At 42.8% G+C, this 144,179-nt stretch overlaps 1 protein-coding gene across 1 annotated transcript; it reads left to right on the top strand.

Moving 5' to 3' along the window:
• The first annotated feature begins 58,426 nt into the window (after positions 1 to 58,426).
• On the top strand, positions 58,427 to 115,459 carry LOC145399297 (sodium-coupled monocarboxylate transporter 1-like). Its single transcript, XM_080271965.1, has 14 exons — positions 58,427 to 58,655; positions 59,181 to 59,314; positions 68,661 to 68,849; positions 81,997 to 82,148; positions 82,577 to 82,717; positions 83,779 to 83,997; positions 94,581 to 94,699; positions 94,945 to 95,099; positions 96,437 to 96,667; positions 101,326 to 101,541; positions 101,924 to 102,009; positions 111,181 to 111,362; positions 113,390 to 113,443; positions 115,275 to 115,459. The coding sequence occupies exons 1-14, from the start codon at positions 58,427 to 58,429 to the stop codon at positions 115,457 to 115,459; spliced, it is 2,292 nt and encodes a 763-aa protein (XP_080128091.1).
• Positions 115,460 to 144,179: the final 28,720 nt, after the last annotated feature.

Below are 144,179 nucleotides of genomic sequence, written 5' to 3'. Positions count from 1 at the left end.
TTTCAGTCTCTGCAACCTTTTCATCCACACATCTTCTTTTATCTCTCCTAGCTAACCTTCTTACTTCTGAATTCAAACTCCAGTACGCAGCTCTTGCTAATTCAATCTCTCGTTCATCAACGCATTGCATCTCACTCCTCAATTTAGCCTCACCTCTCTTTTTTATCATATCCCACGTTTCCTCTGATATCCATTTCTTTCTCCTGAATCTATGTCTCCTTCCAATCGTACATTCAGCAGTCTCATGCAAAACTTTGTTCACATCCTCCCACATCTCATCTACACTTCTCTCCCCCTCTTCCAACGTTTCCAACACCAAAAACCTATTTCTGCATTCTAATCTGAATTCCTCCTTTTCTTCTCCTTCTCTTCTAAGCTTAACAATATCGTATCTACCAACACCAGATTTTTCCTTCTTCTGATTTTTAAGTTTAAACCTTATTTTTGCAATGCTGAGTTGATGGTCACTACCAATATCCGCTCCCTGTTTAACATGAACATCTAGCAGAGAACTTCTATGCCTCCTACTGATAGCGATGTGATCAATCTGATTTTTATATTTTCCACACGGCGACACCCAAGTTGTCTTGTGTATATTGCAATGCTGAAAGAGTGTGCCCCCGATGACTAAGTCATTTGCTAGACAGAAGCTTCCAAACCTCACTCCGTTTTCACTCATCCTACTACCAACTCCCATCTTACCCATACATGCCTCAAATCCCTCATTTGAACAGCCCATTACTGCATTAAAGTCTCCAACGCAGATCAAAACATCATGTCTAGGTACCCTTCCTACTCCTTCTTGCAACTTTTCATAAAATGTGTCTTTCCTTTCATCGAGTGCATCATTAGTAGGTGCATAACACACAAACAGACTGATGTTGCCATGATTTGATTTAAACCGTGCGTATAGCAATCGCTCATCTATAGGATCCCACTCACATAAAGCCTTATTTGCTTTACAACCCAGCAACAATCCTACTCCCTGATAATGCATTCCGTCCTGTCGGCCAGATATCAATAAACGTATACCATCCTCCAAATCCAACTTATCGACTCCAGTTAATCTAGTTTCTGTCAGAGCACAAATATCAAGTCCGTAATTTTGAAAAACCTTCACTAACTCATCGATTTTACCGTCATGATTTAGCGTTCTCACATTCCAGTTACCAATTTTAATTGTATTTTTTGCATTGACAAAGGAATTAGATTGTAACTGAGGCAACCGTGAGATTCTTAGCACCCCCTGCCCATTTAAGGGCTGCACGGGACTGGGGGCCATTATTGTTCTTTCAGAGTCCATCAAGGTTTCTTTGGTTAACTTCCTGAACACCTCGCCATTGTGTTGCAGTCGCAGTAGGCAGCTAACTTGCCTGATTGCCCACACCCGAAAGACCCAGCTATGCTGTAGCCAGTCACGTGCCGGCATGCTTCCCAGCCATTTCACTCTCAAGGAGTTCCTCTGCCTGAGAAAGCAACCACCCCCCTGCTCCCGAGGGCTTTTGATCTGTGTAGGTAGAGGGCGATCACTCCCTCACTAGCCATATACGGTGTATAGGCTACACTCACCACAATTAATATTTTAATATTATCAAGTTTCAGTTTTCTGCTAAACACTCCTCAGGAAAATCCCAGATATAGCATGGTTCTTACATTCTTATGACCGAGGGTATGGGCTAACATGAATTATATTGAGTGTATGCACCGTATTAAATGGAATCAGGTTTCTATCTGCCATAAGTAAAAAGTTATTATCCTCTGCAAAGTGTGATGGTGTGCCAGGTTGCTCATATTCGCTCTGTTGTCCTTACTCCGACAGTAGACTTTGCTTCGCTTGCTCACTCGTAATTATACCTGTATATGATTACTGTTTATATTACTTATGATATGTACGATTAAATTATGTACTGTATTACTGTACAACGTGTACTGTGTCAATACTGTATGTATTTTATGTTTAATTTTAATCTTTTACTCATGGGTAATACAGTCAATCCTCGTAAATCAAGTGTTCATAAATTACGGATTCATAAATCAAGGCTAGGTGGCCATCAGACTACTGCTTCATGGAGGAAGGTGTGATATAGGGGGGCATTTTGTCTCCGTTTTGTTTAGTATTTATACCGATGGTATTACAAATGATATTTCAAACTCTGATTGTGGATGCTGGTTTGGGGACATTAGAAGCAGTATCCTAGCATATGCAGATGATTTGGTATGGCTGGTAGGAACAGCAGCTGAAATGCAGATTCAGTATGGTAAGCTTGGAAATTGTATAGATGAACATTTGCTCACGAATAACAGGGACAAGACTAAATGTGTCATTTTTAGTAATAGGCAAGATGAACCAATGGAGAATATTCAGCTGAATGGTAATGTGCTGCAGGTGGTAAAAGTATTTAAACACCTGGGTCATAATGTTTCTTTTAATTTTAAAGATCATGAGGACATTTCTTTTAGACTTAACAGTTTTTATTCTTCATTTAATACACGGTGCTGCTGCTGCTGCTGCTGCTGCTGCTGTTGTTTTTGTTGCTTTTATTCAGTGGCGTTGCCGCGGAGGGGGGGGGATGCGATGGCATGGGAGGACAGGACCCTCCCAGTCAGGCCCTTGAACCCTAATTTGAAATTTCGATTTATTTAATGCGTGCAAAGTGTAGTACAGGGTTACCCATGTGCTACTACTGCTACTACTGCTAGTCCTTCTACTACTCCTACTTGCAAAAGGACGTTGGTAAAAAACGTCGGATACTACAGTACTTATACTTACGATAATAATCATATACATATTTTTAACACTTAAATAGTTTTGGGAACTACTAAGGTAGTGCCATACAAAATATTAACACAGTAACACCTCAAGTACGAGAGCATTTACAGTATTAAAACTGACTGTGCTAAGATGTAAGGATACTCCATTTCTTTTCAGTTATTTATAAGAAAACCTGCTTTATTTTTTTTTTTTTTTTAAGAGCCCGTATCTCATATTATACTACAGTCAGCAGGGATACAAAAGGTCAATTTATGTGATTAGCCTGCATCCCATATTGCATTATAGTGCCACTCAGTTTTAACACCAACATTATTACTAATATAAGTGTTATGCTAGGTGTTTAAGGGGTGGCTTCCCGTCCCTAGAAACCCTAGATTGTAGCTGGGTTCCCTTTCTAGGTCGGAGCTTAGACAAACAGGAGAAGGCCACGGCATAAAAACACTGGGCAACAACCTTACACGTATATTGACAAATTCAACTGCTGTGGAACAGGTAGACAATCTTACACCATCTTGTAGGCAAAAATCATTACATAGGCTAGCATTAATGGGTATAGTATCGCACAGGATACTGGATGCACAGGAGTTTAAGTCTGGTTCAGGAGGGCAAAGGCACTGTTACACTGTCCGTAGTGAGGAGGCACTGTAGTGAGGCATTCACTCTTGTGACACGGAGTTTATAGATTGAGTATGGGAGAGGGGAGTGTTATTGACTTGCACAAGGGAGGGGAATATTTGGTAGCACTATTTACAGGCGCTGTTGTAGGCAGCGAGGGTAATATCACTGTTCGTAATATTCACTGTCTGTGCTTTTGAATTTTAGGGTCTTTTGGGTTTACTTGGCCCCACTGTACACTGGTAACTGGAATTCACTAGGGCACCTGTTCTTTTACACTCACTGGTGTCGGTCTTTTCTGGCTTCACTGTATTCTGATGTCACTGTAAACTCACTCCCAGTCCTCAAGTGCTGTTCTCACTGTTCATTGTAAATTCACTGTCTTTGGGTCTACTTTGTTTCACTGGGGGAAGGGAAGGTCCAGGGCTTACAACTCTTGACCTGGGGTGGGCGGATGCCCTGTGGGAGTCCCGTCGTCCCGCGGCCACGGGACGATCCTCAGGGGCATCATCTCTCTGCTGGGGCTCGGGCTGTTTGTAGCAAAAGGCCCCTTACTGTCGGGGCTGGGAACTGGGGTCTGGCCTTCAGGACTGGGGCCAAACAGGCATTGGACGCCCTCACTCAAGCGCCTGCTGGAGAACGGGCATCGCCTTCGTCAGGGTGAGGAGTGGGCCCGCCCGGGGGTCTGGGGGATGTCCTCAGAGGGCCGCCGGCTGCGGTTTTCTGCTGGCGGCGTCACTGTCATGGCTGGGCTGCGACGTTGCTCTCGGCCGGAGTCCGTCAGGTAGGCATCCTCTTCCTCCGGACAGAGGGAGAACAACCCCGGGGACAGTAATGGGCCGCTCCACCAATCCTCTGAGCAGTGGTCCTCCACCTGGAGGTTGCCTCGATCTGGGAGGAGAGGCGGAAAATCTGTGCTCCTGCCAGAGGGCAGGACTGAGCACAGCTCACTGTCTCGTTGCAGAGTCACAGGGGGAGAGAGACTTTGGCAACTCTCCCAGGCGTGGCTACAGGACGTTGCTGGGTTCCCTTGGACAACAGATGGAAGGTGGCTACAGGCCGTCCCTTCTCTGTCGGCGCAGCTACAGGCCATCGCCAGGGCCCGACTCCCTAACGGGCACCCAGGCAAGGTGTGGCTACTGGCCTTCACCTGCCTGCCGGTGCAGCTACCAGCCGTCACCGAGGTCCAGCAAGGAGAGCAACATGCAGGAGAGGAGCGGCTACAGGCCATTCCTCCCTACAGGTGCAGCTACAGGATGTCGCAGGTGTTGTGCCCTGCAAGGCAACTACAGAAGGAGAGGGGACGTATCTGTCTCTCCCGGCGTGGCTACAGTCCATTGCCGGTTTCTGTAGGGGGTGTGAGCAGGACTTGTCAGAGCGGCTACAGGCCGTCTCCTAATTAGTGGTCCAGCTACAGGCCGGGACCTGTTTTGTGAATGGTCACAGGCCATCTCTGGTGTCTGGCTACAGGCCATGGCCCTTGCTTTTTGTGAGCGGCTACAGGCTGTCTCTTTATGTACTGAGCGTCTACAGGCCATCTCTGGTGCCCGGCTACAGGCCGTGGCTGGGGTGCTGCTCAGAACTGTTAGGCCAGTTCCACCCTGATCCCGTCGGTGGTCAGCTTGCCCGGAAGGTAGTGTACTCTTGACTAAAGTGGTGGTGGCGGGCGACTTCCAGGGAATAGGGGCACGTGGCCAGGGTGAACTTGTGACCCTGTTGCCCGGGCACTTTCTGCACATCGTCTAGCCCTCCGTGTCCTCCTCCTGGGGGTGTGGTGGCGACCTAAGTTGCCACAGCTGGCATTTTAAATAAGATGTGTAGCTGTCTGTAACGGATGCCTGTCAGCATGTACAAGTATTGCACGTGTGTAACTCTAGTATTGCCACCTCCTCAACCAGAGTAGTGTTGGGTGTATAATGATGTTATACAGCTATCATTCTAGTAGTGTTTTGTCAATAGTCAAGCGGTTATTCACACTGCATACTGTAATGTCCATGATTCAGAATGAAACTGATATCTGCATGAAATCTGAACAACAGGGTATGGTTGTATTTAAAATTAGTTTGTTTTCCTTATTCAGTTACAAATACAATTACAGTTACTTAATCTTTTAATTCATAAAAAAAATTTCAACTACAATTACAGTAATAATTGATCCTCGCCTGACTACTGCTATTACTGCAACTACTGCTACTACTACTACTACTACTACTACTACTACTACTACTTTTTTATGCGAGTAAGAAGGAACCAAAAGCCAGGAGCCCGCAAACATTCCCTCCAAGAAAAAAAAAAAAAAACAATGCGAAAGTGAGCCAAATTCAAGATCTGTTCACTTCGAAATGCCTGGACACACTGCATTTGAAAGACTGGAGATCATAGGAAGTAGGAAATACAGACAGAGGGAGACAGTTCCAGAGATGACCTCTTGCATAAATGAAGGACTGGGAGTGACGGTCAACTCTTGCATTAGAGAGCTGGACAGAAAAGGGAAGAGAGTTTGTTGCTAGATGGGTGCTGTGCGCCCATCGAAGAGGTGGAGGGATGCAAGCAGACAATTCAGAGGAGCAGTGACACTTGAAGTAGCGACAGAAGAGAGATAAAGAGGCAACAGTGCGGAGAAGAGACAGAGTTTGAAGGGAGTCAGTAAGAGGAGGAGAGTTAATGAGATAAACAGCCTATGACTCCACCCTATTGAGAAGAGCTGTATATGGGGAGCCTCCCTACACATGAGAGTTGTACTCTACACAAGGGCGAATAAAACCCGTGAATGTCAACATCTGGGCAGGGATAATGAAGGTATGGAGTCGGCTTAGCGCACCTAATCTCTTGCAAGCTGATTTTACAAGAGATGTAATATGATCTTTCCACGATAAATCCCGAGTGAATGAAACCCCAAACATGTTCAAGGATGATGCAGGCTTGAGCTGGATATTATTAAACATTAGTTGGAACTCCTGTGGAAGATTTTGTCGGTTGATAGGTGTAAAAACTAAGTCTTTGATTCATTAAAACAACAAGATTATTTTTACCCCAGTCAGAGATACGAGCCAAGTCAGACACTAGGCGTTCCATAGCCTCATCCCTTGTTTGTTGATGTAACTGCTGGGATGGACGCTGTGCGACCTGAATGGAAAGGTGAAGAGTGGAATCATCAGCGTATGAGTGGATAGGGTTAGATGTAAATCTTAGAAGGTCATTGATTAATAAAAGGAAGAGAGTTGGTGATAGGACAGAGCCCTGAGGAACACCAATGTTGATAGATCTAAGAGAAGAACGACAGCATCTACAACAGCGGATATAGAACTACCAGAAAGGAAGCTGTAGATGAAGGCACAGATAGAAGGATAGAAATCGTAAGAGGGCAGTTTGGAAATTAAACCTTTATGCCAGACTCGATCGAAAGCCTTTGAGATGCTAAGTGTGATGGCAAAGCTTTCGCTAAAATCCCGATAGGAGGATGACCAGGAGTCTGAAGGGTAGGCGAGAAGATCGCCAGTGGAGCGTCCCTGACGGAACCCATACTGATGATCAGAAAGAAGGTTATTATAGGAAAGATGCTTTAAAATTTTTCTGTTAAGAATAGACTTGAAAACTTTTGAGACACAGGATGTTAAAGCAATTGGACGATAGTTAGAGGGTTGGGAATGGTCACCATTGTTTGGGACTTGCTGAATGAGAGCAAACTTCCAGCAAGAAGGAAAGGTACAAGTTGAAAGACAAAGGCGAAAGAGTTTACCTAGGCAGGGTGTAAGCACAGAAGCACAGTTCTTGAGGACAACAGGAGGGACCCCATCAGGCCCATATGCCTTGTTAGTGTTGAGGCCAGTGATGGCAGAAAATACATCAACCGAAGAAATTTTAATGTCAGGTATGACGAAGTCATAGGCAGGAAGTGATGGAGGAACTACTACTACTACAACTGTCACTACCATTTCTACTACTACCATCACCACCACCACCACCACCACCACCAGCACAACCACCACCACCACTACTAGTACTACTTCAACTACGATCACCACCACCACTATTACTACAATCACCACCCCCACCACCGCCACCACTACTACTGCTACTGGAACTACTACTATCACCACCACCACTGTTACTACAGCCACCACCATCACCACCACCACCAATTTCACTACTGTTACTACTCCTATTACTACTACTACTACTACTACTACTACTACTACTGCTACTACTGCTACTACTACTACTTCTACTACTATCACCACCACCACAACCACCACCATCACTATGATTACTACTACTAAAACTACAACTACTTCTACTACCACTACTACTACGACTACTATCACCACCACCACTATTACTACTACTATCACCACCACCACTATTACTACAACCACCACCACCACCACCACTACTACAACAACAAAAACAACAACAACAAAAACAACGACAACTACTACTAATACTACTACTTCAACTACTCTTACCACATCCACTGTTACTACCACCACCACCACCATCACCACCACCACCACTACTACCACTACTACTACTACTACTACTACCACTAATTTTTTTTTTTTTAACAAAATCACCTCCATCCATTAGTGAATTATATTGTGAAGATCAAAACCAACCTTCCTAATACAGTTCACCATTTGGAGTTGTAATGTGAAGGTTAACACTAACCCTCATATTACAATCCGTTGGCCCCAAGCACGCCAACGGCTGTGGTTACCAACGATCTACTATTACTATTAATATATTATTTTTTATTTATTGATATTACAGTGTAAATAAAGACATTAAACTATTGGAGCCGCTGGTCTGTGCGACTTTCGTCCACTGTAGCTTCGTAATCCATACCCGCCAGAGAGACAGGTCTGAGGGCTGATGATCTTGTGCCCCTGAGACATAGCAGAGCAGACCTCACGAGGGAGAATGACAGTTGACATCTCATCCAGGCCATAACAGGACTCTGCAGTTGACGTTTCTTCTCAGAAAGAACCTCTGCCAGTCTCGAATAGAATCTCACTGCCTCTGGACCCATCCCACCTGAAGTCGTGAACAGAAGGGGAGTGAATCGACCGTGGTCCACATGTTGGATCCTTTCTTGATAATTTCTATATTTTTCTTGTTCATTCCTCTTGTGTGCAGCTTCGAGAGACAGTTCACGATGACATGCTGCCATGGGATCGAATATCCTGATGTTGAAGAACGCCCTCTGCCCACGTGTCCAGAAATTTCGAGCACTGACATCCACTCTTGCATCATTTGATGTGTTTGCTGTTCTGTGGGTGAAGTGCTCGCCGTCCAGGGGTAGCAGAGCTGGCTCAATCGTGACACCATGGCATATTTCCTGCAACATTTTGGCAGTGAGGTCGCATACTTCATCGTGTCCAATGCAAACAAAGCCTCCCTTCTTGCATACCATTGCATGGTTTGCATCATAGGCAGTGCCACAGGCACAGTGTTGAGGTAGGTCCTCTATTGGCCACCCATATCTCAAGGCTATGGCGTCAATAAATTCTTGTTTGTTGAAGTGGAAGCCTTTTGCCTTGAGAGGCAGAGTTGTGAGCCAGTTCTATGCCCCAACCTCCTGTGCAATATCAACTCTTCTGCACTGGTCTGGTGTTAGATGTTCGATTATGTGCTGCAGCTGGTCTTTTTGTCTTGCTTCACTCTCCTTGCTTATCTGTGTCTTTATGTCTTTCTGCCTTTGGTGGTCGATTTCACTCGTCTCGACCTGGGCACAGATCTTCTGTGACAAGGATTCAGTAAGCCTGAGTGAATTTCTGTGTTCATAGCTTGCCACGGCTACTGGATTTATAATGCAAAGGCCTCCCATCCTGGGTGGTAGTGCTAGAAGGTCCCTCTCTTCTGGTGTGGGGATGTGGCTATTGGTTAGAGATGGGAGGAATGAATCCCTGATTGCATCCTCCAGTGGTTGTAGCAGCAACTCGATGTCTGGTTTGGTCCTCATCACGAAGGTCCACTTGTGCTTTACACCATAGGTAAATGCACTGTATACTGCATGGGGTTCTGTTTTTACGTGGCTAGATAGTGTATGAATTTCTTCTACCCATGTCTTTTCCTTATCACTCACATATTTGTCTTTGAATTCCTTAGTTCCAATCACAGCCCCAAGATGCCTCTGACCTTCCTTGGTCACTATGACGTTTGTGCCTCTAAATGCTTCTTGTGCATCTTGATAGTAAGCTGGTTTCACGATCAAGATGGACTTGCTTGCATTAGCGTAGTAACCTATTTCAGGGCCATGAGATGTTACAAGGTTCCACCATTTCCTCACATCCTCAACCTTGCCAGCACCCATGAGATCATCTGCATAGGCTACCTGTTTTACATTGGTGGCCTCGTATTTGATCTCTTGTTGCAGCACTGTCATCGCCAGGGCGTACATAGCCATGGCAACGGGGTCCCCCTGAGTAGTTCCTTCTGTGGACTGGATTACACCGACATCGTGAGCAGCTGTCTTACCCACAATGTAGAGGTCTGCTGGTTCTTTGTAGGTGTTTTCCACATATTGGGCAAATGCTGGGCATTTAACCTTGATATTGTGCAGCATTGCCTCCCAGTTGATGGAATTAAATGCATTTGAGGCATCAACTAATAATACTTCCTGACAGTCCTCATCCCCAAAAATTTTCTTCGTGGAGTGAACTGCTGCCTCACCTCCTGCCTGCTGGCCTGCACACACCTGGAGGTTGCCAACTGCCTGCATCACATCATCTTTCACCACCTCCATGATGCCTTTTCTTATAATCCGTCTTAAGACTTCACCCACCCCGATGGGCCTGCATCCAGGATTCTTATCAAGGGGGATTAGTCTGCAAGCTGTCAGTGCTTCGATGTTACTGTACTGACCTGAAGCCAGCTTCCTCGCCAGTGAGGCAATGGTGTTACATAGGTCTGTTGCTGCCTCCCCAAACTTGATGTTACTGAGGATTACTCGCCAAGATTTTGCATCCAGGCCTGACGGTCCTGCCCCTCCCTGTGTGTGCATTGCCTTCCGCCACACCATATCTCCAGTTATCCTGTCATATATGATGAGGTTGGGAGGAGTGTAGTTACCGTCAAGCTCTGACTGGGCACTTGCTTGTCGTGCAGTCGGGTGGGTGTTTTTCTTTTAGTTGTTGCATTGTTTCATCTGTCAGGTCAAGTACTCCGTTTGGTGATTCAGCTGACAGGGATCTTGTTGCCATCGAGACCTTCCCCTGTCTCATCTTGCTGCCAAAAATCCTTGCAACATCGTTGGTATTCTGATTTCATCTGCCTCGGTTGTTTATTCTCATCTGCAAGGCCCTTGCTTCCTCAAGTTGGTTGTCGATTTCACCTCTTTTCCATGTTTCAACCCGCCTTTGGATGGCCTTAATATTTTCTGCAATGCTAGCTCTTGGGCAGGTCTTGTTGAGGAAGAGATGTGGTATTAGTGCAAGACCTTAAGAGAGAATGAGGCAATGGGTGTGTTATTGTTGTAGTCGGCTATCAGGTGAGTGATTTCCTTGATCATGTCAGTTGTAGCATTGCATTAGGGAGGTTCAAAAAGGTTACTTGAGGACCATCCAACTATTTCATTATGTGGTCTTCACCCAGGTTACTGCATTTTCTCGAGATTTGCCCATCCAGTATGTGGGACGACCTTCTCGCACAGACCTTTGAGGCTGTTCTGCTTCCTCGTTGTTTGTGTCACTACCGTTCTGGGGGCGTATAATACCTGGATGATTCCCTCTTTCATGCACACCTCTATGGTGGTCTTCATCCTGAGTTTCATTTCTATTATAAACCTCATGATGTTCCTCACCCACAACTTCACTAATATTCACTTCCCCATGGTGATTTAACCCACCCAGCGCTTCCATATCTCTCGCATCTTGGCGTCCATCCCTATCCCTCGCTTCACCACGGGGTCTTTCACCACCATGCATGTCCGTGTGATCGTGTATATTGTCAGTGACCGCCCCATCAATTTCCATGTCACCAATCTGTCACCCACCATGTTGGAAGCGGTCAAGTGCCGCTTCTGGTGGGCTGTGATTCCCTATCACATTCATACAGAAAGGTCCCATCCTACAGTATGGACACGGCGACCTGTTTGTTGCACATGAGCACCTGATACACTTATGCTACCTACTGGAGCACTGTCAACAATACGCACAAATCGCTGCCCTGGGCCCTTGTCGCATCCCCATCAGGCTGCCCTTTCTCCGTTCCACACCACTCTAATCCACATGCCTCTCCACCTCACTGCACCTCATTCTTGGTCTTCTTCTTCTATCTCCTTCCATCTCTATCACTCACAATCTCCTATTCTCGTTTTACTCTAACTTGGCTTAAAATTGTCGTCTCTCTGTTTTAAATCTTGAGTCATAACAATACATTAACTGTTGAATATGGTGCTAGTCACGAAAAGAGCTATGGGAAGGATGTAGAGCCGCAGCAATGTATATTTCTGCCACGACTTATGTGGAATATGCTGCAAAAGGGCGAAAATCTAGGTCAAGCTCAGATGACAAGAGTATAGTCAGTTTTTCACTCTCCATTTCCTCCATACCTACACCTTCAGTATTATCCACGTCAGTACCACAACATTCCTTTCCACCCCTATTTGTTTGTCTGTCCCTTTGCGTAACTCATTATGCTCTTTTCGGATATATTTCTCTCGTTTCATTCATTATTTCTACCTTTCCAGCCATTTTCCAAGCTTCACTGCCACACGTTAGAGTGAGGACCAGAACACTGTCAGGGACTGATATATTATCTATACCCTTTTCACGCTAACTTAGCCCAAGTTTTCGTCCTTTCGCAGCCAGTTTCTCATAAGTCAAGAGCAGAAAAAGACAATACTGCAGCCCTTCGTCCTTCCCATAGCACTGCTTCGTGACTAGCTCTGCATTCTAGTGCTAACCCTTTATTGCAGCTGAGCATTCAAGATGGAGATAGGTCAATTTTAGGCCAAGATATAGTAAAAGGAGTATACCATGGCCAACTTCCTTCTTCCTTGTCCTCACCCTCATTGTACAACTCCCTGCAGATAAAAGTGACACAGGTCCGTATTCTCGTCGGGCAAGGAAGCTCTCTAACACCTCTTCCTTAGCGATTTATTTTTGGACCTGGCTCGTTAATATCCCTTTGTACGTGAATTATGGAGAAGATGGCAATGTTGAAAGGATTTATATAACGTAGAAGAGTACAGTAAGGTGTAATAAGCCAAATAAATAGCTTGGGAAACGTGTTAGGGAGCTTCCTTAACCTACGACAATACGGGCCCGTATCTTCATTATGGTTGTTGATGGAGGGATAGAGTGGAGAGGTATATGATGAGGGGTGTGTGAGCTGGGAGCAGGGCAGTGAATCGGCTGGGGACAGGGCGACATGGAGGCGATTTGTTCGTGGCCACCCCTTACCGGATTAATGTGTTTGGCAATAGATTGATAGATAGACATAGATATATACCTGATAAAGATGTACTGAGTCGTAGTTACCTGTAAATACTGTTGTAATTTTTTATCTACTTTTCGGAGTAATCACAGACAATTCAAGCATTAACCTCTATTCCAACTTCTCCTTCCCTCCCATCGCTTCACCCCGACCTGTCACACCAACACTCCACTACCATTGCTTGTTTGCACTCCCGCCCTCCCTCGAAACCCGTCGGTCAGAAACGACTCGGCCTGCTCTTCCTAGGGCCACGGCGGCTTTCACACCACTTCTAATGCAAATATTTACCGATACTCCCAGTCCTTCATGAATGCAACAGGTCAACTCTGGAACTTTCTGCCTCTGTCTGTATTTCCCCCTGTCCATCACCTCCAAGCTTTTACTTAAACGCAGTGTCCAGGCATTTCAAAATGAACGGATCTTGATATATTTTTTTTCTAGGAGGGAACAACATTGCCGATTTTTGGCCTTTGTTCCCTACTTTCTTGCATTTTGTGTGTGTGTGTGTGTGTGTGTGTGTGTGTGTGTGTGTGTGTGTGTGTGTGTGTGTGTGTGTGTGTGTGTGTGTGTGTGTGTGTGTGTGTGTGTGTGTGTGTGTGTGTGTGTGTGCGGGAGGTGCGGGTGGGAGTTTTGCTTCATTATAACCTGCACAAGTGGCCTCACTGGACGTGGGCAGGTGTGGGTGGGAACTGCGAGTTAAAATGATGCTGAATTGCCGCCCACGTCAGTAAGTAGTCGGCAGGCCAAGACCCTCAAAAAAACTTTTGATGGCATTTTTTGTTCAGAGGTGACACCCATGCTAGAAAGTATCACTATGGTATAAGGTTTTAGAAACACCCAATTGCCAAAATGGCATCTGACCATTAAGGTCAAAATTGGAGGTGAAAAGGTCAAATAAGGTTAAATTTTGTGCTTTCCCTCTTTTGTCGTATACTTCCAAATAATGTAAAGTTTGGCAAGAAACACTGAGGAATTATTGAGATACAATGGTTTTAAGTTGCAAAATAATTGGTATTTGCGAAGGAAATTAGGATTTGAAATGCTCATTACTCCATTATGGATTGGATTACACACAAAATAAAGATCCGTTCCTTTAACGTCACTTCTTCCTGAAAATAAATCAGTTTCTTCATCAAGAAGGCACAATGATGGTTGAATATCATTTTCCTATGTCCCATTACCTTTGGCAATTAATGTTCCTTTTTTTTTTTTTTACAAATAATGAATGGAGGAAGGAAAAACAAAGAAAAAAAATGTCCATGTGCCTAAAGGCATCCTCCATTCGAAAATATTTATAACAACTGGATTTAAATTGAAGTGAATTAAATGTTTGTTGGAAACAACTCCCAGGAAGTGAATTCCAGAAAGTAGTAGTTCTGGGGATAAATGAATTATGATAAGCAGAGGTTCTGCATTGCGGGGGAGAGGGTGTGTGTTCATGGGCGCTCCCAGCTGCCCGAGTATTTCAGGAGAAAATGTGAAGGGGAGACACAATTGAAGCCACTTCGTCAGAGCACTTACGGTAAAAATATCGATAAAATAATGCTAAAGAAGCAACATCTCTATGTACTGATAATGGAGGAAGGCCCTGCGTAATGGCAAGATTATTGATGAATCTAATGGCTTTACTTTGAATTTTGTCCAATTGCCTCAATGCACCCGCTCCACATCCACTTCACAGTGGTGAACAGTATTCGATCTGAGAATGCACATGACTTTTGCATATTGTGGCCATCTGCTCGTCAGTGAAGAACTCACGAACTCAGTACATAAGTCACAATTTTTGGGAAGCATTTTTAGCAAGGGATTTAACATAAGCTGTCCAGCTTAGGTTGGGGTTTAGAGTAACACCTAGGATATCAATTGTAGTGGATTTGGGAATATTGACATCATTTTAAATTATGTGAGAGTCTGAGGGATTCTTTCTGTTGGAGAAATTAATGTATTTAGTTTGTCCTCATTGATTAATTTTGGAAAGGTCTTGGTTCAGAGAAATTGCTGTGTTTATTTGGGAATTTATAATATCTAATTGTGTAAAGGAGGTACTAAATGTGAAAGAACTATGAAGGGTCGAGTCATCAGCATAAGAGTGTATTCGGTTGTGCGTGACAGATAGGAGGTCATTTATACGAATGAGAAAGAGGGTTGGCGCCAAAACTGATCCCTGAGGTACGGCTGCATTTGTGGAGTGAAACTGAGAATAAATTCCATCTTCTATGACCCGTATTCTTCTATTATGAAGGTAGGAAGTTAGAGGAACCAGTGATGCAAGGCCATAGTGTGACATCTTAGACAATAAGGTCCGGTGCCATACTCTGTCAAATGCTTTTGAAATACCAAGTGCTATTGTGTGTGTTTCACCGTGTTGGTCTATTGTTTTGTTAAGCTGATGGGTAAGAAGGCAAAGAATGTCTACAGTTGAACGTTCTTGTCTTATTCCATATTGCTGATCATTGATTAATTTATTGATTTCTAGATGCTTGATTATATGTTTGTTAGTGTTTCAAAAACTTTACCTAGAATGGAAGTTATTGCAATTGGTCTATAGTTTGATGGATCAGAAATTGCCCCCTTTTTAGGAACACGATAGATATTTGGTTCTTTCCAAGAGGCTGGAAAACTTGAGGTATGGATGCATAAGCAGAAAAATTTTGCCAATACAGGAGTCAACACTGAGGAGCAACTTTAAAGTACTATTGAAGGAATTTCATCTGGACCAGTAGCTTTGTCTGCTGAGTGATTCTGTAATACAGTTTGTACATATCTGGTGTGAATCATGAAAGGAGGTATTTGAGGGGAATCAAAATCAAGTACAGGAATGTTGTGATTTTCTATATTTACGGTTGAGTTTGTTGAAAAAATGTGAACAAGAAGTTTGGCTTTTCCACGTGGGTCACTTACTAGATTTCCACTGGGGGACTGTAAAGGTGGAATGGAAGAGGTGGTAGTGAAGTTAGTTTTGAATGAATTAAGGGTTGACCAGAATATTTTATTATCATTTGGGTTGTTTAGTAGTTTGTTAGCCTGTCTATGTAGAAAGTTTAATTTAGATAGATTGATAATAGTTTTGGCATGGTTTCTGATATTTTTATAGTAGTTAAAGGCTTCTTTGGTTTTGGTCCTTGTGTAAGTGTTATAGGCTATTGTTTTATTTTCTGTTACCCTAGCACAATTGTGGTCAAACCATTTAGGAGAATTACATCTTTTTCTGTAACTATGATGGTGAATGAATGTTTCCATGCCGACTTTAATGAAATCCTGTATATGGCCCAATGTGGAATTTGCATCATGGGAGAAAAGGAGGTTCAAGGAACATCCATGAAAAAATTATGGAGTCCCTCCTAGTCTGCCCTGTCGTAGTGCCTTTTAGTCACCACCACAGGTTCAGAGCAGGAGTGTGTGGTAGGTGTTAACCCGCCGCGTTCTGGCAGATTTTTCACTAATGACTCCCTGCAATCCCTGCAGATTTTAGATTTTTTTTTTTTTTTTTTTGGGCAAAAACCTCTGCTTCTTATGAGAAACATCGAAACTCCAGAGAGAAAGTGCTCAGTTTAGTTTAGAAATACGGTAGAAGTAAGAGTAACTTTACCTTGTTACCATGTTTTCTCATGCCATACTCGAGAGAAAACGTTTTCTATGAGAGGGGTAGCTATTTCAAACCATTCATAACTGGTTAGATATTTATTTGGTACGAATTTATATGTAGTCTATCTATATGCCTAGGCTGCTTCCCCCAAGGAAAGGGAGGTAGCCGAGACAGGACGACACACTTCCCATTTACTCCATTATATGTAGTACAAGAGTATATTGGTTTTCAGACAATAATATAGGCAATATAAGTGTTGTTCATTCACCAAAAGCATCAACATATGGCACCTTCTTTTACAACATTACCACCTCATCACTTCTGCTTGCTTCTTCCTCTGGCTTATTTCTTCCTTTGCCCTCCACCTCAGGAATCACTTTTGCCTTGAATTTCATCACTGGAGAGACGGTGGTGCGGTGCGACATGTCTTTACTGGCCAGGTCACTGCTAACTGGTGAGTTGCCGAGAAAATGGCGTGCGGGGGGAGAGAGGGGGTCAGGTGGAGCCGGGCATTATCCCAGCCAGGCGTTGGGTAGAGGAAGGTTTCTCACATACGCCTACCAAAAATCACCTGCGAATCTTGAAAAATGTGCAAATGACGAACCTCGCAATTGCATAATGTATGGATATGTCGTCGGGTGTCACTGTGACGAAACGTGGTGATGTGTCCATATGTCATCAGGACACGGCGGGTTAAACTGGTGGCTTGAATCAATGACCAGAGGATCCAAGGGGGGGCTTCACTTCGACATTATAATTATCTGAACTGGTTGTTAGAAACAAGTCCAATAAGTGGAGATTTTGATTGGGGTTGTCTGCTACATGGGTGGGTTGACTGACTAACTGGGGGAGATTATATGAGTCTGCAAATAGCTCACATTCAAGACCAGAGTCATCAGTTCTAGCTGAATAAGTGAGCCATTCAACATTATGGACATTAGAATCACCCAGAATAGTAATTTCTGATGCAGTAGTAATGTTGGGGACACTTAGTTGTGAAGACAGAGTCAAATAAACTCGGCTCTGGAGGGGCATTAGGGGAACAATAAGCAACAGAAATACTTAATTTTACCAAAAGAATTTAATTTGTATATGGAATAGTCGAAAGATGGACGGTTGAATTTAGTAATCTCCTCCAGGGCAATTTCTGATTTAGCAAGGCAACATATGCCTCCTTTGGGTCTAAAATTTTGAATCAAGAATTAACCAGGAAAATTAAATCTAGCTAAATCAGAGGTAGAGCTTACTTGTGTCTCTGTCAAAAATAGCAGATCAAGGGATTCAAACTGGAGGAAATTTTGAACAGAGATGAAGTTGGAGTGAAGTCCCCTAATATTGGAAAAGAAAATTTTACTGCACTGACAAGCAGATTTAGGGGTCCGCAAAGTCGCTTGATGCCGACCAGGAGGGCCCTGTGCAGATGACCCAGCCCTGCCGGTGATGGTCACCCTAGAAACCACCGCACTAATTCCTAGTATAGCAGCAGCCATGGTTCTTTTTATTGGGGGGAGAGCAGGGATGTGTTGTGGAATGTGCATGATATGTAATGACAAGATTGGTGTTTCATGGAGAGAGGGTAGCTAGTTTAAGGCAATGTGATATAATGTGGATATGTGTGCTGTGTAAAGAGGGCAGCCTCATGCTCTCTGATGTTTGAGGTAGAAAGATGTGTAACCAGCTACCAAGGCCTAGGAGAGAAAATGGAATCCAGGCTATTTCCTGAGTCTCCTGTTACCTTGGCGATAGTACTTCCCTGGGCGGAGATACCTACCCCTACTACTTCTGTGGAAGTCCTTAAGATTTATCCAGACCATGTCCACTGCCTCTGATGTTAAGGCATCTGTCTGCATCACAACCGCATGCAAGTATACATGGTTGCCTCATCCGATGACAAACACAAGCTTATGTGTGGTACTTGGTTATGCATCCAAAAGTAACGAACTCCAAACAGCTGCTTGGAACAGATGGCTTCCATAACCACACCACTTCTAACCGTTTGTCCATTACTTGCCAACCTCCTGTCTCCTGAGGGCTTGGGATAACGATGTCAGGTTTGTTTACCCGCAGCCACACTTTGGCCTGGTGGTTGGCACGTGAGAGATGTAACTCCAGTGTGTCACTCGTTGGTGGCAACATTTCAATCACCCTTTTTCTTTTCTGGAACAAGTCATGTCTGGCCCTATCAACACCCGAAGTAGAACACGGTGCCTTCTACAACATACATACGAACTCTTCAATTTTGCCTAATGGGCCATCTCAACCAACACCTTGCAACAGCTCTAGATGTTGCAAATACACACTCTAACACGATTTCTTCTCATTCCCAGCAAAGGACGAGACATTATCGCAGCCAGTTATGGAGCCAGGCACATTCTCCACTACTACTAGAGGGAGATTCTTGTTGATGACATGCACTGGAAAGCATTCCTGCTACTTGGAAGTGCTGCTCTCCATCCACACTTGGCACGGTTTGTCCCTGGTAAGGTGAATGAGAAGAGGAGGACATCTGTGTCACGTCAATTGACGATTATAATTTCAAATCCAGCATCAATGGCTTCAAGGGCATGGAGGACAATCCTTGTGTCCGCCTCCTCGTGGTTTGCCTGTAGTGCTGGGATGACTCCCCGTGTTGTCGAATATCCGTCTGGTTTGCTGCCACCAACAACTATCTCCTTGTCTCTGCCATTGTGCATGGCAAGTCTGCCACTTAGGCACATGGCAAGGTCTTCCTTGTTCTCATCTAAAACGATGAAGTTCTTCCATGCTTGGGGAAGTGGAAGATCCTCCTTGTTGATCACCTTTCGGGTTGGTCTCTTCATTTGCCCAGCTCTTTTGGTCCTCTTAGCTGACTTTATAGATAAAGGCATGTGCTGGTCAAACAACGTCAGTCCTGGAAACCATGCCATTGAACTGTGTCACAACAGACTTCTCGAAGTTTTTGGCATAGTCACCGAAGGTCTTGCACTTTGGTGGCTTCTCTGGGGATTGAATCAATGCATGGCCATCGATTAAGATGCATGTTTTTCCTTATGTATCTGGTGTTCCACTGACTTTCTCTACACGAAGATCAGTGGTTAGCAGGTGAAGCATTGCAGACTTCTGGATACTGTTCATCATTTTATTTGTGTTTACAAAACTACTGTAGGTGGTACAACTGACAGTTCATGCTCCAATACTTCCTAAAAACTAATGCATTAATGAGAATTTGATATTTATATTCAGAGATTTCCTCACATTTACCGATTATGGAATTTAAAACCCTTGTATTTCATTATTTCCTAAATATTTCATGCCAGATCTAACATTATTCTAAAGTACAAGATGAGAGAGGGAAACAAAATTTGACTTTATTTGAACTTCTGACCTTCAAATTTGACCTTAACCCACCCCATCCCAACCACTTTTCCACCACTGACTCCCCCCAATCCCGACCATTTTTTATTTTTTTATTTTTTTAGCTCAAACCTCCGTTTTTGGTGAGAAACATTGAAAATTCATAGAGAAATCGTTCACCTGAGGTTTAAAATACTCGATCCAGGTAACAGTACCTCCTTACCATACTGGGTTTTCTAACAGGCTGGCACCAAAGAAAACGAGTTCTACGGGAGGGTAACTATTTCACAACACTCATAAACGGTATTTATTTATTTACATGGTACGAATTTATATGTAGTACGAGAGTTTGGACATGTGGAGAGAATGGAGAATGAAAGATTGACTAAGAGGGTGTATGTAGGTGAGGTGGAGGGAGGGAGAGGGAGGGGTAGACCGAGGATGAGGTGGAGGGATGGAGTTCAGAGGTATATGAGGGAGGGGGGGGTGAGTTGGGGGGAGGGTAGTCAAATGGTGGGTGACAGAGTGACTTGGAGGCGTTTTGTCTGCGGCCACCCTTTGCGGGATTAGGGCGTCGGGCTATAGATAGATAGATAGACGAGAGTATATTGGTTTTCAAACGGTAATATAGGCATTATAAGCATTGTTTCACCCACTAACTCATCACCATACCTGACCTTTTTTTGCCACATTACATAATCATCATTTCTGACTGTTTCTTCCTCTAATGCTATGTAAAGTTTGTCCTCCACATTGTCATCGATTAGAGAATCACTCTGGCCCTGAATTTCGTACCGCGACATGACATGGCTTTATTGGCCAGGTCACTGATAACAGGTGAATTGCTGAGACAAAGGCATGCAAGGGGGGGGGAGGTCATGCTGGGTAAGGCATTATCGCTGCCTGGCATCTTCTAGAGGAAGGTGTCCCGTGTATATGTACCAAAAATCACTCGCGAAAATTGAAAATTGTGCAAATTAGGGACCTTGCAATTGATTCGCATTTATGTACGTCGACGGGATTGGGAGTGACAAAACGTGCGGATGTTAATTCACGTTGACGGGACGCCACGGGTTAAAGGTCAAATGCCATTATGGCAACCAGATGATTCTAAAGGCCTAAACCACAATGATACTTTCTAGCATGGTTGCCAGCTTTGAACAAAAAATGCCATCAAAAGTTTATTTAGGCATATTTCCTTGGGCTGGTCTGCCGACTAAAGCATTTGGGACTGTATTCTGGTGTGATTAGGAAGGTTACTAACATCTCTTCCTTACTGGTTTATTTTTTATTCTATCTATCTATCTATCTATTGCCAGATGCCTCAATCCCGTTTGGGGTGGCCACAAACAAATCGCCTCCAAGTCGCCCTGTCCCCCGCCATTTCAGTGCCCTGCTCCCAACTCACACCCCCCTCTCTCATATACTTTCCACCCCATCCCTCCATCTCATCCTCGGCCTCCCCCTCCCTCTTTCCCCCTCCACCTCACTCACATACACTCTCTTCGTCAGTCTTTCACCCTCCATCCTCTCCACATGGCCAAACCACCTCAGTGTGTTCCCCATAACGCTTCCTATCACATCCACATCAACACCACAACGCTCCTTTATATCCTCATTCGTCAGCCTGTCTCTCCATGTGACTCCACAGGCTCCTCTTAAATAACTCATTTTCACTGCTCTCACTCTTGACTTGTGTCCTACCAACAACGTCCAAGCTTCACTTCCGTATGTTAGAGTTGGTATCACAATACTGTCATGTAGTAACTTTTTCACTTCCATGCTCACTTCCCCGTTTCTTATCACTGCTTTCAAAAAACGAGTAACCTTTCTTCCCTGCTGTACCCTTTCAAGCACTTCACCCTCCAAACCTCCATCCTTACTCATCACACTACCCAAGTACTTAAACGTACTCACATTTCCAATTCCTCACCATCCAACCTCGCTGTACATTCACTGACTTCACCTCTCTCAAAGACCATCACTTTACTCTTCCCTACATTCACCTTTAGATTCCGTTTCTTATACATTCTCTCAAACTCATCCACCAAGCCTTGCAGCTCCCCTTCGTCTTCACTCAACAACACAGTATCATCTGTTAACAACAGTACAGGGAGTTTCCAAACACAATCCTCTCTTATCAGGGCCACTCCAACATCCACTACCCTACCTTGTACCTCTTTTATTACCCCATCCATGTACAGATTGAACAACCATGGAGACATGACACATCCCTGTTTCAAACCAACTTTCAAAGAGAAAAATTCACTTAGTTCACCATCCACACGCACTGCAGCCTTCGCATCATTGTACATACTATTCACAGCATTCAACAACTTCCCATCTACTCCATATATTCCTAACACTTTCCACAATCCTTGTCTATCCACCCTGTCATATGCTTTCTCCAAACCCATGAAAGCCGCATACAACTTCTTTCCCTTCTCTAGAAACTTTTCCACTAAAGATCTAAGAATGAATATCTGATCTACACAACTTCTTCCCTTCCTAAAGCCTCCCTGTTCTTCTCCAACTAATTTCTCTGTTCTTTCTCTGACTCTGTCAATAAGTATCCTACCATACACTTTTCCTATTACACTATGAAGACAAATGCCCCTATGATTACAATACACTTCTTTTTCCCCCTTTCCTTTGTAAAAGGGAATAATTATACCTGACTTCCAATCCTCCGGGACTCTACCTTCCTCCCAGGCCAATCTGCACATCTTCCACATCCATTCTACTACTATCTCTCCCCCATGCTTCAGCATTTCACCACACACTCCATCAATTCCTGGGGCTTTCCCCAATTTAACTTTCTTCAGTGCTTCCACAACTTCTATCCTACTGATTTCTTCCTGTCTTCTCACCTCCCTCCTCCCAGCCATTCCCCAGCCACTTATACTCGCATTACTTCCATCCTCTACGTTCAACAATTCCTTAAAGTGTTCTCTCCATCTGCTCACTTTTTCTCCCTTCTCCACTTGTAATCTACCATTTTTATCTTTCACTCCCCTGCTAACTTCACTTCCACCCTGTCTTACTCTTTTCACCTCTCTCCAGAACATTTTCTTACAGTCCCTCCACTTTACGCTCAAATTCCTTCCAAATTCCTCATCCACTCTCTTCTTACTCTCTCTTACTAATCTTTTCACCTCTCTCTTTCTTTCTACATATAACTATCTCTTCCGCCTCTCAACTTCTTCCACGCCCCTATTTCTCATCCATTCATTGTATGCTTTCTTCTTTTGTGCCACAGCCTGTTTCACCTCTTCAGTCCACCACGCTATTCCTTGCACCCCCCTCCGTCTTCTCTTCCTTCCACACACCACATCACATGCTGCTTCGTTAATATATTTTTGTGTGTCGATAGGAAGCTTACTAACATCTCTTCTTTACCGGTTTATTTCTGATTCTGCTTCGTTACTATACTCCTGCATGTTGTTGGGAAGGTACAGTTGCGTTCATGATTCCCTGGACACATCTGGAGGTATCTGGCATCCTCTTACTACACGACGTAGTATTAATCTATGAATGAAGGCAACGATTTGTGTCGTGCCCGCTGATTGGTTACAGAGGCTCAGTTCCCTTGGTTACCAGTGTGGGAATAAAAAATTACATTCTAAGCATCTCTAGAGAGTATTGCGTGATATTGTCAGTATAATGGTAGTGATATCACATGATTCAGTCGTACTGAGTAGATGTATCAGCATTATTTACATACATCTTCAGTTGGTTAAACTGTAGTAATATGAGGAACAGCAGCCAATGGCTGCCTATGTTACATCTAGTTGGATTCGCTTCAAAGGATCAAAACAGAATTCATATTGACCAAATTAAGTTAAAGTATTGTTTCTGCGTAGCTAATTGATGTTTAACATGTCCCACAATCCTCTGCTGCTGTGTCCTAATACTGTTTGACCTAAGGAGCACTGCATCATTTCATACAGTTACTGTATAACGGAACCCTGTGTGTGTATGTGTGTGTGTGTGTGTGTGTGTGTGTGTGTGTGTGTGTGTGTGTGTGTGTGTTGGAACATCACGGAGAGAAGTGTTGGTTCTTTTTACACTACCATTTTTATAATTTGATTCATAATTGTAAAAATTATTACTTATTTTTCATTGGCAGCGATCTAATATCTGTTATAACAAAACACACACACACACACACACACACACACACACACACACACACACACACACATACACACACGTAGAGCATACAGTATAAGAAATAGAGTGTGCTTTGGATAACGTGAGCGTCGCTTGCTTGAACAATTGTTTCTCCACGTGCTCCGATGTTTCGGGCAAGGACGTTTGAGCCATGGGCCACCACCCTAAGACGTTTTGGCCACGGAAGGTAGGACACAGGTTAGGTTAGGTTAGGTTAGGTAAGGTAAGGTTAGATTAAGGTTCACAACACTTCACATTTCAAAACGTCCTTGGTTGGTGTCCCATGGCCCAAAATTCCGTGGCCGAAACGTCCTACATTTGTTTCTCCCTGTAACTGCACAACAGTCTGGTATTTTATTTCAGGATAATAGTAATTCTTTGTATAAGTGTATGAATTGCACTTAAGTTATGATTTGAATTTGTGCATTAAAATACTGATCGGTGACCTCAAAAGCAGTCTTTAATAATGTAGTGCACAGTACGAAACGAGGTATAGGGATGGCCATCCCCCCCAGGTTAGGCTCGAAGAGCCCACGTTTTAAGTTATATAGGGTTACGCTGATATTGAATAATTACTAAATGGAGATCGGTATGCCTATATGATATCCGCTGATGCTAATCAAACACTCACTCATGACGCCACAAGGACGCAGGAACCTATCTGGTTCGAATTACTCTCTTGTAAAAAAATATGTATAAGCAAATAAAATATAAATGACAGAGATGCGTTCGGAAGCCGAATGCTAATTGCCCGCCAGAATATGTTCGGCTAAGTCCAAGATTTTGGCCATATCTTTATACCCTGAAGGTTTCATGTTGATAGCTCAAGCTATTCATGAAATATAATGGTGTTAATGGCCAGCTATAAACACTAGTTGACTTCTGACAGCCATATTGGTGACCTTGACCTTGACCCCGAGTGCACATTTTCGAACTCGGCCACGAGTTTGGCCATATCTTGATACCCTGAAGGTGTCATATTGATTCCTTAAGCAGTTCATAAGATAGAATGGGAACACACACACACACACACACACACACACACACACACACACACACACACACACACACACACACGCACACAGAGGGTTCCGTTATACAGTAACTGAATGAAATGATGCAGTGCTCCTTAGATTAAACAGTATTAGCACACAGCAACAGAGGATTGTGGGACATGTTAAACATCAATTAGCTACGCAGAAACAATACTTTAACTTAATTTGGTCAATATGAATTCTGTTTTGATCCTTTGAAGCGAATCCAACTAGATGTAACATAGGCAGCCATTGGCTGCTGTTCCTCATATTACTACAGTTTAACCAACTGAAGATGTATGTAAATAATGCTGATACATCTACTCAGTACGACTGAATCATGTGATATCACTACCATTATACTGACAATATCACGCAATACACTCTAGAGATGCTTAGAATGTAATTTTTTATTCCCACACTGGTAACCAAGGGAACTGAGCCTCTGTAACCAACCAGCGGGCACGACACAAATCGTTGCCTTCATTCATAGATTAATACTACGTCGCGTAGTAAGAGGATGCCAGATACCTCCAGATGTGTCCAGGGAATCATGAACGCAACTGTACCTAGCACCTCTTCCTTACCTGTTTATTTCTGATTATGCTCCATTACTATATTCCTGTGTGTTATTCATGCGATCTACGTGTAAATTGTGGTTAACACACATATCGTGACTAACTCGCCTCTGACAATGGTTAAGACGAAGGTGTGAATGATGTCTGACCTGTTGTATTGCCTAGCTACTGAACACCTCTTCCTCAGCGATTATTTTTATATGTCTGGTTACCAATCATATGTACGTTATTTATGCACAGTATGGCAGTCTTTGAAGGATTTATACAACAGAGCAGAACAGTAAGGTGTAATGAGCAAAATAAATCACTTATGTAACGGTGTTAGGGATCTACCTTAACCAATGAGAATACGGACCATGGACACCTCTATTTTGTCAGGACGAGAACGATGATGTAGTTGATGATGATGATGATGATATTGTAGTTGATGATGATGATGATGATGATGATGATGATGATATTGTAGTTGATGATGATGATGATGATATTGTAGTTGATGATGATGATGATGATATTGTAGTTGATGATGATGATGATGATATTGTAGTTGATGATGATGATGATGATATTGTAGTTGATGATGATGATGATGATGATGATGATGATATTGTAGTTGATGATGATGATGATGATGATGATGATGATATTGTAGTTGATGATGATGATGATGATGATATTGTAGATGATGATGATATTGTAGTTGATGATGATGATGATGATGATGCTGTAGTTGATGATGATGATGATGATGATATTGTAGTTGATGATGATGCTGTAGTTGATGATGATGATGATGATGTAGTTGATGATGATGATGATGATGATGATATTGTAGTTGATGATGATGATGATGATGATGATGTAGGTGATGATGATGATGATGATGATGATGATATTGTAGTTGATGATGATGATAATGTAGTTGATGATGATGATGATGATATTGTAGCTGATGATGATGATGATGATGATGATGATGATGTAGTTGATGATGATGATGATGATTATGATGATGATGTAGTTGCTGCTGCTGATAATGATAATGATTTTTTTTTTTTTAATAACAGAGCAGAGGAAGGAGAAATAAATGAATAAAACGATAATAATCCATACACCAGATTACTGGCGTCCCCCATTCATAAAATATCTGTAACAGTTTGACTTGAACAGCTGTGGGTTGAAGCTTTGAGGGAAAAAACAACGCCGGGGAAGCGAGTTCCAGAGTGATGCAGGTAGGGGTTTAAAAGAATTCTGATAAGCAGAAGTTATGCAATACGGCTGTGTGACATTCCAGTCATTAGCTCTTCCAGATGCCCGTGTAGCACGAGGGAAGGCATGGAGAGGTGGCACAATGGACTCAACTTCGTCTGAGCATTTGCCATAAAAATATCTGAAACTAATGCAAGGGAGGCAACATTCCTTCTTACTTGTAGGGGAGGTAGTTTATTAATAGTTCTAACAGCTTTGTTCTGAATTTGTCTAGTTGTTTTAGTGCAACCTCTCCACATCCATTCCACAAGGGTGAGCAATATTCAAGCTGAGAGTGCACATGACTCTTATAAATAATAGTTACAGTAACTGTTCGTCAGTGAAGATAATGATGGTGGTGATGATGATGGTGATGGTGATGATGATGATGATAGCGATGGTGATGACGATGATGACGGTGATGGTGATGATAACTATGATGATGATGATGATGATGTTGAGGAAGTGATGATGATGATGATGATGATGATAGTGATGAAGGTGATCGTGATGATGATGATGATGATGATGATGATGGTAATGATGGTGATGGTGATGATGACGGTGACGATGATGATCATGATTGTGATGATGATGATGATGATGATGATGTTGATCTGTTGATGGTGATGATGATGATGATGATGATTGTGTTGATAATGATGATAATGATGAAGAAGGTGATGATGATGTAATTTATGATGATGGTGATAATGATGATGATGATGGTGATGATGATGATGATGACGATGATGTTAATGGTCAGGTTCCCAGAAACGGTAAATCAAACTCAGGCTCGTATTCTCATCTGGTAAGGAGGTTCCCTAACACCTCTTCCTTAGCGATTTATTGAGACGTCTGATTAATATACTTTTGTAAATTAATTATGAAGTGCATGATGATTTAAATATCACAGAAGAGCATGGCAAGGTATAATAAGCAAAATAAATCACTTAGAAAGGTATCTAGGGAGATTCCTTAACAGACGTCATTGTTTTATTTGTTTTTAATTTTTTATATATATCGGGAGAGGAATGAAGTGGCACATTTCCATCTTGATCTGTCTACCTGTCTATTTATCTGTCTGTCTGTCTATGTGTTTGTCTATCTATTTGTCTATCTATCAAGTCATCTATCCAGCTATTCATCCATCCATCTATCTATCTGTCCATCTCTCTGTCAGATCATCCATCAGTCCATCTATCTATCTGTCTATCAAATAATCCATCCATCCATCCATCCATATATCTATCTGCCTGTCTATCTATCTATCTGTCTATCATATTATCTATCCATCTGTCCATCCACCCATCTGTCTGTCTATCTATTTGTCTATCATATAACCTATCCATCTATCCATCTATCTATCTGTCTATCTATCTATCTGTTTATCAATCATCCATCCACCTATCCATCCATCCATCCATTAATCTATCTGTCTTTCTATATATCTATCTGTCTATCAAATCATCCATCCACCTATTCATCCATCCATCTATCTATCTGTCTGTCTATCCGCCTATCTATCTATTTGTATGTCTATCTATCTATCTATCTGTCTGTCTGTCTATCTCTGTCTATCTCTATCTATCGTTATGTCTGTTTATCTGTGCGTCTATCAGTTTGTTTATCTGCCCAGCTGTCTAACTCTGTCTAATTATCCATCTATTTATAGTTTACTGTGTGTGTGTGTGTGTGTGTGTGTGTGTGTGTGTGTGTGTGTGTGTGTGTGTTAAGAAAATTATCTAATATACTATAGCAGTAGCCGTGTGTATGTGTGTGTGTGTGTGTGTGTGTGTGTGTGTGTGTGTGTGTGTTTTGGGCAGCCGAAACTACACATACAAATCGCACCAAAATTGGCACAAAAATCGCTAAAAATTCGCTGTTGTAAAAAAACTTGGTCCCATCACGATTGAAAAACTTCATACTATATTTAATGAGCGATCACATTTTGACCCAAAAACGCTGCTCCCGGAGCCCGGCATAGGATCTCCGTAGAATTTTTTGCCCAGAGGTAGAACTAAAATAAACTGTAGCAGTAGCCGTGTGTCTGTGTGTGTACTTCGGACTTGCGTTTGGACAACTTGGGTTCCATTCCCGAAGCTGCAAATAACACGATCAATTGGTTAGCTACAAAAAATCCAAGTGACAACGTTACACTAGAACAGCACATAAACGCGAGAGCCCTCCGCAGGAGCAAGTGCGAGGGGCCCGAAGGACCCACGAGCACTTGTTGCCACTATAGATAAAGGTGTGGCGTTTCTCATATTATTATCATTTACCACAAGAAGGAATATGATGATGTCTGAGAACTATATACGCTTTTTATGTTTGTAAGGGTATAGATAGATAGATAGATGAATAGATAGATAGATACGTACATAAATAGATAGATAGATGAATAGGGGGATAGATAGATTGATAGATAGGTGGATAGATAGATACAAAATAGATAGATAGATCAAAAGGTGGATAGATAGGTAAATAGATAGATAAATAGGTGGATAGATAGATAGATAGATAGACAGATTGATAAATAGGTGGATAGATAGATAGATAGATAGATAGGCGGATAGATAGATAGGTGGATAGATATAAAGAAAGATGAATGGGGGCATTGCTAAATGGATAGATAGATAGATAGATTGTGGATAGATAGATAGACAGATAGATGAAAAAATAGACAGAGAGAAAGATATATAGATAGATAGATACAGATAGAGGAATAGGTGGATAGGTAGATAGATAGATAGATAGACGGATAGATTGATAGACAGAAAGACATAGATAGATAGATAGATAGATAGATGAATAGGTGTAGAGATAGAGATAGACTGATAGATGAATACGTTGACAGATAGATAGATAGGTGGATTGGCAGAGACAGAAATAGACAGATAGATAGATAGACAGATCGACATTTATTGATTCGTAGATAAAGACAGACAGTGTCGATATATAGAGACAGAGACAGACAGAGAGATAGATAGATAGATAGATAGGTAGATTGACTGATAGATGGATACGTGGATAGATAAATAGATAGACTGATCTACTAATACGTACATAAAGACATAGTATAGATATACAGAGACAGAGACAGACAGAAAGACAGACAGATAGATAGAGAAATAGATAGATAAATGGATAGATAGGTAGACAGAAAGAGAGAGAGAGAGAGAGAGAGAGAGACAGACAGACAGACAGACAGACAGACAGACAAACAGATGGATAGATAGATAGTTAGATAGAAAGATAGATAGATAGACAGATAGGTAAACAGACTGATACATAAAGAGACATAGGAGAGAGAGAGAGAGAGAGAGAGTTGGATAGATACAGAGACTGATACGTATTGTACATAAAGACACAGATAGATAGATAGATAGATAGAGACAGACACAGACAGACAGAAAGACAGATAGATAGAGAGATATATAGACAGAGATAAATAGATAGATAGATAGATAGATTCATACGTCCATAAAGACAGACATACCGGTTGTATATATATAGAGACAGAGAGAGAAAGAAAGACAGATAGACAGCTAGAAAGGTAGAGATAGATATATAGAAAGATAGATTGATATGTACATAAAGTCATAGTAGATATATACAGAGACAGACAGATATATATGTATATATATATATATATATATATATATATATAGATCGATCGACCTATGGATAGACAGATATATAGGTAGATTAGACTGCAGACTGTAGCGCCAGTCGAGCAGGGCAGTACTCCAAAGGTGGATGGAAATTGATGACAGGGAGAGCTGGAGCTCCCGTTTCATCAGCCCTCGGGACTAGTTCCTGACCATCCCCCCTTGCTGAACTTTTTCAGTGGTTCAGTAACACAAAGAGTAGGCCAGCATGCTCTTCAATACAAGTTACTCTAACTGACAACACCAAACTACATGCACAGTACACACTACACATCCTTTTCAAAATTAAAACAGTAAAATGGCGACAACTAACCATGCCTCGGAGTCCCCAAGGGGGATGGGGGGACCATAAATGCCCCCACCCGCCCCTCTCCCGGTGACGACTCAACCAGATGCCTGGAACCACTGTCTGACTCATTTCTTCATTTCTGCAACATTCGCTGCCTTCCCTCTAACTTTCTCTCTGTTGAACACCACCTCTCCTCCTCTAAACCTCACCTTCTATTCTTAACCGAAACTCAGCTGTGTGAGGCAAGTGACAGCAAACTCTTTTCTGTATCCTCCTACTGTACTTTCTCTATATTCATTTAAAGCTGAAGGTGGCTGTTGCGTATACGTACACAACGACTTATCTTGCTCTCGTGTTCCTGAACTTGATTCTTCTGAATTCTCTACTCTCTGGCTTTGGCTGTCCTGTCATTCTCTGACTAAATATATCTGGACCTAATTCTACTTACTATGAAAAATTCTTCGGCTATCTTGCTTCTCCAATGGAACACATTCTATCCATTTCTCCTTTCTCTGGAATCTTCATTCTAGGAGATTTCAATGTTCATCACCACCTTTGGCTCTCCTCTCCTTTCACTGATCCACCTGGTGAACATGCCTACATCTTTTCTATCCTAATGACCTAGAGCAGCTTGTACATCACCCTACCCGTATCCCTGACCGCCTTGGGGAGAGCTCCAACATACCTGACCTCTTCCTTACAACTAATCCTTCTGCTGACGCAGTTGATCTTTCCTCTCCATTGGGCTCCTCCAATCACAACCTTATTACCTTAACCTGTCCTATCGCTCCAGTATGGCCTGTGGACCCACCAAAGAAACGTCAACCATGGAACTTTGGAGCTGCGGATGGGGAGGCCTTCAGGCAGTACTTCTATTTTCCCTGGAATGATTATTGCTTCCATGGCCGGGAGCCATCTCGGTCTGTTTTGCTCAATACAGAGGTTATTCTCTCCGGTATGGAAGGATACATTCCTTTCCCATATCCTTTGACTAATGCAAGAAAGCCCTGGTTTAATCACACTTGTTCTAATGCTGTCCACAACAAGGAGAGGACCTATTAAAGGTACCAGAGCCAATCCACCCCTGAATCAAATTTTTTTTATGTTTCTGCCCAGAATCGTGTTAAGTATGTTCTTCGCTATGCTAAAAATAATTTCATCCGTACTAAATGCTCTCAACTTTCCAACTCGAAATCTTGCCGCTCCTTCTGGCACCTTGCCAAAAACCTTTCTAACAACTTTACCTCATCATCCTTCCCTCCTCTTTTCTACTCTGATGGCTCTGTAGCTATTTCTTCTACTGATAAAGCAGATCTCTTTGATCAAACTCTCTCCTCCAATTCTATCTTAGATGATTCTGGTGCTGTTCCTCTATCACTTCCCCCCTCTGACTTCCTCATGGCTGACATTAAAATTTCTTCAGCTGATGTATTTTCAGCTATCACTGGCCTCAATACTAACAAGGCAAATGGGCCTGATGGAGTCCCTCCTGTGGTCGTCATGAACTGTGCTTCTGTGCTTACATCCTGCCTAGGTAAACTCTTTTGCCTTTGTCTTTCAACTTATAACTTTCCTTCTTGCTGGAAGTTTGCTCTCATTCAGCCAGTCCCAAGGAAGGGTGACCATTCCCAACTCTCTAACTATCGTCCAATTGCTTTAACATCCTGTGTCTCAAAAGTTTTTGAGTTAATTCTTAACAGAAAAATTTTAAAGCAGCTTTCCTATCACAACCTTCTTTCTGATCGTCATTACGAGTTCCGTCAGGGACGCTCCACTGGCGATCTTCTCACCTCCCTTTCAGACTCCTAGTCATCCTCCTTTCGGGACTTTGGTGATAGCTTTGCCATTGCACTTGACATCTCAAAGGCTTTCGATCGAGTCTGACATAAATCTTTAATTTCCAAACTGCCCTCTTACGATTTCTATCCTTCTATCTGTGCCTTCAACTATAGCTTCCTTTCTGGTCGTTCTTTACCTGCTGTTGTAGACGGCCATCGTTCTTCTCCTAGATCTATCAACAGTGGTGTTCCTCAGGGCTCTGTCCTATCACCAACTCTTTTCCATTTATTCATTAATGATCTTCTAAGCTGTATGGTCAGCCAATAAAATCGTGCCTTCGTTCCGAACCCCCTAAATATTTGAACAGATAAGTGGAAGCAGCAGGGATAGTTTCACAAGTCTGGTAACTGTGTCAGATCAGACGGTGGTGGGGGTGAGTGGATTGGGGGTGGAGGTGGGGAAGTGGGGTGTGTGTGTGCTGTAATTATTGTTGGCAGTGTAATCTGTAATTTTTGTTGGCTGTGTAGTATAGCAATACACTGCACAGTAAAGGCTCTAAATGTGATATTACACCTGATTTAATACCTGTTAATAGTGAAATGTATCGTTAACCTGAAAAAATGCCTATAACATGTAAGCAAATAAGCATTAGCAGAAATGACAAGGTTCTACCCCTCTCCCCACCTTCCTGCCACACCCTCTCCGCTGGGCATCAGCTAGCCACATAACATGTGAATAAAGGACAGACAGCTGTGTTTTTACTGTATGTTTACCTTCTGAACATGACAGGATATATTACATACCATTACCATGTGTGGTGTGGCACAGGGGCATGCAGTGCCTTCACAGTAGTAATAACGAGAAAAGCATTTGGTTCCGCAAGTGGTTAATGTTTTGGTAATGGGGTAAGGGAAACCTGACCACAAGTGTTACACACGGTAATGACACACAGATATACACCCACCAGCATATAGTCATAGCTTCACAGTCATTCAGTTATCTATACTGGGCGACAGGAAAATTGGAGGGGAGATTCATGTTGTCACTAATAAATGTTGTTTTATATTATTACAACCATGACATTCCATTAAATTCCAGTCACTCGTTATGAAACGTATTCCACAGTCATTCTGTCCTCTGAAGTATTCCAAATATCATAGATGAATTAGACATGACAGCCCATGTATATGAAACTGCAGTATATTTTGATTACATGTAAACTCATGATGATGCATATGTAGACATTTAGCGACATATTAGTGATAAAAATTGACTATAACCCTATTACTCAGTATGTTATTCCCAACAGCTGCCACCCATCGGTAATGCATGGTATATAAAACATGAGTGCACATACACCTTCCACTACCCCACTTCTACCCCCAATCCACTCACCCCCATCAACGTCTGATCTGACACAGTTACCAGACTTGTGAAGCTATCCCTGCTGCTGCCACTTATCGGTTCAAATATTTACAGGGGTTCGGAACGAAAACACAACTTTTTTGGCTGACTATACATTTAACCCGCCCCATCCCGTTGACGTATGGGTACATTGCAACGTTTTGCATTTGCCAGTCCCGGCGACATACCGGTACGTCGTGCAATTGCAAAGTGCATTATTTCCACAATTGTCAAATTTCGCGCTTGATTTTCGGTATGTATCGTCGCTTGACCTTCCCCTACCTGCCACCAGGCGGGGACACTCGGTGACCTGCACTCACCTGCTGCTCGTTCACTCACCTGTTAGCAACGGTCCTGCTCAGACATAGCGAAGAGAGGTCTCTCAGAGGTCGAAATTCAAGCCGCCCTGGATGCCTTAACAGGTGACAGTGATTCCCCACTGGATGACGAGGTTGTTGACAAAGATTATGTGCAGCCAGAGGAGGAGGAAACCACCAGCAGTGATGAAGAAGTCCCGTCCCCCAGGAAGCAGCAGTATGTGACTTACTGTGCTGCTAGAGAGGGGCAGCCGGCCAAAATACCACGTGCAACATCCTATGCCCAGCCCCAACGTGATGTGGAACCCAAATTTGATGACGAGGATGAGGACGAGGACAAGGACAGAGCCGTGGGATGTGCTGCCACGTGGTATGGAGGTGAGGTAATTACTCATCCAGGCCCCAAGCACACACCACATCAGATGAGCAGGTATGGGCCTAGTATTTTGTTTGGGGAGGTAGGAAGTGCCGTGGAGGGAGTGGGGAGTGAAAGGGAAAGTGCAGGGAGGAGTATGGAAAATGAGAGTGGCGTGAGTGAGTCATCGCTCTCCCTAGGTAGTGTGAGGTGATGGGGTGCATCACGTGGGCGAGTGCGGGTGCGTTCTGTATCACGTGGGGTTGTGATGCAGGGGGAAGGTGGGGAGGAACCACTCCCAAGCACGTCTTATGCTCCCCAGTATCCCCAAACACGTGGGTGAGTGAGGGTGTGTGAAAAATCACGTGGTGTTGTGATGGAGGGGGAAGGTGGGGAGGAACCACTCCCCAGCACCTCTTATGCTCCCCAGTATTCCCGAACTTCATCCCCACAGCCCCCTAATGTTCCTCAAGGCCGTAAGGGTAAGGGAAAGGGAAAGGGTAAAGGCAGGAGGAAGGGGAGTGAGAGTGGGGAAGCCCTCCGCACTCCTTCTCCCCAACCTCCCCAACCAGGATCTCCTCCCCACCCAGACAAAGGCGGTGATGGGGATGATGGGGACGAGGGATTTCTGGGATGGGATTGGGAGGATGGGAGTGATTTTTCTCCCCTCATTCACCCCTTCACTGAGCATGGGCATGCTGGCTGCATTGCTTCCGGAATTCACCGTAATTCCACCAGCATAGATTTATTCCACCTGTTTTTTAGTGAAGCATTCGTGGAGCAGATTGTTGACCAAACCAACCGTTTTGCGAGCACCCAGCGCCGTGAGAGTGAAAGATTGGGAACAAGGAGCAGGCATTCTATCATATATGATTACCCTGTCTCCCTTTCAGAAATGTTCCTATTTTTTGCCCTGGTCCTTTTGATGGGTATTATACGAAAAAACAGAATTCCGGCTTACTGGACAAGGGACCCTGTTATGTTTACCCCAATATTTGGGCAAGTCATGAGCCATAATCGCTTCCAACAAATTCTAAGTCGCCTCCATTTCTATGATGCTGATGATCCTGCAAATGCGAATGACACTGATAAGATGAGGCGAATTAGGTTGGCCTCTGATCACCTGGGGCAGACCTTTCGTTCGTCATTTTATCCCTATAGAGACCTCGTCATAGATGAGAGTCTCGTGTTGTGGAGAGGTAATATTTCATTTAGGCTGTATATACCCAGCAAGAGGCACCGTTTTGGGTTCAAGATCTTTGTTATGTGTGACTGTAGGACTGGATATGTGCAAGACATAGTCTTGTACACAGGTGCACAGACAGACATAATAGAAGACCAGAGTATTGGACTGTCGGGAGCAGTGGTAAAGACAATGATAGAAGACTACCTTCATCGTGGTCACGTCCTCTACCTGGACAATTGGTACACTAGCCCTCTTCTCGCTCGTTATCTACACATGCATGAAACGGGAATCTGTGGAACCGTAAAGGTGAACCGGCGTCACATGCCCAAGGTAAGGTGGAAGCTTGACAGGAATGAGGTTGTCTTCTTCAAAGCCAACAACATACTTGCAACTGTGTGGAACCATAATAGAGAAGTAAGCCTCTTGTCAACGGTTCACCGTCCCTTGATGCACCGTACTGATTCCGTTGATTACTGGAGTGAGAACAGGCGTCACATTTGGAAACCTGAGTGTGTCATGGACTATAACATAAACATGCGCCTGGTGGACCAGTCAGACTCCATGATATCAACGGTAGAGTGTGCCAGGACCACGATAAAGTGGTATAAGAAACTGTTCTTTCACTTGCTAGACATCACTGTCAACGAGTGGGAAAGTGTGTAATATATGTGAAGAATTTGTATGTAAGTGTTTGAGTACTATGTTGGTCGAAACATTCATTGCGAGGCTATTTTCATGCGATATTCTGACGCTCACTTGAATAAATAATGCCAGTAACTATGTATAGTGCAGTATAGGGGTGTAAACGTGTGTAATGTAAGTGGGAAAGTATAAATGGAATGAAAAAATAAAGTAGATGAAACACGAGTGTTTGAGATTGTGCTTACTATGTGAATATGCACTAGCATTTCGCTAAATGCCCTCATAATGAATGTAAATAATTGAAAATATTTACAGTGGTGGAGGAAAAGTTCTATGTAAAGGAAAAAATAATAGGAAAGTGATAAACAATTGGGTATGTTGAAATACGAGTAATAACGAGTGCGCTTAGTAAGCAGATGTGCTCTATACTTATGCTGCATGTCATTGTAATGAATGAAAACATCTCAAATCATTTACAAACAGTAAAAATAGGTAAAATGTCAATGAAACAGAAGTATACAAGTAGAAAAAATGATATGTTGACTGATACAAGAAACTTAGCATATAGCATGTTACCACTCAGACCTAACTCGCTATGCTCACACGAAGGGACAATGCAGATTTTTCATATATATGTTTTTGAAATTCATTTTAATGTTGCTTTTATTGTTTATTAGTTCAAATTCAATAAATGTTGAGGTGCTGTTTGTTTTTTCTCCCAGTATTTCCTATCATAGAAAACGTGAGCGCCTCAAACGTCAATGATAGAATACGATACCTGGCGCGGGGGACCTCACCTGATCCGACCACTTATGGACCACGGTAAGCCCTTTCTTGGTGATTTTCCTTTGTTTCTCAACAAAACCAAAAGTTTTAGCCAAAAATTTTTTTTTCCAAAATAGCTCGGGATTGAGGGGTGTCAGAGGTGCGGAAAACCTTGGGACGTGACGGGTTAACCCTATCTACTCGTACGCTGATGATTCCACCTTTCACCTTTCCATTCGCTTCCCGCAACGTCCATCTGAGCAATTACTTCAACAAAGAATAAGGCTATGGCACACCTGCTGTCTGACTTGGCTCGTATCTCTGACTGGGGTAAAAATACTTTGGTTGTTTTTAATGCATCAAAGACTCGGTTTTTACACCTATTAACCCGACAAAATCTTCCACAGGAGTACCCACTAATGTTTAATAATACCCAACTCAATCCTGCATCCTCCTTGAACATGCCTGGGGTTTCATTTGCTCGGGATCTATCTTGGAAAGATCATATTGCATCTCTTGTAGAATGTGCTTCCAAGAAATTAGGTGTGCTAAGCCAACTCCGTACCTTCTTTATCCCTGCACGGTTGTTGACTTTATACACGGGTTTTATTCGCCCTTGTGTAGAGTACAACTCTCAAGTGTGGGGAGGCTTCCCACATACAGCTCTCCTCAATAGGGTGGAGTCAAAGGCTTTCAGCTCATTACCTCTCCTCTTATTGGCTCCGTTCAAACTCTGTCTCGTCGCCACACTGTTGTCTCTTTATCTCTTTTCTATCGCTACTTCAATGGTCACTGCTCCTCTGAACTGTCTGCTTGCATCCCTCCACCTCTACGACTGGTGCGTAGCACTCGTCTAGCAACAAACTCTCATCCCTTTTCTGTCCAACTTACTAATGCAAAAGTTAACCGTTACTCCCAGTCCTTCATTTATGCATCAGGTCAACTCTGGAACTGTCTCCCTCTGTCTGTATTTCCTACTTCCTATGATCTCCAGTCTTTCAAACGCAGTGTGTCCAGGCATCTCGAAATGAACGGATCTTGAATTTGGCTGTCTTTTGTATTGTTTTTGTTTTTTTCTTAGAAGGAAGTATTTTGTGGGCTCCTAGCTTTTGGCTCCTTCCTTGCATAAAAAAAATAACATAAAGACAAACATGGAGGAGAGAGAGAGAGAGAGAGAGAGAGAGAGAGAGAGAGAGAGAGGCAATTAGATAGGTAGACAGATAGGTAGATGGAGCGACCGACCGACCGACAGACAGACAGACAGACAGACATGTAGACAGACCGACAAATAAATAGATAATTGATATACACTCGTACTTGCACAACACCTGCACAGCAATATTTGTAGAGGAAATAATAATGAATAAATAAATGCGCGAAGAGGTATCAGGCTGTGGGGCGACATTCATAAGACAAGGGACAAGTTGATTAGCCGCACCTACCCCTGCAGTATTCTTCCAGGAGAAAGAATTAATATGTTACTGGTTAAACACAAAAAGACTTTAAGCAGAACTGGCCCTCCCGATACAACTCAATGACCAGTGGTGTGTGTGTGTGTGTGTGTGTGTGTGTGTGTGTGTGTGTGTGTGTGTGTGTGTGTCAAGGGGGGAGTGGAAATACGAATGAAATGCCAATAAATAGTCGGTTGTCACAAAGGAATCGAGTCAAGTAGTAAGTGTTATTCTATGGTGGCTTTCTTCGCCGAATCACTAAAGACGAGAATTTCATAAACTTTCTCAACAGTACACAGTGGAGACTAATCGCTCACGAATGCTGAACTGTCGATATTGTTGGCCTCTGAGAAAGTGTCCTGACCCCTGACAATCAATAATAATAATAATAATAATCAAGACAGATTTGCTGGTGCAAACCCCTGGCGGGCACAACGGATTTATTATGAATCAGTACCAAACATCTGGCCTAACTACCAGTCGTGATTAATGTTTGTGCAAACTAGGAGCGGCAGACTAAAGTAAGCACAATGTGGAGAAATCAAACACACTTCTTACATTTAACTGAGATCAAAGAAAAGATCTGTAGATTTATTAATTACAGGAAAATAAATTTACGTTACATGCATCTCAAAGTAATTCAAAATATCAAAGGAAAGGAAATACAATCACTTACGCACTCAAACAATTAGCTAAATAATCTTAACAAGGTACAATTTAACGGGAGGATTATGGTGATGAGAGAGAGAGAGAGAGAGGCACACTGGAAGCCTTGCGGGCATAGGGGTAAGCGCCCCCCTCTCAACATCCCCAAGCTCATTAGGGGTACTGTTTATAGGCCTTAGACATGCTCTCTCTCTCTCTCTCTCTCTCTCTCTCTCTCTCTCTCTCTCTCTCTCTCTATGGCAGAAGGTAGATTAAAGTATAAGGCATATGTTAGATAAGTCTGTCCGTCTGTCTGTCTGTGTATCTGTCTGTCTACTCATGTCTGTGTATTTATATCTATATGTCTGTCTGTCTATGTTTCCCTGCTTTTATCTGTCGCTGTATCTATCTAGCTATCTATCTACCGACCCACATCTGTCTTTCCATCTATATATCAGTTTATCTACCTATCTATCTATATCTCTCTCTATCACTCTATCGACCTGTTATAAATCTATCGTTTCTATCTATCTGCCTATAAGTATATAGAGAAATCTATCCTTCTATCTCTATCTATTTATCTATCTATCTGTATATATTTTTTGTCAATGCCTTATCACTAAAGCGTCCCCTACACGATCAATATTATCGACACAATATATTGACTCAGTATTATCGTGCAATATGCGTCCCCCCTACATGGCTCCATATTATTGCTCAGTATCGTCAGTCTAGCGAGCGATCTCAGGGTGACATGACTAACACTGACATTGCTTTAATCGGAATTGCAATAGCCAGCTGCACAAAAAAGAAGAAAAGTCACAGATGAATGAAAGAGTGGTACAAGAAAAGACATGAGTACAGCAATGAGAATTTGTTGAAGGATATAAGGGTCTGTGAACCAGAGGATTATAGGAATTATATGCGAATGGACAGTGCAGCATTTGACGACTTACTGAAGATGGCAGCTCCAATTATTTCCAAAAAGAACACTGTGATGAGGGAATGTATCTCTGCAAGTACGCAGCTATCAGTAACACTACGCTATCTTGCCACCGGCAACACATTTGATGATCTGAAATCTGGTAGAGCAGTGTCCCCTCAGTCGATCAGCTGTAGCGTGATGGAGTCATGCTAAGCTATTATTCACTGCCTCAAAGGATATGTAAAGGTAAGTAAAACAGGCATTACAGTTTCAGTATTTATATATGAAAAATAAATGACTATGCACAACAAAACATGTAAACTGTACTTAAAGAATGGAACACGTTATTGTGACAATTAGGTTACACTTATGTTTAAGAAATAAAATAATACAATATATCCTTACGTTATCTGACATTTAAAATATATTTTCATTAACATAATTAACCGTAATGGTATACCACAGGATATAACCTACTTACTGTAGAAAATGCCTTCCCATCAGTGACATGAATAATTTTGTAATAATAAGAGAAATCCTTTCCGTGTGTAGCTGTAGTATTTACTATAATTCCTTATAACTCACACGTAAACTCCAATTTCTAAGTGAAGGAAGAAATATACTGGCAAAGTGATGTTCCTGTTACAGAACTATCTGTCGCCACATTCGCCGAACCAATGTCAATGATACTATACTGGCTACTTGTATGCATTCCAGTAGGGATGGTCGTCAGATCATCTTTCGTGCCAACCATGTCGCCCGTATGAAGGCAGGACACACACTGACAGAAGATTGTGCGATGCTACCTTCACACTACTCAATATACTCGTATTGTGCAGTAAAATATCAAACCCTTTTTGATGTTTTCAGTATACTGTGTTAGTCTTCAGTACTATCCCTACATTGTTGTTATTATTGTGCAATACGGAATATTACGCAATAATATTGATCGTGTAGGGGGCGCTTAATTGTAAAGTTAAATTCCTTTATGTTTTGATCTCACTCTTGATGTGGGTAATAAATAAAGGCAATTTTACACACACACACACACACACACACACACACACACACACACACACAGGGATTCAATCTAGGCGGACGTGTGACACCGGCGCTCCGTACCAAATCATCACGGCCAGTGGCATTACCTAAATAGTATCTTTGAATGAGACAAGCTCAGTACCAGGTTAGACTAAATGATTGTTCATTATTAAAATGAAAAAAAAAAAAAGTTTAAACAAGACTTGTACAAACAGGATATAGAACCAAGACGAAAGAATACGCTCAGTCATCGCTGAGGTTTGTTTAGACTACAACAACATGGAGATTGTAAGTACATGCTTTGCACTTTAAGTATTGCAAAATGGATACATACTTCAGTAAAACAAATTTGGAAAAGAAAAGGGATAAAGGTAAAAAGCAAAATGATGATTTCTACCAAGAACTGGTTGAAGTAGAGACCCACAATAGACTGGTTGAACGTGTAAACAAACTAGAAATGGCTTTCAAAAATGAAATTGATGAAATAAAGAGGCAGATGCACTTGCAAAAGGAAGAAATAGAAAAACTAGGAAGGGAGGCCAACAAGAAAGACACAACCATCAGTGAACTAACAGTGGAATTGAGTACACTTAGGAAGAAAATGAGTGAAATGGCAAGTACAGTAGTCAATCACAAGAGTGTTATGGAAGAGTTCAAAAATGACACAGAGACAATTAGGCAAGTTAGCAGTCTTATTGACCAGAGCAGTGATATTGAGGAGAAGATAACACAAGTGAATGAAGCTGTGCAAAGCTACAAAAATGATGTAGAAACCACATATGCTGAAATGGTGAAAATAAAGAAAGACTTAGAAACAAGGGTGGAGGAAAAAACATTAAACAGGAGGTGAAAAGAATAATCCAAAACAATCCAAAGTTAGTCAGAGATTCAGTAGAGATAAACAAATCAATAGTAATCACTGGTATAGAAGAGGAAGAAGTTAAAGACAAGATCACAAGAGACAAAAAGGAGATGGCAAATGTCATGAGCTTACTGAAAGAAGTATCAGAGGAAATCTGTAGTAAAGACATAGAGGAACACAAAAGGTTAGGGAAATACGAGAAAAGCAAGACAAGACCTCTAAAGGTGACTTTCCAGAGTGTAAACACTGTGGAAGAGATACTAAAAAATGCAAAGAATCTTAAGGAAAAAGAGGAGTTCAAAAATGTATGGATAAAAAGGTGCCTAACACAAGAGGAACTGGAATTATTGAAAGAGAAAAGGGAGGAAGCAAAAACAAAAAATGAGGGAAGATCAGAAGAGGAGAAGAACAAATTTTTTTACAAGGTAATAGGATTGCAGGTACTAAAGTGGTATACAAACAGGATGGAAGAAAAAGGAGGAAGGTAGTAGAACCATGTCATGACAAGTATATAAACAAGATGATAAAGTTGATGTACTCAAATGTGGATGGAATGGTATCTAAATTACTAGAGATGAATGATTATGTCAGAGAAAATGAACCACAAATAATATGCCTAACTGAAACAAAATTAATACCAAGGATATCAAATGACATACTAAACTTAGAGGAATACAATATATGGAGAAGAGACAGATATTTAAAAAAAAGGAGGAGGAATTATAATATTAACTAAGAAAAATCTAAAAGTCAAGGAAATAAAACTAGATATACCATCACAAGTAGAACTGATTGCAGTAGAGATCGACACATCTGAAGGTAAAGTAACTGTAGCCAATTTGTACATGCCACCCAGATCAAACACATGGGAAAGAGACGAATATGAGGACCTGGCAGAGAGTACAATTCAGAGTGTAAGATCATTGCTACATAAAATGGAAGAGAAATCGAAAAGAATTATACTAACTGGGGACTTCAATACAAATATAAATTGGAATACTCTAGATATAAATAGCCAAGAAAGCTGTTGGGACCAAAAGCTCCTGGATCTCGTACAAGAGTTTTTCTTAACGCAACATGTGAGGGAAACCACCAGAAAAAGAGGACTTGATGTACCTTCAGTGCTAGATCTAATATTTATAAGGCAAGAAAATGATATTGACAGTTTAATATATCACCCTCCACTCGGCAAAAGCGATCATGCAGTACTAAATTATAACTTCAGGATAGCATATGACATAGTAAACAGCAATGATAGTTACAAAAAGAGCCTAAACTATAAAAAGGGAAATTATCAAGACCTAAACAAGTATTTCTTAGAAGCTGATTGGGAAAATGAGCTTAGAGGACAAAATTTAAATGCTGTATATAAAAAATTTTGTGAATTTTATGAAATAGGAGTCCAGAAGTACAACCCACAGCGCAAAGAAGCAGATAAGAAAATACAGAAATTGTTCAATACAGAATGTAAAAAATCAAAAGAAAGAAGAGATTTGTTGTGGAATAGATACAGAAGACACAATAGTGAAAGGGCGTATAATAATTACAAACAGGCAAGAAACGACTATACAAGAATAAGGAGGGAAGCCCAAAAACAGTATGAGGAGGATATAATAAATAAAAGTAGTGATCAACCAAAGCTGTTTTACAGCTATATCAGAAGCAAAACTAAAGTAAAAGATATAATACAATCCATTACGGACGAGGGAATCACTTATACACAAGAGAAAGATATTTGTGAAGCACTATATAAGAATTTCCAATTAGTTTTTACAAAAGAAAAAAAATTTGAGAGGGACTATGTGGAACACGCATGTCCACACATACTACCAGATATACAAATAGCAGAAAAAGTAATACAGGAGGAGTTAAGTAGATTAGACAGAGGAAAAGCAAGTGGTCCTGATGAAATTTCATGTTGGGTATTACGAGAATGTGCAAAGGAATTAAGTAAACCATTATTTTTAATTTTCAAGAAATCCTTGAGTCAATGTAAACTACCTGATATTTGGAAAAAAAACAAATATTGTCCCCTTATTCAAGAAAGGAAATAGACAAAATCCACTCAACTACCGACCAGTATCACTGACCAGTGTTGTGAGCAAGGTATTAGAAAAACTTATGAGAAAAGCTTGGGTAAATCATCTAGAAGAACACAGTATGATAACAGAAAGACAGTTTGGTTTCAGAAAAGGAAAATCATGTGTTACTAATCTGTTGAGCTACTATGACAGAGTAACAAACACAATACAGGAAAGGGAAGGATGGGTGGACAGTATCTATTTAGATTTCAAGAAAACTTTTGACACAGTACCACACCAAAGACTTTTATGGAAACTGTACCATCAAGGAGGAATTCGAGGCAAACTGTTTTGTTGGATGCAAGACTTTCTCATAAAAAGAGAAATGAGGACAGTACTAAGAGGAAACTACTCATCATGGAAAGAAGTGACTAGTGGAGTACCACAGGGTTCAGTGCTGGCACCAATCATGTTTTTAGTGAATATAAATGATATAAACAGTAACACTGGAAATGAGAGCTATCTGAATATGTTTGCAGATGATGCAAAAATACAAAGGAAAATTACTAACACAGACTCTTGTAAAGAGCTACAAGAAGAATTAAATAAACTTCATGAATGGAGTAGTACATGGCAAATGGAATTCAATGTGGACAAGTGTCATGTAATCAAGTTAGGTAAAAGTGGAAAAAGACTTGATTGGGATTATAAGTTAGGAAATAAAACCCTATACACATCAGAAAGAGAGAAAGACCTAGGTGTGATTATCAATAACAGACTATCTCCGGCTGACCACATCAGCGAGAAGGTACGGAACATGTATACACTGCTTGCAAATATGAGAATAGCATTCACATACATAAATGAAGACATGCTAAGAAGGATAATAACATCATTCATTAGACCAACCCTGGAATATGCATCAGTAGTCTGGAGTCCTCATCTCAAAAAGCACATAGACAAGATTGAAAAAGTTCAAAGGGCCGCTACAAGATGGATACCAAGCTTAAGGGACCTAAGCTACGAAGAAAGACTAAATAAACTGAATCTACCAACGCTACAGGAGAGAAGGAAAAGAGGTGACATGATAATGCTATATAAATGCATGTCAGGAAAGGAGAAAATAGACATAAATGATTACTTAACATATGGAGAAGCATCAGCAAGAGGACACTGCAAAAAATTGCATAAGAAGAGAGGTGATAAAGACGTAAGGAAATTCAGTTTTTCCAAACAGAGCAATTGATCAACGGAATGCACACCGAATGAAATAGTGTGTGCCAAAACAATTCACAAATTTAAGGATATGTACGATAAATATGGTTTAAGACACGGGAAAGTACGAGCTTGACTCATTCCTGTAAAGATACAATTAGGTAAGAACAATTAGGTAAGAACACACACACACACACAACCGGCATCGAGAGAGAGAGAGAGAGAGAGAGAGAGAGAGAGAGAGAGAGAGAGGTCATAGCCTGTTGGTGTGGGTTATGCAGTTACGGATGGCGAGGGTCGCAGGCTTAAAGCGGGCCAGGAGTCAATACCCTTTCTATGTGGGAGCTTATCTGGTGGGGAAGGACTGTCCGTCTGTCTCTCATTAATGATTTTCGGATGCGAGGTGCTTTAATTTAGACTTTATCAAAGACTTTAGCGATCTCATAGCATACCGTACTAAACCACATTACAAACCACTCAACACCACATCACACCACACCACATCACATCACATCACACCACACTACAAACCAGTCCACACCACACCACATCACATCACATCACACCACACTACAAACCAGTCCACACCACACATCACATCACAGCACACACCACACCACACATGCCATACCACCGTCTCACACCATACCGACCAAAATCACCTCTCACACCAAACCACAACACCACACCACACCACACCACCACACCATCCTACCTTACACCACAACACACCACACCACACCATCCAAAATCCCTCTCCCACACCCTACCACACCAACAGCATTAACTGGAGGGCCCTGAAGTTTCTGCATTTATCATTTTCGTTCCTGTTATATTGCTACTGACGATTTTATTTAGTGAAAGGTATCAAGGTGTAATGAACTAAGGGAGGAGGATAGTCTTGTCTCCTTCTTCTCCTCTTCCTCTTCTTCTCGTCCTTCTTTTTCTTTTCCTCCTCCTCCTCCTCCTCCTCCTCCTCCTCCTCTTCTTCTTCATTTTTTCATCTTCTTCATTTCATCTTCTTCTTCTTCTTCTTCTTCTTCTTCTTCTTTTCCTCCTCTACTTCTTCTTCTTCTTCTTCCTCCTACTCCTCCTTCTCTTCTTCTTCTTCTTCTTCTTCTTCTTTTCCTCCTCTACTTCTTCTTCTTCTTTTCCTCCTCTACTTTTTCTTCTTCCTCCTCCTCTTCCTTCTCCCCTCCTCCTCCTCCTCCTCTTCTTCTTCTTCTTCTTCTTCTTCTTCTATTTCTAATTATTATTTTCATACTTCTCCTCCTCCTCCCCCTCCCCCTCCTTTTTCTTCTTCTTCTCCATTTTCTGCTTCTTCGCTTCCTCTTCTCGTCTTTCTTCTTTTTCTTTTTCTCCTCCTCGTCCTCCTCCGTCTTTTTCCTCTCTGTTTCTATGTCTCTCTTTCTCCTCCCTGTGTCTGTGTCTGTCTGTCTCCTCCCTGTATCTGTGTCTTTCTCCTCTGTGCCTGTGTTTATCTCCTCTCTGTGTCTGTCTGTCTTTCTCCTCTCTGTGTCTGTCTTTCTCCTCTCTGTGTCTGTCTATCTTTCTCCTCTCTGTGTCTGTCTATCTTTCTCCTCTCTGTGTCTGTCAATCTTTCTCCTCTCTGTGTCTGTCTTTCTCCTCTCAGTGTCTGTCTTTCTCCTCTCTGTGTCTGTCTATCTTTCTCCTCTCTGTGTCTGTCTTTCTCCTCTCTGTGTCTGTCTATCTTTCTCCTCTCTGTGTCTGTCTTTCTCCTTTCTGTGTCTGTCTTTCTCCTCTCTGTGTCTGTCTTTCTCCTCTCTGTGTCTGTCTTTCTCCTCTCTGTCTGTCTCTCTCCTCTCTTTGTCTGTGTCTGTCTATCTCCTCCCTGTGTCTGTCTTTCTCCTGTCTGTGTCTGTCTGTCTTTCTCCTCTCTGTGTCTGTCTGTCTATCTCCTCTCTGTGTCTGTCTGTCTATCTCCTCTCTGTGTCTGTCTGTCTATCTCCTCTCTGTGTCTGTCTGTCTATCTCCTCTCTGTGTCTGTCTGTCTATCTCCTCTCTGAGTCTGTCTGTCTATCTCCTCTCTGCGTCTATGTCTGTCTCTGTAACAGTCTCGGTCTCCATCTCTGTCAAGTCTCGCATATTCTCGCCCACATGAACAAAGGGTTAGGCAGGCACACGCAGAGAGAGAGAGAGAGAGAGAGAGAGAGAGAGAGAGAGAAACCAAACTTTGTGGAAGGCTTCAGGATAAGACAAGTATAAAGGTCAAAGTCAAAGAAGGTCAAAGGTCATTTTAGGTTAAGGCCAATTTAGGGCAAGGTCAATTTTGGTGAAGGTCAATTTAGATCAAGGTCAATTTAGGTCAAGGTTAATTTTGGTTATGGTCAATTTAGGACAAGGTCAATTAAGGTCAAGGTCAATTTGTCATGGTCAATTTAGGTCAAGATCATTTTGGGTCAAGGTCAATTTAGGTCAAGATCAATTTAGGTCAAGGTTAATTTTGGTCATGGTCAATTTAGGGGAAGGTCAATTAAGGTCAAGGTCAATTTAGGTCAAGGTTAATATTGGTCATGGTCAATTTAGGTCAAAGTCAATTTAGGTCAAGGTCAACCCAGGTCAAGGTCAATTTAGGCCAAGGTCAATTTAGGTCAAGGTCAATTTAGGGCAGTGTTAATTTAGGCCAAAGTTAATTTAGGTCAAGGTCAATTTAGGTCAAGGTCAGTTTAAGTCAAGGGCAATTTAGGGAAATGTCAATTTAGGTCAAGGGAAATTTAGGTCAAGGGAAATTTAGGTCAAGGGAAATTTAGGGCAAGGTCAATCTAGGTCAGGGTCAATCTAGGTCAAGGTCAATTTAGGGCAAGATCAATTTGGGACAAGGTTAATTTAGGTCAAGGTAAATTTAGGTCAAGGTCAATTTAGGAAAAAGTCAATTAGGGCAAGGTCAATTTACATCCAGGTCAACTTATTCATAGGTCAGTTAAGATCAAAGTCAATTAAGGGCAAACTCAATACCAGTCAAGGCCAATTTGGGCCAAGGTTAATTAGGTCAAGGTCAATTTAGGGCAGGGTCAAAGGGCAAGGTCATTTTAGGTCAAGGTCAATTGAGGTCATGGTCAATTTAGGGCAAGGTCAATTTAAGGCAGGGTCAATGGGGAAGGTCATTTTAGGGTAAGGTCAATTTAGGGGAAGATCAGTTTAAGACAAGGTCAGTTTTGTTGAACCCCCACCATGTGACGCAGACTCTCCAATATCTTCCTATTCTGGCACTCTACGAGGCCATTCGAGGCTGGATGATGGGACACTATATTGCATTTCCCAATTCCGTATCAAAGACAAATTTTTTCAGCACTGAATTGTTGAACTCTGACCCGTTGTCAGTTAGAATGACTTCTGGGGTTGTGAATGGGCAAATGACTGAAATAACGAAAGCATGGGCAACTGCATTGCCAGATTTGTCATGTAATGGAGCCAATATCATGAATCTGGGGAAATGATCGACTATTACTAATAGTTAGACAAAGCTAGATTCTGTACAGGGTAGCTTCAGAAGATCGAGGGAGACAGTTTGCCAAGGCCTTGATGGTACTGGGTATTGCAATATAGGAGCAGGTTGACAGGTTGTTCCTTTATGACGAGCATATGATAAACATGCATCACAGTGCACTTCTATATCCTTTCACATAGAGGGCCAATAATATGAAAGACGCGCTTGTCATAAGCTTCAGTCTTTGCCAGGGTGTGACGCATGATGGGTGTCATGGATTAAATGAAGAGCAGCTGGAATTAAGTCTGTTCGAATGACTACTTGCTTAACGTCGCGACGAGGAACATTGTTACCTGTGAGTACCGAGTTTTTGTAAATTAATTCATTGTTGACACACAAAGAAGAAATAGCGGATATGCTTCAGACAAGCATGGTGCACTTGCAGCTTGGGGGCTGGAACAAAGGAGCAGGCAGATTGTACTGAGAAATTACGAACTAAGACGGATTCGCAAGGAGCAGCGCTGCTAGGAAAGATTGTCAGGAGGCATGCAGCACAAATTTGTTAGGTGTAAGAAAAGCACACCTGTTGAGGTCATTGGAGGATGTGAAAGCAATAGAGATATGATCATGTGAGAGAAGGAAGTACTCTGAAGAAACAGAGGCCTGTACTAGGGAAGTACTGTACCAGAAAGGAAAAGGAATTATGTGAAAGGGATCGATTGTGATACAAGAATGAAGAGGGATATGAACAACTATTACTTTAGTAAGGAACGTGGCTTCAAGTATTGGGTAGTAGTATTCTAAGAAGCAAAATGAAATCACTGGAGATTAGTCAAAAGTGGAGTGAGCCCATTCCAATGTAGAGCGGAGGTCAGAGATAGGTATTAAATATACAGTGACACGACCATCGACAGTGCTTACCAGAATACAAATTAAGATAGAAACAAGGGAGACAAGAGAGTCCAGAGAAACCTGTAGGTTGTCGAGTTGGAGTTTTTCATACAAAAGTTGTGATACAATATTAACTTTTGAGATTTCCTTTGTTAGAATTCTGGTGAAGTTGTTTAATGTTTGTGTGTGACATCAACTAAATGGTTTGTGATATTCTGTAGCATAGTATGTGGAACATTAATTACTCTGTTTTGAGATTCTAGGTCACTGGCTAATTCAACAAGGTCAGATTTACATCCAGAAAGGTCAGAGGTGGTAGCTACACCAAATAATCCACTTATACATGGCGAGTGATGAGAAGGGTGGTTGGTGAACTGAATGAAAGGAAGGCAATGATTGATTATGTGTGTTTGGATAAAAGAATGCGAAGATGTGTAATGAATGCAAGAGCTTATACAGGTTGGGAGAGTGGACTTTCTGACCACTACTTGGTGGTGGCCAGAATTAGGTTCCAAGTAAGATGGAGGAATAGAAGAAGGGAAAGGCGAGAGGAAGGAGTAGTTGCAAGGAGAGTGGAAAGGTTACAAGAGAATGAGAAAAAGGCAGAGTATAAGAGAGAAGTGGAGGAACGATTAGGCAAATAGAAATTGGAGCAGATGGAAGACGTGGAAGGTGTGTGCAGGGTATTTACAGAAGAAATATGTGCAGCATGTGATGTGGTGTGTGGGAGGAAGAGAAGACGGAGGGGTGTGCAAGGAACAGCATGGTGGACTGAAGAGGTGAGACAGGCTGTGGCACAAAAGAAGAAAGCATACAATGAATGGATGAGAAATAGGGGTGTGGAAGAAGTTGAGAGGCGGAAGAGAGAGTTATATGCAGAAAGAAAGAGAGAGGTGAAAAGATTAGTAAGAGAGAGTAAGAAGAGAGTGGATGAGGAATTTGGAAGGAATTTGATTGTAAAATGGATGGACTGTAAGAAAATGCTCTGGAAAGAGGTGAAGAGAGTAAGACAGGGTGGAAGTGAGGTTAGCAGGGGAGTGAAAGATAAAAATGGTAGATTACTAGTGGAGAAGGGAAAAACAGTGAGCAGATGGAGAGAACACTTTAAGGAATTGTTGAAAATAGAGGATGGAAGTAATGTGAGTATAAGTGGCTGGGAAATGGCTGGGAGAAGGGAGGTGAGAAGACAGGAAGAAATCAGTAGGATAGAAGTTGTGGAAGCAATGAAGAAAGTTAAATTGGGGAAAGCCCCAGGAATTGATGGAGTGTGTGGTGAAATGCTGAAGCATGGGGGAGAGATAGTAGTAGAATGGATGTGGAAGATGTGCAGGTTGGCCTGAGAGGAAGGTAGAATCCTGGAGGATTGGAAGTCAGGTATAATTATTCCCTTGTTCAAAGGAAAAGGGGAAAAAGAAGTGTGTGGTAATCATAGGGGCATTCTTAGTATAATAGGAAAAGTGTATGGTAGGATACTTATTGACAGAGTTAGAGAAAGAACAGAGGAATTAGTTGGAGAAGAACAGGGAGGCTTTAGGAAGGGAAGAGGTTGTGTAGATCAGATATTCATTCTTAGATCTTTAGTGGAAAAGTTTCTAGAGAAGGGAAAGAAGTTGTATGCGGCTTTCATGGATTTGGAGAAAGCATATGACAGGGTGGATAGACAAGGATTGTGGAAAGTATTAAGAAGATATGGAGTAGATGGGAAGTTGTTGAATGTTGTGAAGAGTATGTATGATGGTGCTAAGGCTGCAGTGCGTGTGACTGGTGAACTAACTGAATTTTTCTCTTTGAAGGTTGGGTTGAAACAGGGATGTGTCATGTCTCCATGGCTGTTCAATCTGTACATGGATGGGGTAATAAAAGAGGTAGAAGGTAGGGTAGTGGATGTTGGAGTGGCCCTGCTGAAAGAGGATAGTGTTTGGAAACTCGCTGTACTGTTGTTTACAGATGATACTGTGTTGTTGAGTGAAGACGAAGGGGAGCTGCAAGGCTTGGTGGATGAGTTTGGGAGAGTGTGTAAGAAACAGAATCTAAAGGTTGAATGTAGGGAAGAGTAAAGTGATGGTCTTTGAGAGAGGTGAAGTCAGTGAATGTACAGCGAGGTTGGATGGTGAGGAATTGGAAAATGTGATTACGTTTAAGTACTTGGGTAGTGTGATGAGTAAGGATAGAGGTTTGGAGGGTGAAGTGCTTGAAAGGGTACAGCAGGGAAGAAAGGTTGCTGGTGCCTTGAAAGCAGTGATAAGAAGCAGAGAAGTTAGCATGGAAGTGAAAAAGTTACTACATGACGGTATTGTGATACCAACTCCAATGTATGGAAGTGAAGCTTGGACGTTGTTGAAAGAACACAAGTCAAGAGTGAGAGCAGTGGAAATGAGTTATTTAAGAGAAGCCTGTGGAGTCACATGGAGAGACAGGGTGACGAATGAGGATATAAAGGAGCATTGTTGTGTGGATGTGATAGGAAGCATTATGAGGAACACACTGAGGTGGTTTGGCCATGTGGAGAGGATGGAGGGTGAGAGACTGACGAAGAGAGTGTATGTGAGTGAGGTGGAGGAAGGAAGAGGGAGGGGGAGGCCGAGGATGAGATGGAGGTGTGGGGTGGAGTGGTATATGAGAGAGGGGGGTGTGAGTTGGGAGCAGGGCAGTGAAATGGCAGGGGACAGGGCGACGTGGAGGAGATTTGTTTGTGGCTACCGCAAACGGGATTGAGGCGTCTGGCAATAGATAGATAGATAGATAGATAGAATTTCTCCTCCAAGATCGAAAAGTCCACGTTTCACTCATGAACAACGTGCAGGTGTTTGGTTAGGGAAAGAGTCTTGGAGATGAGACAATTGAAGCCTTACATAATCCATCTTCCAGCATATGGGTAGATAGAGTGGGTACCAAATTGCATCCTTTGGATGTTGTTCCTTGATGGCAGACAGAAGAGCCTGTAACTCCACTAGCTGGTGTGTGAAATAGGGCAGGGCAATGGCCACAGCAGCCAGCAGCTCTAGGTAGTAGCACAAGGAGACTACATCTTTCACCACCATTACCTCTCCTTCCGCGCCAGCCAAGACCCCAGACCATATGACACCATCGTCTTCACCCAATCCAGACCCGACTTGGGTCAGCACTGCCAGCACGTAGATCCACAACATCTAATATACTATAGCAGTAGGCATGTGTGTGTGTGTGTGTGTGTGTGTGTGTGTGTGTGTGTGTGTGTGTGTGTGTGTGTGTTTATTTTAGAAACTACACATTCAAATCGCACCAAAACTGGCACAAAAATCACAAATAATTCACTGATGTGAAAAAACTTAGTCCCATCACGGTTGAAAAACTCTTACTATATTTAATGAGTGATCACATTTTAACCCAAAAAATGCTGCTCAAGGCGCCCAGCATTGGATCTTCGTAGAATTTTTTGCCCACAGTTATAACTAAAATATATTATAGCAGCATGAAAGCCCTCCGCAGGAGCTAGTGCAACTTGTCTTTCCTATAAACTAAGTTGAAGTTAGAGGTGATACTTATGAAGAGGATTATGACGAGAGTGGGGGATGATAATGTTATGTAAGAGACGAGGCGAGAAGTTGATAGGAGCGGAAGACTGACGTAGCCCTCTGTGAGTGGCCATGCTCCCTCTTTCATGACGTCAGGGAGGCTTGGTGTTGGGTGGTGATGATGCACCAAGCTTGGTGGCGATTGGGGGCTACTCATTGTAGTGGGGATTGGAGGGGTCGGTTGGGGCTATGATGGCTAAATCTCTAAGCTCGTGCAGGGTGGTAATGTACTAATGGGTTTTACAGGACTGGCAGTTCAGGCAGGTAGTGAGGCTAGTGGTGGAGGACTTACTGGGGTTGTGGCGGAGTGGTGGCAGGTGGGGGTTGGTGTGGGTTAGGTATTCCCATAACAGAAGCACAGTTAGGTGTTCCATAGCAGAACTACAGTTAGGTATTCCATAGCAGAACCACACCAAAACTGCAAAGAGGCTGGAGGCTGGGGGCAGGAACAGACTATCGTCATGGAAGGTGCAGTACCATGGGGAAGGGGGCAATAACGCAGAAATTGCCCACAGAAGACGTAAAATGACATTTATCCCACTCGCTATCCACCAACTGTCGAGGAAGAAATCAGATACAGGGACCGGTAACTTGGGCAAGGAAGCATCATCACCAGACTCAAGAAAGTATATGACCTGAGACCATAGAGGATCAATGCGCTGGAACCCATGGAGTGTCATAACTGAACGCTAAATTTATGTCACAATCAGTGGAGACTGTGGCTATATGCCGAGAGAGGGCATCGGCTACAACATTTGATTTTCCTGGAATGTATTCAAAGGTTGGATTACAGTCATTAAGAGGGACTGCCCAACGTGCAAGTCGACCGGTAAGATTACGTCCCCGAAACAGGTCACACAGAGGAAGATTGTCTGTTTGGATGTGAATAGAGTAACCATAGATGATGTCGTGGAAATATTTCAGGGGGATTCCCAATGAGTTACACTGCAATTCTTTTCTACTGAGTTTGACACACGGCTGGCCTAGGCAATGGCACGTTTCTTTCTTTCAGAGTCATCTTGCATGAGAACGGCACTGAGTCCCACTCCAGAAACACCAGTACATAGAAGAAATGGTTATGAATCATCAGGGAATGCCAAAACCGGAGCTTGTGCAGAAGCAGTTTTCAAGGTGGTAAATGCGGTACCTTGTTCATCTGACCACATAAAAGGCTCGTCCTTCTTTAACAGTTTCGTTAATGGCACAGCAATTTGGGCGTACCCTTTGATGAAGCGATGATAGTAGCCACTAAGGCCGAGAAAACTACGTACTGCATCTGTGTTGGTGGGAGAAGGGAAGTTTGTTACTCCACTGACCTGGTCATCTAATGTATGAATTCCATGAGCATTGACGACATGTTCTAGGAACTGTAGCTTCTTATATAAAAAAATGGCACTTTGACAGTTTGATTTTCAGTACAGCTTGTTTGAGCCTAGTGAAGACCTTGGCCAATTTTTCTAAGTGTTCATCTACAGAGTGACTAGCGATTATGACGTCGTCTAGATAAGAAAAGACTGAGTGACCTATCATGCCGGCGAAAACTGTATGAATTAGCTGCATGAACGCTGATGGCGCATTGCTTAAGCCAAATGGGAGTCTACGGAACTGGTAATGACCGGATGAGGTGCTAAAAACAGTGATTGGACGAGATGATTCCTCCATTTCTACTTGCCAGTAGCCACTCAGAAGATCTAGGGAGGAGAAAACACAATTGTTTTCTCCTAAGGATTTCAACAAATCAGTGAGTACAGAAATTGGAAACCTGTTCTGAACACTCAGCGCATTTACGTGTCTGTAATCTATGACTGGTTGCAACTCACCACCCTTCTATGGAAAAAGAAATAGTGAACTGTTCCATGGACTATCAGTGTTCGATAACGTTGGATTCCAAATTTCCTGAATAAGACGATCAGCCTGTTGGCGTTGGCTGTGCGGTAAACAGTAGGCAGGCATATAGGCCTACACTGGTTAAGCTCCAGGCTGTAATGCAATATTGTGCTGGAGTAAGCTAGTTTTGCCCATGTTCTCACCGGGTAGGGCTACTACTTCATGATAGTCTCGCAAGAGATCAAGCAACTGACTTCTGTACTCTGGATAATCACTCTGTTTCACATGAGATTTAAGATTTGATGGGGTGGTAATGTCGGTGGACTGAACAACTGAGCACACATCTGCAACAGAGAGTGGGAAGTCCTGGCACACACGTACGGCCGCTGGGTATACCAAGAAATCACCAATTTGTGTCCCCGTACTCAGCTTAAATGGGGCATTAGTAGTGTTGGCTAAGTACAAGTAGCATAAACTATACTCCAGCACAGTACACAATGCCGACTTATAAGTTAAGCCATTCACACAACACGTCTCAGGTAGGGTTAGTACATCCACTCCTATTTTCACACCCACAACACGAACAGAGACTTTGGTAAACTCATGCGGTAACAATTTAGGTCAAGGTCAGTTTAGGGTAATGTCAATTTAGGTCAGTTTTTCTGATAATAATATAATAATGGTAATAATAATGATAATAATAATAATAATAATAATAATTGTTATTATTATTATTATTATTATTATTATAATTATTATAATAATAATAATAATAGTAGTAGTAGTAGTAGTAGTAGTAGTAGTAGTTAGTAGTAGTAGTAATAGTACTAGAAGTAGTAGTAGTAGTAGTGGTAGTAGTAGTAGTAGTAGTAGTAGTAGTAGTAGTAGTAGTAGTAGTAATAGTAGTAGTAACAGCAGCAGCAGCAGCAGTAGTAGTAGTAGTAATAGTAGTAGTAACAGCAGCAGCAGCAGCAGCAGTAGTAGTAGTAGTAGTAGTAATAGTAGTTGTAACAGCAGCAGCAGCAGCACCAGCAGCAGTAGTAGTCGTAGTAGTAGTAACAGTAGCAGTAGTAGTAGTAACAATATATTCATTTTGATGCAGAAACATCTCTAGGAATGGCCCTGTCAGTCGGTCCCACCCTAATGATTATCACTCAAGATATTCCATGAGAGAGAGAGAGAGAGAGAGAGAGAGAGAGAGAGAGAGAGAGAGCAAACCATGCATCACTCTTCCTGCTTACACACCTCCTTCGTACTTAGCCAATATTTGTAAGGGTTATACCTGGCAGTCACTCTCCCACAGCAAAGAAGTGGACCTAATGTGGGTTGATACAGATGGAGCTACAAAATCCATCCGTCTATCTATCTATCTGTCTATCTGTCTATCTCTGTCTGCCTGTCTGATCTACTTATCTATCTACCTATCTATCATTCTGCCTCAGTCTATCTATCTTTCTATCTGTCTATCTATCATTTTCCTTCAGTCTATCTATATATCTATCATTTTACCTCAGTCTATCTATCTCATTCTGCCACAGTCTATTTATCTATCTATCTGCCTCAGTCTATATATCTCTCTGCCTGAGTCTATATACCTATCTGCCTCAGTCTATTTACCAACCAATCAGTCTATCTATCTGCTCCAGTCTTCCTCTGTGTATCTATCTGTCCCAGTCTACCTCAGTCTATGTATCTTATCTGTCCCAGTCTACCTCAGTCTGTGTATCTATCTGCCCCAGTCTACCTCAGTCTATCTATCTATCTGTCCCAGTCTACCTCAGTCTATGTATCTATCTGCCCCAGTCTACCTCAGTCTATCTATCTATCTGTCCCAGTCTACCTCAGTCTATGTATCTATCTGCCCCAGTCTACCTCAGTCTATCTATCTATCTGCCCCAGTCTACCTCAGTCTATCTATCTATCTGCCTCAGTCTATATATCTATCTGCCTCAGTCTATATATCTATCTGCCTCAGTCTATTTACCAATCAATCAGTCTATCTATCTACTCCAGTCTACCTCAGTCTATCTATCGATCTGCGCCAGTCTACCTCAGTCTATCTATCTGCCCAAGTCTGCCTCAGCCTACTTCAGTCTATCTATCTATCTGCCTCAGTTTACCTCAGTCTATCTATCTATGTCTCAGTCTACCTCAGTCTATCTATCTATCTGCCCCAGTCTACCTCAGTCTATCTATCTATCTGCCCCAGTCTACCTCAGTCTATCTATCTATCTGTCCCAGTCTACCTCAGTCTATCTATCTATCTGTCCCAGTCTACCTCAGTCTATCTATCTATCTGTCCCAGTCTACCTCAGTCTGTGTATCTATCTGTCCCAGTCTACTTCAGTCTGTGTATCTATCTGCCCCAGTCTGTCAGTCTACCCATCTATCTGCCCCAGTCTACCTCAGTCAATCTATCTATCTGTCCCAGTCTACCTCAGTCTGTGTATCTATCTGCCCCAGTCTGTCAGTCTACCCATCTATCTGACCCAGTCTACTGTATCTATCGATCTCTCTATCTACACGGACAGGTTAACTTAGTGGCGCCTTGGGACACCCTCTCAGCTAACTTAAGAACACTAAGTTACCCACCGACACACTGCACCTCTCTCTCTCTCTCTCTTTCTCTCTCTCTCTCTCTCCTAGTTTCATTTTCCTTTACAAAGCTTTTCTTTTACTCTTTCCCTCCTTCCTTTCTCCCATCTATTTTCCTCCGTACATCTCTCTCTCTCTCTCTCTCTCTCTCTCTCTCGTATTTTTTATCTTGTGTGGACTGACAACAAATAGGCATCGGAAGCAAATAGCAAGAGAGAGAGAGAGAGAGAGAGAATGATTAAGGCGTCTGAATAGATAGATAGATAGAAATAGACAGATATACTGATAGATAAAATGCTCCACGTGTCGTATTTTTGGAGAAAAATGTGTCTTAGAAATTAAATCGCTTAACTGCAGTCGACAGGTAAGAATTTTGTGCCTAATTTTCGATCCTTTATTTATGGAAATCAAACTTAGCGCCAAAAAACTGTGTACAGAACGTGAACTGAACGTAATCAATACGTAATACGTAATCAATACCGTCTTTCTTAGTCTGTTGGGGTTGGTTTCGTTAGAGTAAAGGAGGAGACAGAAAAAGTAGAGATCAAACTTAGCGCCAAAAAACTGTGTACAGAACGTGAACTGAACGTAATCAATACCGTCTTTCTTGGTAGTTTGTTAGTCTGTTGGGGTTGGTTTCGTTAGAGTAAAGGAGAAGACAGAAAAAGTAGAGATCAAACTTAGCGCCAAAACACTGTGTACAGAACGTGAACTGAACCTAATCAATACCGTCTTTCTTGGTAGCAGTGTCGGGGTCGTGGAGTGATGGCGTCGGGAGTGGATGAGAGTCACGCTGCTGAGCACTTCACCGCCGTGGATTATGCTCTGTTTAGTCTCATGCTGGCGGTGTCGGTCGGTATCGGGGTGTGGACAGCCTACAGGAGTCGCGGCAAGGAGTCCACGCAGGAGTACTTGATGGGCAGCGGCGCCATGACACCCTTCCCTGTGGCACTCTCTCTCCTTGGTGGCATCATCTCGGCTATATCTGTACTAGGTTAGTCCCTCTCTCTCTCTCTCTCTCTCTCTCTCTCTCTCCTCAGGGTTCAATATTGAACGAGTGATGCAGTAAATTCCTATACATTTTTCCATAGACAAATCTTTCAGTAAATTAACATGATATTTCATCAAGTCATAGCAGAATATTAATGGCTAAAACTGAAGGAATCAACATCTCTCCTAGTCAGTATCTAATTCTCCATCCCCTCCACTCTGTCCCTCCATCTCATCCTTGGTCTCCCCCTCCTCCTCTCCCCCTTCACCTCACTCTCACTCTTCTAGTTAGTCTCTAATTCTCCAACCTCTCCACTTCATCCCTTCATCTCATCCTTGGTCTCCCTCTCCCCTTCCTTCTCACTCACATGCACTCTTCTATTCAGTCTCTCATTCTACATCCTCTCCACTCCATCCCTCCATCTCATCCTTGGTCTCCCCCTCCACCTCCTCACTCGTCTAGTCAGTCTCCCATTCTCTCAAAGTATTTCCCTAAACTCATTTCAATCCCATCCCTATTTTTCTTCAGGGAATCCCACTGAAGTGTACTTATACGGGACACAAATAGTGGTCACTCTGCTGGGCGTGGTGTTGGGCAGCATCGTCACCCACCAGCTCACCCTTCCACTCTTCTACAACCTGCGTCTTGTGTCCATTAGTCAGGTCAGTGTTTGGCCTCCACTCTTTTCACTCTAACTGGGTGTAAAGTTGACATTTCCTTTTCTAACTTGGTCTAAAATGCCATACTCATTTCTGACTTGGTCTAAAATTGTCATTCTCTTTTCTAAACTGGTCAAAAATGCCATACTTTTCACTAAATTAGTCTAAATTGCCAAACTCTTTTACAACCTGGATGAGGGTAACTTTGGCCTGAGTGACCACCGTGGCAGTGCAGACGGTCTGGATCGCTACTGTGTCAGTGGAAGCAGTCTGTTTGAGGCAACTGTCACCCAGTTGATGATGGCTTTGTCTCCTCTCACGCTGTGGTCTGGGGAGGTCGCCCCTCTTTGTATGATGTGGCTGCTGCTGGGTACCACAACCTATACAGGTACGGAGGTGAAGGGTTAACATCCCGGTGAGCTTGGCACTAAACTGGATGGCAGGGTTGTGAGTCAGGCACAAAATGGTGAGGCTCTGCTGTTGTGCGTCTTCTCATTTGGCATCTTCCGCGGGCACTGAGGGCATCTCACATGCCATGCATGGTTCCTACTATCATAGCCTGGGCATTTGGTGGCTATTTCGTTGTTATTCTATTTCAGGCAATTCTCTATAACTGTATCATTTATAACTTGGTGAGAGCCCAGTAAACTCCCAGCTTTGTGATGTTGCACCTGCGGCTGTGGTTCAAGTTGATAGTAGTGCATGAATCACAAAGACGTAATCAAGGTGCAGGTATTAAGAATCTGCATTATAAAAGCTGAGTGCACGAAAATGTAAACAAGCCTTCAATTTGAACTTATTGGGGGAACACTTGTTTTTACTGTTAAATGTGATCGGCCTGCATTCCACACGACGGCATGAAGTAAAATTAATAAAAAAAAAAGTTCAAACATGTTACTGTACAGACACACACAAGTATCTTCCAAACTGTGACGAAGACATAACGGAAATATCGACCCATCTTGAACACACACTAGTACCTTTATGGGTTTACATAGCATTTCGCCAGTTGTATTTTTTTTAGAGAGAGAGAGAACTGGGAAGACAGTTGCTTCTTTGACTGTACATGATCTTTAACCCTTACACCGCGGGCATGTTTACCAAAGTTTTGCGTGTCCCGCGGGATTATTTGGGCTCCGACAGACTCTCACAAAATATTTGCCAAAAATCAGTTATTAGTCCTAGAATATTAAAATTACATATGCTTATGGCACATACCATCAGCTTTCTCCTGGAATGTTTGTTGAGCCTTCTTCTGTTACCGTAGGACTTGTGGAGACCTCTGAAGTTGGGTAACGAAGTCTCCACTTTACACTTCCCGACAACCCGTAATATGATTACCACAGCCAGATATTAACACTATAAACACTACTCTATGATTATCAAGTAGTTTGGGATCCATACTCCAAAAAAAAAACACTGTGAATGCAATGAAAATTACGAGTGCGTATGACCTTCGCACTTGCGCTAGTTCGCTCTTGGTACTCTGTCATTTATTATTCATAAAATCCCTCACACTTTATATTTCTATTACTATATCACACTTATATATACCTGGAGTTTTTCTCCATAAGTTTCCTTCAGTAGTATTAGTTTATTGTCACTGAAGTCATTCAAGTCTTCATTCAGTAAAATACGTAGAGAGCCACGGATTCACTTTCACTGTTATAACATAAAGTATTTGTACTCATATTCTTATATTAATAATTACTTACATTACTATTTACATTTTCTATTATATTTTCAATATTCACCCTTCTATTTCACATACACTATGTTAGTCACTGCCACTTTCAGTAAGATAAAACTATAATACACTGTTCAATCATATGTACTGAACATCCATTGCTTTCACTTGCTATTTACACATTATTTACACATTATTTCCACATTATTTCCACATTACTCTCCTTTCCCACTTCCACTTTTAGAACTGCTTCTGGCTGTGGTAATCAAAGAAGCAGGTAACACAGAGAGGAACCTGGCACTCAGCGTACTGCCAAGAGGTGCGTTTGTGCTCAGGTGTGCGTCGGGTGGTATGTGCACACACCTGGCACCTGCGGATCGCAGCCTTCCTCTTGCCTGTGGCAGGCATTAGCACCAGTCTGTGCCATATACGCCCTCTGCTCAAGTCGGTCGGGAGTGTTACTGGATGGCGCCTTGGAGTTGCTGCTGTCACCCTACAAGATCTTTCCGGCAGCTGCTGAACACAAGTCCTGGCGAACAACCTAAGGGAAAAGGACTTGGGTGGCTTGACCTTCATCTTGTACAGGATGAAGGCATTCAGCATCGTCATATCTATGATATGCAGAAAAACTTTCCTGTACCACCTAGTGTTCTTCCTGAGGCAGTTGATCTCACCAATCATCATGTCGGACTTGTCCACCAGCCGCATGTTGATATTGTAGTCTAAGACAGCATCAGGTTTCCTCACAGGTTCACCTGTCCTACGGTCGACCTTCCCACTGTCTGTCATTTCCCCCTTATGTACGGTGGTGAGCATGTGCACGACCCTCTTGTCATGCCACCGTATTGCCAGCATCTTCTCAGACTTGCGTAGGTGCACGTCTCCTCTCTGTGAGGTTCCTGCCTCTGGGAATTTAGGGAAATGGGCACGATTACGTTTGACAGTGCCGCAGGAGCCAATGCCGTGCTCTGAAAGGTATTTGGCAAGTGTCAGTGCTGTATAATAGTTGTCTGTATACAGCACATGATTCCCACCAAAATACTTTTCAAGGAGCACTTTCACTACACAGCCTGAGAAGCCAAGGGGGTGTGTTTCATCCAGATCGACAGTGCTGGCTGAATAAATGACGAAGTCAAGGATGTACCCCGTCTTACAGTCGCACAGTACAAAGAACTTGATTCCAAAGCGATGGCGTTTGTTTGGAATGTACTGTACAAACCGAAGACGTCCTCTGAACAAAACCAAGGATTCGTCAATGACAACCTTCTGAAAGGGGTGGAAGAATGACATAAACTTATCCTTCATTCTGCTCAGAATCTCCCGGATCTTCCAGAGTGGGTCGGTTTGGGAAGGTACATCGTTGTAGGCAAAGTGCAGGTTTCCCATGATGTTCCGGAAGCGATCTCTGGCCATGTACTTATTGAAGGTGGGTGAGGGTAGTAAGGGGTCCATGGACCAGTATTCTTCCAACTCATGCTTCTTTGAGTGTGGCATGAGAAGCATGAGGGCAAAGAACACATACAGCTCCTGCACTCCCAGCATGGACCACTGTTGTATCTTGGCTGCACCTGTACCACTTGCAGCACGTTGTGATTCATACCTGTTGGTCTCATCACATATGTGCTTCATGACTTCGTCATCTAGGAAGGCCAAAAGGAAGTCCACACACTCAGCATTATCGTCAAGAGTGAAGGCAGGCTGTACTCCTGAGGAGCTCTCATCAATAACTAAATGTTCTGGCACAAAATCTGACCCTTCCGTCCACGCGAAGGCGTCCAGGATTCCCTGTCGTGGCGTTGTAGGGTGGATGAGGGTGGTGGGTGGCTGTGAGGCAGATTTACCCAGTTCAAGGTCACTCGCACTGACCCTGAGTTGCCGTACAGCACTAGCAGCCCTTACTCTAGTACCAACTCTACTTTTGCTGGTCCGAGATTTACCTCTTCCTCTACGGCCTGCCTTCACTGTTGTCGCTGGTGGTGACTCCGACGACGAAGACTCCGGAGATAATTCAGAAGACGAAGAGGAAGAAATGAGTGAAGTGGGGCTTGGGGAATGGGAAGGTGAATCAACTCGGGACTAGTGGCAGGCTGGGTCACGCGGGGCCATTGTTCTGGGGCTAACCCACCGCCTTTTCACTCCCTTCCCAAAGTCACTTAGTCCTTTCCTGCTTCCCTCACGAATTTTTCTGGGTGTAGAGGTCACGGGGCCCTTTGCAATGGGCGCAGAAGCGGCAGAAATGGCGGGGCATGTGTGCGACATGTTTTGACCACAGCGAGGACAAGGAAATAAATGCCGCGGCTTATCTGAGAAGGCAAGGGTTGACAATGACACTGAGGCTAACAGCTGCTAACTTACATGCTCATGAATTATTGGTAGAATATCTCGGCAATACATAAAGAAATAGGTAGTTCCAGGTGAATGTAAATGTCACTTAGGCTTCTCTCTTCCTTTCTGATATATATATTTTTATTACAGACATAGATTACAAGGCATATTTCAAAGGGGAAATTACCATGGTAATGTAGCGAATGAATGCACGTGAGGTGTCGTCAGGTGATAATTAGCCAATTCCTGGTGTATAACACTATCACTTACCTTATTTTTTTTTTGGTAAATATTATTTTGTATAAGTATAGGGCATAGGGCTTATTTCAATGGATGAAATCTGTGGAAAAATCCGGGGGAGATTTGCTTAGCGCAGCACGGCCTGGGAGGTGAGAGGACAGGGTAATGGAGGGCAGGTAGGGAGGGGAGTCAGGAAGGGGGGAAAATCGCTAAAATGTCATCAATGGATGGGAGTACAGATGAGATTTGGAGTGCTGACTAGTGTTGGACGTTGGTAGTACTGATAGATGATACAAGCCACCACTTGAAAGCCCGGGATAATTCAAAATAACACAGAATCACAAAAGTGACGCCCCACGGTATGGCCCGAGCGTCACGAAAGTGATGCCCCGTGGTTAAGGGGTTAAATGTTTGAGAAATTCCTGAAAATAATAATAATAATAAAAAAATAATCTCATTTTCAATAATATGGCCATGTATGCTCACTAAATTCACGCCATTGTTTTGAGGGTACTTGGAGATGGGAGGCAAGCTGGAAGCATTGCAAGATTAAACACAGTAAAAGATATATTTGTCTTCGTAGTGGTTATTTCCTTCGTATGACATACTCTCTTAGTTTTCCTTAGAGGCATATTGCTGTATTTACATTATTAAGAAGGTGTGCCAATAATGGGATTAACTGGCGTAAATTGCCTCCTTTGCGTTTGATACATCTCCTATAATCTGAATATATTGTTTGGAGATAGGAAAGATGATGATAATAATAATAATAATAATAATTAAAATGCCAGGAATACTGACTGAGAGCAACACGACACCCCTGGGAGGAGCCTATGGAGGAGCAGACAGAGCGCAACCCGACCCCGGGTGACAGGGACATAAGTTCGCCTGGGCTGCACGCCCCTATGACCTGGAACTCGCCCACCGCCACCACAGCAGGAAAAGGAGACTATCTTGCGGGCGAGCTGACCCTCAACAGGATCAGGGTGGAGCTATCACTCTAGCTCCAGGCAGCACCCCAGCGAAGGCCAGTAGCCACGCCCTTATTGAGACAGCCTGCAGCTGCTCACCCCTGCTTCAGATGGCCAGTAGCCACTCCTGCCTTCGTCAGGAGACAGCTGGAAGCAGCTCTAAAGGTGTCCTAGAGACGGCTGGTAGCTGCTTATCCCTCTTTCAGTAGACAGATGGTAGCCGCTCCCACCTTCATCAGGAGACGGCCAGTAGCCGCTCCGAAGGTGCCCTTGAGACGGCCAGTAGCCACTCACCCCTCCTTCAGAAGACGGCCTGTAGCCACTCCCCCTTTCATCAGAAGATTGCCTGTAGCCTCTCCCGCCTTTGTCAGAAGACGGCCAGCAGCCATTCTGAAGGTTCTCTTGAGACGGCCAGCAGCCGTTCACCCATCCTTCAGGAGACTACCAGTAGCCGCTCACCCATCCTTCAGGAGACGGCCAGTAGCCACTCCTCCCTTTGTCAGGGGATGGCAGGTAGCCGCTCCGAAGGTGCCCTTGAGATGGCCAGTAGCCACTCACCCCTCCTTCAGGAGATGGCTGGAAGCCACTCCCGCCTTTGTCAGAAGACGGCCAGTAGCCACTCCCGGCTTTTGTCAGAAGACGGCAGGTAGCCACTCCCGCCTTTGGCCAGTACCCATTCCGAAGGTGCCCTTGAGATGGCCAGTAGCCGCTCACCCCTCCTTCAGGAGACGGCCGGTAGCTGCTCCCCCACACAGGCCACGGCCAGTAGCCAGGCCTCAGCGATGGCCGGAAGCCATGCCCCTAAAAGGCCATGGCCAGCAGCCTGGCCCTACGGCAGGAGATGGTCAGTAGCCACTCCAGTCAGGTGCTGCCACACCCCCACGACGTGACTTCTTCCAGGAGGAAGGTCCCTGTACCGAGGATCTGTGGAGAGGCCCTGTGCTATCCCCAGGGTTGTAATCCGCCCAGCCGGCTCCATAGGGACCCTACCTGACGAACTCCGACAACAACCGATGCAACAGCTCACTCCTGATGGCACCCCCGACAGCAGGAAATCGCAGCCACCGAGCTTCCCCCAGAACCCCCGGGCGAGGCCTCTCCCCACCTCAACGCAAACGACCCTCGTCCTCTGTCCAGTGCCTGAGTGAGCGCTTCAGGAGGCTGTTCAGCCCCAGACCAGAGAACCACACTCCAACTCCCAGCTCTCACAGTGCCAGGCCCTTCGCCACCCACAGCCCAGGACGAGAGAGGATGCCCCTATGAGCGATCCCGTGGCCGCTGGACACAAAGGCCACAGGCGGGACTCAGCTCCCATCAGGAGTCGGGCTGTGAGCCCTCCCGCCGCCCCCCACTAACCACGCCCCCACCCCACTGACAGTGAGTGACAGTGAAGAGTGCAGTGACAGTGTAATAGTGACAGGAATATCAGGCAGTGTATCATCCTAGGGAACATAAGTCCAAGGCCTAGTAATGTGTGATAATTATGATTTGGGCAGTGACATAGTGAGAGTAAGAAGAAAGATCTAATAAGACTGCAGTGATTTCAGTGAACATGAGACTCGGGCTTCATAGTGTAATTCCTCTGCACTGCAAGACCAGTGAAATAATTGCCCAGCCTAAATACAGTTTATATTTTCCTCAAAGTGACAGTGATCTATTTCTCTGCCCAAAATACTACAAACACTATTTAGTGTGCCATTCACCTGCTATCCTGAACTATTGTCTAAATAGTATCCTGTGCGATACTACGATACTAGTACATGACTTATAATTACCCAGATTCCTGTTGTTGTGACATCTACCTGTTCCACATATAGAATTAGTCAATACACGTGTAAGGTTGTTGCCTTGAATTTTTATGTTCTGCCTCTCTCTTATTTGTCTAAGCTCCGGTCTAGAAAGAGAATCCAGCTGCACACTAGGCGTTCAAGGGACGGGAAGCTGACCGTTAATCACCTATCATAATAATAATAATATCATCATCATCCAATCCTACATCGCCCCATGAGGAGCGTAGGAGCCCCGGGCTAGGCAAGTTGGTCCTGACATTTAAGATGAGAGTGACCAGCCTCACTCTTCCCTGAGTGGCATTACGTGAGCAATATACCCCAACCACCCCTTGGATATAAACCTTCACTGGCTCGATCCGATTGGAGAGCCGTAATTACTCATTAAACCACCAGGTGCCAAAATTTGATTATATGGTTACCACCCAGTGATCCCTCTGTCTGTGTGTGCCATAGCCTCATCCCATGTTTGTAGATGGTTTCCTGGTATACAGGAAACCATTTTTATTTTTTATGCTAGGAAGAACGAACCAAAGGCCACGAGCCCACAATAACAGTTCCCTCCAAGAGAAAAACAAAATACAATAGAGAGCCAAATTCAAGATACAATCATTTCGAGATGCCTGGACACACTGCGTTTAAAAGACTGGAGATCATAGGCACCAGGAAATACAGACAGAGGGAGACAGTTCCAGAGTTGACCTGTTGCATAAATGAAGGACTGGGAGTAACGGTTAACTCTTGCATTAGAGAGTTGGAAAGAAAAGGGATGAGAGTTTGCTGCTAGACGGGTGCTACGCACCCATCATAGAGGTGGAGGAATGCATGCAGACAGTTCAGAGGAGCAGTGACCATTGAAGTAGCGATAGAAAAGAGATAAAGATGCAACAGTGTGGCAAAGAGACAGAGGTTGAAGGGAGTCAGTAAGAGGAGGAGAGTTAATGAGAAGAAAAGCCTTTGACTCCACCCTATTGAGAAGAGCTGTATGTGGGGAGCCTCTCCACACATGAGAGTTGTACTCCACACAGGGGCGGATAAAACCCCTGCATAGAGTCAACAATTGTGCAGGGGTAAAGAAAGAACGGAGTCGGCTTAGCACACCCAATCTCTTGGAAGCAGATTTTACAAGAGATGCAATATGATCTTTCCAAGATAAGTCCCGAGTAAATGAAACCCCAAACATGTTCAAGGATGATGCAGGATTAGGCTGAATATTATTAAACATTAGTGGGTATACCTGTGGAAGATTTTGTCGGGTTGATAGGTGTAAGAACTGAGTCTTAGATGCATTAAAAACAACCAGATTATTTTTACCCATCAGAGATACGAGCCAAGTCAGACATTAGGTGTGCCATAGCCTCATCCCATGTTTGTTGAAGTAACTGCTGAGATGGGGGTTGCAGGAACCGAATGGAAAGGTGAAGGGTGGAGTCATCAGCGTATGAGTTGATAGGGTTAGATGTACAGCTTAGAAGGTCATTCATGAATAAAAGGAAGAGAGTTTAGTGATAGGACAGAGCCCTGAGGAACACCACTGTTGATAGATCTAGGAGAAGAACGATGGCCGTCTACAACAGTGGCTGTAGAACAACCAGAAAGTAAGCTAGCGATGAAGGCACAGATAGAAGGATAGAAACCGTAAGAGGGCAGTTTGGAAATTAAAAATTTATGCCAGACTCGATCGAAAGCCTTTCAGATGTCAAGTGCAATGGCAAAGCTTTCGCCAAAGTCCTGAAAGGAGGATGACCAGGAGTCTGAAAGGTAGGTGAGAAGATCGCCAGTGGAGCGTCCCTGACGGAACCCGTACTGGCTTGTCAATCAGTATAGAGTCACCCACAGACAGAAGGAAGAGGAAAGAATGAAGGAATGAAAGACAGAAGAAGGAGTGCAAAGTCACCCGTAGGCAGAAGCACGAGGAAAGAATGAAGGAAAGAAAGACAGAAGAGGATGGAAGGAAAGAAGGCTGGAGGAAAGAAAAGAGCAGACACCCGAGAGCAGCCCTATATCGAGTGAGTGGATGGTGAGCGCCCCCACCTAACGCAGATAATAATAATAATAATAATAATAATAATAATAATAATAACAATAATAATAATAATAATAATAATAATAATAATAATAACAATAATAATAATAATAATCATAATAATAATAATAATAATAATATCACCACCCCTACCACCACCACCACCATCACCACCACCACCAATACTACTACTACTACTACTACTACTACTAACAATAATAATAATAATAATAATAATAATAATAATAACAATAGTGATAATAAAATACCTCAATCCACTTTATAAAGCTCATGCCTTTTTTCTGTGTCACAGTACCTGGAGTTGCGGTTCAAGTCGAGGGCAGTGCGTCTCCTTGGAACCATGTGTCAGCTCGCTCATATGTTGATGTTTATGGGGGTGTGTCTCTACGCGCCCTCCCTGGCTCTCTCCACCGTCACCAGTCTCTCTCTTCTTGGTTCCATCGTGCTTATGGGGCTCGTGTGCACCTTTTACATCTCTGTGGTGAGTTGCAAGGTGGGAACCAATCAGGCAGTCTCAGTGTACGGCCACACTTGCTCGAAACATGTGATCGACGAGATGAAACGAAGCACTGGCTTAGGTCTGCTTCAGTGTCCGAGTCTGAGTGTTGGACGGACCCTGAGCCTTAGGTCCTCCCGTCGATCACATGTTTGGTGCAAGTATGACTGTACCCATCGATCAGATTAGAGCAATTCAAATATCAGATCCATCTTAATTTTGGTCCATCCCTATCCGTTCACCTAAATTCGGTTCATTTGGGGTCATGCAAATTAAATTCAGTCAGGGTTATCAGTGCAGTTGGGCCTGTCTCATCCATTTGGCCTTGTTATGTGAAGTTAGGTTACGAAGTCATGCTCAGTTAAATCCATTCGTCTACTTAGTCTCCTTTAGGTCATGCAGATCTCCGTGGGTCCTTCACATTCATTCCCGTTTAGATTAAGTCATGTCAGGTCAGGTTTCCTACTGAAACTACTTCCACTACTTCTGTGAACTGGAGAACCATCAACAAGAATCATTCACCCTTTGAGAGATATTCAAACGCTAGTCCTATATTATTAACACAGGAAAGAATACTGGAGCCTCATCTCATTCTCTTATGTAATCCAGAAATCAAACATTGTATTTTGCCTATATAGAAAAAAAAAACTTGAAAAAATGTATAATAGTCTAATTATATAAGTTTTGTCAGCACAGAGAGCGACTTGGAGAGCACCTTGATCTTCACTAAATGCTCCTTGCTTGAAAATGAGTCGGTAACGTGAAATACAAAAGGGAAATAGGATGAGTGAAAATGAGTGTAGCTGTTACGCCTTTCAAACCGAGGACTCATTTTTCGTGTCGGTATATCAGTCTTTACGGAATAATACGCAGGTTAGGTGATTTCTCTCTCTCTCTCTCTCTCTCTCTCTCTCTCTCTCTCTCTCTCTCTCTCTCTCTCTCTCTCTCTCTCTCTCTCTCTCTCTCTCTCTCTCTCTCTCTCTCTCTCTCTCTCTCTCCTTCTCTCTCTCTCTCTCTCTCTCTCTCTCTCTCTCTCTCTCTCTCTCTCTCTCTCTCTCTCAACTGGAGGGGTTAGATGTAGCCATCATTAATTCCTTTGAAGGTCTATCCAAAGTCTATTCGATCTATCTATATACCTAGGCTGCTTCCCCCAAGGAAAGGGAGGTAACCGAGACAGGACGACACACTCCCCATTTACTCATCCATTCAAACACATTCATTTGCAACTTATCCCCAAAGGGGAGAAGGGACTGATCCTCACTGCACCACACCGCACAAGGGTCAACTGCGCAGTGCAATCAGTGACATCCGCAGCAGGGCCAGACAGCAGAGCTGGTTTACCCTTTCCACATCATAATAGACCCATCCCCTTACCCGCACCTGACCTGACTAGCTGATCAGACCAAATGCGGGAGAATATCCCCTTAGGGCTGCATCATCATTTATTCATTCACAATTTCTCTCCATTAATTTCTGTCACGCACAGCCACTCTTCCTTGCTCAATAGACATCCCTCTCACATCCAGTGCTCTCTTCACACTGTCCATTCATCCTATTCGTGGTCTCCCTCTCAGCCTTACACCTCTTACATCAGATCTAGTTATCTTTTTCACCAATTGCTCATTATCCACTCTCTCCATATGCCCAAACCATCGCAACACCCTCTGCTCAACTCTATTAGCCATCTCCCGAAAAACTCCAGTTCTCCTTCGCACTTTATCATTTCGCACTCGATCCACACACGTCACTCCACACATACTATTCAGACACCTCATCTCCATTACATTCAAACTTTTCCTCTCTGCTACACCCATATTCCATGTTTCAGCCCCATATAATGCAGTCGGTACCACAACACCCTCATACAGCCTTCTCTTTACATCCATTCTAAGCGAACGACATCTAAACACCGTTTTCATTCCTCCCAGCACCTTTCCTACTTCATTCATTCTAAACTTCACTTCTGCATCTATTCTTCCATCCACAGCAACATGTGACCCTAAATATTTAAAACACTCTACCTCCTCAAGCAACTCACCATTCAAAACTATATTTATCCCCCTACCATCTACCAACCTCGTACACTTCATCACTTTACTCCTATTCCAATTTACTTTCAATTTCTTCCTTTCACACACCCTTCCAAACTCCTCTACCAACTGTCTCAATCTCTCCTCTGAATCAGCCACCAGTGCAGTATCATCAGCAAACAGCAGCTGCTTCAGATTCCACTCTCCACCATCAACATTCACCAGACTCAGACCTCCACCTAAAACTCTTGCATTCACCTCCCTTACAACAGTATCCATATAAATATTAAACAACCAAGGCGACATCACACATCCCTGTCGCAGCTCCACTCTCACAGAAAACCAATCACTCACAGCAATTCCCACTCTTACACACGCTCTACTATTTACATAAAAACTCTTCACCCCTTTTAGTAACCTACCATCAAGTCCATACCCTCTTAAAACAGTCCACAATCCACCCTATCATTTCTATCATACCCTTTCTCTAAATCCATGAATACCCAAAACACATCCTTGCCTTTCGCTACATACTTTTCACACACTTGTCTCACAGCAAACACCTGATCCATGCATCCTCTCCCTCTCCTAAAGCCACACTGCTCATCACCAATCACTCCCTCTGTACTCTCTCTAACTCTCATAATTAACACTCTACCATACACCTTACCTACAACACTCAAGAGACTTATACCCCTAAAGCTAGTACATTCATACTTATCACCCTTGCCCTTATACAACCGGACCACACAAACATTTGGCCAGTCAATTGGTACCATACCTTTCACAAAGCACACATTCAACAATCTTACTAACCAGTCAACAATAGTCACTCCACCACCCTTCAGGCATTCCACAGCACACCCATCCATACCTGCAGCTTTCCATGTTTTCATCTCCTTTACTGCCTTCTCCACTTCCTCCTTCGTGATCAAAGAATCATTCAACTCTCCCAACACATTTATTCCTTGCACCCTTCCATCCACCACAATCTCAGCCACTCTTTTCTCCTCTACATTTAACAATCTTTCAAAATACTCTGCCCATCTCTTCCTTACTGCATCCATCTTATTTAACATCTTTCCATCCTCTGCTTTTACTCGCTCTTCCTTCCCAGACTCTCCCTTTTGCACCCTTTTCACCTCCTTCCAGAACATTTTCTTATTCTGTTGAAAATTCTCAGTCAGCCGCATACCCCACCTCTCATCTGCCGCCACTTTAGCATCACGCACAGCCCTTCTCGCCCTATTCCTCTTTTCCTTATACCTCTCATATGACACCTCATCCTTACTCTACAGCCACACTTCATATGCACGTTTCTTCTCAGTCACAGCCATACTTACTTCCTCGCATCACCATTCACTTCCTTTTCTTACACCTCCACCCACACGTCTCACACCACACACCTCTTCAGCATGCCCCACCACAGCACTCTGAAACAACTGCCATTCCTCCTCCACACTGCCATTTTCCTGATCTTTCACTGCATTCCACTCATCTTTCAATTTCTCCTGATACTCTATTATTTTCTCTCTTTTATCCAACTCACTCACTTTCAAAACTTCCCTGCCACACCTAACCCTCCTAGCTCTCACCCATCTCTTACCTACTCTTAACTTTCCCTCCACCAGGTAGTGGTCAGACATATCTCCACCCTTCCCTCTCAACTCTCACATCCAACAATCTTCCTATTACATTCCTGGACACAACCACATAGTCCATCAAAGCTCTATCAACAACCCTTCCACCCTCCTGCCTCACCCATGTATACTTATAAATATCTTTCTTCTCAAACAGCGTATTTCCAATCACCATCTCTAGCTCAACGCACATCCCTATCATTCGTTCCCTATTTTCATTTCTTCCAGGCACACCTTGCATACCAACTACACCTTCAAATGCTACATTTCCCACTCTAGCATTCAGATCTCCCATCATTACCACATTCACATTCGCTCCAAAACTCTGCAGACACTCATCAACATCATTCAAGAAAGACTCCCACTCTTCCTCATCCCTTTCAATACCAGGCCCATATGCACTCACAAACACCCACAACTCACGTTCAAATTTCGCTTTCACCCACATCAATCTCTATGACACCTTCTTCCTTTCAGTTACACACTGCTGTACTTCCGGACTCACTAACAAGGCCACACCTTCTCTTGGCCTTCCTCTATCAACACCTGACAATCTTCCATTCACACCTCCAAACATAGACTCACCCTTCCCTTTAATCTTCGTTTCACTCAAACCTAACACATCCAACTTTCTTCTGACAAACATTCTCCCAATCTCCTCCCTTTTAGCCTCAATTGTACTACATCCACGCACATTTATAGACCCAATCTTCAGGGTACTGGGATAACTAAATCCCCCATCCCTTTCTCTGGCCTGTCTCTTTTTAGGAACTAAAAAACAGAGGAGGGGGTCCCTAGTTCCCTCACCCAGCCCCTTTAACCTATCACGTCCCGAGCCTTTCCGCACCTATGACATCCCCCAGTCCCGAGCCTTTTTGGAAAAAATTTTTTTCTTATAAAACTTCCGCTTAGGTCGAGAAACGATGGAAAATCTTGAAGAAAGTGGTCTCTGCGGTCTATAAGTGGTCTATACAGGTGCGGTTTCCCCCCGCAGGTATCGTATTCTGTAATGGGCTGGATATGCGTTAACGTTTTCTATGGTAAGGAATAATGGGACAAACAACACACAACACCTCTACATTTATTGAATTTGAACTAATAAACAATATCAGTAACAATATAATGGATTTCAGACACTTATATAGGAAAAATAAGCATTGTACCATCGCGCAAACATAGCGAGTTAGGTCCGAGTCGTATCATGCTATATGCTAATTTTCTGTTATGAGTCTACCGATCATTTTTCTACTTGTATACTTCTGTTTCAATGACAATTTACCAATTACAACTGTTTGTAAGTGATTTCAGATGTTTTCATTCATTATGATGACATGCAGCATAAGTTTAGCGCACATCAGCTTAGTAAGCGCACTCACTATGACTCGTATTTCAACATACCAAATTGTTTTATCACTTTCCAATTATTTTCCCATTTACATAGAACCTTTCCCCCACCACTGTGAAGGTTTTCAATTATTTTCATTCATTACGAGGGCATTTAGCGATATGCTAGCGCCTATTCACGTAGCGACCACGATCTCAAACACTCGTGTTTCATCATCTACTTTATTTATTCACTCCAATTATATTTTCCCACTTACATTACACACGTTTACACCCCTCCAATGCACTGTACATACTTACTGCCATTATATATTCAAGTGAGCGTGAGAATATCGCCTGAAAATACCCTCGCAAGGAATGTTACCTCATACATAATACTCACACACTCATATACTAATTATTCACTTTATCACTTGCTGACTTTTATTTTGACTAATACGTGCCTTATTCATTCGACTAAGCGTCAGGAAATCTTATCTTTATAGACACGCTATGAATATTTGACTTAGGAAATACATCATCATATACAATAATTTGAACTTATATTATACCCGTAAGCATGTCACATAATAGAAAATATATAATAAGGGGCCGTATTTATTGCACTGAGCGACAGAATATCGCATCAAACAACCCTCTCTATGTAAGTTTCAACTTAGGGCAGATTTATATACTTACACCCAATGTTTTCACTTATGTTCTACCCGTAGGCACTTTATACTAATATTTGGCGATCCACATGACTGATATTTTCACAGAGCGTCTGTCTGTCGCATTTACCTCATAATTTCAGCGTCCTTTCGCATTCACACCATGCTAAAATTGCAGCAACGTGTGATATTCACTAAAACATGGGTGAATACACAGACCCACGTCACACTGCACGCACTCATAGCGGGTGTCCTTCCTCTGTGTCGTGAGTCTCACCTGGGAATGACTGCACACGTGACACCTGCGCTGGGGCCTAGGTCTGTTGGGCTGGGGAGGGATAGGAGTGGGGAAATGGCGGGCGGATATTCTCTGGGGAGTGTGGGTAATATGGGCAGTGCGGGGGCGCTGTTGGGGCCTTTCAACAGCATACTTAGCAAAGATTTCTCGTGTGAGCTCCCTCACAAACCCTTCAAAGGTTTCCTGAACTCCTGTGGTCATGGCGTGAAGGTGGTGGCAATTCAGAGCAGTGATATCTAGCAAGTGAAAGAACAGTTTTTTATACCACTTCATCGTGGTCCTGGCACACTCTACCGTCGATATCATGGAGTCTGACTGGTCCACGAGGCGCATTTTTATATTATAGTCCATGACACATTCAGGTTTCCAAACACGACGCCTGCTCTCGCTATGGTAATCAACAGAATCAGTACGGTGCATCAAGGGGCGGTGAACCGTGGACAAGAGGCTTACTTCTCTGTTGTGGTTCCACATTGTTGCAAGGATGTTGTTTGCTTTGAAGAAGACAACCTCACTCCTTGCAAGTTTCCGCCCTACCTTGACCATGTGACGCCGGTTCACCTTTACGGTTCCACAGACTCCCGTTTCATGTGTGTGAAGATAACGAGCGAGAAGAGGGCTAGTGTACCAGTTGTCGAGGTAGAGAACGTGACCACGATGAAGGTAGTCTTGTATCATCGTCTTTACCACTGCTCCCGAAAGTCCTATACTTCGATCTTCTATTATGTCTGTCTGTGCACCGGTGTACAAGACTATGTCTTGCACGTATCCAGTCCTACAACCACACATAACAAAGATCTTGAACTCAAAACGGTGCCTTTTGCTGGGTATATACTGTCTGAATGAAATATTGCCTCTCCACAACACGAGACTCTCGTCTATGACGAGATCTCTATAGGGATAGAATGAGGATCGAAAGGTTTGCCTGAGGTGATCAAAGACCAGCCTAATTCGCCTCATTTTGTCAGTGTTGTTTGTATTTGCAGGGTCATTAGCATCATAAAAATTGAGGCGACTTAGAATTTGTTGAAACCGATTACGGCTTATCACTTGACCAAATATGGGGGTAAACATAACAGGGTCCCTAGTCCAGTAAGCAGGAATTCTATTTTTTCTTATTATACCCATCAAAAGGACAAGGGCAAAAAATAAGAACATTTCTGGAATGGAGACAGGGTAATCATAAATCATTGAATGCCTACTCCTTGTTCCCAATCTTTCACTTTCTAGCCGCTGGCCGCTTGCAAACAGGTTTGTTTGAAACACGATCTGATCTACGAAGGCCTCACTGAAAAACAGGTGGAAAAACTCCAACCTGCTTGAATTACAGTGAATACCTGGTGCAATGCAGCCAGATCGCCCCTGCTCAGTGAAGGGGTGAATGAGGGGAGAAAAATCACTCCCATCCTCCCAATCCCACGACACAAATCCCTCGTCCCCATCACCGCCTTCGTCTGGGTGGGGAGGAGATCCTGGTTGGGGAGGTTGGGGAGAAGGAGTACGGAGGGCTTCCCCACTGTCACTCCTCTTCCCTCTGCCTTTACCCTTTCCCTTTCCCTTACCCTTACGGCCTTGAGGAACATTAGGGGGCTGTGGGGATGAAATTGTTGAATATTGGGGAGCAGAAGACGTGCTGAGGAGTGGTTCCTCCCCACCTTCCCCCTCCATTACCACACCACGTGCTCTCTCACGCAACCTTGCTCGACCACGTGTTAGGGGATATTGGGGAGCATAAGACGTGCTTTGGAGTGGTTCCTCCCCACCTTCCCCCTCCCTCACAACCCCACGTGATAATGAACGCACCCGCACTGGCCCACGTGATCCACTCTGCCGCCTCACACTGCGTAGGGAGAGCAATGACTCACCCACCTCACTCTCACTTTCCCTAATTCCAGGAATGTCCATTTCACTCCCCACTCCCTCCACTTCACTTCCTACCACCCCAAACAGAATGCTAGGCCCATACCTGCTTAGACGACGTGGTGTGCGCTCTGGGCCACGATGGGTAATCACCTCCCGCCCATACCACGTGGCAGCACGTCCCACGTCTCCGTCCTCGTCCTCGTCCTCGACCTCGAATTCTGCTTCCAAGGCACGCTGGGGATAGGGATATGACATACCACGTGCCTTCTTTGCCTCCTGCCCCTCTCTAGCAGCACGGTAAGTCACGTACTGCCGCTTCCTTGGTGACGGAACTTCCTCGTCACTGCTGGTGGTTTCTTCCTCCTCTGGCTGCACATAATCCTTGTCCATCTCCTCATCATCCAGTGGGGAATCACTGTCGCCGGTAAAGGTGTCCAGGGCGACTTGAATTTCGCTCTCTGAGAGACTTCTCTTAGCCATGTCTGAGCAGGACCATGGCTACCAGGTGAGTGGATGAGTGGCGGGCTAGCGCGGGTCGTGCGGGGTCGCCGAGTGTCCCCGCCTGGTGGCAGGTAGGGGAAGGTCAGGCAAGGGTACGTACCGCAAATCAAGTGCGAAATTTGAAAATTGTTGAAATTATGCACATTGCAATTGCACGACGTACTGGTACGTCGCCGGGACTGGCAAATGCAAATCGTGGTGACGTACCCATACGTCGTTGGGACGGGGCGGGTTAAGTTGTCATTTACGACACGCAGGGAATACGGCGGTAGTATTCTTCCTAACACAACCTGGCCGCAGAGTGGTAGTACCACCCCATAGTACGGCCAGATTGTGTCCCCCCCGCCACAGGGGGGTAGTATCCAAGGTAAAAATAAAATAAAAATAAAAATAATAATAATAATAATAAAATCGTTCGTAGCTATCAAGAATAACTATAAAAGACGTCAGTGTAAGGAAGGGGTTAAGTGAGAGGGAGATGTAGTCTGCTTTGTCGTCAGGTAAGGAGTCTCCCTTAGCGATTTATTTTTGGATGTGGCTGGTTAATATCCTTTTGTACATTATTTATGCAGAGTATGGGTATGTTTGAAGGATTTACATAACCCAAAAGAGGACAGTGAGATGTAATAAGCAAAACAAATCGTTTGGGAAAAGGTGTTAGGGGCTTTGTTAACCCCTAAAGCTCGGGCTTGTTTTGGCTCGACTTGGGTGTCCCACAGGGTTAATCGCGCTCCGACAGACTCTAAAAATATTTGCCAAAAATCAGTTATTTGTACTAGAATATTAAAATCAAATATGCATATGGCACATACCTTCAGCTTTCTCCTGGGATGTTCGTTGAGCCTTCGTCGAGTACCGTAGGACTTGTGGAGACCTCTGAAGTTGGGTAACGAAGTCTCCACTTTACACTTCCCGACAACCCGTAATATGATTACCACAGCCAGATATCACTAGAAACACTATTCTATGATTATCAAGTAGTTTGGAATCAATACTCCAAAAAAAAAAACACTGTGAAAGCAATGAAAATTACGAGCGCGTATGACCTTCCCACTTGAACCTGTTTGCCGCTGATATTCTGTCATTTATTATTAAAAAAAAAAACTCACCCTTTATATTCCTATTACTATAAAACACATATATGTATCTGCAGTCTTTATCCATAAGTTTCCTTCAGTAGTAGTTTATTGTCACTGTAGGCATTCAATTTTTCTTTCAGTAAAATACTTAGAGAGCCACGGATTCACTTTCACTGTGATAACCTCAAGTATTTCTACTCATATTCTTATATTACTAATTATTTACATTTCTATTTACATTTTCTATTGTATTTTCAATATTTATACTTCTATTTTACTTACACTATTTAATTCTCTGTCACTTGCAGTAACATAAATCTATAATACACTGTTCCATCATATTTACATCCACTGCTTTCACTTGCTATTTACACATTATTTACACATTATTTACATTATCCACTTGCACTTTTAGAACTGCTTCTGGCTGTGGTAATCAGAGAAGCAGGGAATGCAGAGGGGAACCTGGCACTCAGCACACTATGGTGCCTTGGAGCCGCTGCTGTCACCTTACCATATCTCTCAAGCAGCTGCTGAACGCAAGTCCTGGTGAACAACCTCAGGGAGAAGGACTTGGGTGGCTTTACCTTCATCTTGTACAGGATGAAGGCATTCAGCATCGTCATGTCTGTGAGATGCAGAAAAACTTTCCTGTACCACCTAGTATTCTTCCTGAGGCAGTCGATCTATTCAATCATCGTGTCGGACTTGTCCACCAGCGGCATGTTGATATTGTAGTCTAAGACAGCATCAGGTTTCCTCACAGGTTCGCCTGTCCTACGGTCGACCTTCCCACTGTCTTTCAGTTCCCCCTTGTTTATGGTGGTGAGCATGTGCACTACCCTCTTGTCATGCCACCGTATTGCCAGCATCTTCCGAGACTTGCGTAGGTGCACGTCACCTCGCTGCGAGGTTCCTGCCTCTGGGAATTTAGGGAAGTGGGCACGATTACTCTTGACAGTGCCACAGGAGCCGATGCCGTGCTCTGAAAGGTATTTAGCAAGTTTCGGTGCTTTATAATAGTTGTCAGTATAGAGCACATGATTCCCACCAAAATACCTTTCAAGGAGCACTTTCACTACACAGCCTGGGAAGCCAAGGGGGTGTGTTTTATCAAGATCGACAGTGCTGGCTGAATAAATGACGAAGTCAAGGATGTACCTCATCTTACAGTTGCACAGTACAAAGAACTTGATTCCAAAGCAATGGCGTTTGCTTAGAATGTACTGCACAAACCTAAGACGTCCTCTGAACAAAACCAAGGATTCGTCAATGACAACCTTCTGAAAGGGGTGGAAGAATGTCATAAACTTATCCCTCATTCAGCTCAGAATCTCCCGGATCTTCCAGAGTGGGTCGGTCTGGGAAGGTACATCATTGTTGGCGAAGTGCAGGTTTCCCATGATGTTGCAAAAGCAATCTCTGGCCATATACTTAATGAAGGTGGGTGAGGTTAGTAAGAGGTCCATGAACCAGTATTCTTCCAACTCATGCTTCTTTGAGTGTGGCATGAGAAACATGAGGGCGAAGAACACATACAGCTCCTGGACTCACAGCATGGTCCACTGTTGCATCTTCGCTGCACCTGTACCACTTGCAGCACGTTGTGATTCATACCTGTTGGTCTCATCACATATGTGCTTCATGACTTCGTCATCTAGGAAGGCCAAAAGGAAGTCAACACACTCGATTCCTCGTCAAGAGTGAAGGCAGGCTGTATCCCTGAGGAACTCCCGTTGAAATCAAGATGTTCTGGGACAAAATCAGACCCTTCCATCCACGCAAAGGCGTCCATGATTCCCTGTCATGGCGGTGTAGGGTCGGTGAGGGTAGAGGGTGGCTGTGAGGCAGATTGTGCTGTTTCAAGGTCACTCGCACTGACCCTGGGTTGCTGTATAACACTAGCAGCCCTTACTCTACTGCCAATTCTACTTTAACAGGTCAGGGATTTACCTCTTCCTCTACGGCCTGCCTTCACTGTAGGTGCTGGTGGCGACTCCGACGATGAAGACTCAAGAGAAAATTCTGCTGAAAAAGAGGAAGTAATGGGTGAAGTGGGGCTAGGGGAGTGGGGAGGTGATTCACCTCGGGACTCATGGCGGGCTGGGTCACACAGGGCCATTGTTCCGGGGCTAACCCACCGCCTTTTCACTCCCTTCCCAAATTCCTTCCCATGCTGCACTAAGGTCTCCTTTCCTTTGTTGCTAAGGATAACTTGGGACACTGAAGCACTCGTATTAGGAGTTTCTGGCACGATTTCCTCACCCAGCTCATCACACGAATCACCCGAAGGATCGTAGACACTATTCATCATTATCATTGATAATTCTACAAGTTCACGTTCCACTGCAGAGTCACTTAGTCATTTCCTGCTTCCCACGCGAGTTTTTTTGGGGGTAGAGGTCACGGGGACCTTTGCAATGGGCGCAGAAGCAGCGGAAATGGCGGGGAGCGAGTGCAACATGGTTTGACCAGAGTGGAGGACAAGGAACTGAATGGCGCGGTGTATCTGAGTAGGCAAAGGTTGACAGTGACAATGGGGTGACAGCTGTTAACTTACATGCTAAGAAATGACTGGTAGGAAATCGCGGCAATACATAAAGAAATAGGTAATTCCAGGTGAATGTAAATGTCACTTAGACTTCTCCCTTCCTTTCTTATATATATTTTTATTATGAGAATAGATTGCAAGGCATATTTCAAAGTGGGAATTTCCGTGGGAAATTTGCGAACGAGTGCACGTGAGGTGTTGTCAGGTGATAATTAGCCAAATCCAGGTGTATAGCACTATCACTTACCTTATTTCTTTTTGGTATATATTATTTTGTATAAGAATAGAGCACAGGACTTATTTCAATGGATGAAATCAGTGGATAACTCCGGGGGAGATTTGCTTTAGCGCAGCGCGGCCAGGCAGGCGATAGGAAAGTGTAAAGGAGATGAGGTAGGGAGGGGTGATAGGGTACTGGAGGGGAGGTAGGGAGGGGTGTCAAGAACGGGGGAAAATGGCTATATTGTCAACATTGGATGGGAGTACAGATGAGATTAGGAGTGCTGACTATTCGTGGATAATACAAGTACATGATAAAAAATGATTGGTAGGAAATCTCGACAATACATAAAAAAATAGGATGTTCCAGATGAATGTAAATGTCACTTAGGCTTCTCCCTTCCTTTCTTATATATATTTTTATTACGAGAATAGATTATACGGCATATTTCAAAGGGGAAATTTCCGTGGGAAATTAGTGAACGAGTGCACGTGAGGTGTTGTCAGGTGATAATTAGCCAAATCCAGGTGTATAGCACTATCACTTACCTTATTTCTTTTTGGTATATATTATTTTGTATAAGAATAGGGCATAGGCTTATTTCAATGGATGAAATCAGTGGATAATTCAGGGGGAGATTTGCTTTAGCGCAGCGCGGCCAGGCAGGCAAGAGGACAGGGTAATGGAGGGGAAGTAGGGAGGGGAGTCAGGAACGGGGAAAAATGGCTAAATTGTCAAGAATGGATGGGAGTACAGATGAGATTTGGAGTGCTGACTACTGTTGGACATTGGCAGTACTGATAGATGATACAAGCCACCACTTGTAAGCCCGGGAGAATTCAAAATAACACAGAATCACAAAAGTGACGCCCCGCGGTATGATCCCTTGCTCAGAAACATCAAGAAAGTGACGCCCCGTGGTTAAGGGGTTAACTGATAGGGCTGTGTGGTTGCAGGGTGGTGTGAGGGCCGTGGTGTATACTGATGTGATGCAAACGCTGGTCATGTTTGGTGGGTTGCTGGTCGTGGTCATCATCTGCTGCCAGGAAATTGGTCTTGTCAATGTCTGGACCATAGCTGAACAGGGCTCCAGGATAGAGTTCTTCAAGTGAGTCACCATTACTTCGGCGCAAATTCCAAATGACAGAAAGCACCAGAATCTGCAATGGGAGTACCGTTTGATTCTTGTGATTGGGAAATGTTTGTATTTTAACCGTGAAGCACAAAACTGTGTGTGTGTGTGTGTGTGTGTGTGTGTGTGTGTTGAGAGGATACAATATGGTGTGTGTTTAATTTCAGTAAAAACAATCTGCTGTCATTTTGCACACATATATAATAAAACCCATTTATTTGAGTCAGCTTCATAAAATTCAGCGTGATTGAAATTATAAAAGAAAAAATAACCATTAAGTCATACAGGTAATAGTTTACATTAGAGTCGGCTTTATAATATTCAACGGCACTGAAACAGTGAGAAAAAAATATATATGACCACACAGTAACAGGCCACACTACAGCCTCCTGTTTCTGCCCTAGCATGAACACAAGTCCTTTAATGCGCCACACCTTCTGGTCGACCACCGTGCTTGGCTTCTACTTCACCATGGACACCATTGGCATCAACCAGCCCAGCTACCAGAGATTTGCTTCCATCGGTAACCTCGCTATGGCACAAAGGTTAGATGGCCTTGTTTACATCTCTATCCATTAGTCTATCTACCTTCCTATTTATATTGAAGGGAAACTAACTGGTTGTACTATTTTTAGAAAGATGCTTAGAAGTGTTATAGATACGATAGCAGTTAAAGGTGATGGTGGAATTTCATTGATAGTAAGACTGTGGTATAAAAGATAAAGCTGCGAGCAACGTGGTGGATAGAGAGGAAGGGGACAACGGGAATGACAAGTAGCGAAGTTTAAAGCGAAAGCAGTGATGTGAGTACTGAGGGAAAAGATAAGTTAGAGTCCGTTAATTAGGAACAAATTGATAAGGAAAACGTGTGGAGCTGATGAAGGGAGTGTGTATTTAGGAATGCAAGGGTAGCAAGGAGTAAGAAAGGTTCAGTTTGGTGGGATGCCTATGCTGAATGGGTAGTGGGGGAAAAAGAGGAGATGAGAGTGGATGCAAGACAGTCAAATAAATGAAGGGAATATGCTGAGAGTAAGAAGGGTGTGTGGACATCCGTAAAGAAGACAGGCACAACAAAACTGCGTAACCCCACTACATTCTCATGGAGTTGCATATTGAGGAGTGAGTGTGGACATACTGCATATTTAAATATTCAGATTAATTTATGTTAAAATTCATAGCAGACTTTATATGAGTATAAAAATCCCCAAGGTAAGGGCTGAAAACACAGAATTCACATAAACTGTACAAATACTGGCCCAGCACAACACTGCTTAATCCACGTATCGTCCCAACATTAAACACGAACTATCATTTGTAGTGCTCAGAAGATCAGTGCTTCAGCTCATTATAGGGTACTTCATTGACATACACTCACCAATGCTTAATTTACTTCGACCTCGTAAGCCTCTTGTTTTTACTACAGGTTGGTCATCTCTTGCTGTGGGTGTGTGGCTGTTGTGGGGTATGTTGTACTTCTCTGTTAGTATATCTAATAATTTTTACCTTTTTACCACAGGTTGGTCATCGCTTTTGCTGTGGGTGTGTGGTTGTTAAAAGGTATCTGCTGGTACCATTTAATCTTTAATTTACCTGTTTTTCCCCACAGGTTGGTCATCTCTTTTGCCGTGGGTGTGTGGCTGCTGTGGGGTCTGTTCTGCTTCTCCGGCCTGGTTGCCTGTGCTGCCTTCAGAGACTGCGATCCCTTGGCATCAGGAAGGATACAGAAACCGGACCAGGTGATCCCTTATCTGGTCATGCAGAAGTTGGGTCACCTCACTGGCGTTCCTGGGGTCTTTGTGGCAGCTTTCTATAGCGGAGCCCTTAGGTGGGTGATGTAGTGGTTCTTCCTTTTCTTATCAGCAGCCATTATCATCACCCACATCCTTTATCATCACTCACATCCATCATCACTATCCATTATCATCACCCACATCTTCTATCATCACTGACATCCATCATCACTATCCATTATCATCACCCACATCCTTTATCATCACTCACATCCATCATCACTATCCATTATCATCACTCACATCTTTTATCATCACTCACATCCATCATCACTATCCATTATCATCACTCACATCTTTTATCATCACTATCATTTATCATCACTCTCATCCTGAATCATCACTCTCACATCCATCATCACTTTCACATCCTTTAACATCACTCTCATCCTGTACCATCACTCTCACATCCATCATCACTTTCACATCCTTTAACATCACTCTCATATCCTTTATCATCACTCATATCCATCATCATTATCCGTTATCATGACTTTCATCCACTTCCTTTATCATTACTCACATCCATTAACACTATCCTTTATTATTACTTTCATCCACATCCTTTATCATCACTCTCACATCTTGTATCATCACTCACACATCGTTTGTCATCACTCACATCCATCATCACTTACACATCCTTTATCATCACTTACACATCCTTTATCATCACTCTCACATCTTTTATCATCACTCACACATCCATTATCGTCACTCTCACATCCTTTATCATCACTCTTACATCCTATATCATCACTTAGTATTACCAGTATCTACCCTGCATCGCATATTTATTTCATACTCATATTCCATCATCCGCGCCCATACTAGCAGACTGAGGCATCCCCATAACACATAAGATACTGCCACATGAGTTTAGTGAAGCATTATTTGCGTCACTCTGCAATATACACACATAGATTAGGTCTTTCCCTTATTTTTTTTCCTCCAAAGAAATGTGTACAAGGGGAAGGGTGATGCCTGGAAAAAGGAAATTATGGAGGAATAAAGCTTTTACACCAAATAATGAAGGTAATGGAGAGAGTTCTAGAAGGTATGATTAACGAAAGAGTGAATATTGATGAGAGGCAGTTTGGGTTTATGCCACGCAAAGCGACCACTGATGCCGTATTCATTGTTTGACAGCTTCAGAAAATATATAGGAAAGAAACGGGAACTGTACTTTGTTTTTGTTGCTTTGGAGAAGGCCTTTGACAGTCCCTAGAGAGGTGGTGAAGTGGACAATGAGAAAGCTTGGGATGGAGGAGTGGCTGGTTAGGGTGGTTATGGCCATGTATGTGGGTGCTCGCACCCAGGTAAGGGTGAATGGAGATTTGAGTGATGGGTTTTCCATGAATGCTGGTGTGCATTAGGGGGTCAGTCTTGAGCCTCTTGTTGTTTATCATGGTACTTGAAGCCCTCTCACGTGACCTCAGAAATGGACTCCCGTGGGAGATGTTGTATGCTGCTGATCTGGTGATGATTGCAGAGAATGAAAGGGGGGGGGGCGGGGCGGAGGAAAGATTTACGAAGTGGAGAGATGGTATGGGGCACAAGGGCTTAAGAGCAAATGCAGATAAAACAAAAGTGATAATATCTAGGATTGGGGGCGGTCCTGTCAAAGACGAGGGAGAGTGATCATGTGCGATTTGCCACAAGGGCGTGGGAAGTAATTCCACCTCGTGCAGTGTCTGTGATAAGTGGGTGCATGAGAAATGTAGTGGTATTAGAGGTAGACGGCGAGATAATGCTGATATTATGTGCGTGGTGTGGCGGGGATAGCAGTTGGAGATTGTCAGGCATGAAAGGATTGAGCTTGTTAGTGAGTCTCTTGAGTGTGTGGAAGAGTTATGTTATTTGGGAGACATGTCATGTGTTGGAGGTGGGGCAGGAGCTAGCTCTGTGGATAGAGTGGGGAGTGGTTGGAAGAAGTTTTGGGAGCTGTTGCCTCTCCGGACATTGAGAAGCCTCTCCCTCCATGCTAAGGGATCTTTGTATGCAGCATGTGTTTGGAGTGTAATGCTGTATGGTAGTGGGACTTGAGCAGTAAAGGAAGAGGATAGTCGCTGGCTCAAACGTATAGAAATGACAATGATTAGGTGGATGTGCAGTGCGTCCTTGAATGTGAGACCTGGGGGGGGGGCTAGGTTTACAGTGGAAGAGTTGAGGGCTAGGACAGGACTGGAGTGTATTGGTGCTGTGGTGAAGAACAGAAGTTTGAGATGGTTTTGGTATGTGTAGAGGGTGGGAGATGATAATTGGTTGCAGAAAGTGAGAAGTGTTAATGCTGGGGGTACGGTTGCGAGAGGTAGACCGAGAAAGACCTGAGACAAGGTCACTGAGTGTGACCTCAGGGATAACGGACTGAATAGGGAAGCTGCCAGAGATTGAGCAGCATGGACAGCCGCCAGTAGATGACCAAGGCCGAGTCATGCAAACGCGTTAGATCCTTCAAAAATGAATGAACGACAGAACTATGATACAACCTATTCACGTTGGGAGTTGGGTTGTGAGAGGCAGACCGAAAAAGACCTGGGATAAGGTTACAGAGTGTGGCCTCAAGGATAAAGGACTAAATAGGGAGCTACCAGAGATCAAGTAGCGTTGAGAGACACCATTAGGTGACCAAGGCCGGAGCATGCAAGCACGAAAGTTACGAACAATACCGATATATAAACAATATTCACATCCATGTTCACAGCACTTCATCATCGGGTCAAAAATCTGAAAATATAATAATAGAGCAAATGATACCAACTGTCAATTGCTCATCACTTTGAGACTGTGTATGGACAACACCTCAAAATATTCTTGGATTCGAACCTGATCATCACTATCACATCTTTCGTCATGACCCTCACACTTTTCATCATTATTCTGACACTGGAAAATTAAAAAAATAAACTCAATGGGCACGCAGTAGAACACACACACACACACACACACACACACACACACACACATACAGTGTTAAATACAAGCCAGTTATCAACTGGATAATCACTGTGGGGGTGCCAGGGGAACAGGAATCCCCCTACTGCTGCCTCATTTACTGAGTGAAGCGCCTTCTTAAGAGTGATGCAGGCTGCCAGCAGCCCTTACTGAAACTCACAATGGTTAGAATACAGTCAAGTGTAGACTTCTTGGGTAAAGATTGCCGAGGCCTCTGAATCTTGAACTAATGGTTCTGGATATCCATCAACAGCATATGAGCAAGACCTTGCCTGGAGCACTGAACACTGTAACACCGTGGTAGTTACTGCAGTCACACTGATCTCCTTTGCCTTGCCAAACAAGGCTAACCAAACACCTTGTCCAGTCAGGAGGAATTATACCAGTACATCGAACAGCTTCTGCTACTGCAAGTAATCCCCATATATGGCTTCTTCCCCAGCTTTGATCAGTTTGGCCCGATGCCACAAAGACCAGTCGCCCTACCACTTTTCAGCCTTGTCACTGTCTTCCTGTATTCATCTAAGGAAGACATGGCATTGCAGACTGGTGGGATGGCAGCCGGCGACTGAACATCAGCCGATGGAAGCTCCATGCTGGGTTCTGCTGTACACAACTACTTCAAGTATTTAGGCTAATGAGCCCTCTAGTCACTCACTCTAGACACAAGCCATCTATCTAATATATAAGCAGAATTAACCTGAGAGGCAGGTCTGGAGCAGAGTTTCCTCAGGGCTTCATAGCAGGTCGAATGTCATTTACTGTAAAGGTCCTCCAAACCGACCACCAATAATCCAAACATCCCAATACTCTGAATATTGCAAGGGAATTTTTTTTTTCTAGGCTTTCTTAAAAATTTCTGGGCATTATCTAAAGATTTATGTGGCTTGGACTTGCTCTTCTACTTGGATGCACCTGCCTGCAACTATTCATCTACAATTCTTTCCATTTCCGGTGTGTAAAACAATAAACCATAACATTTTAAGTGTTTATTTAATGATCATATATATATATATATATATATATATATATATATATATATATATATATATATATATATATATATATATATATATATATATATATATATATATATATATATATATATGTATATACATATATATATATATAAATATACATATATATATATTTATATATATATATATATATATATATATATATATATATATATATATATATATATATATATATATATATATATATATATATATATATATATATATATATATATATATATATATATATATATATATATATATATATATATATTAAATAACAGAACAGAGGAAGGAAAAACAAATGAATAAAAAAAATAATCCATGCACCAGATTACTTGTGTCCTCTGTTCATAAAATATCTGTAACAGTTAGACTTGAACAGCAGTAGGTTGAAGTTTGGAGGGAAACAACTCTGGGAAAGCGAGTTCCAGAGAGATGCATTTCGGGGAATGAAAGAATTCAGATAGGCAGAAGTTCTGCAGTATGGATGAGTGACATTCCAGTCATGAGAACTACCAGCTGCACGTGTAGCATGATGGAATGCATGGAGAGGTGGCACAATGGACGCAACTTCGTCTGAGCATTTGCCATAAAAATATCCGTAAAATAACGCAAGGGAGGCAACATTCCTTCTTACTTGTAGGGGATGTAGTTTATTAGTAATAGCAGGGTTATTAATATTTCTAGCAGCTTTGTTCTGAATTTTGTCTACTTGTTTTAATGCAACCTCTCCACATCCATTCCAAAAGGGTGAGCAGTATTCAAGCTGAGAGCGCACATGACTCTTATAAATTATAACCAATTGCTCATCAGTGAAGAAGTTACGGACTCTGTACAATAATCCAAGTTTCTTTGAGGTGGTTTTAGCAAGTGATCTGACATGAGAGATCCAGCTGAGGGCATTGTTAAGCGAGACACCGAGAATATCAATACTTTTGGAAATGGGAATATTTGTAGCATTGAAGGTAATATACGATTCTGGCAATACCTGTCTAATAGTAAATTGTATATATTTAGTTTTACTAGCAATAAATGAGACAAGGTTATTTTGTCCCAATTCACTGATCGTGGATAAGTCTTGATTTAAAGCAATGGCTGTACTGAGTTGAGAGTTAGAGATATCAGACTTTGTAAATGGATGTCTGAGTATGAATGAAATATGATGTGTTGAGTCATCTGCATATGAATGGATGGGACTGTGGGTGACATATAAGAGATTATTAATATGAACAAGGAACAGGGTTGGTGCCAGAACTGATCCCTGCGTCACGCCGGCGTTAATTGGGCGGAAACTGGAGTATACAACATCTACTTTTACTCTTATTTTTCTGTTGCTTAGATATGAGGAAGTCAAAAGAACAAAGAGTTTAGTCCATAGCAAGGGAGTTTGGACAACAGGGAACGGTGCCACACTCTGTCGAAAGCTTTAGAAATATCCAGGGCTACTGCATGAGTTTCTCCATGTAGATCAACTGATTGATGGATGGTATGAGTTAGGAGATTGGATATGTCAATGGTGGATCTCTCGTGGCGAAAACCATATTGTCTATCACTAATTAAGTTGTCGGATTCAAAATGTTTAACTATGTGCTTATTAGCTGCAGTTTCAAAAACCTTACCAAGAGAAAATGTGACAGCTATTGGTTATCGGAACGTGGAATGTAAGGGGAACGAATGATGAAGTGAAAGAGAGAGAGATTGTCCATGTGCTTGAGGGTGCGAAAGTGGGTGTATGTGGAATAACTGAAACAAAATGGAGAGGAGAAAGCGTGAGAGAATGGGAGTATGGATGGGGTATATGTGCAGGAGTAGGTGAGAATGAGAGGGCAAAGGAAGGAGTATGCATAGTTGTGAGTAAAAGTTGGAAGAAGAGCATAAGACAGTATGGATCAGTTGGGTCAAGGATTGTGTGGGTAAAGTTGAAAGTTGGAATACAAATGTGGGCGATTGTGTGTGTGTATGAGCCAACGCAAGATCGTGCTAGAAGAGTGAGAGAAGAGTTCTGGACAAATGTAGAAGTGTGCATGGAAAAGTTTGGAAGGAATGAGAGTGTTTTTGATTGGTGATATGAATGGTAAAGTTGGGAATGTGAAGGTGGATGGAATAGTTGGTGAGTGGGGTGTGCCTGCTGAGATAGATGAGAATGGGAGTGCGTTAGTGGACATTTGTGCTGGGAGGGGGTTGGTGATAGCCAATACCCTCTTCAGGCATAAAATGATCCACAGGAATACATAGCGAGTGATTAGAAGGGGGAGTGGTTAACTGAATGAAAGGAAGGCAATGATTGATTATGTGTGTGTGGATGAAAGGATGTGAAGATGTGTAATGGATGCAAGAGCTTATAGAGGTTGGGGGAGTAGACTTTCTAGCCACTACTTGGTGGTGGATAGAATTAGAATTCAAGTAAGATGGAGGAATAGAAGAAGGGAAAGACGAGAGGAAGGAGTAGTTACAAGGAGAGTGGAAAGGTTACAAGAGGATGAGAAAAAGGCAGAGTATAAGAGAGAAGTGGAGGAACGATTGGGCAAATATTAACTGGAGCAGATGGGAGACGTGGAAGGTGTGTGTAGGATATTTACAGAAGAAATATGTGCAGCATGTGATGTGGTGTGTGGAAGGAAGAGAAGACGGAGGGGGGTGCAAGGAACAGCGTGGCGGACTGAAGAGGTGAGACAGGCTGTGGCACAAAAGAAGAAAGCATACAATGAATGGATGAGAAACAGGGGCGTGGAAGAAGTTGAGAGGCAGAAGAGAGAGTTATATGTAGAAAGAAAGAGAGAGAGGTGAAAAGATTAGTAAGAGAGAGTAAGAAGAGAGTGGATGAGGAATTTCGAAGGAACCTGAGTGTAAAGTGGAGGGACTGTAAGAAAATGTTCTGGGAAAAGGTGAAAAGAGTAAGACAGGGTGGAAGTGAAGTTAGCAGGGGAGTGAAAGATAAAAATGGTAGATTACTAGTGGAGAAGGGAAAAAAAGTGAACAGATGGAGAGAACACTTTAAGGAGTTGTTGAAAATAGAGGATGGAAGTAATGCGAGTATAAGTGGCTGGTGAATGGCTGGGAGAAGGAGGGAGATGAGAAGACAGGAAGAAATCGGTAGGATAGAAGTTGTGGAAGCAATGAAGAAAGTTAAATTGGGGAAAGCCCCAGGAATTGATGGAGTGTGTGGTGATATGCTGAAGCATGGGGAAGAGATAGTAGTAGAATGGATGTGGAAGATGTGCAGATTGGCCTGGGAGGAAGGTAGAGTCCCGGAGGATTGGATGTCAGGTATAATTATTCCCTTGTACAAAGGAAAAAGGGAAAAAGAAGTGTGTGGTAATCATAGGGACATTTGTCTTCTTAGTATAATAGGAAAAGTGTATGGTAGGATACTCATTGACAGTTAGAGAAAGAACAGAGGAATTAGTTGGAGAAGAACAGGGAGGCTTTAGGAAGGGAAGAGGTTGTGTAGATCAGATATTCATTCTTAGATCTTTAGTGGAAAAGTTTCTAGAGAAGGGAAAGAAGATCTATGCGGCTTTCATGGATTTGTAGAAAGCATATGACAGGGTGGATAGACAAGGATTGTGGAAAGTGTTAAAAATATATGGAGTAGATGGGAAGTTGTTTAATGCTGTGAAGAGTACGTACGATGGTGCGAAGGCTGCAGTACGTGTGGATGGTGAACTAAGTGAATTTTTCTCTTTGAAAGTTGGGTTGAAACAGGGAAGTGTCATGTCTCCATGGTTGTTCAATCTGTACATGGATGGGGTAATAAAAGAGGTACAAGGCAGGGTAGTGGATGTTGGAGTGGCCCTGGTGAGAGAGGATAGTGTTTGGAAACACCCTGTTCTGTTGTTTGCAGATGATACTGTGCTGTTGAGTGAAGACGAAGGGGAGCTGCAAGGCTTGGTGGATGAGTTAGGGAGAGTGTGTAAGAAACAGGATCTAAAGGTGAATGTAGGGAAGAGTAAAGTGATGGTCTTTGAGAGAGGTGAAGTCAGTGAATGTACAGCGAGGTTGGATGGTGAGGAATTGGAAAATGTGAGTACTTTTAAGTACTTGGGTAGTGTGATGAGTAAGGATGGAGGTTTGGAGGGTGAAGTGCTTGAAAGGGTACAGTAGGGAAGAAAGGTTGCTGGTTCTTTGAAAGCAGTGATAAGAAACAGGAAAGTGACCATGGAAGTGAAAAAGTTACTACATGACAGTATTGTGATACCAACTCTAACGTACGGAAGTGAAGCTTGGACGTTGTTGGAAAGACACAAGTCAAGAGTGAGAGCAGTGGAAATGAGTTATTTAAGAGGAACCTGTGGAGTCACATGGAGAGACAGGGTGACGAATGAGGATATAAAGGAGCATTGTGGTGTGGATGTGGATGTGATAGGAAGCGTTATGAGGAACACACTGAGGGGGTTTGGCCATGTGGAGAAGATGGAGGGTGAAAGACTGATGAAGAGAGTGTATGTGAGTGAGGTGGAGGGGGGAAGAGGGAGGGGGAGGCCGAGGATGAGATGGAGGGATGGGGTGGAGAGGTATATGAGAGAGGGGGGTGTGAGCTGGGAGCAGGGCAGTGAGATGGCGGGGGACAGGGCGACTTGGAGGCGATTTGTTTGTGGCCACCCCAAACGGGATTGAGGCGTCTGGCAATAGATTGATAGATAGATCAACTGATTGATGGATGGTATGAGTTAGAAGATTGGATATGTCAATGGTGGATCTCTTGTGGCGAAAAGCATATTGTCTATGACGAATTAAGTTGTCGGATTCAAGATGTTTAACTATGTGCTTATTAATTACAGTTTCAAAAACCTTACCAAGAGAAGATGTGACAGCTATTGGTCTCGTAATCAGAGGGGTCAGAGGAACTTCCTTTATTTGGAGTTGGGTGGATATTGGCTTCTTTCCATGAATTAGGGAATGTTTTCAAAAGTCCCCCCTAGTAGTCCAAAAAATAAAAAAAAATAAAAAAGTCCGAAAGACCCTCGGTCCCCTGGCATTCGGATTACAGGACTTTTACTGTACTTGAAAGGCACCCCCTAACTCCTCAGGAATTTCCCTGACATACCTCTCTTTGTCCGTTCTTGGTAAAACTTTTGACCGACAAGCCAGAAATCTTTGTGGCCCTCAGTCCCTAGCCAGTCTAGAAGCATAACCCACCAACTGTTGCTAGCATCCCTGGTGAGACAAATCCTCTACTTGATCTACAGCACTCAACAACACATTCATCAGCTTCTCCCACAGTAACACATTTATGAGTACCCAACCACTCACAAGGGTCATCAACAGCACTGACCACACCAAACTGACTCCTGACTGCCACTGCATACTCATCAGTGCATTCCATACTCAAAACTGAATAGTTATACATGACATCCCGAGATTTTCCCATATTTCATCTGTAGCCTTAGAGCAGCAACATCAAGTCTGTGAACTGCAGAAAAGGACTCTGTTTTCCTGAAAACCAAGCAGTTCTACAGGATGCTCCGGAGTTCTTACAACAAGGTGGTCAGTCTCATTAGCAACCCCTTCATCAATGAAATAAAAAGTCCAGCAGTGAAGATAAGGCTTCTGGAATCTGGATGCAGTTATTTTCAACATACTGTATGGTATTTTCAAAATACATAAAGTTAGAACTATTGGAATTCCTGGTTCTAAAGCCATGGGTACCTACTTATAAACAATCCTCAAAGCCTTCCCTGTCAGTGCCAATAACTGCACTGAAGTTGCTAAGGCTAAAAGTGTATCCCACAAGGGGCACTGTTCCACACCTGAGTTGAAGCTGGTATAAAACAGGTCATTTTCTTTGAGATAACTCATCTCAGTAAGTACATACACAACAATATGAGAGATAATGCCATAACTGAATCATACATAAATCTGTGCAAGAATCTTCAATACAGTGTAATCATTTGCTAATTCTTTGCTTCACAAGTCTCCACATCTTGATGTCTTGTACATCTGTTTGAACTGCTGTACAATATCTCATTCTTCCATCATCTCCTGTACATGTACTTCCCTCACAATAATATAAGTGTTCCATGTTGTCACACCGGAGGCAGTCTACAGTACTTGGAGGAAACAACTCCATTGTGCTTCAGTTTTCAACTACATCAGTTCTTATCCTAATGATGCAAGGATATATTATTCCACATTTCTCAATGGATCACTTTCCTTTTTTTTTTTTTTTTTAATTATTATCGTCAGTTTCTTCCATCCACATGACAATGCTAAGCATAGTATATATTCCTTTTTGAAGTTGTCTTGCAGCCTTTTTGTTCAATTTTCTTCTCCATATCACATCTTTCAGAGCACACATTAGCCTTCCACTTCAAGTGACTATTTGCCACATTTCAAACTTTAGCTTTTACTTACAGTAATCGTTCAAGAAAAACAATCATTGATTATAAATTTCTTGATAAAGTTATCATCTATGTATTCATCAAACAACACATGAGGTCAGGGTGACACAGTGGTAGAGTGTCGGACTTGAGACTGGGGGGTCGTGAGTTCAAGCCATGCCAGGTAGCTGCCATGGCGGGAGGGATAGTGCCCTTCTGTCACCTAGCAGTGCTATATGATCTAATAAGGTCTAGCTCGGGGGAAAATTTCCCTTTCAAACAACACATTCATAATTATCAAACAATGTTCCACTTTCCACACAGTTCGCTGTCCAGCTACGGTAATTCTATGGCTTGCCTGCTGTGGGAGGACTTTCTGAAGGATATTCCATACTTCAGCAAGATGTCAGATGCCTCAGCCACCAGAGTCCTCAAGCTCATATGTAAGGCTTTCTTCTCATGTTATCAGCAATAATTCTGCAGTTTTGAGGGGGCCATAAACTCTTTTAAAAATCATTCCCTGTGTTGTCAATACACACTCAGCACTGCATGTTGTCCATGGCATTTATAATTTTATACAATGGAACCAGATTGTATCATCAGCATAGAGTATTGCAAAATAATTTCCTTACATTCTGGTAGACACTGTCTTGTGACACTGTGTATTGATGCTGCATGTTGGTGGCAGCTGTGGTGATGGGCCTGTCAGGCATCTGTGTGGGTGTGCTGGCAGGCAACCTGGGCAACATCTTCCAAGTCTTCATCAGCATTTCAGGAGCTGTCAAGGGACCAATCCTAGGCGTCTTCCTGGCTGGCATGTGCACACCCTGGGTCAACACAAAGGTGGGCACAGGTTTACACTCTCCACATAAAAGTATTGCTATTTCATTTCATCATCCAATCCTACGTTGCTCCATGAGGAGTATATTATTAATAGTCAAAAAATTATATATGTAACCTACAACTACAGGGATTTACTGTATCTTGCAGGCATTACCTCCCACACAGGGTTTTGAGAAGGGAGGGGGTATCAGCTCTTTCAAAACTAAAGTTTACCCTTCCCTAATGGTCAAACACATCACGCAGAATAAGTAAATGCAAATCATTACCTTCTTGTGAGTGGTGTGTGAGAGGGAAGTTGTATAAAAGATGGCTGCTACGTTGGCTGGAAAGTTCTTTGATTAGTGAAGCATACTGTACTGTATGCAAAGGGCTAGTCAGGAGAGGCCACCAGAACTGTACAATCGTTGTATTATTATGACGGAAGCAGCACAGATTACTGTATATATTTCATGACTGATATAAAAACAATTATTGCTAATTCTTTCACTCATACACAAAATAGTATTTCATAATCACTGTACATCTTGAAACTCACGTAGGGACACAAAGATGTCACAGGTTTTATAACTTACTGTTCCTCTCATTTATCATACATTTCTTCATAATCACACTCATTATCGATGGAAGTCAATTATTTCATTACACTGGTGTCTAATTCTTGTGGATTTCATATTTTCCACAAGCAAAACTTTCGTACTTTACAATAATGCAATTATTTGTATCATTATAATTAGCTACAACATAAGTTCAGTCCTCTCTACTGCTCTTATGCTCATACCACCAGTGTCAAGGTTACTCTCTCTCCCTCTCCCATCACCAAATATGTCTTTTATTATCAAATTTTTCTCCCAGATTGGAACTTGACATATATAAACCTCATGCTGACAAATTTATGATCTTTCATTCCTCTGCTATACATCATTCATCAACAGAGCAACTCCTTCTTTACGCCATCCACTCACGCGTATATGCCTGATCTATACATATCACACCTTCTCACTCCTCCACTTCATGCCCGTTCATCCTTGCCTCACGCAGTGCCAACACAACATACCTTGAATTTCTTAACACATTCACCATATTCACACCTCATATCAAAATGCCACACGAACTAACTTATTATTAGTGCAGAACCTAGATCAGAGGATTGCTGCAAAACTGCCGAGAGTAAGAACAGAGGACATAGGACTGTTATCTCAGTTGATCCTCTTCCTTTTTAATATCAGGTCTGCTGGGAATATGGAGGGCAATACTATAACACATGCACGTAGTATTTTATATCAACTGATGTCCACATAAAACCACAGAGATTAATATGACCAAACCACAATCTTCAGGGTGCAGTGTTAGGATTCCTGGTGGCCTTCTGTTACAACATTTGGGTGGTGGTGGGCAAGTTCCTGCGTGGGGGAGGACACCCCACCCACCTCCCCCTTTCTGTTGACAGCTGTCCTGAGAACCTCCTGCACCCTGTCAACTCCTCCATCGTCGCCTTCATCAGCAACATCACCACTGCTACACCCAGCACCAATCTCACCACTGACCTGACTGCAGATTTCACCACTATGGCACCTGACACTAACAGGTTAACAAACAGTGTCATCAAACATGAAACTATCTCTTTAACTACAAGTAGGGGGGGTTTCATGAATACTCCCCCAGTATCCCTGCTTGTCATATGAGGCGACTAAAAGGGTTCTTGGTCGGTTAGTGCACCATCCCGTAAAAAGAACTAACTAAACAAGCGAATAAAGCTCCTCGGACTGGGGCGGACCATATGTTGACGACTAAGGAATGGACAAAGTACATTCTTAGGGTGGGGACATGGAATGTGAGAGGAGTGAATGATGAAGCGAAAGAGAGAGAGAGACTGTTCAGGTGCTTGAAGATGCAAGAGTGGATGTATGTGGATTGACTGAAATTAAATGGGGGGGTGAAAGGGTGAGGGAATGGGAATACGGTTTAGGAATATGTGCCAGAGTTAATGAGAATGAGAGGGCAAGAGAGGGAGTATGTCTGATGATAAGCAAGAAGTGGAAGGAGAATATAAGAGAGTATAGAACAGTGGATGCAAGGATTGTATGGGTGAGGATGAAAGTAGGTGGACAGGCTTGGGTGACTGTATGTGCGTAAGCGACGACAAAGGACCAAGTGGCAAGAGTGAAAGATGAGTTTTGAGCAAGTGTAGAAGCATGTATGGACAAGTTTGAGAGGAGCGAGAGAGTGTTTTAGATTGGAGACATGAATGGAAAGGTGGGAATGTACAAGTGGATGGAGTGGTTGGTCAGTGGGGTGTGCCAACTGAAGTTGGGAATGGTAGTGCTTTGGTGGAAATCTGTGCTGGTAAGGGGTTGGCAATAGCCAACACCTTCTTTAGGCATAAGATGATCCACAGGTATACATGAAGAGTCATGAGGAGGATGGGACGGTGAACTTGTTGAACGAAAGGCAATGATAGATTACATGTGTGTGCAGGAGCGGATGAGAAGAAAAGTGTTGGGTGCAAGAGTGTGGAGAGGGTGGAGGAATGGAACTTAGTGATGGCCAAAGTAAGGCTGCAAAGAAAATGGGTGAAGAGACGATGGGGAAGACAGGAGGAAACAACTCCTGTGAGAAGAGTGAAGAAGTTGCAAGATAGTGAGAAAATGGCAGAGTATAAGAGCAAAGAGGAAAAAAGATTGGGAAGGTATGAGTTAGAGCAGATGGAAGAGGTGCAAGATGTCTGTAAGATAATCACGGATGAGATAGGGGCAGCATGTGAGGTGGTTTGTGGAGTGAGGAGGAGATGCAGGGGTGTGCAGGGGACAGCATGGTGGAATGATGAGGTGAAACGAGCTGTGGAACAAAAGAAGAAGGCATATAATGACTGGCTAGAGAGTATAGGTAGGGGAGAAGATGAGAGAGAAGAGGAATGTATATGTGAGGAGGAGATGGGAGGTGAAGAGATTGGTGAAAGGGAGTAAGAAGAAAGTGGATGAAAAGTTTGGGAGGAATCTGATTGTTAAGTGGAGGGTAAGAAATTGTTTTGGAAGGAGGTAAAGAAAGTAAGACAGTGTGAAAATGGAAATAGTAGGGGAGTGAAATATGGGAATAATAGACTGTTGGTGGGGAAGAGAGAGAAAATGAGGAGATGGAAGGAACACTTCGAGGATGTGTTAAATGTAAAGAGTGAGAGCAGTGCGAGTATAAGTGGTTGGGGAATGGCTGGGAGAAGAGATGAGAGGAGGGAGGAAGAGATCAGTAGGGCGGAAGTAGTGGAAGCAATGAAGAGGATGAAGATGGGAAATGCCCCAGGAATTGTTGGAGTGTGGTGAAATGCTGAAGTATGGGGGTGAGATTGTGGAGTGGATATGGAAGTTGTGTAGAGTGGCTTGGGAAGAGGGAAGGGTTCCAGAGGACTGGAAAATCAGGTATAATTGTTCATTCATACAAAGGAAGAAGGGAGAGAGAAGTATGTGGTAACCATAGGGGTATTAGCCTTCTTAGTATGACTGGAAAAATATATGGTAGAATACTCATTGATAGGGTTAGGCATATAACAGAGGAGCTAGTTGCAAAAGAACAAGGGGGATTTAAGAAGGGAAAAGGGTGTGTAGATCAGATATTTGTTTTAAGATGTTTAGTGGAGAAGTATCTAGAGAAGGGAAAGAAAGTGTATGCTGCCTTCTTGGAATTGGAGAAAGCTTATGACAGGAAAGATAGGCAAGGTATGTGGAAGGTATTTAAGAATATATGGAGTGGAGGGGAAATTGCTGAATGCTGTGAAGAGTATGTACGAAGGAGCTAGGGCTACGGTGCAAGTGGATAATGAATTGAGTGAGTTCTTTGATCTAAATGTTGGACTAAAACAAGGATGTGTGATGTTTCCATGGCTGTTTAATATATACATGGATGGGGTTGCAAAGGACGTGCAAGGTAGGTCAGTGGATGTGGGGGTGGCTCCAATGAATGAGGGTGAGATTTGGAAGATTCCGGTGTTGCTGTTTGCTGATGATACAGTATTGTTGAGTGACGATGAATGGGAGTTGGAAGGTTTGGTGAAAGAATCTGGGACAGCGTGTAGGAAGAGGAATCTGAAAGTTAATGTAAACAAGAGTAAAGTTACGGTGTTTGAGAGGAATAAAGTCACAGAATGCACAGTGAGGTTGGATGGTGAAGATAGGGAGAATGTGAGTATCATCAAGTACCTGGGTAGTGTGATGAGTAAGGATGGAACTTTTGGAGATGGAGTTCTTGAAAGGGTACCGCAGGGAAGGAAGGATGTTGATTCACTGAAAGCAGTGATGAGAAATAGGGAGGTGAGTTTAAGGAGTCACTGCATGATAGTATTGTGATCCCTATTGTGACGTATGGAAACGAGGCATGGACCTTGCCAAAAGGGAACAAGTCAAGAGTGAGAGCAGTGGAAATGAGTTACTTGAGAGGGGCATGTGGAGTGACATGCAGGGACAGATTGACGAATGAAGAAGTGAAGAAATGTTGTGGGGTGGATGTGGATGTGGTTGAGAAAATTAGGAGAAATACAGTGTGGTGGTTCGGGCATGTAGTGAGAATGGAGAATGAAAGACTGACTAAGAGTGTGTGCAGATGAAGTGTAGGGAGGGAGAGGGGGGGGGTAGACCAAGGATGAAGTGGAAGGATGGAGTTGAGAGGTATCTGAGGGAGGGGGGAGTGAGTTGGGGAGAGTGCAGTCAAATGGTGGGTGACAGAGCGACATGGAGGCGTTTTGTCTGCGGCCACCCTTTGTGGGATCAAGGTGTCGGGCTATAAATAGATAGATAGATATATTCAACATGAAGGGAGAATTACTCCTGAAATTATTTTTTGGTAAAAAGTAAAGCAAGAGAGGACGTTACCCTCTCTTGCTTTACCTTTGAGTTTTCTTGAGCTTCATCATTTTCATTATCATCATCCCAACATTTTTTCCAACCAAGGATGCAGTGAGACAGGGCCAGAGGGCAAAAAAGAAAAAATGGCAGGAGGAGAACTAATCAACATCATGCCTAGTTAAATGAACCACATTCTTATTTACTCACCATTCAAACTCCTGGAATCCTGACTTCCCATCACAAGCATAACTTACCACACTTATGTACTTCACCTTATTGATCAGCTAGAACAACTCTGGTGACTGTCACATCACGTGGTAAAAACAGAGGTGCCAAACTACGTCACACTTTAGTACAAAATTCTTTCAAGCAGTTTGATCCCCTGATAATTTCCTAGCCTTATCAACCTCCATGCCTCATTTTCTCACACATTCCTTCACCATATCTGTCCACCTTCTTGGTCTTCCATACCTCCTCCAACCTTCATGTTTAAACAGTTATACCCTTTTCGCTATACTACAGTATTTACATCCATCCTCTTCAAATTACCATACCATCTAAAGACACACTCTACTGTCCATAGACTTCCTCACTCCACATCTTTAATGACTCACTATATTTCTCATCCCATCCACATTTCACGCTCATTCACCCGAAACTACATTTCTACTGTACTTACTCTAAGCTTTTCATTTCATACCAATGTCACACTCAAATGTTACTGTGGGCACTGAAACTCCTGTATGTAGTCTTCAAGCATAGCCAATATACTTGGACCTGTTTCACATCAGTATCTTCATAGCAACTGCCACCTTATTTTCCTGTGAGACTCCACTTTTCCTTTCCTTTGCACATTTACCACTCTCCACTATACCACCTCTGTACTGAATCTGTCACTAATTCAAGTCTCTCATCATACACCATCACATCACACTGGGAGTCACCTTCTTCCTCAGCAACCATCACTTTGCTCTCATTTACATATGCTTTCGGATCACTAAGCTCACAAATATTCACAACAGTCTTCACCAATCTTGAAATCTCTTGTTCGGCAGTTAACTCAGCATCATCTGCCCACACCATGTTTGAGATAATCCACCCTTCACCACTCGTTACTGTCCTCATCCCTTTCTCAATAGCTTGACTTTTAATCTCTAATAAACCCATTCATACACAGTATATGGTATGTAAATTGAACAGCCATGAGTATGTTACACATACGAGGTCTGTTCAGAAAGTATCCGCCCTTTGGCTAAAAAAAAAATAAATAGCTAACCTGTTGAGCTACGACACTTATCCCCCAAAAAGTAGTTAGCTTCTGACTTGACACACGTAGCCCACTATTCTTTCCACTGGGTGAAACAATTTTCAAACTCGGTTTTCAGTATCTCCTGCAGGTGAATCATCGCGTTCTTAATGATCTCTTCTGTCAGATGAACATTGCTCAACACATGTTGGAGTGTGCAAATCGTGATCCAGACCTTCTGAAGATTGTTATCACTGGAGATGAAACTTGGGTGTACGAGTACAATCCAGAAACCAAAGCACTGTCGTCCCAGTGGAAGCATACAGAGTTGCCTCGGTCAAAGAAAACACGGCAGGTCCACAGCAAGGTGAAATGCGCTAGCATGTTGACATTTTTTTTTTCTACTACCATGATGTTGTGCATCACGAATACGCACCGGAGGGTCAGACTGTCAACAAACATTACTACCTCGACATTTTCCGTTGTCTCCGTGATGCAGTTGGGAGGAAGAGAGCAGACCTTTGGAAAGCAGCAAGTTGGAAGCTGCAACATAACAACACCAATGCTCATTCTTAACTGATTCAGGAATTTTTAGCCAAGCACAACATCCTGCAGGCTCGGCAGGCTTCCTGATCGCCAGATATGACTCTGTGTGACTTTGGTCACTCCTAGAGCTCAAAACTGCACTGAAGGGTTCTTGATTTGAGACGTGAGAAGATATCATGATGAATGTGATGAACCACCTGCAGGAGTTACTGAAAATCGACTTTGAAAATGTTTCAGGGAGTGGAAAGAATGCTGGGGTACGTGTGTCAAGTCTGAAGGGTCCTACTTTGTGGGTGAATAATATCCTAGCTCAACATGATACCTATTCAATTTTTTAGAGCCTTAGGCTGGATATTTTCTGAATAATTCTCGAACCTATCTCACTCTAACACTAATATTAAAGCACACTCTTAAGACTGGCAGTGCTTTAGTGGACATTTGTGCCGGGAAGGGGTTGGTAACCTCTTCAGGTACAAAATGATCCATAGGTATACATGGCGAGTGTTGAGAAGGGTGGGTGATGAAATGAATGAACGGAAGGCAATGACTGAATATGTGTGTGTGGATGAAAGGATGCGAAGGTGTGTAATGGATGCAAAGAGTGGACTTTCTGACAACCACTTGGTGGTGGTGAAAATCATGGTCCAAGTGAAATGGAGAAATAGAAGAAAGGAAGGACAGGAGGAAGTAGTATATGCAAGGAGAGTGGAAAGGTTACAAGAGAATGAGAAAAAAACAGAATATAAGAGAGAAGTAGAGGAGGGTAACTATGGATTGGAGCAGATGGGGGACGTGGAAAGTGTGCAAGATATTCACAGAAAAAAACTGTGCAACATGTGAGGTGGTGTGTTGGGCGAAGAGAAGACAAAAAAGGGTGCATGGAACAGCATGGTGGAATGGAGAGGTGAGACAGGCTGTGGCACAAAAGAAGAAAGCATATAGTGAGTGAGTGAGAAACAGGATGTGGAAGAAGTTGAGAGACGGAAAAGAGACTATATGTGGAGAGGAAGAGAGGGTTGAAAAGATTAATAGGAGAGAGAGTAAGAAGAGCATGGATGAGAAATTTGGAAGGAATTTGAATATAAAGTGGAGGGAATGTAAGAAAATGTTCTGGAAAGAGGTAAAGATAATTAGACAGGGTGGCAGTGAAGTTAGTCGGAGAGTGAATAAAATGGTAGATTACTAGTGCAGAAGGGAGAAAAAGTGAGCAGATGGAGAGAACACTTTATAAAATTGTTGAACAAAGACAATGAAAGTAATGTGAGTATAAGTGGCTGGGGCTGGGAGAAGGAGGGATGTTAGAAGAGAGGAAGAAGTCAGTAGAATGGAAGTAGTGGAAGCAATTAAGAAAATCAAAATGGGGAAAGACTCAGGAATTGATGGAGTTGTCACGGGGATTTTATAATATCAGGGAAATTTTGATATAAGCTAGTGAAAAATGGTTAAATATTATTTAAATTGATAACAATATTCAACAATATTGAAGAGCAGAGACAATGATTGTCTTGCTACATCAAGCAACGATTACTTTACGCTGACTTGCTAAGATTCTCTAAGAACGAGAATTTATAAACTTTCTCAACAGTACACAGCAGAGACTAATTACTCACAATTGCTGAATTACTGTACTGTTAGCCTCTGGAGAAAGTTACATCACCCCTGACAATAAATAACTAATACTAATAATAATAACATCAGGTTCTTGCTGATGCATTAACTCCTGGCACAATGGATTTTAAGTTAATACAACAAGACTGGTCTAAGTACCAGTTATGAAAGCAAACGTTTATGCAAGCTAGGAACTATATGGAAAATAAGCTTAATTATGGAGAAATGAAAAAAGATTTTACTCTACATTAAGCTCAAGAAATAGAACTGTTAAATTTATTAATTACAAAAATAAATTTAACATTACATTTCAAATCAAATCAATGAGACGCACTCGCTCACTCACACAGAAGCTAAATACTTACGCCTAGGAAAAACACCTTAACTAAACTCTTAAAACTAGGAAATACACAAAGGAAATACTATAGTCGATGAATGCTGCGTATCACCCAAGCTGAACTAGGATGGAAGTACTGAAGAACTGTGGAGTTTGGGTACTAGCTGACCTCACACTGCTAACACAGGACCTCTCTCCGTCGCAGCAACAACTGGACTGAATTCAAATACATTGTATGGGCAGGACGCAAGGCGTAGCTAACGGTTGAGGGAAGCAGAGGCGAACGATAAAGAAACAATTGTATCGCTCAGTAGCGCACTTAGTGACGTGCATTAAATCGGTCACTTTTTGATAACGGTGACGAATGATTTGAAAAGTATACTCCGAAATGGAGGGAGAAACGGTTAGCTGAGCGATACACAGTGAGTTTTCCACTAATAGTTCGTGGCTTCTCACAAAAGGGAAATGTCGCGAACTGATTCGTGACATTACGCCCTTAGAAAGTTAAATTTTTTCCTTATGGGAAAAAATTTGTGGATATACTCTGTATATATATATATGTACACATCCTAAGTCATTCGCACAAGATTCACACTGTGGTGTGTGTGCTATCCTGCTACAGGAGAAAGTCGCAGTCGCCAGTGAGCGAAAAAACCTCGTATTTACGTTAATAGAAACAAGCTTGAGGGAAAAACTCCGTGACGACTGTGAAAATCCTGTACTCAGGTCAAACTGAGCGAAAGTTCGCTACATTTACATTAACAACTAATTGTTATGTAGTGTAGCGTATGTAATACACGGTGTAGGTGTGACAGTTGTAGTGTAACTGTACCTACGTGTAAAATGACACAGTAATACAAATTTATAGTAAAATAATGATGACGAGGCAGAAGAGAAGGGCGGCAGCGTGCAACAGGAACGGCCAGCTGATCTGCACGGCAATGCTGCACCCACCAGCTACACCTGCGAAAGGAATTAAGGTGGAGCATCAAAACTGTTATTTCTGTCTCTCTCTCTCTCTCTGCCTAGCAATCAGTACTTATGTCATTATTAACCAGGAAACGTAATTCTTGAATTCACAAATTGCTTAGAACCCTTATAGCTTACTGGTTAACGCTTATTAACTAGGAAATGTGCCAATTCTTGAATTACTCAAATCTCTTAGAACGGGCAGTTTACTAGTTAACCTAACATTATTAACCAGGAAACGTGCCAGTTCTTGAATTCACAAATTGCTTAGAACGGGCGGTTTACTGGTTAACCTATTCCTACACTTACGACTAATACAGGAAGCTGAAAATCGCTACAATCTCGGGCAGGTCACGTTTTAACACCCACCGTGGGTGTGAACACTCATGTGGGTAATGTGCATTCTCCGGGAATCCTCAGAGAGGCCCACAGCTCGAGACATTCCACAAGGTAATTCATACACAGCCTCGGACTGTCTCTGCAAGGTTCTCAAACTTCCCCCTTAACTTATGGTATACATGTATGTACAAGCCCTGGATATACTGTGTCCTGTAGGGCCAACGAGTGAGACGTCTGGTCTACACTTTTAACTGGGAACCAAGCTGGTCCTTGGATTACTCAAATCGCTTAGGATGCCTATTTACGGAACCCAACATACAACAGTTGCTAGTTAGTAAGCAGTTAGTAGGCGAGACATCAGGTCTACACCCACATTACCACTACCCTGTCTCTCAACTGACTTAGTGATTACAGGTGTGGTTTCAAATGGCACAGGAAGGACATGTCCCTGATTAGTGGTGTTACTTTGACACACACTGCAGGAACGGACAAAACTATCTATGTCTCGTCCCATCCCTGGCCAGAAAAAGTCAGCTCGGATACGGCCCTGGGTCTTCCTTTTGCCCATGTGACCTCCTGAGGCTGAACAATGACCCCATTGTAACACTGCTAGGCGGTACTTGGCGGGAACGACAAACTGCAATCGAACCTCGCCCTCGGGTGTTCGTGACTCACGGTAGAGCCGTCCTTGTTTGCGAAGGAACTTGGCTCGACCTCCCCGTGAATACTTAATCACTCGACCCTTTTGTTTGTTCCGCACGGCAGCAAGTGTCGGGTCAGAATGTTGTTCTTGTACAACAAGTTGACTACACATCAGATCTTGTGGCGATTCAATGATCACTGGGGTGACACAGTCTGGAGCCTCAGCCATGGCTCGTGTTACCGCAGCAGCCGAAGTCTGAGTAGCGCCATCATCGGAGCAACTATCCTTGACTCCTTGAATATTGCCTACTATAAAGTCAAATAGAGGCTCTGGCATGACAACTGCAAGTGTCGTACCAGTATAAAATGGAGATGCCACCTGGATACATGCCTCAGGGAACAATCTCACTGATCCATCAATAAGCTTTGCATGGATCTGTCGACCTGTATACTGCTCAGGCCGAACTAAACTCTGCTTAACAGAGCAACCTGAGGAACCATTGTCTCTCAGGACCTTCACAGGAATGCCTCCCACAAACCCTGGCTGTACAAGGAAGGTACTGTCACCTGTGGGAGGGCCTGTGGAGGAAGCAGCTATCCACTCATGAGGCTGCTGAACTGATGCGACGAACATTGTGCCTTGTGGATTATATTGGGAAGATGGAACATTGGCCATCTGTGGAGGGGGGTTCACTGTCACTGTGGGACTAGTGAACTGTGGGGAAGTACCCACACTGGTTGGGACGTGACCACCAGGCTGCTGCTGAGGAATGAAGGCTGCATTCGCTTCCTGCCTCTTTTGAGCTGGTGGTGGAAAAGTTTGTCCCGACTGTCGGTTGCGTGGCTGATACTGCTGCTGATTAGGGCACTTGTTGTACCTTTTCCACTCAGGTTTCTGAGTGTTTTGCCCCTGGTCCTTCCACTGCGGTTTTGGACCTTGGCCATTACTCTGAGAACGGCCTTGGTGCTGGGATTCAGTCTGAGACGGCTTCCCAGACTTGGCAGTATCTTTTCTGCTCCAGGTGTTTTGCTTACGAGCTTGATACCCGTATGCAGTAAAGAATGCGTCAGCCTTCTCTACCATTTGGCTGGCATCTTTCACCTGGCAGATCTTAAGCTGTGCTATGAGCTCAGCAGGCCACGACCTCTCTAGCTGTGTACGCAGCATAAGGTCAATTATCCCCTCACGCGTGGAAGGAGTTTCATCTTTCTCCATCCACTCACCTAGGTAAGCAGTGAGACGGTCGAGGAACTGAACAGCTGTCTCCTTGTCTTGGAGACGAGCTCGCATGAACTGACCTTTGGCGTCGTCTACTGTGAGACCATACGCCTTAATGAGTGCAGCTTTCATCACTTCATACGTGAGATTGTCTCCACGAATTCTGTGGAGAATATCGAGGGCAGGGCCCTCAAACAGGCTAAGAAACTGAAGCCGCTTAGCTGCATCATCGAGCTGGTAAAGCTGAGCCATGTCTTCAAATCGAGCTATGTATGGCTCGATTCGCTCGCCATCTTTGTATGGGGGAAGCTTGATGTGTGGGGTCGCCATAACATGTGCAGGGAGAGCGCTCGTGGAGCTTGAACCAACTGCACCAGATGTGTCTGAACCCAAGGAATTTCGCTTGAGCTTCAGCACTTCAAGTTCATGTTCTCGTTCTTTGTCTCGTTGTTCACGCTCGTATTCGCGCTGTTCACGCTCGTATTCGCGCTCTTTCTCACGCTGCTCTTGTTCATATGCACGCTCTCTTTCACGTTGTTCGCGCTGTTCTCGCTCGTATTCGCGCTGAATCTTACGCTCTTCACGGGCATCATTCTCGCGCTGCTGCTCCTGATTATGGCGTGAGAGTATGTATTCTTTAATTTCAGTTGGGTCTGTAAGACCCATATCTTTGGCTTCCTGTAAAAATATGGTGGTAGCCATGTCGCTAACTCAATCTAAATAACTAGCGACTCAGTACTGATTGCTGCTTCGCAAACGAATGCTAATAAACACAAGTAAAGAGTACAGACACAAGCTAGTGGTGACCAGTCTTATCCAGTTAACTGGCAAAGAATAAATCAAAAATGTAAATGACTGGGAAGACTATTGTCAATAATAAACACAATGGGTATGGTGACTTCCCAGGAGCGAATAAAATCGTCTGGCGTTACCAAAAATAAACTAGAGTTAAGTATTCTTTTGATTAATAAAGCAAAATTCACTTGCTAAATTAAGGGTAAATACCAGTAAGCTTGTGCCTATAAACTCTAATGATAAATACCTAAATATGAATGAGTGAGCACTATCTCGTGAATAGCTTTAGAGCTAGGAGTTAATATCCTGGAATGAGGTCGCCAATTGTCACGGGGTTTTTATAATATCAGGGTAATTTTGATATAAGCTAGTGAAAAATGGTTAAATATTATTTAAATTGATAACAATATTCAACAATATTGAAGAGCAGAGACAATGATTGTCTTGCTACATCAAGCAACGATTACTTTACGCTGACTTGCTAAGATTCTCTAAGAACGAGAATTTATAAACTTCCTCAACAGTACACAGCAGAGACTAATTACTCACAATTGCTGAATTACTGTACTGTTAGCCTCTGGAGAAAGTTACATCACCCCTGACAATAAATAACTAATACTAATAATAATAACATCAGGTTCTTGCTGATGCATTAACTCCTGGCACAAAGGATTTTAAGTTAATACAACAAGACTGGTCTAAATACCAGTTATGAAAGCAAACGTTTATGCAAGCTAGGAGCTATATGGAAAATAAGCTTAATTATGGAGAAATGAAAAAAGATTTTACTCTACATTAAGCTCAAGATATAGAACTGTTAAATTTATTAATTACAAAAATAAATTTAACATTACATTTCAAATCAAATCAATGAGACGCACTCGCTCACTCACACAGAAGCTAAATACTTACGCCTAGGAAAAACACCTTAACTAAACTCTTAAAACTAGGAAATACACAAAGGAAATACTATAGTCGATGAATGCTGCGTATCACCCAAGCTGAACTAGGATGGAAGTACTGAAGAACTGTGGAGTTTGGGTACTAGCTGACCTCACACTGCTAACACAGGACCTCTCTCCGTCACAGCAACAACTGGACTGAATTCAAATACATTGTATGGGCAGGACGCAAGGCGTAGCTAACGGTTGAGGGAAGCAGAGGCGAACGATAAAGAAACAATTGTATCGCTCAGTAGTGCACTTAGTGACGTGCATTAAATCGGTCACTTTTTGAAAACGGTGACGAATGATTTGAAAAGTATACTCCGAAATGGAGGGAGAAACGGTTAGCTGAGCGATACACAGTGAGTTTTCCACTAATAGTTCGTGGCTTCTCACAAAAGGGAAATGTCGCGAACTGATTCGTGACAGGAGTGTGTGGTGAAATGCTGAAACATGGGGGAGAGATAGTAGTAGAATGGATGTGGAAGATGTGCAGATTGGCCTGGGAGGAGGGTAGAGTCCCGGACGATTGGAAGTCAGGTATAATTATTCCCTTGTACAAAGGAAAAGGGGAAAAAGAAGTGTGTTGTAATCGTAGAGGCATTTGTCTTCTTAGTGTAATAGGAAAAGTATACGGTAGGATATTTATTGACAGAGTTAGGGATGTAACAAAGGAATTAGTTGGAAACTAACAGAGAGGTTTTAGGGAGGGAAGAGGTTGTGTAGCTCAGATATTCATTCTTAAATCTTTAGTAGAAAAGTTTCTAGAGAAGGGAAAGAAGTTGTTTGCGGCTTTCATGGATTTGGAGGAAGCATAGTGTATAACAGGGTGGATAGACAAGGATTGTGGAACGTATTAAGAATATATGGAGTAGATGGGAAGTTGTTGATTACTGTGAAGAGTATGTATGAGGGTGCTAAGGCTGCAGTGCGTGTGGATAGTGAACCGAGTGAATTTTTCTACTTGAAGGTTGGATTGAAACATGGATGTGTCATGTCTCCATGGTTGTTCAATCTGTATGTGCATGGGGTTATAAAAGAGATACAAGGTAGGGCAAAGGATATTGGAGTGACCCTAATGAGAGAGGGCAGTGTTCGGAAGCTACCTGTACTGTTGTTTGCAGATGATACTCTCTTGTTAAGTGAAGATGAAGGAGAGTTGCAAGGCTTGGTGGATGAGTTTGGGAGAGTGGGTAAGAAACGGAATCTAAAGGTGAATGTAGAGAAGAATAAAGTTATGGTCTTCGAGAGAGGTGATTGCAAGGCTTGGTGGATGAGTTTGGGAGAGTGGGTAAGAAACGGAATCTAAAGGTGAATGTAGAGAAGAATAAAGTTATGGTCTTCGAGAGAGGTGAAGTCAGTGAATGTACAGTGAGGTTGGATGAGGAGGAAATGAAAGATGTGAGTGCATTTAAGTACTTGGGTAGTGTGATGAGTAAGGATGGAAGTTTGGAGGGTGAAGTGCTTGAAAGGGTACAACAAGGAAGAAAGGTTTCTGGTTCCTTGAAAGCAGTGATATGAAACAGGGAAGTGAACATGGAAGTGAAAAAGTTACTGCGTGACACTATTGTGACACCAACTCTAACGCATGGAAGTGAACCTTGGGCCTTTGTGGAGGGACACAAGTCAAGAGTGAGAGCAGTGGAAATGAGCTATTTGGCAGAAGCATGTGGAGTCATGTGGAGAGACAGATTGACAAATGAGGATGTGAAGGGGCATTGTGATGTGGATGTGGATGTGATAGGAAGTGTTAGGAGAAACACACTGACGTGGTTTGGCCATGTGGAGAGGATGGAGTGAGAGACTGACGAGGAGAGTGTATGTGAGTGAGGTGGAGGGGGAAGAGGGAGAGGGAGGCTAATGATGAGATGGAGGGCTGGAGTGGAGAAGTGAATGAGAGAGGAGGGTGTGAGCTGGGAGCGGGGCAGTGAAATGGTGGGGGACAGGGCGACATGGAGGCGATTTGTTTGTGGCCACCCCTTACGAGATAAAGGCGTCTGGCAATAGATAGACTTAAGACACCCTTACACAAACCTGACTACCATTATAAAAACTCTTAACAGCAATCAATGGCTTTCTCTCCATACATACATACACAAAGCCGTCCATATACCCCTCTGGTTACCTTGTCATATGCTTTCTCCAAATCCTCAGGGAAAATGGACTAAATAGGGAGGCTGCCAGATATCGAGCAGCGTGGAGGGCTGCCATTATGTGACCAAGGCCGATGCAGGCAAGCACGTTGGAGCCTAAAAAAACGATATCTATCATAAACATCTAACATTTCTTGTCACAAGCAGTTCCCATTGTTCCATTACAGGGATTTGATCCATAAATCCCCAACCACTAGTGAAGCCATCCTGTTCATCAATCAGCGGGTGTGTTGACATACTGCCTCTTATTCCATGATAATTCTTCCATATTAACTTTCCAACAACAACGAACAGACATATCACAATAATTTTTGCACACATTTCAATTACTTCCTCATTTTTTTTTTTTACATGGACATGACTACAGCGTTTGTTCTTATTCATTGGTAATGATTCAGCGAGTTTATTTCTTTACACATGCAAATGTTTAAGGGTGTGTGTTATGGTGCCGCAGGAGTGAGGGCAGGACCGTGTATGATGTCTCGTACTGCTACTTCGGTATCACTGGCATCATCATGACCCTCATCATCAGCAACCTCATATCCCTCTGTACTGGTGAGCTGTCTTGCCGTTGTAATGTCCACTCGTCACTGGTTGGCCCGGGTGGGGGTGAGCCCACACCAGCAGTTAGCACTGGTAATATTGTGAAGGCACATCAACAGTTAGCTCTGGTATCGCTGACAAATGGATGGCGGTACACCGACTAGCACCAGTAGTGGCAGATGGTGGTACTGTTTATCAGTGGCTGGGACTAGTAGACCAAGCTGTTCCTGGTGGTAGTACACCAACAGTCAGGGCTGGTAGCCATGGTAGGAACAAGTGGTGATGCAACAGCAGATTGGAATGACAGTATGCCAAAGTTGCTATGCACCAGCAATAATTCCTGTTCTGTCACCTACTGTTGTCATGAAGTACCGGTATGTTGTGAAAGGTGATTAGAATGGCAAGACAATAATTCTAGGCTTCGTTAATGTAGTTTCAGAGGACATTTTAATGTTCTGAAAACAACTGTGTCACTGCTTCTCTATACAGACCCAACACCATTTTTTCATAACACATTTTCTTTTTATTAACAGAACAGAGGAAGGAAAACAAATGAATAAAAAAAATAATCCATACACCAGATTACTGGTGTCCTCTGTTCATAATATATCTGTAACAGTCAGACTTGAACAGCAGTAGGTTGAAGTTTGGAGGGAAACAACTTTGGGGAAGCTAGTTCCAAAGAGATGCAGTTCGGGTAATGAAAGAATTCTGAAATGCAGAAGTTCTGTAATATGGCTGCGTGACATTCCAGTCATGATCGCCACAAGATGCCCGTGTAGCACAAAGGAAGGCATGGAGAGGTGGCACCATGAACGCAACTTCGTCTGAGCATTTGCCATAAAAATATTTGTAAAATAATGCAAGGAAGGCAACATTCCTTCTTACTTGTAGGGGAGGTAGTTTATTTGTAATGCCAGGGTTGTTAATAATTCTAACAGCTTTGTTCTGAATTCTGTTTAGTTGTTTTAATGCAACCTCTCCACATCCATTCCAAAAGGGTGAGCAATATTCAAGCTGAGAGTGCACGTGGCTCTTATAAATTATAGCTAACTGCTCGTCAGAATAGAAGTTATGGACTCTGTGCAATAATCTAAGTTTCTCTGAGGCGGTTTTAGCAAGTGATCTAACATCAGAGGTCCAGCTGAGGGCATTGTTAAGTGACATGCCAAGAATTTTAATATTTTTGCAGATGGGACTATTAGTAGCACAGAAGGTAATGTGCGAATCTGGAAATATCTGTCTATCAGTAAATTGTATATATGTTTAGTTTTACTAGCATAAATGAGACAAGGTTGTTTCGTCCCCATTCACTGATCGTGGATAGGTCTTGATTTAAGGAAATGACTGTACTGAATTGAGAAGTAGAGATATTAGACTTTGTAAATGGGTGTCTGAGTGTGATTAAACTATGTAGTGCTGAGTCATCTGCATATGAGTGGAAGGGATTGTGGGTGACAGATAAAAGATCATTAATATGAACCAGAAACACGGTTGGTGCCAGAACTGATCCCTGCGGCACGCCGGCGTTAATTGAGTGGAAACTGAAATATATATAATCTACTTTTACCCTTATTTTCCTGTCGCTGAGATATGAGAAAATTAAAGGGAAAAAAAATGTTAGTCCATAGGAAGGGAGTTTGGACAGCAGGGAACGGTGCCACACTCTCTCAAAAGCTTTAGAAATATCAAGGGCTACTGCATGAGTTTCTCCTTGTAGGTCAGTTAAATGATGGATAGTATGAGTTAGGAGATTGAGTATGTCAATGGTGGATCTTTCGTGGCGAAGATCATGTTGTCTATCACTAATTCAGTTGTTGGATTCAAGATGTTTAACAATGTGCTTATTAATTAAAGTTTCCAATACCTTACCAAGAAACGATGTGACAGCTATTGGTCTGTAATCAGATGGGTCAGAGGAATTTCCTTTCTTCGGAATTGGGTGGATATTCAACTTTAGAATCAGAAAAATGAAATATACCATAGTTTATCAGATACACATACTGTCAAAGCAGAGGGAGAGTGACCATGTGCAGTTTGCCATAAGAGTGTGGGAAGTAACTTCATCTTGTACAGTAACTGTGGTAAGTGAGTACATAATGCTGATTCCATGTGTGCAGTGAGTCTGGGAGAGCATATAGAGATAGTCAGGTGTGAAAGGATTGATCCTGCTGGTGAGTTTCTTAAGTGTGTTGAGTTTTGTTATTTAGGGGACAAGTTATTTACTGGAGGTGGGGCTGGAGCTAGCTTTGTGGTTAGAGTAAGGAGTGGTTGGAAGAAGTTCACGGAGCTGTTGCCTCTCCTGACATTGAGAGGGTTCTCCCTCTGTGCTAAGGGATCTTTGTATGTGGCATGTGTTTGGAGTGTAATGTTGTATAGTAGTGAGACCTGGACAGTAAAGGATGAGGATATTCGCTCGCTCAAATGTTCAGAAATGACAATGATTATGTGGATGTGTACTGCATCCTTGAATGTGAGGTTTACGACTGAAGAGCTGAGAGGAAGGATGGGATTGGAGCGTATTGGTGCTGTGATGAGGGGCAGATTGACATGGTTTGGGCATGTGGAGAGGATGGAGGATGACAACTGGATGCGGAAAATGAGAAGTGTGAACATCAAGGGTAGAGTTGCAAAACGCTGACCGAAAAAGACCTGGGATAAAGTCATGCAGTGTGACCTCAAGGATAAGGGACTGAATAGGGAGGCTGCCAGAGATCGAGCCACGTGAAGAGCCACTATTAGGTGACAAAGGCAGATGGATGCAAGCATGCTGAACCCTCTATCAATGATACAACATGAAAATATTTCACACAAATGCAATCAACTTTCACATTTCAATGGTGCATCCACAAAAAGAGAGGCCATACCACCTTAATGAAATCTCAACTTGGTCTAGAAGTATGCTCTTATATTATGTATATTCTGTTAAAGCCCACAGATTCAATAAGTGGTTAAATTCCATGCCAAGAACAATGACTTAAAAATTAGGATACTCTGTTACAACAACTCTTAGTCAGTTCTTGCATACTTCACAAGACTAATTTCAATACTTAAAAGTTGGTGAAGCCTTGGAAGCTTTAACCCATGATGTAACCAGCAGTAGAGGGAGACAGACTGAAAAGGGCAGATCTGGAGGATTCATTGGTTTCATTTTTGAAGGCTCCAACATGCTTGCATGCATTGGCTCGGTCACCTAATGGCGGCTCTTCTTGCTGCTCGATCTCTGGCAGCTTCCCTATTTAGTTCCGTATCCCTGTAGTCACACCCAATGACCTCATCCCAGGTCTTTTTCAGTCTACCTCTTGCTTCCCTACCCCCAGCATTGACACGTCTCACTTTCTGCACCCAATTATCATCCCCCATTCTCTCCATATGCCTAAACAGTCTCAATCTACCCCTTCTCATCACAACACCGATACACACAGGTCCCACCCTACCTCTCAACTCTTCCATCATAAATCTAGCTCCCCAAGCCTTGCACTCAGGGATACACTGAACATCCACCTAATCACTGTCATTTCTGTACGTTTGGGCCTGCGAATATCCTCTTCCTTTACTGCCCAAGTCTAACTACCATACACCATTACACTACTAACACATGCTGCATACAAAGATCCCTTAGCACGGAGGGACAGCCCTCTGAATGTCGGAAGAGGCAACAGCTCCCTGAACTTCTTCCAACTACTCCTCATACTAGCCACAGAGCTAGCTCCATTACATGGCTATATTCATTACAAGGGCATATTATAATACAGTATTTGCATATATCAATTGTTCGCACAAGCTCACCCCCTATAAATCAGACTTAGTTCCATACCATGACAATCTTTTTTGGTAACCTGTTTGATAAAATGTACAAATATTATGCTGAAACTACACCAATGTTGGCAAGACTCTGCTTACATTATTGTGTAGTATATTTGTAGATAATTATGGAGTTGTTACTTTCATAGTTTCAGGAATAGAGTGTCTGTAAAAACTTAACTGTTGAACTGATGCCTCCAGGTCCTCCAAGCCCAAAGGCTGTGGATAAGCGGTTGTCGTTTCTCAGCTGCGGGAGGCTCCGTCAGTGGCTGTGGAGAACCCGCTGTGGTTCACATAAGGTGGACTATGTCTATGAGGAAGACCATGTGACCACCATGACCATGTTGCCCCAAACCAAGAGTCATCACAATGACAGCCAACCCTAGCCTATGCTGCCTTACCACCGCCACACACAAATCAATCCAGTGTTCTCCAACATGAACAGTAAAGAAACAACCATCATTCCAGTTCTGTCAGAAGAAAATGTACAACTGGTTAAATACAGTGTAAAACCCTATCTCTACCAGTGCATGTTTCAGATGTTTTGATTTTTCCGCAATGAGTTCATCACACATGGAGAAGATCCCACATAAATAAAAAGTCTCTTGTAATTATCTGTTTTAAAGCTAGGAACATTGCAGTGATGCCGTTTATATGTAACAGTGAAGCCTTCAAATATTATAATGATGATGCTTGGTATATAATTTCCTTTAGAATAATTACGGAGTGCACTACCATTACTTTTATATTTATAAGTTCAGTATAGCATGTAATGAATGTTGTGCTGGTTACGATTATTTTTTTCCATAGCCTACTTTAGGCAAATCAGTAAATAATTTTACATAATGGCATCTTAATAACAGGAAGAGGAGAAAATGTGCAATCATACAGATGTTCACTTAATGATAGTCCGTCAGGATTCATCCGAACGAAGGTACAACAAGCAACCCGAAAGTTGGATTAAAGAGTAAACACTGAACTGATACTGAGTACAGTTACAGCATTTGCCATGTGAATTAACTTAGTATACTGTAAATAAACAATGGTAATAGTGGCACAGTATTTGAAAGTTTTAATAATAACCTAGGACGTGTACAGGGAAGGCTCAAATGCGATACAATCTTTTCCTCTTTGCCTAGTTAGTTCCTAAGTTTGCGGGGCAGGGTCTTGAACTATTAAAAAAAAAAAAATCTGGTCTATGAGAGAGAGAGAGAGAGAGAGAGAGAGAGAGAGAGAGAGAGAGAGAGAGAGAATGGGTATTTCTGTTGTTACATGCCCTAATGAATGTTTTATTATTGGGAATAGCTGGGATATACGTGTCAGTGTGAAAGTTAGAGCTTGTAGCACCACAGACCTCATAGCACCATCAGCTTGTAGCACCATAGACCTCATAGCACCATCAGCTTGTAGCACCACAGACCTCATAGCACCATCAGCTTGTAGCACCATAGACCTTATAGCACCAACAGCTTGTAGCACCATAGACCTCATAGCACCAACAGCTTGTAGCACCATAGATGTCACAGCGCCAGCAGCTTCTAGCATCATAGAGCTCATAGCACCATAGAGCTTGTAGCATCACATAAATTTAATCCATGGGAGATTAATGTCCACAAGTTGGGGAATGACTGTACTGCTTCACTCTCTTTGTTTATGACCATACCATCCCAGTACTGTATATTTCTTTTTATCCATTCACGTTATTTCACACCTCCCTCCCGTCACCCTCTCCTCCATTCTAAAATGCTCATGAATTTCTCCATTATTTACACCATCCATCCTACTGATGCCTGCAGCTGTTCTGAGAATTGTACCGTAGAAATTTCTTTGTCACTCAGCGCCAAGTTTCACTCCTGTGTAAGTGTTAGCAGTAAAACATTTGTTGCATTTTCTTTTGAACACATTTTATGAATATGAGATGTCACTTTCTAATGAAAAACATATATACAATATCAGTTGACATCATCACTTGAAATCTCTGATATTTTCACAGGGATACATTCAATAGCTTTCATCCTCATGTAGCATTCACTTTTAAAAATGTCTTAATACTAGTACTTTTTAATCTCTCAAAAATAATGAATGACAGGTGGCCCTGAAAAACGTGGCTGAATCGGTAGAGAGGCGCCCTGCGGTCCTAATGGACCCAGGATCGAATCCCGCCTGAGGCAGGGAACAGTTTGAGGATTTGAATTTCCTAAAAAGCAGACTTTCCTGATCTACCAGATGACCCGCCGACATGTCCTAAAAATACCCCCGCTAATACCAATAAACCAGTCCTGTATGAGACAGCCCTAGCATGTATTCAATATGGATGGTGGGTGTTAGCGCCGAAGTGGTGACATGTGGAGGTGTAGGAGGACTACTGGGCCTTGGGATAGGTCAGTGCCCCCAAGCAATAGACTCTGAAGCCTTTGCCCAGAGTCGGACACATAAAAAAAAAAAAAATACATGGACTTCTGGTACAGTATGTAACTTCCTTATATGTCAATATTGTTTGCAGTGAGGTAGGTGTGCTTGGAAAAAACACTTAAAACATGGAAAAAACGCTGTTAAAACATGGTAAAAACATATTAAAACATGGTAAAAACTATTTAATCTGAAAGAATATCTCTGGAGGTACACACAACGTATGACTTGTTATACAGTGGTCTCCAAAGTTCACATATCAGCTTGAGCATATTATACATACAGTAGACCCTCTCTACAGTACACTGGATCAACTGGGGACAAACCCAATCTGATAAAGCTGATAATCCAGTAAGTCTGATGGTCCCCCCCTGAAGTGGGATTTCAGGCACACAATGGAAAATAATTGAGTGAAGTAGCATATTTCAGTACTAAAAAGGAAAACTATACCCATTCTACACTTATGTGGCCCATACTTTCTCATCATGCGCCTCATGTAATGTACAGCATGCGTTAACGGCAAAAAAAAATAAAGTGTCTGGTGGGTGCAGAGTTGTCCGGCAGTTCCACATGGTTTTTCCCTCAGATTCTTAGTTTGAGCTAATAAATCCCCAAAGATTCGTACTACGAAACAATAAATCCCAAAGATTTTTACTTTGAAATAATAAATCCACAAAAGATTCTTACATTGAAAAAATGCCCCAAAGATTCTTTGAAATAATAAATCCCACAGAGACTCCTACCTTGAAATAATAAAGCTCCTAGAGATCCTTACTTTGAAATAATAAATCCCGGAAGATTCTTAATTAGAATAATAAATCCCCCAAAGTCTCCTACTTTGAAATAATAAATCACTTAATGGTTCTTGCTTTTAAATAATAAATCTCCGACGATTCTTACTTTAAAGTTATAAATCTCCAAAAAATTTTGCTTTGAAATAATAAATCCCCCAAAGATTCTTTATGTAAATAACTTGCAACATTCCTGAAAACTTTTCTCTAGGACAATTTATTTCATTTTTTTTTTTTTTTTTTTTTTTAAGGGATGGGACAGAGAGGGGCATGAAAAAAGATTAACTGGTGCTGGAGGAAGGACAGTCTGATGGAAGACGACATAATCGTCCTGTCTCTGTATTTCCTGCTGTTTATGACCTCCAGTCTCTGAAACACAGTGTGTCCAGGCATCTTAAAACCAATGGATCTTGAATTTGGCTGTTATTTTGTTTATAAATTATTTTTTTTTTTTTTCCAAGGAGCAATCTTGCGTGCTTCTGGCCTTTGGTTCCTTCCTCCTTGCATAAAAAAAAAAATATCTGACCTAGAGGTAATTTGTGTGTGTAGAGGCAATTTGTGTGTGTAGAGGCAATTTGTGTCTGTAGAGAACATTTTTTTGTGTAGAAGCAATTTGTGTTTGTAGAGGCAATTTGTGTGTGTAGAGGCAGTTGGTGTGTGTAGAGGCAATTTGTGTGTTTAGTAGCAGTTGGTGTGTGTAGAGGCAATTGGTGTGTGTAGAAGCAATTTCTGTGTGTAGAGACAATTTCTGCATGTAGAGACAATTTGTGCGTGTTGAGTCAATTTGTGTATTTAGTGGCAATTGGTGTGTGTGTGTGTGTGTGTGAGTGTGTGTGTAGAGGCAATTTGTGTGTGCAAAAGCAATTTCTGTAAGTAGAGGCAATTTGTGTGTATAGAGACAATTTCTGTGCGTAGAGGCAATTTGTTTGTGTAGAAGCAATTTGTGTGTTTAGTGGCAATTGATGTGTGTAGAAGCAATTTCTGTGTGTAGAGGCACTTTTTGTGTGTAGAGACAATTTTGTGTGTGTTGAGTCAATTTCTTTACTTTGTGGCAATTGGTGTGTGTGTGTGTGTGTGTGTGTGTGTGTGTGTGTGTGTGTGTGTGTGTGTGTGTGTGTGTGTGTGTGTGTGTGTGTGTGTGTGTGTAGAGGCAATTTGTTTGTGTAGAAGCAATTTCTGTGTGTAGAGGCAATTTGTGTGTAAAGCCAATTTTTGTGTGTCGAGGCAATTTGTGTATGTAGAGGCAATTTGTGCATGTAGAGGTAATTTGTGTGTATAGAGGCAGTTTGTGTGTGTAGACTCAATTTTTGTACGTAGAATCAATTTGTGTATGTAGAGGCAATTTGTGTATGTAGAGGCAATTTGTGTATGTAGAGGCAATTTGTGTGTGTAGACTCAATTTTTGTATGTAGAATCAATTTGTGCACGTAGAGGCAATTTGTGCATGTAGAGGGAATTTCTGTGTGTAGAGGGAATTTGTGTGTTTAGAGGGAATTTGTGTATATAGAAGCAATTTATGTGTTCGTTCGTTGGTTTACATATTCCCTGCACCTATAGTGCAGGCCGGGCCATACATTAGCCCGGTCAGTGGGGTATGGGCTGATTAAAAACTAGTAAGGGGGAAGACAGGGCCTGGGGATTGCCCATTACACACGCTCTGTCTCCTGGCTGGCTTTGTGGTGTGTGTGTTGTGTGTGTGTAGAGGCAATTTGTGTATATAGAGGCAAATTGTGTATATAGTGCAATTTGTGTACATAGAGGCAATTTGTGTGTGCAGAGGCAATTTGTGTGTGCAGGGGCAATTTATGTGTGTAGAGGCAATTTGTGCATGTAGAGGCAATTTGTGTGTGTGGGGGCAATTTGTGTGTGTAGAAGCAATTTGTGTGTGTAGGGGCAATTTGTGTGTGTAGGGGCAATTTGTGTGTGTAGAAGCAATTTGTGTGTGTAGGGGCAATTTGTGAGTGTTGAAGCAATTTGTGCGTGTAGAGGCAATTTGTGCGTGTAGAGGCAATTTGTGTGCGTAGAGGTAATTTATGTGTGTAGAGGCAATTTGTGTGTGTAGAGGCAATATGTGTGTGTCAACCCTCTCTGGGATTGTTACGTTTTATATGATAAACAAATAGTAACGCAACCAGTATCTTAACTGAACCAGTGTATGTCTCGGATGGTTACCTTTTCTATGACCTATTCACCAAACACTGGAGGGTTAGCAATTTCGTTACTATTCGTTTCGTTTTATGAAATATTATATCTAGGTAAACAGCAGATTAATCTGCGTAGTTAGAACCCATACGAACATTGATCTTCAGTATCATAATAACAAGAGTGTACTTTAGATTAGATCTTGAATTTGGTTCTCTGTTGTTTTGCTTTTATTTTTTCTTGGAGGGAACAATCTTGCGGACTTCTGGTCTTTGTTTCCTAAATAAAACACTGAAACAATATTCCCTATCATCCCATATGTTGGGAGTATCGATGAAACTAATATATTTTTGCGGTAGGCAAGTTTACACAGTATTGCATTCAACCACTATTCTGCTAGTTTGTCTTTACTAAACAGAATCGACTTGTGTTAACTTCGGTCAAAATTCTTGGTGTACCAGTAGCAGATGAAAAGTTAATCGAGTTAGTCCGTGAAACGTTTGACTGGTAGGATTTCTCTCAATTATAAAAATCGTCAGGTGTTAGCATAAGACCTAAGCAACTACGCAAAAGTTCTACACAGAGGAGGAACCACTAGGGCTGCATTATGGGACGTACCTAAGGTGTACAGGAGTGAAGTACCTTGTGTCAGAAAAAACTTAAATATTAACACTCCTATGAACTTCCTTACCCTTATTCAAATTCTTAATCAATAAATAATCATCTACATAAACTGCAGCTTCAGCAGTATTCTTAACTTTGTTACCAGCAAGGTAAGTTCTTAAATCTGTATCAGTCTTATCTACGAAGTTCTCAAGGATAACAAGTTCCTTAACCCTTATCCGCCAGTTGACGTGTATGCACGACAGGATTTAGGGCGCGCAGGGCCGCCGGTTGACTTGCTATACCGCACTCACCTTCCCACCACTGTTTAAGCACGGGAGAATTTTCTGTTATACCTACGGGGTAGGTAGGATCCACAGGTACTCCGTGGTTGCGTGGTTCAGTTTGTACTTGGCAGTGGTAGCGAGAGGAGCCATGTCATCTTCCTCGACGTCGTCAGATTCCGTTCCACCAAGTGAAAGGCCGATTGCCTCATCGACCCCTGCTAAAGTCATGCCCTTTGTGCCAGGGAAAGGGCTTAGTGATAGTGCCATAGGACGTGCCCTAGACGAAACTGAGTCATCTAGGACACTTAGTGAAAGTACGTCGTCTGAGAGTAAAGAAAGCTACCACGTGGAGAGCAAGCTCTCTCGCCCTCCAACCCCTATTCGCTCCCTGATGCCAGAGAGGGCTCTCCGACTTCTTCAGCAGGAAGGAACAGCCTACAAGAGCGATGATTTTGGTGATGAGGAGGTGCAAGATGACCCAAGAGATCGGGAAAGTGGCCGTGGACCTGGCGGACATCTGTGGAAAAAACGCCGCAGAGCCATTTCCCCCACACTCTCCCCGCCTGCTCGCCGATGTATCTTCCTCCACCGCTCCCCCACACTTCAGCCTATCACTTCAAGGGCAGAATCGCCTCAACCAGGCCCTTCAAGAGAAGTATTTCCTTGACAGGATCCACGTGGTGATACGCAGCGCCGAGCATCGTCAATGGAAAGTTCCGCGTCAGGTGAGTCATCACCCACTTACTCCCCCACCTCTCCCTCTCCTCCCCTCCCCCCTGCCCGTGGTCATGCACAAGTGATGGAAAAACGCAGTGCAACTGCCAGACAGCCTGCTGTACCACGTGTGGGTAGAGTGGATACATTTATGTGGGAGGATGGTGCCAGCTTTGAGCCATCTGTGCCAGAATTTGATGAGGAGGGTGCAGGTGTGCAGGAGGATGCGTTTTCCCCCAGGCCCTGGACTATTAGCAGTCTATTCAAGGCTATTTTCACGACTGCAGTTATGCAGTACCTGGTGGATGAAACAAATTTCCCCCAGGCCATGTGCGTGCATTGGCTGGACGTACCTGTAAGCAAGGGCACGCACATGCATGAATGGATACCTGTTGAGGTGGGGGAGATGTTTGTGTGGCTCGCACTGACCATGCTGATGGCGCGTGTAAAAAAACATGTGCTCCACAACTATTGGTCGGTGGATGAACTTGCTGGCACACATGTTTTCAGCAATTACATGACCCGTGATAGGTACCTGGCAATCCTGAGGTTCCTACACTTCAATCGAAATTATGGGCCTGCACCTAACGACAGGGTATGAAAAATAAGACCAATCCTGACAATGCTGAAAAAGTCATTCTCCAGGGTTTACCGTCCATTCCAGAAAGTGGTTATTGACGGGTCGCTGGTGTTATTCAGGGTCAGGCTTGCATTTATTAAGTATGTGCCATCAAAACGTCACAGATTTGGCCTCAAATTCTTTGTGCTTTTTTACTATAAAACTGGATATGTGCTGAATGTAATAGGTTACTCGGCAACAGATGTTGATATACCTAGCAATGATCCTCATGGATTCTCTGCATCAGTAGTGAAAGTGCTGATGGAAAGGTATTTCAACAGACACCACATTCTGTATACCGACAATTATTACACAGCCCCGGCGTTGATAAAGTATTTGCTTGACCATGGTACTGGGTCCTGTGGAACTGTTAGGGTCAACAGAAAGAATTTCCCAGTGTTTCCGGCAAATACTGAGAAAGGAGCCCTTCTGACAAAGAAATGTGGGAACATGTTAGCCCTTCTCTGGGATGACAAGAGACGGGTTAACATGTTGCCTACAGTTCATAAAGGTGTGCTGGAGGAAACTGGTAAAACAGACTACAGGACCAGGGAACCCGTGGTAAAGCCAGATGCAGTCAACGATTACAATATCAACATGCAGCTGGTTTATAAATCGGACATGCAAATTGGTGACGTCGATTGCTTACGTAAGTCCTGCTGGTGGTACAAGAAGACGTTTTTACACCTTCTTGATATCACCGTCCTGAACAATTTCATACTGTTCAAGGAGCTTGTCAGGAAACCTCTCTCTTTACGAGAGTCTGAGAGAGAGCTGGTACGCAAACTCCTTGAGCAATATTCAACTGCTCAGGTGACAGGTGCTAGGCGGGGGACAGCGGCTACAGCGGACAGGCTCAGCTGTGCTGAGTATTTCCGTCGGCACAAGATTGTGGAGATCGGGAGAACAGCAGCAGGTCGTCTGGCAGACAGGCGGTGCCACGTCTGCCACACAACCAAACGCCGTCCCCCAGCACGAAAAGAGACCTCGTACCAGTGTGCAGAATGCAAGGTCCTCCTATGCCCCAAATGCTTCTCAAAGTATCGCTCCAACCGTGAGTACTGAGCAGGTGTGGTGGGAAGTGTAAATAGTCTACAGCAATGCACAAGTTTGTGTATTTTCATAAATGAGTGAAAAGTGTGATTGTATGAGTGAAGTATAGTAAGAGCTAAGATGTAAGTCATTTATTATAAGTTCTACAAGTGCAATACAGAAATTGATACTGTGTATTGGATATTGTTTAGAAAATTATTGGAAATACTTTGTGTTTGCCTACGTGTTACCTGAAAGAAAACCACTTGTGAGCGGGCCACAAAGAACAACACCTGCTTAGCTATACCTAAATTATTTCACTCAGTACTCAGGGAGATTGTGCCAAATATAAGCATCAGTGTATCTGTGATGTGAAGTACAGATAATGTTAGTTGTGTGAAACATTGATATGATATTCACCTTGACCCTGATTACCACAAAGCAGTCTGATTTACAGTACAAATAATTATCTCATCCTCTACGATAATGCGTGAAAGAGCAACAACATATACTTGTCAAAATGTAATTACGCGTAATGGCGATGTACAGTGCAGTTCTAAGTGTCATAGTAAAGGAGAAATATGATTATTTACGGAAGAAGTGAGAACAGAAAAAATAAGTAAAGGAGAAATGTTCCTTACGGAGGAAGTGAGTACAGAAAAACGACGAGATATTTCACTTCCCACACACCTATGGGGCATAGAGGCAGTATGGAGCGGACAGTAAATCCTTGGGTGAGCCACATGAACCTGGTGATGACTCATTTTCACGGCTCTGAGTAAGGAGGAGTAGAAAAAACGAGTGGAATCTTCTGCTTTCTATCCAAGGATGCACAGGCAGCTTTACAATCACCACTCCAGGCAGTGCTGCCAACACTAGCTGGCTGGGCCAAGGCCACGGCCAGTGGCTTGCACTAGGAGCAGCGCACCAAAACATGAAAAACCACTCGTCTTCAACTCATCCTTACTCATCGACGGGACCACCTAGAAACCTCGGGAAATGAGTCTTATGAACTTTTATTTGAATCTCTAGCTATTAGAGTTTGTCATATATAATGGTTTGAAGAAAGGGTATTTTTCCCAAAATCTCAGCTATTTCCCGTAGAGAGGAGTGTGCTGCGGCCGGGAACCTCCCAGCGGGTAAGGGTTAAGCTTATCCCCTCAAGACCGATGCGACACGATCGTGCTTTTGTGTAATTTGACATGCCAGCCTATCCTGCTCGATCACTAAAGACACACAAAAAACTCGTGGAGGGTAACTCCGCCCCTTTGGTGATGTATATGGGATCGGACAAATGAGAACTGGAGTGTCTGGGGTGGTATGGCGTGATTGGCCCCCTAAGGTGTGGGAGAAAGAACCTCCCTCCCACCACAGTCACTTCACCTCCCTCAGCCCCATTGCATAATCTCTACATTGTCCCCTTGCAACCAAACATACCCCAACATAACCCTTACAGCAGTGTGTGTGCATAGCAACCTTTCTTCCCTCTCCCTCCTCCCCTGTCCCTCCATCCTCCTCCCCTCTCCAGCCATACACACTCCACCTCCACTTTTTGCCTGGCTTGTTTTATTACTATGGGCATATGCCACACTGACAGCTTCTTCTACCAATTATAAAGGGGCTTTTTGACATTAGTTATGTATATATAATTATTTAGCGTAAATAAAGCATTTTCTATACATTTTCTGTTTTCTCCCATGGGGGATCGGTAACTTTATTTGCATCTTTGATGGGCGATTGTGCGATAACTATTTGGTCAATCTGGCTGAAACATACATTTTCAGGTGAGTAAATTCAGTCTCTTGAAATGTGGAAGAAATATTTTTACCTTGATGAAAGTCGAAAAATCGACCCTGTTTTACAGCTGTAGGGACAGACCTACTGAACGAATTGTGTACTTTAGGGGCTAACATAAGATTCTGAGACATCCTCACTTCGCATCCATTGATTAAATGCATCAGTCAGCTATCTACTGAAATCTACAAAAGTGTTATGATGGCACTTTCTACAGTTCCTAAATTTCTGCCTGTAAGCTTCAGGTCTCATCTCGTATGCACACAGTATGGCTTTCTTTAGTACCTCATAATCCAATGATTCTTGGTGGCTAAGACTGTCACAGGCCTTCAACTCTTTATCTTTTATTACTATCTGAACTACAGATGACCAGCTGTCTCTGGGTCACTTGCTACCAGTGGCAATATTCTCAAATCCGTCAAAGAGCTCCAAGACTAAGCACTCATTGAATTGGGAAACTAAATTAGTGGGTTCAACTGTTCTAAGTTCTGAAAAAGAATGGGGAAAATTAGTTTGGGCATTTGGGCAATTCATGTGCATTTCATAGTCAAGCGTCATCTGATCCAGTTTTATCTTCTCTTCCTGTAGTCTACTATTCTCCTCCTTCTTCTCCCTTTGATGCTGTAGTTTAAGGTGTAACGTCCAATTCTCCTCCTCCTTCTTCTCCCTCTGAAGCTGTAGTTGAAGCTGTAACATCCTACTCTCCTCCTGTAGTTTAAGCTGCAACATCCTATACTCATGATTGCGCTTAGCCTGCTGTACATCAACATATTCTTTCTGGTGGATGACAGTGACCTCAGCTAAACTATATTGGGATAAATGAACTGATGTAGAAACTGACTCCAGGTCTGGTATGGATCCAGAGACTTCGTATGGGTCTGTGCCAAACAGTCGCTGGCAGATTAAGTTAGTTAACGGGAAGGCATTACCTGATGCACTCTGAATATCAAGAGCTTGGGCAACAAAGGCTAACTCCTGCCTTTGCAACCCTCTAACCTTATCCTCCATTGGTCATGAGTTAATAAAGTCAACTGCATCTTGTTGAATCACAATGTGTAGGGGTGCCACAGTAACATCATTAGTTCTAACCTCCATAATGACACACTACAATGACATGATAATAATCAAAACATAAGGGTATTATCCTGGCGAGATCGCCAATTTATGTTACAAGATGGGAGTACGCAACACAAGATAACAAGCTGACTGCGTAAAAACTGAGGAAAAACAAAGTGAAAAGGGATGTGTATAAAATGGTTAAGTGATGAGAAACAATAAAAAAACTAACTCCAATCTTGCAACGCAATCAGAAAGTAAATAAAATTAGTTGACGTTAGCAAGGGCAAAATAAACACAATGAAAAATATACCTAATATAATTTAAGGCTAATAATGTTTACAATATTTACAATGAGAATGAAAAACACAAAAGAATGCGGTAAAAAAAGTCACTTGATAATACCCTGAATAATCACACTAAAGTCTGGGAACAAACCTGCCAAATAAAAGAAATGAAATCATACAAAAAGATAACTAAACTACACTCAATGGCCACAAATAATAATAATAATAATAATAATAATAACAATACAGTAATACTTGTGATAGGATGCTGATACAAAGTGAAAAAGAATGTTCAGAAGCATATACAGTGCACAAAACACTGCTACTTCTCCCTCTGTTCTCCAGTCAAACATACCTTCTCTCGACGCCAACCCACAAAAAACTATCACCATCCAAAATCCTCGGCATTATATACGCTCTGGTCGCATGCAAGCAACAACACGCAGTTGGGGCCAGACGAGAAACATAAAAGCGTAGTAGTTTCTCCCCTGCACTGCGATCATTATAAATATCACTGATGAATATAAATCTTTATGTTGTGCCAGTCCAAGCTCCACCAAAGTCACTGATATTAAAAACAATTTTAGTCACACCTGTGTCGAGAGAGCAATCAGAATTAACTAAGTCTTTATGGATGTGTATGAACTAAACAAGCAAGAATTTGAGCGAGTGCATGTGCGTGGGTGCTGGCGTACACGGCATCGACGCACATACACACACGCACACACAGCGACATGCACTATACATAATAAACACAAAAATATATATACACTCTTACACACATAACAGACTCAAGGAGCAAAGGATCACTATCACGTACGCCATAAAAATACAAATCATCCAACAATAGTTTGTGATCTACTGCATCAAAAGCTGCAGATAGATCCAACAGAACTAAGAGAGAGGACATCCCACTAAAGGTGTTTGCCACCAAGTCACTATGAATTCTTGTTAATGCAATTTTTGTTGAATGGTATTTTCTGTATGCTGACTGAACAACAGGAACAACCCTGTTGTGTTCCAGTAGTGGTAAGAGTTGATCAAGTATGGCCTGTTCAATAATCCTGGATAAGAAAGACAGGTTAGAGATGGGATGTTAATTTGTCATGTTCTTGACATCATGGGCAGGTTTCTTGATTTGGGGCCTAAGGAGGGCACGTTTCTCAGACCACACAAAATTACCTTCCAAGAAGCATTTATTTCTTATGTTGCAGATACAGTCTGCTGCGTGCTCGTACACATCAGGCGGTTGTGACATGTTACATGGATCGAGTGGGTGAAATGTTTTTTTAAGTTCTATGATATAACAGTGGATGAAATGTTGAAAGCAAATGACCCCCAGTGCACCATGATTGGAAGTCAAGTGAGCACACTTTACTAGAAGAACTGTTGTCTAAATAATTATTTATGCAAGATACCTTAGTTTTAAAAAATGAAGCAAAATCAGAAGCCAATCGAGCATCAGATTCAGAAGTTGGTTTAACAATTACATTCCTCCGACCAACCACATTGTTTACAACTGCAGACAGTTTTTTTTTTTTTTTTTAATCACCATGTGAATCGACTTTGTATAGATAATATCTTTCCTTTTCAGTTTTACAGTGTGAACAACTGCTCTTCTTGCACAAACATAATGCAAACAAGTTAATTCGGTCCGTTGCAAGCGTCACTCACGTCCTGACTTTCTACGTTGCCTCTGAAAAGAGTTAATGAACGGACCATACTATCTACCTATCTATTGCCAGACGCCTTAATCCCGTAAGGGGTGGCCACAAACAAATCGCCTCCATGTCTCCCAGTCCCCCACCATTTCACTGCCATGCTTCCAGCTCACACCTTTCTCTGTCATATACCTCTCCACTCCGCCCCTCCATCTCATCCTTAGCCTCCCCCTCCCTCTTCCCCCCTCTATCTTACTCACGCATACTCTCCTCGTCAGTCTCTCACTCACTCTACATCCTCTCCACATGGCCAACCCACCTTAGTGTGTTTCTGCTAATGCTTCCTATCACATCAACATCCACACCACAATGCTCCTTCACATCCTCATTTGTTAGTCTGTCTCTCCATGTGACTCCACAGGCTTGTCTCAAATAACTCATTTCCACTGCTCTCACTCTTGACTTCTGTCCCTCCACCAAAGTCCAAGCTTCACTTCCATACATCAGAGTTGTAATCACAATACTGTCCTGTAACTTTTTCACTTCCATGGTCACTTCACTGTTTCTTATCACTGCTTTCAAAGAACCGGCAACCTTTCTTCCTTGTTGTACCCTTTCAAGCACTTCACCCTCCAAACTTCCATCCTTACTCATCACACTACCCAAGTAATTAAACGCACTCACATTTGCATTCCCTCCTCATCCAACTTCACTGTACATTCACTGACTTCACTTCTCTCAAAGATCATTATTTCACTCTTCCCTGCATTCACCTTTATATTTCGTTTCTTACACACTCTTCCAAACTCATCCACCAAGCCTTGCAGCTCCCCTTCGTCTTCACTTGACAACACAGTATCATCTGCAAACAACAGTACAGGGAGTTTCCAAACATTGCCCTGTCTCATCCGATGCCCTACCTTGTACCTCTTTTATAACCCCATCCATATACAGATTAAACAACCATGGAGACATGACACATCCTTGTTTCAATCCAACCTTCAAATAGAAAAATTCACTCAGTTCACTAACCAGATGCACTGCAGCCTTAGCATCCACATACATACTCTTCACACGGCATTCAGCAGCTTCCCATTTACTCCAAATATTCTTAATACTTTCAACAATCCTTATTAATCCACCCTGTCAAATGTTTTCCCCAAATCCATGAAGCCTGCATATAACTTCTTTCTCTTCTCTAGAAATTTTTGCACTAAAGACCTAAGGATGAACGTCTGCTCTAAAAACCTCCCTGTCCTTCTCTAACTAATTCGTCTGTTATTTCCCAAACTCTGTCAGTAAGTGTGCTACCATACTGTATACTTTTCCTATTACAATAAGAAGACAAATGCCCCTATGATTACCACACACTTGTTTTTCCTTTCTTCCTTTGTACCGGGGAATAATTACATAGGTATACCTAGATATATGATACCCCTTGATGCAATACCCCGGCTTAGTGATGGGGGTAGAAATACCACCATACCCCGCCTTACAATGGCCAAACCTTGGTTTAATGATGGATTTTGATTTCTGTTACTGATTTTAATGATATTTTAGACTAAAGTTATGTGTTTAGGTTGATTTATAAAGTGTTTTTAGGCTTAGATTAATCTGTTTTAGCCATAGGTGGGGTGAACATTTTCATTTTGGGCTACAGATTACTAAGCTTGATTTTTTCCAGACTTATATTTGATGATTTTCAGATTTTATTTGTTGGTTTTAGTGTGTTATTTACAGGTGTTAGCTTCTGTTACAGTTGTTAGGCCATTTAGATTGGCTTTAAACTTGTTTTTGGACTTATCTGGGTGGGTTTAGGACTTCGATGGGGGGGAAACCCAAGGCTCAAAAACGCATCCCCCAACATAATATGATACCCCGCCTAATGATGGGTTTACTTAACAAATTTCATCATTAAACCGGGGTATACCTGTACCTGACTGCCAATCCCCTGGGACTCGACGTTCCTTCCAGGCTAACCAGCACATCTCCCAGAATTATCCATTTCACTTCTCTCCCCCATGCCTAGGTCATTTTAGTTTAGGTTATAAGGGACAAACAATTAGTGACAGATTGACTTTGGAGCCAAATCAGCCTGAAAGTCCAACATGACCAGTGGTCATTTGGCATAGTTTGAGTTTTTTTTTTTTTTTTTAATTGCATCGAAGAAGGAACCAAATGCTAGAAACCTGTAAGATTGTTCCCTCCAAGTAAAAATAAAAACATGATAACAGAAAGCCAAATTTAAGATCTGTTCACTTCAGGATGCTTGGACACACTGCGTTTGAAAGACTTGACATCATAGGCAGTAGGAAATACAGACAGAGGAAGACAAATCCACAGCTGACTTGTTGCATACATGAAGGACTGGGAGTAACAGTTCATTCTTGCTTTAGAGAGTTGGACTGAAAGGGGATGAGAGTTTGCTGCTAGACAGGTGTTACGTGCCCACCGCAGTGGTGGAGGGATGCAGACAGACAGCTCAGAGGAGCAGTGACCATTGAAGTAGTGATAGAAAAGAGATAAAGATGCAGCAGTACAGTGAAGAGACAGAGGTTGAAGGGAGCTGGTAAGAATAGGGGGATTAATGAGACAGCAAGCCTTTGATTCTACATTGATGCGAAGAGCTGTATGTGGGGAGCCACCCCACACATGAAATCTGTACTCGACACAGAGGCATATGAAACCTCTGTATAAAGTCAACAACTGTGATTGGGTAAGGAAGGCAAGGAGTCGGCTTAGTACACGTAATCTGTTGGGAGGAGATTTTGCAAGGGAGGTAATATGATCTTTCCATGGTCAAGAAAATGCAACCCTAAGTATGTTCAAAGATGATGCAGGACTGACTTGGATATTGTTAGAAATTAGAGGTCACTCCCGTGGAAGATTTTGATTGGTTGTACAGTTGGTACTGTATCTTCATAAGTACGCATGTATGCAACTTTTTAAGACTATCCCAGTGATAGTTACATTATAGTTTATTCTTTTGAAAAATTGCAGTTGTAAATTCTATGCATGGGAGCTTTCCTGCAGTTTCACCCAAATGCCAGCCTTGCTTTAGCTGTCAGCCTCACATTCTTAAAAAGTAAGAGTAGGAATGAAAGTGCCTGCTACGTACAGATGCCATAATAAAACTGATGGTGATATGCTTGATCACTAAATCATTAAGTGAAATGCAAGCTTCTTATTTTTTTTAACACATTCTGAAGCAGGTGAGTAGAGTGGTACATGTTTAGCTTTCTTATATGGTTGCTGACTGCACTCAGTGATGTTGGATACAGGATGACCATAACCAATAACCACACTAAAAATTACAATATAATGTTACGGGTTTGCATTTCACTTTGTGATATAAGGTTTAACAATACATCACTGAGTTGCCAAGCAGCAACTCAGCCAGTGGTTGGCTAAAGCATACCACATGAAACTCGTCCAGGCTGCCAACTCATATCATTGATATCATATCGTTTATAAAGGCTCCAACATGCTTCCATACATCAGCCTTGGTCACCTAATGGCGGCTCTCGATGCTGCGCCATCTTTAGCAGCCTTTCTGTTCAGTCCATTATTCCTGAGGTCATGTTCCATGATGTCGTCCCAGATCTTTTCGGTTTGCCTCTCGCAGTCCTACCCCTGATGTTCACAATTCTCGCCTTCCACACCCAGTTGTCCTCCTCCATCCACTCAGCATCCCCACAGCATCTCATTCTACCTCTCCTCATCACAACACAAATTCATTCCGGTCCCATACTTCCTCTCAGCTCTTCAGTCGCCACCCCAAACCCCGCCAGGCCTTGCATCCAAGGACACACTACATATCCATCTAATCATTGTTATTTCTGTACGTTTGAGCCTGTGAATATCTCACTGCCATACAGCATTACATCCCAGCACATGCCACACACAAAGATCTCTGAGCGTAAGGAGTGGCAACAGCTCCCAGAACTCCCCCTCCCTCCCTCCCTCCTCCAGTTATGGACCACAATGAGAAAAATATTTCTTGAAGTACGGAAGCTAATCAGTACAAGTCGATAAATTTTCACAGGTTGCCTATAGCTAATGTTTTTATACATAATTCCTATTTTTGACTTTCGGTTGTTGTTGTTGTTGTTGTTGTTCATCCCCAGTCTTCCTGGTGAAGCAGACCCATCAACCACAGCCACCCCTGCAGGGTTTCCTTGAGCTAGACAGCGCCTCACCACAGGAAGGGACGGGGAAAAATGTGAAGGTTTGGTCTTTCACTGGATGCCGCATTGGTGTCTCTGCAGCTGGTTAACAGGGACACTATAGCAGGCTCCACATCACCCTGTTACTGTATTAGGTTATGTGGTTACCAACCACCATTGTGAATATTTTGGGGGTTACAGGAAACCATTAGGCTTGCCACTCAGTGTAGAGCTTCCTGAAGTGAAAAGCAGAGTAATAAAAAGTGACAAGAAGGATGGAAGAAATAGGAAAAGAGGAAGGCAGATGAGAAAAAGAATGATAAAAGGTGAAGGTAGGGAGTACTACAACAAGTGAACGGATGATAGTCACCACCACCTACCACCTTAACTAATGGTAATTGCCATATGTATAACCTGAGCCATTAAAGGCTCCTAAATATTTACGTGAATACCTTGTAAACTATCACAGTAAATATTTTTTTACGTCTTTATGACTGACAGTTCATTGTTGTAATAAAGGAATATAAACAACAAAAAATACTGATGTTTTATTAAAAATATTCATTACTGTGATAGCTTAGTAAAGGATATATTCAATATATATTGGATCATGTAATAAATATTACCCCCCTTGTTGAGCTGCCGTGTAACCTGCAGTTTAGGCTTTGCTCACAGTGATAAAGAGGTTGTCTTGTGTCATTGCCTTTACAGTTAATAGCTTCCTAAATAATTCTCCAGTATGAGTCATTGGCTATGGAGAACTTCCCATTCAAAGTACACTACTGAGGTTTCTAAAATGGACTTAAGAAGCTAATTCATATGTTAGGTGTAAGTTTACCATCATTCAACTTACTATACTACCTTCCACTCACTTCATAAAGCTGGCCTAGCATGTACTGCATTTTGTATATTTTTTCTAGAATATGTGTAGTAGGTGGAGAGAACACTTTATGGAACTGTTAAACATAGAGAATGAGAGTAACACTAATATTAGTGACCGGGGAATGGCTGGGAGGAGGGAGATAAGAAGGGAGGAAGAGATCAGTAGGATGGAAGTAGTGGAAGCAATGACGATAGTCAGAAGGGGAAAGCCCCAGGAATTAACTGAATGTGTGGTGAAATGCTGACGTGCAGGGGAGATATAGTAATGGAGTGGATATGGAAAATATGGGGGTTGTCCTAGGAGGAAGGTTGAGTCCCGGAGGATTGGATGTCAGGTATAATCATTCCTCTGTTCAAAGGAAAAGGGGAAAGAGAAGTGTGTGGTAATCATTGAGGCATTTGTCTTCTAGTGTAATAGGAAAAGTCTATGGTAGGACACTTACTGACAGAGATAGGGTTTTAACAAAGGAATTAGCTGAAGAAGAATGGCGAGGTATCAGGAAGGGAAGAGGTTGTGTAGATGAGATATTCATGCAGAGATGTTTAATGGAAAAGTTTCTAGAGAAGGGAAAGAAGTTGTATGCTGCCGTCATGGATTTGGGGAAGGCATAAGACAGAGTGGTCAGAGAAGGAATGTGGAAAATATTTTATTTGCTATAAACCTATGGGGGCACTAGAGCTGCAGAGTGTGTGAATGGTAAACTGAGTGAATTTTTCTGTCTGAATGTTGGATTGAAACAGGGATGTGCCATGTCTCCATGGTTGTTCAGTTTGTTTATGAAGGGAGTTATAAGAGACTGAAGGTAGGGCAGTGGATGTTGGAGCACCCCGAATGAGAGAGGGCAATGTCTGGAAACTTGCTGTTCTGTTATTGGCAGGTGATACCAGTACTGTATTGTTAAGTGAAGCCAAAAGGAACTGCAAGGCTTGGTGAATCAGTTTGGGAGAGTATATAAGAAACAGAATCTAAAGGTGAATGTGGGGAAGGGCAAAGTTGTGGTCTTCGAGATAAATGAAGCCACAGAATGCACAGTGAGGAAAATGGAAAAATCTATCTATCTATCTATCTATCTATCTATATCCAGACACCATAGTTCTGTAAGGGGTGGTCATTATTCTTTGAGTTAGTTGTTTTATGGGGAGGGGCACTAACCCTCCACCAACTCACTTGTTGACACATGGAGAACACATATGGGATGGTTATATGGTTACCACACAGCATTATAATTGGTTTCCTGGCTTACAGGAAACCACTTGGCTTGTCACTCAATGAAAAGCCACATGATAAGGAAAGAAGAGTAACAAAAGGTGAGAGAAGAGATGGGAGAAATAGAAAAAGAAAGAGCAGACACAGAAAAATAGTATTAGGGTGAAGGAAGAAGGAGGCAGCACTACATCAAGTGAGTGGATGGTCACCACCACCTACCATCTAAATGGAAAAATGTGGGTGCATTTAACCCGCCCCCTCCTGACCACTTTTTCACCGCTGGTACCCCCAATCCCGACCATTTTTGGACCCAAATTTTTTTTGCTAAAACTTCCGCTTTTGGTCAGAAACAATGGTCAATCACCAAAAAAGTGTTCACCGGGGTCCATAAGTGGCCTAAACAGGTATACCTACGTTACACCTGGTACCGTGTTCTGTGTAGGTGATCTGAGGCTCTCCTGTTTTCTATAGTATTATAAGTCTGGGAAACCAATGAAAGTAAGTAGATATGTATTTATTACAAACATAAAAACATGTGATACAAGAGTACATTGGATTTTATACAAAAATAGAGGTGAAATAAGCATTGTACCATCGGGTGAACCGAGCGAAATCGGCCAAACTGTTCACGATGAATCGCTAACATTGCTGAATCATGATACATATCATTTTTTCTACTTACATAATACATCTCCAATAACATTATACCATTTTACATTTTATTGAACTGTTTTTACGTATTCACAGGCCTTTCGATAACATTTAGCATAATATTAGCGCTTATTTATATAGTGAGTGAACTCGCTGTGACTGTTTCAACTCGTATTGTGTTTTTTCAACCTACATAATACTTTCCTAATAACATTATGCACTTTTCCACTTTAGAGAACTGTTTTGAGATAGTTTCAGGCCTTACGATAATATTTAGCGTAATAATAGCGCATAATAAAACAGAGGGTGAAGTCGCTATGACTACTATTTCAACTTACAACCTATTTTTGTACTTATATAATACTTCTTCACTAACATTACACATGTTTCCACTTTATATCATTGCTATCACATAATTGGAGACCTTACTATTCTACTGAGCGTCATATTATAGCATATTTACACAGTGAGTGTTATCGCGATATCATTTGTTTCATCTTACACTAGTATTCAACTTATAAATTACTTTCCTACTAACATTACACCCTTTTCCACTTTATATCATTCCTATCACATACTTACAGACCAGAATGTTCTACTGAGCGTAATATTTTCGCAGATTTACACAGTGGGTGTACTCGTGACATCAATTGTTACAACTTACACTATATTTCAGCTTATACGTTACTTTCCTGCTAACATTACACCCGTTTCCACTTTATATTCTTGCTATCACATATTTACTGACCAGAGTGTTATACTGAGCGTCATATTTTCGCAGATTTACACAGTGGGTGTAGTTATGATATCACTTCTTTCAACTTACACTATTTCTCAACTTATACATTACTTTCCTGCAAACATTACACCCGTTTCAACTTTATATAAGACTTAGCACATACTGACTGGCCTTACCATTATACTGAGTGTCATATCGCCATCCCGCACAGTTTCAGTAGTGTAGGAAGTTATGGTACTCTTTGAAACAGGGATGAAGGCACAACGCAACATCGCACTCTGCACATTCGTACCTTGTGTCTTTTCTCTGAGTGGCTGGTCTGACTGTCGAGTGCTTGCATACATGGCAGCGGCGCTGAGGTTTACGACGGTTTGGTTGGGAAGGGATTGTGCTAGGGTAGTGGCGTCCTGCAAGGCGTAGGGGAGTCTGGGCAGCCATGGGGGTGCGTGTGCGGTGTGTGGGCCTGTCCTAGGCATGCCTGGCGATTATTTCACGTGCCAACTCCCTCACAAACCCCTCAAAGGTCTCTGATATTCCTGCTGTCATGGCGTGTAGGTAGTGTGCGTTGAGGACCGTGATGTTGAGCAAGTGGAAAAAGAGCTTTTTGTACCACTTCATCGTGGTCCTGGCACAGTCCACACTGGAAATCATCGAGTCTGACTGATCCATTTGCCTCATGTTCAGATTATAGTCAAGTACAGACTCGGGTTTCCAGACGTTGCGCCTCCTCTCGCTACTGTGATCCACGGAGTCTGTGCGGTGCATCAGGGGGCTATGAACAGTCGATAGGAGGCAAACTTCGCTGTTGTGGTTCCACAGGGTGGCAAGGATGTTATTGGCCTGGAAGAAAACCACCTCGTTCTTGTCCAGTTTTCTCCCTATCTTGACCATATGGCGACGGTTTCTCTTTACTGTACCACAGACTCCGGTGTCGTGTTGGTGGAGGAACCGAGCGAGAAGAGGGCTAGTGTACCAGTTGTCCAGGTACAACACATGACCACGATGAAGGTACTCTTCTATCATTGTCTTCACCACGGCCCCTGAGAGTCCTATACTACGATCTTCTGTTATGTCTGTCTGTGCACCCGTGTACAAGACTATGTCTTGCACATAACCAGTCTTACAGTCACACATAACAAAGATCTTGAACCCGAAACGGTGTCTCTTCCTGGGTATGTACTGGCGAAAGGAAATATTGCCTCTCCACAACACAAGACTCGTCTATGATGAGGTCTCTGTAAGGATAAAATGAGGAGCGGAACATTTCCCGTAAATGATCAAATACCAGCATAATTCTCCTCATTTTATCAGTGTTATTAGCATTAGCTGGATCTTCTGCATCAAAAAAGTGGAGGCGGCCGAGAATCTGCTGAAATCTATTACGACTCATCACCTTTCCAAAGAAAGGTCTGATGGTCATTGGGTCAGTGGTCCAGTATGCCGGTATTTGATTTTTTCTGACAACACCCATCAAGAGAACCAGGGCAAAAAATAAGAACATCTCAGAAATTGTCACAGGATACTCATATTGCTGGGAATGCCTGCTCGTTGTACCCAGACGTTCAGTTTCACGGCGCTGTGTTCGTGAAAATAGGTTTGTCTGCTCCACTATGCGCCCCACAAACGCCTCCCCAAAGAACAGGTGGAAGAAATCCACCCTAGTGGAACCCGCATACACACCTGGAGCCGTGCAACCAGACCGCCACTCCTCAGTGAAAGGGTGAATGATGGGAGTAAAATTACTCCCATCTTCCCAGTTCCACGAGACACCACCGTCTCCAGCTTTGTCCCCATCGTCGCCTTCGTCAGGGTGGGGAGGTGAAGGTGGTGGGGGAGGTTGAGGAGGTGGAGAGCGGCGCCCTTCATCACTCGCACTTCTCTTTCCTCTCCCTTTTCCTTTACCTTTTCCCTTCCCTTTCCTTCCTTTCCCCACATCCTGGGACTGTGGAGAGGAAGTTTGGGAATATTGTGGGGCGAAAGACGTGCTGGGGAGTGGCTCCACCTCCTCTCCCCTATGCCTACGTGCACCACGTGCTCGTGCTGCCTCCCTCACACCACTTTCCCTTTCACCCCGCACTCCCGCCACACCACTTTTGCCTTCCCCAGACAAAACACTAGGACCATACCTTATTTGCCTTCTCGCCCCACCTTCTGATCCTCGGGGTGAGATTTTTTCCTTCCCCAACCACGAGGCAACATCACGTCCTAAGCCACCGTCCTCGTCCTCGTCCTTATCCTCGTCCTCATCAGAATCTCTCTCTAGGGGATGGAAAGAGGTCCGTGCAGGTGGTTTGGGTGCAGGCTGGCCTTCCCTTGCCTTACGATACGTGACATACCGCTTTTTCCGGGGCGAAGGGACCTCCTCATCACTGCTTGTTATTTCCTCCTCAGGCTGCACGTAATCTCGATCCACCACATCGTCATCAAGTGGAGAATCACTATCTCCAGTGAAGGCATCCAGGGCGGATTGTATCTCGTCGTCTGAGAGACCTTTACGCGCCATGTCTGACCTGGGTCACTGCTAACAGGTGAGTGACCGAGACAAGGGCGCGCGCGGGTCACGCGGGGTCTGGGACGCTGCCCGCCTGGTGGCAGGTAGGGGAGGCTTGGGTAGGTGGGCGAATAAAAAATCTCGCGCAAATTTTGAAAATTGTGGAAATTATGGACCTTGCAATTGCAGCGCGTTAAAGTACATCGACGGGATTGGCAGTGACAAAACGTGAGGACGTGGAAGAACGTCGACGGGACGCCGCGGGTTAAATACGTGAGTAGTGTGATGAGTAAGGATCAAAGTTTGGAGGATGAAATGCTTGAAAGGGCAGAAGGGAAGAAGGGTTGCTGGTTCCGTGAAAGCTGTGATAAGAAATCGGGAAGTGAGCATGGAAGTAAAAAAGTTGCTGAAAGACAGTACTGTGATACCAATTCTAACGTATGACAGAAATGCTTGGACCTTGCTGGAAGGACGAATCAGGAGTGAGAGCAGTGGTAATGAGTTACAGTATTTGAGAGAAGCATGTGGAGTTATATGGAGAGAGAGACTGACAAATGAGGAAGTGAAGGAGCATTGTGGTGTAGATGTGGATGTGACAGAAAGCATTAGGAGAAATATATTGAGGTGGTTTGGCCATGTGGAAAAGATGGAGAGTGAGAGGCTAACTAGGAGAGTGTATGTGAATGAGGTGGAGTGGGGGAGCGGGAGGAGGAGACCGAGGTTGAGATGGTGGGATGGAGTAACAAGCTATATCAGAGAGGGGGTTGTAAGTTTGTGGAGGAGCAGTGAAGAGGCAGTGGACAGTTTGACATAGGGAAGATTTATTTGTGACCACCCTTATGGGATTAAGGTGTCTGGCTGTAGACACATAGTAATACTTTTTCTGCATACGTGTCATTCCTGGTATACCCTAACTTATAGCTACAGATATTATGCACAAGGCCCTTGTCAATAAAGAAGAGTCAGTGTACAGTCAAAGAACAGCTATCTTTTCAATTCTGTCTCAGGAAAATTTCTGTCTATCTATTTAGCCAGGTGCCTTAATCCCAGAAGGGGTGGCCACAGACAGATCGCTTCCATGTCGCTCTGTCCCCTTCCATTTCATTAACCTCCCCCAGCTCTCACCTCCCTCTCTCATATACCTCTCCACTCTATCCCTCCATCTCATCCTGGGTCTCCTCCTCCCTCTCCCCCCCCTCCACCTCACTCACATTCACCCTCTCGTTAGTCTCGCACTCTCCATCCTCTCCACGTGACCAAACCACCTCATTCTATCACATCACATCGACTCCACAACACTCCTTCACTTCCTCATTTGTCAGTCTGTCACTCCACGTAACTCCACATGCTCCTCACAAATAACTCATTTCCACTGCTCTCACTCTTGACTTGTGCCCTTCCAACAAGGTCCAAGCTTCGCTTTCAAGTTAGAGTTGGTATCAGAATACTAACATGCAGTGACATTTTTTATACTTCCATGCTCACTTCCTTATTTCTTACCATTGCTTTCAAAGAACCAGCAACCTTTCTTCCCTGTTGTACCCTTTCATCACAGTACGCATCACACTACCCAAGTACATAAATGCACTCACATTTTCCATTTCCTCACCATCCAACCTCACTGTACATTCAGTGATTTCATTTTTCTTGAAGACAATAACTTTACTCTTCCCTACATTCACCTTTAGATTCTGTTTCTTATGTACTCTCTTAAACTCATTCACCAAGCGTTGCACTGCCCCTTCATCCTCACTTAACAACCACTACCCTACTTTGTGTCTATTTTATAACTCCATCCAGATACAGATTGAAGAACCATGGAAACATGACACATTCTTGTTTCTTCAACTGGCACAATACAATGAAAATCCCATCTCATGTATAGTATGTTTCAAATGGTTTGATTTTTCTGCTATGTATTAGTCAAACTTTGGAAAGATATTTATACCTTTCTGTACATGCAGAGCAGAAGGTTAGGTTTTGGAACCCCTATACAGAAGGGGTCACTGTATGTGCAAAGAAATGGGTTAGTTTCTGGAACCACTGTATACGGTATTGCTTAAAAAAGAACAAGACAAAATTATCCCCAAGAATTCCCATTAAAACACCTTTGGACACTATTTCTGAACTGTTATCCACAAACTCTACACTTGGACAACTGGAAGGCAGAGTGTGGTGTTGCTGTTTACACAGATTTCTGCAACTTTTGGTCATCTGTTTCTCATATAAAGTAATCCAGATATTTCTTCTCTCTTACTGTTTGTATATTAGAATGGAGTGTTATGCTTCAAGGGAGTGTTGAGAGAGCAGTTGGATCATGGATGCCTGATGTACAGTACAAGTCATTCATCAGGCAATGCAGCCGAGGAGCTGACGTGGACCGTACTGAGCCCAGCTATAAGGTAAGGGTTGTGGCATGATTCATATCTTCATGCTGTGCCTCCTGGCTGTGTGTGCATAAAGTGCTGTACAGTGCTATCAGGTTCGTTGATACAATATGCTGGTCTGATGGCTGCTGATGTTCCAGGTCCACAGCTGAAGTCACATCACTGAAACAGATGCATCAGCAGTGTGATCTTCAGGCAGCTGTTTGAGTTATAAATGCTAAGTGTGGTCGTGAGTGAGTTCACACTTTGTGATGTTGCCTGGAAGAATACCTGATATAATTTTTTGAGCACATGCTATTAGAAACACCTTATGCATATCATATAAGAACTCTGAACCATCAATGTACTGCAAGAGTGCAATCTGGATAAAATATTTATTATGTTGATAGATTATGGTATACTATAATGCTGCAAATGTGTATAGAAATCAAATATGGGGAAGACTGAAGAACGTAGTGGTCATTTTTATCCATATGTTATGGTTTAGTAATCATGATTTTTATATTGACAGTTATGATCCAGTATTAGTGATCTGTGTTGATATCTTGTGTTTAGGGTTAATAGGTATTTTCTGACATGACATTGATGTTGGCTGTTTATCATCTTACATGTAAATTGTAAGATTGGCAGTTAGGTGAGGTAGAGTGGAGAACCGGCAGAGTTTGGCAGGTATTAAGAGAACTCGGAAGGATGATGTAATGGAGGTGATTAAGGAAGCACTAGATATGAAGTCAGAGAGTGAGGAAATAATTGTGGAACCACATGTGAAGTGTGAGAAGGAGTTTAGTGAAGAGATAGTTGTAGAACCAGATGTGAAGATAGAGGTTGGGGTGAATGAAACTATCCAAGACACACTCACCCTTTCAGGTGAAATCGAGCAGTTCAAATGTCTGGAGTGTGGCAAACTGTTCCCGTGTAAAAGCCAACTTACCCGACATGCGGTAGTTCATTGCGTAGTGAAGGAGTTCATGTGTGATGTGTGCGGTAAACTGTTTAGCCAGAAATCTCATCTGACGAGGCATTTAGATATACATTCAGGAGTGAAGGAGTTCAAGTGCCATTATCACGGTAAACAATTTGATTTGAAAAGTAACCTCACTAAGCACCTACTTATTAATTCAAAGGAGAAGTTCAAGTGCAATGACTGTGGTAAGCTGTTTGGTACCAAAGACAACCTCACCCAGCACTCACAGACTCATTCAGAGGTGAAGTTCAAATGTGATATATGTGGTAAACTATTTAGTCACAAAGGTACCCTCACCCATCACTTACTGGTTCATTCAGGAGTAAAGAAGTTTTAGGGTGATTAGTATGGTAAATTGTTTCAAAAGAATACACCCAGGCATGTTACCTTTCACTGAAGTCAGGGAGCATTGGTGTCTTGAATGTGATGTGGTGTTGTGTCAGGAGCTGCAAGAAATGCTGTTTAATTATATGGTAGGATTTTTTTTCCTTGTTTAATACCCTAGTTAAAAACACTCATTCTTTTAGTCTGTAGTTGTATAGTAGACCCTTGCTTTACTGTACCCCACTAGACTGCATATTGGATTTAACGAGCACTTTGAGGTCCCTGGACAATTCATCATACACACCTGATACCATCTGGTAAATGGGAAAAACCATGTGGACCTGCCGGACAACTCTCCGCCCAACAGACACTTTTTTTTTCTTTTTTTTTTTTTGCGTTAACGCGTGCTGAACATTACATGAGGCGCATGATGCAGGCTTGCCAGATTGTTTCCCATGTCCGGAGTGACCCAGAATTCAGTTACTAATGCTGGCAGTGGTATTTTCAATCCGCATAGGCTAGTCATGAAGTGTTATGACAAGGGTGTGAAAGTATGGGCTGCATAAGTGTAGAATGGGTATAGTTTTCCTTTTTAGTACTGACATATACTATTTCACTGAATTATTTTCCAGTGTGTGCCTGGAATCCCACTTCAGGGGGGACCATCAGACTTACTGGATTATCAGCTTTATCAGATTAGGTTTGTCCCCAGTTGATCCAGTGTACTGTAGAGAGGGTCTACTTTATGTATAATATATTCAAGCTGATATGTGACCTTAGACCACGGTATAAAAAGTCAAACGTTGTGTGTACCTGAACAGATATTCTTTCAGAATTAATAGTGTTTTTTACCATGTTTTAATATGTTTTTACCATGTTTAACAGTGTTTTTTCCATGTTTTAAGTGTTTTTTTCCAAGCACACCTACATCACTGCAAACATTATTGACATACCGGTATAAGTAAGTTACATACTGTAGCAGAAGTCCATGTATAAATCTTTTATCACGTTTTTCCAGGGCCACCTGTCATTCATTTGATGAGGGAGTAAAAAGTACCAATGTTAAGATATCTTTATATTTGAATGCTACATGAGGATGGAAGCTATTGAATGTATCCATACCAAGATATCGGAAATTCCAAATTATGATGTCAACTGTTATTGTATATATGTATTTCATTAGAAAGTGACCTCTTAGATTCATATAAGGTATTCCAAAGAAAATGCTACAAGTGTTTTACTGCTAACACTTACACAGGAGTGAAACTTGGCACTGAGTGACAAAGAAATTTCTACGGTACAATTCTCAGAACAGCTGCAGGCATCAGTAGGATGGATGGTGTAAATAATGGAGAAAATTCATGAGCATTTTAGAATGGAGGAGAGGGTGACGGAAGGGAGGTGTGAAATAACGTGAATGGATAAAAAGAAATATACAGTACTGGGATGGTATGGACATAAACAAAGAGAGTGAAGCAGTAGTCATTTCCCAACTTGTGCACATTCATCTTTCATGGATTTAACTTATGTGATGCTACAAGCTCTATGGTACTATGAGCTCTATGGTGCTACAAGCTGTTGGTGCTATGAGGTCTGTGATGCTACAAGCTGTTGGTGCTATGAGGTCTATGGTGCTACAAGCTGATGGTGCTATGAGGTCTATGGTGCTACAAGCTGATGGTGCTATGAGGTCTATGGTGCTACAAGCTCTAACGTGCACACAGACACATACTGCCCAGCTATTCCCAACAATAAAACATTCATTAGGGCCTGTAACAACAGAAATTCCCATTTCTTTGTCTCTGTCTGTCTGTGTGTCTGTCTGTCTGTCTGTCTCTCATAGACCAATTTTTTATTTTTTTTTAATAGTTCAAGACCCTGCCCCACAAACTTTGGAACT

Source organism: Coenobita brevimanus, chromosome 48, assembly GCF_032717465.1.
Source record: "Coenobita brevimanus isolate Jiangsu-jjx chromosome 48, ASM3271746v2, whole genome shotgun sequence".
In the NCBI taxonomy this organism is placed as follows: domain Eukaryota; kingdom Metazoa; phylum Arthropoda; class Malacostraca; order Decapoda; family Coenobitidae; genus Coenobita; species Coenobita brevimanus.
The sequence above is the reverse complement of the archived record's forward strand: the minus strand, read 5'-3'. Positions and strand labels throughout refer to the sequence as shown.

Bases quoted from the DNA above. Each gene is read 5' to 3' on its own strand.
- LOC145399297 (XM_080271965.1), top strand. From the start codon at position 58,427: ATGGCGTCGGGAGTGGATGAGAGTCACGCTGCTGAGCACTTCACCGCC. The intron at 82,718-83,778 runs GTTAGATGGCCT...TTTTCCCCACAG, and splicing joins AACCTCGCTATGGCACAAAG to GTTGGTCATCTCTTTTGCCG. The intron at 113,444-115,274 runs GTGAGTTTCTTA...TGATGCCTCCAG, and splicing joins TGAAAGGATTGATCCTGCTG to GTCCTCCAAGCCCAAAGGCT.